General features: G+C 47.0%; 4 protein-coding genes, 1 long non-coding RNA gene and 4 other non-coding genes across 9 annotated transcripts; 7 read left to right on the forward strand and 2 right to left on the reverse strand.

Annotated features, from left to right (window-relative positions):
* The first annotated feature begins 369 nt into the window (after positions 1–369).
* On the forward strand, positions 370–13,444 carry PPP1R26 (protein phosphatase 1 regulatory subunit 26). Its single transcript, XM_026657297.1, has 4 exons — positions 370–502; positions 1,899–5,738; positions 10,069–10,186; positions 12,254–13,444. Exons 2-4 carry the CDS (start codon positions 1,960–1,962, stop codon positions 12,281–12,283), a joined length of 3,927 nt encoding a protein of 1,308 aa, XP_026513082.1. The 5' UTR covers positions 370–502; positions 1,899–1,959; the 3' UTR covers positions 12,284–13,444.
* Positions 13,445–15,385: 1,941 nt separating this feature from the next.
* CUNH9orf116 (chromosome unknown C9orf116 homolog) lies at positions 15,386–18,420 on the reverse strand. The gene is made up of 3 exons (XM_024206640.2): positions 18,275–18,420; positions 17,176–17,254; positions 15,386–15,638 (listed from the first exon to the last, which is right to left on the reverse strand). The coding sequence occupies exons 1-3, from the start codon at positions 18,418–18,420 to the stop codon at positions 15,450–15,452; spliced, it is 414 nt and encodes a 137-aa protein (XP_024062408.2). The 3' UTR covers positions 15,386–15,449.
* A 1,100-nt stretch (positions 18,421–19,520) lies between these two features.
* Positions 19,521–23,656, forward strand: MRPS2 (mitochondrial ribosomal protein S2). Its single transcript, XM_024206651.3, has 4 exons — positions 19,521–19,602; positions 20,752–20,874; positions 21,480–21,609; positions 22,447–23,656. The coding sequence occupies exons 1-4, from the start codon at positions 19,575–19,577 to the stop codon at positions 22,988–22,990; spliced, it is 825 nt and encodes a 274-aa protein (XP_024062419.2). The 5' UTR covers positions 19,521–19,574; the 3' UTR covers positions 22,991–23,656.
* Positions 23,657–26,910: 3,254 nt separating this feature from the next.
* LOC112111277 lies at positions 26,911–38,955 on the forward strand. Its single transcript, XR_002908475.2, has 6 exons — positions 26,911–26,987; positions 28,992–29,052; positions 30,789–30,839; positions 31,839–31,887; positions 33,399–33,460; positions 38,549–38,955. It is a non-coding gene; the product is annotated as an uncharacterized LOC112111277 (long non-coding RNA).
* On the forward strand, positions 29,736–29,866 carry LOC112111320. The gene has a single exon (XR_002908480.1). It is a non-coding gene; the product is annotated as a small nucleolar RNA SNORA17 (small nucleolar RNA).
* LOC112111318 lies at positions 30,868–31,000 on the forward strand. Its single transcript, XR_002908479.1, has one exon. It is a non-coding gene; the product is annotated as a small nucleolar RNA SNORA17 (small nucleolar RNA).
* Positions 32,431–32,564, forward strand: LOC112111317. The gene has a single exon (XR_002908478.2). It is a non-coding gene; the product is annotated as a small nucleolar RNA SNORA17 (small nucleolar RNA).
* On the forward strand, positions 34,468–34,598 carry LOC112111315. The gene has a single exon (XR_002908476.1). It is a non-coding gene; the product is annotated as a small nucleolar RNA SNORA17 (small nucleolar RNA).
* Positions 38,956–39,051: 96 nt separating the features above from the next.
* Positions 39,052–80,317, reverse strand: DIPK1B (divergent protein kinase domain 1B). Its single transcript, XM_024206630.3, has 5 exons — positions 79,751–80,317; positions 68,015–68,149; positions 45,130–45,237; positions 43,960–44,136; positions 39,052–41,942 (listed from the first exon to the last, which is right to left on the reverse strand). The coding sequence occupies exons 1-5, from the start codon at positions 79,811–79,813 to the stop codon at positions 41,130–41,132; spliced, it is 1,296 nt and encodes a 431-aa protein (XP_024062398.2). The 5' UTR covers positions 79,814–80,317; the 3' UTR covers positions 39,052–41,129.
* Positions 80,318–115,464: the final 35,147 nt, after the last annotated feature.

Here is a 115,464-nt window from a genome sequence, read left to right on the forward strand (position 1 = left end):
GGTGACATGCTGAGATCCCAGGGAGTGACAAGGCAGGGTACCGGGGGTGACGGGCTGGGGTCCCTGGAGGTGACATCCCTGGGGTGTGCAGGGCTAGGGGTCGAGGGCTCCCTGGGGGTGACAGGCTGGGATCCCTGAGGCTGGGCTGGGGGAAGGGGTCCCTAGGGATGGCAGCCTAGGGTGTGTCTGGAAGGGATTGGCGGTTGCAGCCCAGGAGGGTGGAGGTGGTGATGTTTGAGCAGAGAAGCCAAGGGCTGGTTAGGAGTGTTTCTGGGTTGGGGTCCCTGGGGGGTGGGGAGGGGGTAGGCAGAGGCCAGTGTGAGGTGGGGCTGAGGAAGACCAGTGCTTTGATGTCTCCTGATAAGGGCATCTCCTTTAGGAAGGCGAAACTCAGTGTGCCTGGCCATTCTTGGGCACTGAAGGTACCGTGGCACTGTTTGTGGGCCATCTACTTTGCAGTGATCGGACTCTTCAGCTGCTGTTCTCAAATCCTTTTGCCGAGGTAGGTTGCAATCACTGTGTCCATTTACAGCAAGTTGCTGAAGGTTGTGTGGCAAGTCAGTGGCTCAGCTCTGAAGAGAACTGTGTCCTCTTCAGGTCTACGCCCAACCAGCAAGAGTCAGGATGCTAACGTTAATGTCCTGTCCAAACTCCACTTGGATAACTAAATTCTACCTCCTAAAATGTCTGTGCTTGTATTTGGGTGCAGTATCCCTCACTTGCTGTCTTAAATTACTGTGGTACATTACTGTCTAACATTAAATAGCTGCTATGTAACTCCTTAGAAGTGGCTGCATTTCAAGACTCTGTGACTTGATAGCTGTGTATACTCTCTGTAAAGTACTTTGGGATCCTTTGTGCATAAAGATGATGAATGTGGTTATTATAGGTAGTCTATTGCTTTAATTTAGTGGTGTGCAATTAAGTTCCGGCAGCCGCTATTAAATGATTGGCAGTGGCCCACTGACGTTATGGGTGGATAACATGACACAAAAATTAAACCCAATCCCCTGTGGATAGCTGTGAATTTTCAGTATGCCAACAATCCCATGTTCAGATAATGAAGACATTCGCTATTCTGGAAAGAAAGAGGTTAATAGGGAAAAATAGTGATGTGTACAGAGCCAAAAGCTTAAACGTATTGAATGCATTACTCGGGTAACTAGCCCAGTGTTCTGATTCTCTCTCACTCTTAATTCATTTCTCTCATAACATGATTGTTTAACTTACCACCAGTGCTTGAAAGCTTTTGGGGGTTTTTATGAAGTATACTGTAAATTATACCACAGAAAACTTGGAAACTATTTAATCATCCACATTCTTTACCAGTGACCCTCAGTACATGTTACAAGTAAAGTCTTCTCGGCTGCTACTAAGTAATGACCACCTAGCTAGGTCACCAGTTCACCTGTGGTTCCTAATTGCTTGACACTTGAAAGGTCAAAGATACTTGTATTTTATTAGAATGTGCATACTAGGGGTAAACCCTTAACTTTTTTTTTTTTTTTTTTTGCTTGACTATAGAGAGAATTTATAATGGCATGTGTCAGATTGCTCTGGGCACCAACCAAATGGAAGAACATTCTTAATCAATACCCTTAAAAATTAAATGATACAACAAGAGCAATGCTCTAAAACTAATTATCACGGGGGGGGGGGGGGGGAATCAAGAATCGATATTTAGAGCCAAAGGCTTGAGTGAGAATGTTTTTATACCAGAACATTGTGGCAGGGAGCCAAAGGATGAAGGAGCAGCAAAAGCATTAGCTCCGTTGGGCTTTCCGGGATGGGAAATCATGTAAGGCAAATCGGGGTGACTCTGCCTAGACTGGTGGGATTTGAGCAATGACCTGGGCTGCTTTTAAAATGGTGTTAAACTGTTTTTTCTTTTCCCTTAGGATGGACGAGAGACCAACCTGAAAAACAGTTCTTTTGCGGACTTCTTCATTGCCTGCTAGAATGTTTCTTATGAATGCCTCTCCTTTGATAGCTCTGCAGACAAAATGGGAGTCCTTTGGACAATCAAGGAGCTGTAGATACCCTGTTTGCTTCTCTGAATCTGAAGAGGATGTTACTAGAGCATCTGTAAGTGCAAAAGTTCAGATGATCATAAACAACCTGCAAAGTCAAGAGTCTTCCCTGGGTATGAACAATGATTACGACTGTATTACACAGAAAAAACGAAAGGGAGAAAAAAGGGGTAACAGACTTACATCTACACAACAGCACACTAAATATTCCAAGCGAGGTTGCCCTGCTGATTCTGATGGCACAGAAGTGGAAGACAGTTCAGAGTTTGGGACCCTCCTGTTGCAGTCTGATAGTGACGATTCTGTTGATCGAGACATAGAGGAAGCCATTCAAGAGTACTTGAAAAAGAAAAGCAAGAGTATCCAGCCATTGCCAAGCAATGCAGAGTGTTCAGATAGAACAGATGGAGACAAGAGGGTCAAAAGGGAACTCTCACAGAACAAGGTGACTAGAAATCTACTCCCTATGAAATTTAAAGCTGAAATGGTGACTGAAGGCTTCATTTCTGACCACGTGGGAATTTGTGAAAAGCTACGGTCTGCTTCACCTCTGAGCATCAGTAGTGATGACTCTTTTGAACAGAGCATACATGCTGAAATTGTACAGTTCTTGAATGAAAAGAAACAGCAAGAAACTAATAAGTGTGTAATTGTGGAGGATAAAAACCTAGAACAGAGAGAAACTCAAGTGAAATCTATGTTTAAATGTAACAAAGAATCAGCTACCAAAGCAAATCGCAGTACTTTAAAGCAAGGATGCAAAGCACTCCTCTTAAGGCACCAGCCCAAACTAAGGAAGACCAATGTACAATCTAAATGTTTGAAGTCTAAAATCAGTGAAGAGCCTAGTGACTTCAGTAGAGGAAACCAGGCACATTTTAAAATGACTGCTACTAGCCAACCCTGGGTTGTTGAGCAAAATAAAGAAGGTGAAGGCAAGAGAAATTTCTGCAAAACCGAAGGGGAACAAATAATTGAAAGCACACACTTATCTGATTCAAGTAGCGATGATGGTATCGAAGAAGCCATTCAGCTTTATCAGCTGGAGAAAATCAAGAAAGAGGCAAACCCTACAACAGACTTGCAAAAAGGTGTGGCAGACATTTCGGCAAGCCTAACAATTAGCTCAACAAAATGTGCATCGGCAGAAGACCATAAAAAACCCTTAAGCAGCAAAAGGAGAGAGATGAGTACAAAATCTACACAATTTAAAGGCACTGGCAATGAATTTAACAAACTGTTTAAGCCGTTGAAAAAAGCCAGAAGTTGTGCATCTCCAGTAAACAAAATTGCCAAATGCGAGCTCACGTTGCAGGCTTCTTGCAGGGCAGACACGTCTGCAGAACTGATGTGTGCGGAAGCCATCCTTGACATTTCCAAAACAATCATGCCACCCCAAATGGGAAGTGAGGACAAATCATTTGCAGCAAACCCTTTCTTCTATCCCCAAAGCATGCCGTCCTCCCACTGTGAAAGTGACAGCAGCCCTGTGGATAGCGATGATAGCATAGAGCAAGAAATCAGGGCTTTTTTGGCTCTCAAGGCACAGTCAGAAAGGCTTGTAACAAAACCTGATAATTTGTCCCACTCTGTGCAGAGGCCTTTGTCTTCTGAGCGTAACAGTGTAACTGGTGGCGTTGAACCTTCCCTCCCCAAAACACTGAATTTATCGTTGAGTCGTAAAAGGAGACTTAAAGGAGAAAGCAAAGTAGCAAAACAGAGCATAGACAATAAAACAGAAGGGATGGAGATGGGGTGTACCCATGCAGGTTATGGTAATAGCGCCAAAATGCCAGTTTTGCAAGATGGGAGTGGCCTGAGCTGTCATAGAAAAGCTTGTGAAGCTGGAAGGTCTGGTAACAAAGAAACAAGTCAGCAGCAGATCTCTACAGAATTTACTGGGCTTGTTGACAAGCACGTAGCTTTAGACTTCGCAAACAGCTTGATGCAGGTTCAGAGTAACACAAGAGAACTGATAAAAAATACAGTCCAGGCTCAAGAGAGAGATGGTACAGATGACAAGAGCAGTTCTCTGGACAGTGATGAAGATCTGGATAGCGCTATCAAAGACCTCTTAAGGTCCAAGAGGAAACTAAAGAAAAAGTCCAAAGACCAAAAAATCCAATGCAAGAAGAAAGTCAGATTTGGTGACACAGAAACCCAGCTTTTGGATGAACTCAGTAGCCTCCAGCAAAAGGACTGGAAATGCCAAAGTTCTATTCTGCTAAAAAGCTGCCTCTCAAAATCACGTAAAGATACTAAGGAAAATACAGTTAGAAGCCCCCAGAACAATGTAAATGGCAGGCTCTCAAAGGGAAGAACAGAAAGCATAAAGGACTTACCGTTTGCCTTGCAGTTTAAAGAAGAATGTAAACCTAAACCAGTTTGCAACGAGAATAACCTGGAGGCAGCTAAAAATAAAAGATGTTCTTTGACTGCTACTTCAGCAACAGATGACAGCAGCTCTGTGGATAGCGACGACAGCATCGAACAAGAAATTAGGAAATTTTTGGCAGAAAAGGCTAAAGACTCTGCAAGCAGTATGGAAATACGGAGGGATAACTTAACTGCTGACTCATTGAGAGTTACCAAACCACGTGCAAATAAAGGAAAAGCAAAGCATCAGCTAATTGAAAATGAGACTAACATGTTATCAGGTCAGAGTAAAAAAACTAAAAAGGTATCTCATCAAACAGATGAATTGAAAAGCTCTCGGAGAACTGTAGGAGAAAGTGCAGTAATGCATGATGGTGGGAAAAGTGCATCCTACGCAGAGAACGTGTACCTCCATACTACTCTAGAGTTGAAGGCTGAGCAAGGGACAGTATGGACTAAAGGTTTAGCTGCTGGTGCTTTGTCTGTAAAAGGAAATTCATTAAGTAAAAAGAGTACTATAGAGCCTAAGCAGAAAAGCCTTTCATCTACACACAGCAAAGGTGATGGGTGTAAATTGCAAAAATACTTTAATGCTAAGTCTAATTCCAAAAGAAATAGCACCTTTCAGTTAAAAATTTCAAGCAAATTTATAGCTGGTCTAAAGTATGCTCGCGATAGAAAGAAATCTGTGCTTTTAAACAAAAGGCAAAATGTAGAACTTTCACTTCCCCATAGCAGCACATTAAGGACTGAGGTAGCTCTCCCGAATGTTTGTGCACTTGAACAAAAAAGTGGAGCCTTGGTGCAAAATGGGGACCTTGGTGGAGAGGGAAAGACGGGAATAAAAGAAGCCAATTTTACTCAGAGCCTCATAATAGAGGAGACAAGTCTCCGTATAGCAGAAACCTGTGAAAAACTGGAGGCTGCTCCTTTGCATGTTAAAACTGAAGCAGATGATTACAGAAAGGATAACACCTTGGGAGACAAACAGATGTATTGCAGCTCAGATTCAAATCCAGATCCCCAATTGCAGGAACCCATCATGACAGCAGTAAATGGTGACAGAGTTAGCGTAGGAACATTTATTTTTGAGAGCCAAAACACGTACACTAAGGAAGAGGAAGGAGAGAGCCAGCAAGACAGCAGCAGGCAGGAAGAAATTAATGTACCCAACTCTAGTTTGGAAGGGAAAATGTTAGCCCAGCAAAGTAGAGAAGCTGATTGTAAAGAGGACCATGTTCAGGAAACTTTAGACAGAAGTTCAGCAGAATTTAGTGACCTAGCTGTAGAGGAATGCACAAGTTCCCTGGTGAAAAGCGAGGTGTCAGATTTGTAAGTACTTTTTTTTATAACAATATTCAGTCTTTAGAAAATACCTATCATTGTAAATATCTTGATAAAACATGAGAATAAAAGGAAAAAGATGGAAGATACTGATATATATCATGTGTACACTAATGTGAAAAATCCTATTTAACAGGTGTATCATGGATAAATGTTTAATTTTTTTTTTTGTAGAATTTTGTAAATTATTTAAAGTGCTTTAAGAAAATATTTTTATAATGATTTTTAGGGCATGCATTACTACAGGATGCTGTATTTAACATGTAAGTGTCATAGATAAGAAGATAGCATGGCTAATTATGCTTTAAATTATACGGTGCATCAAAACATACATATATTGAAAGTGAACCCATTTGTGTCCACAATGTATTGGCCAGTTGCTCAGAGAGCTTAGAAAACAACAGCAGCTGATTAGGAATATTACAGATACTGAAGCACATTCTCTGACATTTCATGGAATTGGAACTATGTTAGAACAGCCTCATGTAGCCATTTTCCACTTGGGTCCCCATCTTGAAATTAGAACTGCTCTGCTGGACTACTGTAACTAACACAGGGCCACTGAAGTCAATGTAGCTCCATGCAGATGCAGGGGTCTGTCCCTATAGATTCAATTGCAAGTTCAGGGACATGGTGTGGAGCAGTCTTTTAAGGGCTTCCTGCTTCAACTCTGGGACTGCTGAGTCCTTTTTATCTGCCAAACATTCTGATAACCTCCTGTAAGCAGATGCTTCAAAGCACAATTGCAGTTCAGTAAAGTGAAGCGGCTTTTTGCTTCTATATGTTCATTCAAACAACATTCTTTCAGTGGATTGCACTAGATCTACATGCTGCTGAAGTATCCAAGGCCAAAATAATTCCATAGGCATTCTTTAATCTCATTTTGATGCCCAACAATTACATGATGAGTTTTGGCCTTCAAAATTAACTTTATGTTGCATTGGAGTGTCTTGTGTCTAGTTTTTAACAGTGGTTTCTATAAAATGCATCTCTGCAAAAATCTGATCCCTTTCTACTGTTTTGTGCAATAGAGCAAACTTAGGCTTGCTACAGTAAACACTTCCTTAAAAGCTTTGACTGGCAAATATTTTGTTTGAGTGAGATCCTGGGGTATTTTCAGTGTCCCTACTCCATTCACCCCTCACACCCCCATTCCATCGAGAGTAAAAATCAGGTTGTTTTTTTAAATGGGACACTGATGTTGGAATAAGAGCATCCCCACACAGAGACTTGCACTGAAATAACTAAAATATATGAATTAAAACTGATTTAAAGTTGTTTCAGTTTGTGTGTAGTGAAGCCCTTCAAGTCAGTCTGTATCTTTTGTATCAGCGGTTTGATTTGTCATTTCTGTAATAATCTGGTCTTTTTAAATGGCTAACCTCTTCCAAATCTCTATCTACCACCCATCTATTTCTTATTTCAACAGCCTGTCTGAGGCTGGCCTTAATTTCCCAGAATAGAGCAAAAGACGTCAAGAATGCATCCAGTATTGCATTTCATCCCCCTATGTGCTCTGATCTTGCAGAGAATTGACAGGCTATGGCATAGAATAGTGTAGTACTAGTAATGTTGTTATAAAAAAAGAAACAATGACCTTTATGTCTAGACATCTTTTGTGTGCTTTATACTGTTGTGCAGTTACACTTAAAAATATTTTAATAGTGGTTGTCTGGCATCTTATTGCCTGACCACATTTGATTTTTAGATTAAATATTTACATCAGGTCACTGCAAATTTTAATTTAGTAATAGTACACCTGGAAAAAAAGTTTTATTCTAAGCCCCCAAACCTGCAATCAGTCTGCACAGGGATAAGGTTCTGCCTGCCTGAATCTGATTGCAGGATTGGGGTCTTTAGTTTGAAATTGGGATGCAAGCTAGTATTTTAAAATAGCAGTTTTCCAAATATATTGCTTTAATAAGATTAAGCTGTAATTGTTTTTAATGATGGAAGCACTATATACCCTGTCTGTATAAACTAGGCTGAGTGTTTCCTCAATTAAAATTTCAGTAAACCAACATTAAGATTTAAAAAGTGTCTCATCCCCCAATTGATGTGCATGTGGTTGAAACCTTTCTTGATGTACTAATTCACTTTCAGTTAAGATGCAGTTCCTTGTAACTTGTGCTTTAAACTAATCTAATTTTTAAAGAGCACTTTTTTAAAAATTGAAAAACTTGATTTGTATATAAGAAATGGTGTGAATTCATAAGTTTATAACAATTAATAAATTGGGTTCTGATCATGAACCATGAAACCAGCAAGATTTCAAGTGGTTTGTATCAACATCCTGAGTCGAAAGATTGATTCAAAATGAAATCTTTTATTCCCTGCCCATTTTTTTTTTTTAAATGCAAAGTTGTCAAGAACTGCCAGCAGTTTTTGTGACTAGGGTCAGCTGGATTAAAAAAAAAAGATTTACTCCTGCTTCCCTTGAAGACCATGGCAAAACTCCCATTGACTTAACTGGGAGCAAGATCAGAGGCCCTAAACATTCATCTGCTCCTGCTGCTTATTGTCTCCTCCCACTTCTGTACACATCTTATCTGAAATCATAATTCTGTGGCTATGACACCAGGAGTCTGGTTTCCAGTGGGAAGAAGAAGCAGGAACAGATTTTAAAAGTTCTGGGTTCTATGTAGAGTGAAAAATTCCTAGTAACAATAAAGAGAGCCAGAGGAGAACCTACGAAGCTATAAGAAGAAGTGTGACTAGAATGTAGTTTGTAGAATTTCATGAGTGACGTGAAAAAAGGGGTCTGTCAATCTAGAAGTTCTAATGGCTCCCAATTGCACTGAGATCTGGGTTGCCAGATGCTCCAGCGCTGCAAGGGAAGTAATAGTCGGCACCTTTCTTCCCCTAAGCTTGTGGACAAGGAGTGGGATCTTTCCTCAGCTTGCCGTAGCAGCTTCTGAAGACTGCTTTGCAGGAGCATTATTTTTGCTCTCTTGGGAGGTAGGCAGAGGTCAGCAGGAGATAGTGGGATTGGAGATGGAAAGCATTTGTAGAGACTTCACTAAGGTACTTGGGCACCACTAACCCCCACCTTCCAGGATCAGCAGCACTCACTCTTACCCAGCACCACTTCTCCAGTATCCAGGACCAGTATACACTCTTTACAGCACCCAGGACCAGTGCTGAGGATTGGAGGCAGTGTGGGTGGTTGTCTGCCTGCACTGGGAGAGGAGGCGGCGAATGGTTTCCGGCTTACACTGGGGTGTGGATGGCTGGGGTTTGAGACTATATTGGGAGGAGGGTGGTTGGGGATTAAAGATATTCTGCACGTGGCAGAAGTTTGTCTATTGTGGCCTGAGGTTGCATTTTGGTATGTGACCCAACCAGTCTTCCCTGATGTTTCTGTCATAATGTGTGCCTTACGGATACCTCCCTAGATTGCTTTGATGCTTCTCCTGAATTTTTCAAACTTCATCCCCTTAGAATTGCTCACTAGTCAGAGAAGCAAACTGTCCACAGGGCACTTTATTCTAAACACTACACGTCACCTTCAGTGTTGGCACCACAGCCATACGCAGGCTGTTGCCAGGCTTCTTCCCATGCTGTGTTTGCAACAGCATCATTCTGGACACCATTCTCATCAGCCATTCACTAAGTCAAGAAAATAAAGCCTGAGTCTTTGGAACAATAAACAATCAATATGAAACTAATAGACTAAAGGCTGCCCAGTTCAGGAATAGTAGCACTACATTAACTGAGTCAGTGACTCTGTGAATTTATGTGGATTTAAGCTTCATCCAGAACCTGCTTTGGGATCACAAAAGAGATCTGCCTGACCCCTTCGTACAAGGAAATGTCGTCTTAGGCACAATACCAAAATGGTTTGAGCTTCTGCTTTCTTTGTACTGAGGAATGCCTTATTGGCACTCGTCAAAGAAGCCAATGATTGAAAAGGTATGGAGCTAGACTAACCCTCTTGACCCTACCTGTGACACCTCCAGGTGATGGTTGAAGGTGCACTGGCATGCCCCTGCAGTGCATGTCCTGTAGTTACAGTGACTCCAAACTTCCTTTAGAGGTTGGTGTTAGCCTTTTACTGTTCCATATTTCCTCTGCAGTAGACAAACTCAGATCTTAGCAGGTAAGTAAAGGAGAAAATGACTTACTTTAAAATCATCCACTGTCTTATTTTAAAATGTAATTATTTGTGATTTTTAACTCTGTGCATAAATTCTGCTAATGTAGGTTTTAAGCAATTTAAAATATATATATTTTTGATGCCTAAAGCAGAAGTGATTATAATGCAGATCTGTTCCACTTTGCCTACTGATGCATATTTTTTGTTGTTGTTATTTTCCAGTTCTTTAAGAACCTCTATTGATCCTGGATTGACAATACAACCTTATATAACTTTATCTCCAACACAGCTATGTAAAAATCTTACTTTAAAAATCCAGAATGGAAGGAGAGAATTCCAGGTAGATTCTTTTTTTTTTTTTTTTTTTGAGTGCCTCATTTTTTAATCCTCGGGGTCCCAAAGTTTAAAATATTTAAACATATTGAGGGCCTATTCATTGCCATGGATCTTCTCTGGAGCTTACTAAGTATACTTTATCTTATACTTAATGCTCCATATAAATTGATCCTAGCAGGAATCATCTGTAGGGGCCTTTTTCTGGTTAGAATGGACCAGGCCATCATTGTAGAAAAGCCTCCTCTTTACCTTACTTAATGCACAATTTTAAGAGCAGACTACACTGAAGCATTTATGCAGCATGCAGATGCAAGGAGAGAGAACCATTGTTCATACACATATCCTAAATGCAGAAGTCCTGTGTTGACCATGATATACATTGTATGTGGACTGGATAATCTGGAGGATTTGTAATAAGATAATGGAGGCTTTCACCTCTAGGTCAGCTGTGATTTTAAGTTGCTTGTATCTAACAACGGCCTGGTGACCTGTGTGCAATGAATTTGACAAGTCTCAGTCCCATTCCCAGTGTACAGATGTCCCCATTAATAAAGCCACCACTTCAAATGGCATTAATTAGCGCCTTTCTTGGCAGTCTCAGTAGAGAGGTCAAGAATTAGATGGGACCATAGAGGTTCCTCCAGGTCAGGAAGAAAGTACATGTTTATGCCTGCACTGTCTATTCTTTACCTGCTCTGCTACTAAACAGAGGATTACAGTCCCCAAAGCTGTGAATACAGCACTTTTCACCAGTACTCCATTCATCTAAAACTGGTAAAGGTTAAGTGTTCGCTATATTTCAAACTCTGATACAACACTGATGGGCTCATTAAAAATAACTAGGCAAAGAGATTTGTAATATTTGTCTGGTGGGGGTGGAGAGGGAATGAAGGGTTGTCTTAAAATGTTTGGAACAAGTGTTTCCAGAGGCTGAAAAAATGTTATACTAATAAATTCTGGATTAGTCACACTTAGAGAAAATGTAAATTTACAACATCTGACATCAACATCTTAGCTTAGGACTAAGCATATCAACAGCATCCCTGTGATAAATACTCAAATACAGTGTAAATTTTTTAGACTAAAACCTGTGTAAATACCTAGGGAAAAAAATCAAATGTCCTAACACTCTCTTTTAGTATGGGCAATTTTCTTGATAACCCTATGGAAAGACTTTCCCCCCCCCTAAATCATGTTGGTATGTTTAATCTAGGAATGGTGGGGGTTATTTGTTTTGCTTTGTTTTTTGGTGCTTTCAGAAAGTGTGCTGCATGTTTGAAGGCAAAAAAAAAAGAAAAAAAAAGAAAAGAAGCCTGACTTGTTTCTCAGGGTTGAAAAGCAATGGAAATAACAAAATAATGTATGTACTGCACTTCACTATGACACCACCCGTAGTTTTTAGACCAGCTAGTAGGCTTTCTGCAGGCAATTTTGTAGCTCATCTGCTGTTTAAAACAGCTATTCAAGGCTTTTCCCACGACAGTTAGAAGTTTTACCAGTTAGCATGAATATTATCCAAATACCCAGGTCATGGTGATGTTTGATTCTAAAAATGATGGAATAATCACTTTGTTTCCTAAAAGGAGGGATGAGTTTAGTTGTGCAACTTGTATTATTTCATCTAAAAGTGGTGTGGGGGTGTGTTTCAGCTCTTTATAATGATACACAAATACAGTTCTGTGCAATATTACTTTATTTTGCATAGCATCTTTAATACAAACTGTATCCCCAAATGTGCTACAAAGTTAAATTATGCAAGGCAGCCTGTTGTGGAAGATTGTGAGATAAACCATATGTAACAAAGTGAAGCATTCAGCTCAAATATCAAAACCAGGGAAGAGGATTAGGCATAAGAGAGACGATTTTTTTTTTAGGTGAGATTTTAAAAATGGTGGAGAAAGTATGTGGTGGAGAGATATGGGCAGGTAAATGTGAGTAGTTTTCTAAAAAGAGGCAGTCCTCTCTGTAAACTAATCTCATCGGTAGAAAAAGTGGACGGAATAGTAAAATTGTGTAAAATTGCCTGAACTGTTTCTTATTTATTCTGCACTGTGTTGACTTTGTATTTCAGGCAAAGAATTGGAAACAATGGAGGAAATGAAGACATGCCCTGAAGTCCTAGAAGAGAAGTGGTAAATGAGAAAGCAGAGGGCTGATTTTTTTTTCTAAATTACTTCGGTTTTTCTTTGGAAGCCATGTGATAGATATTGAAAATATAAACCCTTTGGGTGAATTTCAGCCCTTGCTTTATTATACTTGTTCAACCGCATTGACAGGTTATAAATGAAGGCAGAATTCTGCTCGGTATTTCTGTATTTGAGATCACCAAATATTGTGTGGTGTAATAGTGGAACTACACCATGGGCCTCCTCCAAAAGTCTTTGGGAACTACAATAGGTTTTAGATCAGGCACCATATATTTGTATTTGTTTATTCTGTGTTCATGCCTTTATTAGACTTACTATTCAGTTTCATTATTGATCTTGTTAACTAGTAAAGTAACCTTGCCTTTCTTGCATTTTTGAAAACTTCGCCCTGTCATGCTTGATCCATTTGGTTTTATAAGACAGTATAAAAATGATCCATGTCAGACTGAAGTTTTCTTAAGAAAATGTTATGAAAAATATAGGTTGCAGTATTACCTGGACACATCTCATCTATTATACCAAATATTATTTTCAGCCAGCTGCTGGAAATTTTTCATAGCTTTTAGTTATATATTACCAGTGTGTTGCACTGTTAAACTAGGATAGTGTCTCCTCCATAAACAAAGTTCTTGAGACCTATAAGTGGAAATACATTGCACAGTTAGAACTGCAGTGGAGTGTGAGTTATATAAAATGACACAGTTTCATTGGTTGTATAACTGCATTTGTTGCAATAAAACTTTAGAAAATATTTCTCTAGGATTCATTGCCCTTGTTTGAATAATTCATTAAGAAATTATAGTCTTGAGACAGGAAGGAATAACAAATGTTCTACAACAAATTAGTTAACAATACTATTTAAAGGGTTAATATCTTTGGGAAAACATGGATCTTGAGATATCCTGGTCAGATTCTAAACAACATAGAAACAAAGATTCAAAAATTCATTCATCCTTTAGTACCATGCAGTACATGAGCCAAGAGTTGAAAGGATCACTTGTGATTGAAGAAAAGCCTATTAAGTATATGTAGATCTTTGTTGTAAGCTATGTTAACTGAACTACCACTTAATTATAAGTAACTATATGTTGACTGGAAGGGGTTTAGCAAGGATTTCTACCTGAACACCTGAATATCACTTAACCATAATAAATGTGTGTTAATGGATGTCTTTTTTTCTAATAAAAGTTTATTCTTGAAATTCTATAGTGATTTTTTCCAGTTCCATGGTGAAACATGTTTGTGTTTCCTAGACAGAAGCTATTGAAACTGTTTACAATGAAATTTCTTTAAAATTTTTGTATCTCCAAACCTAAATTTGAGGGTTTAGCTACTTGACAGTCTCTCTCAAACAAATTTCCCTCATGACATCTTTTCTCAGCTTTATGAACACAATTCCACCTTAAAACTCTTAATTTTGTAGTTGCTTTGTCAAATCCTCATAGGAAATGTCCTGTTATCAAGCAAGGTAAAAAGCAGTGGGAAAAACATAGTTTAACAGGACAAGATTTGACTTTTAAGGTTAATATGTTGGAGCATTTTTGTTAATCTGCTACTGTAGGAATTATTTTACGGCCAGTTTATGTACTTCTATTCTTCTAAGCGGTATCAGCTCAAGTTATTGGTACCATTTAAACTACTGTTTCTTGCAGTAGACAAGAGTCTATGTCACAGAAGTCACCATTGTAACTGGTACAGATTGTGTTCAATAAATGTCTGTTCTATTTTAGCGAAAAAACTGATGATTATTCATATCAGATGATGATGATGATATATTTCTACTCCAGCAGTAACTAAGTATGTTAACCAGAAGCTACTAAAGTTAGACAATTATAAATCAGTAGGTTCAGATTACTTGCATCCAAGAGTTTTGAAAGAGCTGGCCAACGAGCACTGTGGACCTTTAATGTTGATTGTCAGTAAGTCTTGGATGTTGACAAATTGGAGAGAGAAGAGCCATGAGAATGATTAAAGGGTTAAAAAATATGTTGTATAGTGATAGACTGAGAAAGCTCAATTTATTTATCTTAGCAGAGAGAGGATTAAGGGGTGATGTGATCACAGTCTATAAGTACCTTCATTGGGAACAAATGCAGATAATGGGCTCTTCAACGTAGCAGAGAAAGATGGCTCACTGGAAGTTGAAACTAGACAAATTCAGACAGGAAATAAGGTGTAAATTTCTAACAGTGAAGGTAATTAACCATTGGAGCAATTTACCAAGGCCCTGATGGATTTAAATCAAGATTGGATGTTTTGCTAAAAGATCTGCTCTAGGAATTGTTTTGAGGAAGTTCTGTGGCCTGTTCTACAGGAAGTCAGACTAGATGATCACAATGGTCCCTTCTAACCCTGGAATCTATGAATAAGTGTAGCCCTTACTTGGCAATCTTAGCAGAGACCCAAGATAGGAGTGGGCCGTAGAACTTCTCTGACATACCCAGCAGTGGTGTTTGCTGGGCATTCCTGAGGCACACTGGCAGGGCAGCGTGGCATGGGAAAGTGTGTGTGCTGACTGCCTGTGCTGTACTGTAGAGTGGAGCCATCCATTTATGTTTAACAAGCATTAAATTCACTTATGTTCACAGGCATTTTAAGAAAACAACAAACATTTTTCCGGATTTTTTTTCTTTATTAACACACCTGCTCTAAAGCAACATTTTGCTCTTATTACTCTCTCAATGACAGCGATGTCGTCCTGTCTCAGTTACCCATTTTATTCTGTTTTCATGACCTTTCCTACTATGTCATGCTAACATTGGATCTAGGCTCTCCTTCAGCAAGATAACCTAAAGTCAGACATTATAATACAAGGTTCCCATTGCAGCTTAATGATGCTTTAATGGCATGTAGCATTATTGTAACAGAAGCCTGTGTTTGTTGTGGTGAATCATCCTGCAAGCTAACGTGGCAGACGGAAGTATATTTAACATCACTCAGTGCAGGAGTGCACTGTTTCCAGTCATGCTTTCAAAGAGAGTCTTAGGAGCTGATTTAGGAGAGAAGCAGAAATCCTAAGGAAATGTCAATGCTATTGTTTGCTTGTTTGATTTTTTTAACCAGGCAGTAGACAGTAAACTGAAGAACAGGTGTCATACTGCAGACATTATGGCTGAAACATTATTCACAGTGGGATGGCCCACTGCCATTGTAACTGGGGTGAAAGTTGAGTCTGTCGTAGAAGGTGATAAGGTTATCTATGCCAGTCACATCACTTTTCTCCATGTAGGTGTTGAGCCCTTTATTCCTATACATGCCACACTTTCCAAGATGTTTTGAAAATGCATGTGAGGTAATGTTAAAGGAGGTCTGTGGGGGAGAAAAGCAAGAGGAAATATTTTAGATACCCATATGAATAGCATCTCTGTGTTTTACAAGAGCTAGGGTATAATTACAAGGGCTCTAAATCTTCATGCTTCAAAGCATGAACCAAACACCAGCCATGGTCAGGAAAAAAAACACCTACACATCCACCCATTGTTTGCGTATTTTTAATCAAGGGCTTTGTAGTCTAGGAAACTTGTCCTAAATTTTGCTGCAAGGGTGCTGGTTTCTGCAGCACATGAGTGGAGCAGGCCAGAGATGTTACACCAACTTCAGCTAAATTCAAAAACTGAAATTCTTACATAGTGTATTAATTCTTCTATCGCAGAAAGGTATACTATGTGTGAGTGGGGAGAAGAACTAGGGCCACCTTCTGAAGCTTCAGGCATTGATCATCACACATTTCCCTGTGTGTGGTTTTGGTTATAGTTTATTTTTTCACTTTGGCAATCCCTATGTTCCACCTCGGTTTTTCTGATTTTTTTTTTTTTTTTTTTTTACGTAGTAGTAGTAGTATAATTGTTTGTGGGGGTGTTTGTGAGTAAACACCTTGTTCTCTTTGGCATCAGACTTCAGCCACAAGTTGCCAGAGACTAACTCTTTTTGTTTATTTAGGAGGGGAATATATTGTGTCCAATTAAAAAATCATTGATCCTACTCCAGTGTGTTTCCAAAGAGATTCTAGATCAGTGCATCTGCCCCCTTTTAAACTACTGCGTCTTTTCTTTCTAACCCTCCTATACTGTAAAATTCACTGCTTGGAGATACCAAAGCTTCTGGGTGGGATTTTTCAAAAGCCCCTAAGTGACATGAGAGCACGTGTCTCACTGAAAGTCATTTACAGGCTTCTGAAAATCCCACCTTCTGATTTCAAAGATCTGCTGAGACCTACAATATGAAAATAGAACTATGGTGCCCCTCAGTTTTTTCATGAATTATATTACTGTAATTTTCCTTCCTTTGTAAGTTGCTGGCATGGCAACATGAAATGCAAAATTGAATAGCAATTGAAAAATTCGCCTATTGGGTCTTATACAGGAGACCTAAATTTGAACCACTGCTGGCCACCATCAAAAACCCTTAAATTTAACAAAAGGTATAAGGGTAAAATAAATTCTGAACATCAGAATTCCCCCTTGCCAATTTCCCTTGACTACTTTTCAGTATTCTGTGCCTGTATTCTGGTTGGCTGTGCCACACACGTACTGTTTCCCTACCCAGTTTGCTCATGCCAAGAAAAGGCGATTTCTGGGCAGAGGAGGGTGAGTAAACAGTGCCTGCAGGATAATATATGCATTTTAAAATACTGCAAACCGTAGATACTCCTGTAAGGAAGGTAATGAATTAGCCTGAAGTGAATTGATATTTTTTTAAAGGAACAAAGCAAAAAGCGTAGCTGAGTATTTTTTTAAAGTACTCCTACAGATAAAGCAAATAACTTATTCCTCAACAGGTACCTAGAGTTCACTTAAAAGGTAAGATTGATACACACTGTAATTAGCCTTGTGCTGCATATACTTACTGGCATTTCATGTACAGTAGGCGCTTTGCTTCCATAGATCTGGTTGGTGGTCCTGTACCTTGGATGGGGCTCATTCGTTCTACACAATAGAATGTAATTTTACTTGGTATGGTTTCTTTCATACAAACTGTATCCCACAGCACTCTACAGAGTTAAATAGTACAGTTTATGGAGATAAGTTACAGTAACAGATGGACATTAAGAAGTGCAGACAAAGGAAAAGATGCTTTTTGGGATGAGATGGGGAATGGATAAGGTGGGGAGAGATGAGAAGGCATTTCTAAGGGTACGTCTACAGTACGAAATTATTTCGAAATTATTTGAATTTTCGGAAGCGATTTTATACATTCGGTCTTGTGTGTCCCTACTAAAGCGCGTGAATTTGGCGGCGTGTGTCCACAGTACCGAGGCTAGCATCGAATGAATGCTGGAGCAGTCCACAGTTCCCGCAGTCCCTGCCGCCCATTGGAATTCTGGGTTAAGCTCCCAGTGCATGATGGGGCAAAAACATTCACACAGGTGTTTCTAGGTGTGTGTCGTCACTCGCCCCTCCCTCCGTGAAAGCTACGGCAGACACCATACTGCCAGCAGACGGTGCACCGCCTTTCTCCTGATACTATCCGAAAATTCAAATAGAATAATTTTGAAATAATTTCGTACTGTAGACGTACCTGTCTCCTGCTACTATGAATCCACCTCGCATGTCCTCTCGTCACCAGCAGTGAGACTGATGGGGCAGAGAGGAAATGTCTGCTGAGGAAACAGCAAGACAAGGATCCTGGAGGAATTTAAGAACAAGGACAATTCTGTTCATGCTTGACTCTGGAGAGCTGGGGCTTGAATGAAGATGGAGCAAAGCGCACTTGGGACCTCTGGCCATGATGGCTAATCTGGCTGTAGGTAATGGGGGACATCCCAGAGGCCTTTCGGGCCTTAAAATGGGTATCATTTTCACAATCTTGCAGAGGTCATGATGACTTCACAGGATCTCAGGTCATTGTTGCAAAGTGTGGCAACCTCTGGGTGCACCATGAACCCCTCCCTCTCTCTCAGCATGCTGCTTTTGCTCATATCACAAGTTGTATCAGCTTCCCCTCACCTGTAGCCCCGAAACCATCCTGGGTGGTTGAACCTGGCTGGCAAATGGTCATTAACTCTGTAGTAATCACTGGTTCTCTGGGACCGACCCTCCTCTGCCTCTTTGTTACAGGTGGTGAAGGCTTCCGGCAGATGCTCCTGGGACATTTTGAGCTAAGACCTTTTTGGGACTCTGGTCCAAGCTGGACAAAGAGGCAGGAAATTGACCAGGCCCACAAGAAACAGGGTGCTTAAGTAACAAACTGTGTTGCTAGGAGACAGGTGGTAACTTGGCAACAAAGAGAGAGGCCCTTAAAGGCACAGTACTGTTTCTTAGACAAGGGTCCAGCTTAGGAACACTTTCCATGCACACCACTGGGAGTAGTCCCTGGAGGGCTGTGGCAGTGTTAGCTCCTACTAAGCCCTGCAGTGGTTACAGGAGCAAGCCCTTAGTTCTGTTACTTTCAGTCCCCCTAGTTCAGAGGTTTTCCTGAGAGTATTTTGCATGCCTCCTTCTCCATCTGTAAATGTACCAGAGAGAACCCTGCTGAAGTGAAGAACTGAAGGTGCATTTGCTGACCCATATTCTCTCATTGTTTCCTGGCATTCCCCTTCTGTCTGCACCTGTTGTCTTTTATCCCATACTTACTCCCTGCTGCAAAGAATTGACCTTCTATCGTTTTGTTCTGTGTGCACAGCGCCTTGCGCAAGGGGATCCTAATCTGTGACGGGGGCTTTGAAGGGCTACCGCAGTCCAAACCATCAATACTGATCATTTCTAAAAAGGGGGTTGATCTGAGGAACAGGCATTTGCTCACCAATAAACCCGGCTGCTTCCAGGGGGGCTGGAACAATGTTTACAGGGGGGGGGTGCTGGGAGCCCTTGTGCCAAACTGTAAACCCTGCATCTACAGTATGGGAAAGTGCTTCAACCCAGGGGGTGCTGTAGCCCCCCTAGTTCCAGCACCGATGGTTGTTTCTAGCGCTTCACACCGGTGCGGGTCCCTGGAGAAACCCAGTCGGCCCCGGCTAGGAATCCAGCCAACACCTGCTCTGTGAGGGCAGGTTTTTGCAGCGTCTGCCTTTGAAGGGGGCATTTACAGGCTCCCTGCGGGGTCTGGCTCGTTACACCGGCCCCGGCCCTGCAGACGAGCCCGCGGCAGGGCGGGCAGCTCGGGCTCGCCGCTGGCGGCTGCACCCCGGCAGGGCAGGACCCGGAGCCAGGGCGGAGCTGCGGCTGGAGGAAGCGGAAAGGGCCGGTGCAGCAAGCTCAGCCGCCCTTCCTTGCCCGGGCTTGCTGCTGCCGCAGCTCCGCTCCGGAGATGGCCGCTGCCAGGCTGCTGCAGGCGGGTGAGGCGGGGAGACGGGGCTTCCCCTGCGTGCAAAGACTCGGGCTGCAGGGGGGCTGGAGCCGCGGGGAGCGGAGTTTGGGGACAGGCGGGCGGATCCGAGCCCAGGCGAGCGGTGCAAGGTGCCTCTCTGCTGCCCTGGGCCGTGGCTATGCCAGGCTTTTCCCTGGGGGGTCTCAGGCTGGGGCAGGGCGGCCAACCTCCAGCATGTAAAAATCCCCAGTGGCGTAAAAATCCGGAGGTCGTTTTTTAAAAAATGGAGCCTGGTCCTTTGCTCTCTGGTGTCTGAGCCTGGAGGGTGCACGTGGGTGACCAGGGCCGCCGGGGGGGGGGGGGGCAAATGGGGCAATTTGCCCCAGGCCCCGCAGGGGCCCCCACGAGAATATAGTATTCTATAGTATTGCAACTTTTTTTTTATGGAAGGGGCCCCCGAAATTGCTTTGCCCCAGGCCCCCTGAATCCTCTGGGCAGCCCTGTGGGTGACAGACGCTAAACACTTGCCTTTAAATGTGAGCTGAGCTTCTCCTGCCATCTCCTGATTCCAGGAGCTGGGGCTTTAAGAACTCCCCCGGCGATCTGGAGACTTGCCTCTTGTGGGGTTATGCTGCTGGAGTCTAGCTCCCCGGGAAACAGCCCCTGGGGTTGTTACCGAAATCAAGCAACCAACTTCCCGAGCCGCTGGTTTTGTAGCAGCTTCCCCCTTCTTCTCCCTAGCAGAGCTCCTAAGCCTGTGCCCCCTGCTGCCTACCCTCTCCCCTGCCAGGGTGTCTGCTCTATGTTTTGCTAGAGGAAGGGGGGCTGCTTGACTTGTTATGAGGTCCCAGTATCCCTTATGCAGAGCCTGCCCCATGTTCCCTGCCATCTGGTGTGCACACTTCATACTTCCCAGAGCCCAGTTGGAGGAGAGAAAGTTCTTAGATCTTTCTTAGGAAACTAGGCTCTAACACTGAGAGGCCCTGCGCAAGCCACTTCTCCACCACTTCTCCACGGTTTGCGCCTCTGGGAAGTGGGTCTAATATTAACCTGTGTTTCAAGGACTTGGGAAGCCTTAGTGTTTGTGGGTGCTACAACGTATTCTGTTGGGTGTCTTTATTTTACTACCCATCTGTTTAAAGCTTTTGTTTAATTTCTCCCTTCTCTCCATTGTCAGGGGTACCAAGGTTTCGCTGCCTGGGGTCCCTGGGGAAAGCTGCTCCCAGTACCTCACAGCTCAGCAGTCGACTTTTTGGAACTCTTCTTGCCCCGGAAGCGAATCAGCAGGTGGACCCCACTGGTAAGAGTCCTGGCCCTACCTACTTTAGGAGAGTGAAAGCAACCAGGCTATTTGGCTTCTACTATCCAAAGCAAGTTGAGTTAAGCCAACCATCCCTCTCTGATAGCCACTAGGTTTGCTTTAAGCCAGAAGATAATGTATCATTAAATTAATGAGCATCTCTTCTAAGCCCTGTTGGCTACTTTAATTTTCAGATTGTCTATGCATGTGATTTTCAGTACATTAGATTCCCCTCTAACCTATCTGATCACGCACCTAGGAGAGGAAGGAAGATTTTGTGGCTAAGGTCTGGGATTGAGAGTCAGGACTCCTGGCTCTGCCACAGACTTCCAGTGTGACCTTGGGGAAGTCACTTAACTTCTCTGTATATCTGCTTCCCTGTATGTAAGAAGAGAGAAATAATATGAGTCTTGAAGTGTAAAGCTCTAAGATACTTGGATGGAAGGGATTGTATAAATGCATTAACCGCCATATACACGCCCAAACATTGTGCTGTTATTGGCAATCCAGGACTAAATGACGCTCTCCTTTTCACACCACAACCGAACCTTTGTGCTGCACAAACTGGGGGCAGAGCTCAAACCTCTTTTTTGTCCTTCTTTCAGTTATTAGGAGAAAGCTTATAACCGAGCCCCTCAGACACCCGGACTTCTTCAACGTGAAGGAGCTCTTCTCCCTGAAAGAGCTCTTTGATGCCAGAGTGCACTTGGGGCATAAAAAAGGTTGCCGTCACAGGTAAGTTACACAACTTTGATGTGGCACCTTGGGGTTGAGCCAACACCCATTGAGTCAATGACTGTATTTCCATCAACTTTGGATCCGGTCTTTAGTTAAAAGAAGGGTAAGATTATTTGCCCTGTAAAGTGCTTGCAAGGTGGCTCCTTCCTAATGACTTTGGCAATAAGTCTGTGTTTGATTGTCATAGCACAGAGAAGGTTATTTTATTTGCTGTCACACGGGCGTGCAGCATTGGAAGCAAAAGGTTTTAGGCGTCCAAAGATCCCCGATATTCTGGGATTCCAGTGTAATGAAGAAGTGAGGTTTTTACCCACGAAAGCTTATGCCCAAATAAATCTGTTAGTCTTTAAGGTGCCACCAGACTCCTTGTTGTTTTTGTAGATACAGACTAACATGGCTACCCCCTGATACTTGACAGTGTAATGAGCTGAGTGGCTGGTGGGTTGGTTTAGAACCAAAATAAAACCAGATCCACCTGGGCAAGCCCCTGTCTATTGGGGCATGGTGCAGGGATCTGATTGGTTGATCAGGGCCTTAACTGCCCTTTCCCTTAAATGGAACACAGGAATTGCCAGACAGGATCAGACCCAAGGTCCGTCTAGCCCAGTGGCCTGTCTCTGACAGCGGCTAGCAGCAGATCCTTCAGAAGAAGGTGCAAGAAGGCAATTATGGAATAACCTGCCCCCTGGCAAATTTTCTCCTTGACTCCCATTGGTTAGAGGCTGGCTGATGCCCCAATGTAGGAGAGTTTCTATAGGGGCAGGGAGCATTTGGAAATGTCAGTCAAAAAATAAAAATGTTCCGAGTTCTTTATGTCTCATTCTCCTTCCCCAGGTTTATGGAGCCATATATCTTTGGCTGCCGCCTTGATCAGGACATTATAGACTTGGATCAGACGATGAAACACCTCCAGCTGGCTCTGAACTTCACAGCCCATGTCGCCTACCGCAAAGGGATCATCCTCTTCATCAACCGCAACCGTCAGTTCGGCCACCTGGTGGAGGTCACGGCCAGGGACTGCGGGGAGTACGCCCACACCCGCTACTGGCAGGGGGGCCTGCTGACCAATGCCCATGTCCAGTACGGGAGCGGGATTCGCCTGCCCGACCTCCTCATCTTCATCAGCACCCTGAACAACGTCTTCGAGCCGCACGTGGCCATTCGGGATGCCGCCAAGATGAACATCCCCACTGTGGGAGTGGTGGACACTAACTGCAACCCCTCCATCATCACGTACCCCGTCCCTGGGAACGACGACAGCCCCCTGGCGGTGGAGCTCTATTGCAAGCTCTTTAAGATGACCATTACCCGGGCAAAGAACAAAAGGAAGCAGATGGAGGCTTTGTATGGACTGCAAAACAAAGCGGACAGCAGTTAGATCAGCCTCGTGCTCTTACTAGCCCCAGTGCAAAATCTGCTAGCTCATCCATACCACGATGGTGTCCAGTACTCAGCAGGTTACGTACCAGGCGTCTTTGACTTGCCGGCAACATGCACAGGGCTTGGGAGGGAGGGAGGAGGGGATGGGAATGCTGGCTCCCACCCTAGCTCTGTACAGGTCTGATCCAGCTCCCATTGAAGGCAGTGGAAATATTAACATGAACTTCAATGAGAATTGGATTGGGTCCTAGGAGAAAGGTCCCTGGCCTACTCCTGAGGAGGAGATCCCATGGCGATGGCAGCCCCCGCTCTGCTGTCACACATCTGGGCTCAACTGTGATTCTTAACTTGCCAAACAAAACAAAAAAAGGTGAGTGGATTTGTCAATGAATATCAGTCACCTGTGGGAGCCACTTCCCCCCCAAAAGGAATTTCATCCAGAGCAACTAGAACTATGCAAGACTAAATAAGATAGGTATATCCAGTTTGGTTGCTTGTATTTGCCTCTTTTTCAAGGAGGAATGTGTAAAGCATCGGTCTTGTGATTTCCCTCCCCCACCGTCCTTAAACTTACTGTGATCTGAATTTAACTGTTAAAGTTCCCATCCCCTCTCCTCCCACTTCTCTTCTCCCTAAGAAAAAATAAAATATTCCTTCTTTTGCACATGCAAGTGTGTTTTATTAAATGAAAGCTGAGAAATCCCTGACAAAAATATAAACTGACTGAATGTCATTGGTTGGGGGAGAGAAAAGGTGTCTTACAGCCTAATCAGTGCCAAGTCTGAGTCAGGTGTTAGGTCATAGGCTGAGTATGAATTGCATCATATGATCCTAAAATACGGCTGGTAAAATCTCTACTCTTTCAAGTGTCCCTATCAGCTTGAAATCTGGTGAGTTTAAAAAACAAGTTAAGTAGTTTCAGGTTGTACACTAGCCCCTGAGTGACCCAGGCCCATTTTTGTAGCTTGAAAATCATAAGAATGGCCATACTGAGTCAGACCAATGGTCCATCTAGCCTAGTATCCTGTTTCTGACAGTGGCCAGTGCCAGATGCTTCAGAGGGAATGAACAGAACTGGACAATTATTGAGTGATCCATCCCATTGTCCAGTCCCAGCTTCTGGCAGTTGGAGGTTTTAGGAACACACAGAGCATGGGGTTACACCCTTGACCATTTTGGCTAAGTGCCACTGATGAATCTATCCTCCATGAATTTATCTAATTCTTTTTTGAACCCACTTACATTTTTGGCCTTCACAAAATCCCCTGGCAATGAGTTCCACAGGTCGACTCTGTGTTGTGTGAAGAAATACTTCGTTATGTTAGTTTTGAAGCTGCTGCCTATTAATTTCATTGGGTGAAACACCCCCCCCCACCCCCACCCTGCCGGTTCTTGTGTTATGGGAAAGGATAAATACTTGTTCACTTTCTCCACACCATTCATGATTTTATAGATCTCTATCATTACCCCCTCCCCGCCCCCAGTCATATCCATATTCAAGGTATGGGCATACCATGGATTTATATAGTGGCATTATGATATTTTCTATTCTATATTATCTATCCTTTTCCTAATGGTACATAATGTTGTTAGCTTTTTTGACTGCTGCTGCACATTGAGCAGATATTTTCAGGGGACTGTCCACGATGACTCTGAGATCTCTTTCTTGAGTGGTAACCGCTAATTTAAACCCCATCATTTTGTATAGTTTGGGTTATTTTTTCCATTTTGCATTACTTTGCACTTATCAACATTGAATTTTCATCTGCCATTTTGTTGCCCAGTGACCTAGTTTAGTGAAATCACTTTACTCTTTGCAGTCAGGTTTGGACTTAACTTCTCTTGAGTAATTTTGTATTGGCTGTAATTTTGCCACCTTTTCACCTACTTTTCCAGATCATTTATGAATATGTTGAATATCATAGTCCCCAGTACAGATCCTTGGGGGGGACCCTGCTATTTACCTCCCTCCATTGTGAAAACTGACCACTTGTTCCTACCTTTGTTTCCTAATGTTTAGCCAGTTACTGATCCATGAGAGGACCTTCCCTCTTATTCCTTGACTGCTTAGTTGTCAAAGATTTTCTGAAAGTCCAAAAATACTATGTCAACTGGATCACCCATGTCCACATGTGCGTTGACTCCCTCGAAGAATTCTAATAGATTGGTGAGGCCTGGTTTCAACTTTACAAAAACAATGTTGACTTTCCCCCCTCATATCGTATTGATCTATGTGTCTGATCATTTTGTTCTTCACTATAGTTTCAATCCATTTGCCTGGTACAGAAGTTAGGCTTACCGGTTTGTACTTGCCAGAATTGCCTCTGGCCCCTTTTTTAAAAATAGGTGTTACACTAACTACCCTCCAGTCATCACACTTTCACTCCTTTTTGGGTGTTTTGTTTTTCTGTTGCTGAAAGATCCACACAAACACTAGAGGGAATTGGCTGTAAAGGGGAAATGACGCTGTATTTGGCAGCATTTTATATACTCATACTTAGGGTGACCAGATGTCCCAATTTTATAGTGAGAGTTCCGATATTTAGGGCTTTTTCTTATATAGGCTCCTATTACCCCCAACCCCCTGTCCTGATTTGTCACACTTTCTGTCTAGTCACCCTACTCATACTCAAACTAAACTAACGGGAAATATTTTTTTCTCCAGTCTCTTCCCATCACAATGATTGTAAGTGTTGCTTGTAACAACAATAACTAAAGCATTATCCAGACAACAGTGTGATATTTTTAAAGATTAGAGCATTCCATTAAAAGCTTTTATGTTTTGTTTTTTATGTTATGACTCTATTGCTTTATGTGGAAGGAAAACATGGGTGCTGAAATTGAATAAGGCCCCAGTTCACCAAAGCTCTTATGCTTGTGCTTAACTTTTTAGCTTAACATTGATTTCCCATTGAACGACTCACATGATTAGGTGCTTTGCTGAAGTGCAGCCAACGTTATGAAAAGACTGGGTTCTCGGCTTAGCATTTGAAACAATCAGTTTCTTTCAACACCAGTGGCAAGATCTGTGTTTGACTTAGAAACCACTAATCAAATTGTGCTTGTCCATGTGCCATTGCTTTTTAAACCAGCCTCCCCGTTCATTTCAAGAGGAAAGTGTGTTTAGTAATGGCTGTTACCTATATGGTCCTATGTATGTGCACACCTTGAATATGGAAATGGTGCACAGGTCTTACTCAAGCTCACCAGGCTAGCTTCCCGTTTGCTTGCAGTCCATCAGCCTCATTGCAGCTGTCTCCTTATATGCATGCACAATGAGATATTCCAAGGGTAAAATCACTTCCTGGATAGGAATGGGTCTCTAATCCAGCCTTACCCCACTTCTCGTTCCTCCCCAAGGCTGATGATCTCCCCATTTCCCTTCCTTTCGTCCCCTGCCTTTACAGACCCCTTTCCAGTGTTGCCAGCTCTTGAGATAGTTGGTGTTTCTCTTAAAGCTCCATCTCCTGGAGTCATGGGATTCATTGAGACTCTCGCCATTGTAGGTTTTTTTTTTTTTTAAAGGAAACCTGTGTGTCTAGCCTGCATGGCTGGGGAAGAAAGCTGGGAAATGTGAGCTGTATAGGCTCAGACACCAGGAGGAGCAATAAAAAAACACATGCTATTTTGAATGTATTTAGCTGTTGAACAGAGCTAGGCTCATGCCTTTTGAATGCTAGAAGTTGGCCATATTGGCCCCCCGTTTCTTTTTGCCTTGCCCCCCCCCCTTCCCCATGCTGATTCTCCTCCTCCCTTCTCTGCTTCCTCCCCCCATTCCTCTCCTCCCCAGGCTGACCCCTCCCTGGGCCCCTGAAGCCGACTCGCTGCACTTCACGCTCCTGTCCAGCAGGGGGAGTGTGTCTGCGACCACGAGGCAGCTGCGGGCCGCGGAGGACACGGTGTTTTGTCCCTCTAGGGCTCCCGTCGGGCAGCTCTATATAAGCGGGAGGCGCGGGCCTATAGGCCCCTTTTTCTCGGCTAGCTGCAGAGCAGCGGTAAGTGAGGGGCGGCCGGGCTCCGCCCTCGCCGGACTGTGGGGGGGCTCGGCACCCCGCACCCCAGCCGGGCCCTGCCTCGGACCCTCCCCTCCTGGAGCCGCTCAACGGTCACCCGCGGGGCTGGGCCCGGCTGCCCCCCCAGGCCCGTATTCGCGCCCCCCCCCGTGTATCTTTGGGGGGGGGTCTTCCCGGGGTTCCAAGCTCCCCTCCCCCCAGCCTGCAGGGTAGACACGTCCCCCCGAGCCCCGCCCCCACCTGCCCCCGCTCGGGGAGGGGGAAGGGCCTGAGAAGCGCGGGGGGGGGGCCCTCTGACACCGGTCCCCAGCTCCTGCCCGGCGCTTTCGGGCAGCGGGTCGCAGGGCGGCTCGCGCTGTGCTCCCCCTTCCGCAGAGCGCGGTGGGGTGGGGGGCGGCGGGCGGGTCCGTGGTTATGGGGCGGGGGATGTTGGGCTATGGAGAGCTGTTGTGGGGGGGGGGGGCGGTGTTCTAGTGGGAACGTGGCCCGGATCAGCCGTAGTGAGTACCCTGCAAGTGATGTCTGGGAGCGCTTTGTGTGCACCGATCTTGCTGGTTCCTTCCTCTTCAAATCAGCCATTTTAAAGGCATCTTGTGTTGTGTTGAAGCCTTGTACACCAGCTAAGGCCCTACCAAATTCACAGCCCTGAAAAATGCATCACAGACCATGAAATCTGGTCTCCCTGTGTGACATTTGTGTGTGTGTGTTTTTGTCCTGTATTATACAGATTTCACGGGGTAGACCAGCGTTTCTCAGATTGGGGGTCCTGACCCAAAAGGGAGTTGGGAGTGGTCACAAGGTTATTTGCCATTCTTACATCTGTGCTGACTTCAGAGCTGGGTGCCCGGAGAGCGGGAGCTGCTGCCTTCAGAGCGGGGCGGCCAGAAAGTGGTGGCTGCTGGCTGAGGGCCAGCTCTGCGGGCAGCAGCGCAGAAATAAGGGTAGTAATACCTTACTGTACCATCCTTCTGCGCTGCTGCTGGTGGCGTGCCCATTCTGCATTCAGAGCTGGGCTCCCAGCCTGCAGTTGCTGCTCTCCGGCTGCCCAGCTCTGAAGTCCGCATCGCTGCCAGCAGTAGTGCAGAAGTAAGGGTAGCAGTACCACCACACACACATACCCTTACAATAACCTTGCAACACCCCCCTCCACACACAGCTCCTTTTTGGGTCAGGATCCCTACAATTATAACACTGACATTTCAGATTTAAATAGCTGAAACTATGAAATTTATGACTTTTAAAATCTTACGACCATGAAATTGACCAAAATGGAGGGATAGCTCAGTGGTTTGAGCATTTGCCTGCTAAACCCAGGGTTGTGAGTTCAATCCTTGAGGGGGCCCCTTAGGGATCTGGGACAAAATCAGTACTTGGTCCTGCTAGTGAAGGCAGGGGGCTGGACTCGATGACCTTTCAAGGTCCCTTCCAGTTCTAGGAGATAGGATATCTCCATTAATTATAATTATTATTAATTTGGTAGGGCGCTACTTATGGCTTTGATTTTCAGAGATGCTGACCACTGCCCAACTTCTACTGACTTCATGGGAGTTGGCAGTGCTCAGCTTTTCTCAAAATCAGACCCTGCGTTTCCTGCAGATAAAAATTTTAAAGTAATCTGGCCATGCATCTGGAATTGTTAGAGGGGAAATTGTTGTTTTCAAAACTCTCTAAAGCTCTTTTCCTTGGAAATATTTATTTGATTATGCCCTCTTTTCCTTGTGTAATATGTCATGCATCCAGACACAAGTGAACTGCCAATCCTGTGCTTTTATTCCCAAGGTTTTAAAGGAAGGTTGGGACGAGGGGTGAAAGTGAATATTTTAGAAATTAAAGTGGGGAGAAGATTTTTGGGGACTAAGGTAAATTGAGGTGGGCTTTCAGGCAAGGGAATTCTTGGGTGAGGAAAGAATAAAATTTAGGGGCTTGTGTGTGAGGCAGCTGTTTGATACTCAGTGCCTTTTTTCTGATTTTCTTTTTCCTGTTTAGCGAAAATATATAAAGAGAGTGTGGCATGAAAGGAGGCTTGATCCTAAAAATGAGACACAGGGTGAGTGAATTTAGGCCTAGTACAAAGTTATCTAAGTATGGTGGTCTATGAAACACGTTGTGCTGGCTAGCAGAGAGCTTGTGTTAGCTGCTACTCATTATTTGCAGCTGCTAAATTACATGGAAAATACATGAAATGTTTTCCTAATGTTACTTTTCCTGTAGGTCCCAGAGGTATGCTGCATGATTACAAATGGGAAGGGGCCTGTCCATGAGACCATCTCTGTATTAAAACATGACTCGTACAATGGAAGACATTGAGCACCCTCACTTAGCAATTAGGATATAAAGAGTTGTGCATCTACTTTAGAATCAGTGACATTATTCCACTCTAAGCACATATGGGTTTGATGTAGAAATTATTGTATGATGTTCTTTGGCAGTGTTATGCAGGAAGTTAGATTAGGCGATCTAATAGTCCCTTCTGGCCTTAAAAATGTATGAATCCTAAAATCTCACACTGTAACTAGCTTTGGGGAAAATTCCCTTGAGAGAGAGCAGTATGAGGTGTTACATATGCACACAACAGTGCATGAACAAATGGGGGTGTAAAGAGGTTGTTATAAGGCTTTATTGATGTCCTGAAATGTTTTCGTTTTATTGACTGCATCAGAATCTTCACCAATGTAATGAAATCCTTGCGATTTGCCATTTATGTATGCATCTTTTGACATTAGATAGGTCCCTGCCCCTGGTTTTACAATGTGGCTACCGTGTGCCATCTTTGCTCATTGGGTGGCAGAGAGCGAGGGGCTATGTCTGCACTCTGTGCTCTGAAACCCATGAGCACTCAGAATGATTAATAGCCTGACATCATTTATAAAATAGACTTGCTTTATTGGCGGCACATGAGAAACTGGATAAACGTGCCCTAGAAGTCTGACTTCCCGTTTTGAACTTAATTGATCAAAGAATACCTTGTACTACAGTTGGAAAGCACTACTAGAAAGTTTGTGGAGCATTGTCTGGGTTTATCTTTTGAAATTATACGATCCACTCAGTAAATATTCCTATACCCACAGTTGGGAAACTGAGTAATGGAGAGAATATGATTTACCTATGGTCATATAACAAATTGGTGGCACTGCTGAGAATAGATCCCAGAAGTCCTGACTCCTAGTCTACAGCTCTAGCCACTTGATTAATTTCTCCATAATCTCCTTCTAATCCAATTCTGCGGTCAGGTCCATCAAGGGAGACCTTGTAAAAAACCACTCTGCTCTTGCTGTGGGACTGGTGGAAAGTAAAATTAATTGCAAAGATGATGTACATGTTTTATCCTCATAAGGTAAAAAAATGGTTATATTCAGTTTGGGTGTAGTGCTTAGTCTTCCAAACTGCTCTCAGCCACACGCTGATACCCAAATAGTGGGCCTCTGAAGTGTGTGTCTAAGGGTACGTCTATACTTACCTCCGGGTCCGGCGGTAAGCAGTCGATCTTCTGGGATCGATTTATCGCGTCTTGTCTAGACGCGATAAATCAATCCCGGAAGTGCTCGCCGTCGATGCCGGTACTCCTGCTCCGCGAGAGGAGTACGCGGAGTCGACAGGGGAGCCTGCCTGCCGCGTGTGGACCCGCGGTAAGTTCGAACTAAGATGCTTCGACTTCAGCTACGTTATTCACGTAACTGAAGTTGCGTATCTTAGTTCGAAGTGGGGGGTTAGTGTGGACCAGGCCTAAATGGGTATAATTACTGCTCTAGTTATTTTCTGTTTTTCTTTTTGCTCTTTTTACAGGGGGGCAAATGTGAATACTGCAAACGCAGGAGGTTTTCTCCTAGAGCTGAGGTGAGCATCATTTCATGCAGGTTCACTACGTGCCCCTAAAGGCGTTGCAGATATGGTTGCTGTGCCATGTTTGTGTCATCAGGTGGCAGAGAGGAAGAGGCTGTGTCTACGCTCAGTGCTCTGAAATCATGAGCACTCAGAATGATTAGCAGCCTGACATTTTGTTTGTTTTCTTTACATTGTTTAATATAAATGTAGTAGTCAGTGAAAGGTGCTGGATTCTGAGTTGTGGAGATAGAAGTTTTCTTTCAAGTGCAGGTATCGCAGGAGCAGGGACAGTTTCTTTGCCCTGTCCCAATGTGTTCACCTCTGGACAAGAAGGTAATTGGTCTCTCTACCCATTCCATTGGGGCAAATTGTGGTGATGCCTTTTGCAATGTGACACTTGTCCTACATTGGACTGACACCAACTAACCTATTGTGCATTACCAGCAGATAGCTGTTTAGCGGCTAACCATTTTTAGTTGCAGTACTACCAGTTGGAGCTGAATTTGAATCCGAGCCTAGAATTGATGAGTATTGTATTCCACCAGTACCAGTCCCCTTCAATCATTTGGTATCCCCTGATGATGTTGGTTCTAAAGTAGCGTAAAGAGGATGAACAAGGTCTTTTGTGAAAATTCACTGTTTTGATCAGCAAGAGTGGGGAGCTCTAACCTTGTTCATGTACTGTTGTGACCTGGTGTTTCCGTGAACTGCAATTTACTCAGTATTTGGCGATCTTTAAAATTATAGGTGGAACTGCCCTGATATTTCACTCTGCAGACTGGGATCCTTTAATGGAAATAAATGCCCATCTAGCACATTATTCCCCCCATCCCCCCATTTGTTCAAGAACATTGTTTGCAGAGGTGAGCCTGAATCCAAACTCTGCTTCTCTGAAATATCCTAGATCCAAACATCCAATCCTTTCCATCTCTCTTGAATTCTAATTCCTTTCCATGTCAAGTTTTAGAATGATTATAATTGCTGTACAATGTGTTTTGTCTTTTTGGGCAGAAGAATCAAAAGATCCCATGGTCCAAGAAGTCTGCATCCTAGATGTGAGGTGAGCATGGAGACAGTGTATATTCTGACTAGTACTTCCATATACCAGAGACCATCAGCTAAGCTCTTGTCCAGACTAGGAATTAGAATGTGTTTGCTAACCATGTTGACAGCCTAGAGTGTAGACAAGACTGTGTGCCTTTAACACATGTTAAACTGACGTGTTAAACACACAGCCTTGTCTACACTAGCCTGTTAGTATGTGTTGTCTAGACCAGAATTTGGAAGTAGTTAGCTAAGTCCTTGATGTACAGCTCTGCAATCAAATGTAGATATAAGCTGCAAAATGGCAGGTATTTGCATCGCTTTAGATTGCGGAGAGATGGTGGGAGGGAGATGAGAGCTGTCTCAGAGGAGCTGCTTATGAAATTGAGCAGCAGTTTTGAGTTTTCTAAAGCCCCCTGTTTTGCACAACCGTAAGTGGATAGAGGGGCAATTATGTGTCGATTTCAGTCTCATGGTTGAGATTTCTTTTTTGTTCCTGCTTTGTTTTTATTGTGAAAGAATCGCTACTTCTCTTCAGCATCCTGTGTGTTAATAGTCCCATGCCCCTAGAGGCATTACACATGTGGCTGTCATGCCATGTGTGTGTCATTAGGTGGCAGAGAGGAAGAGGCTGTGTCTACGCTCAGTGCTCTGAAACCTGTGAGCACTCAGAATGATTAGCAGCCTGACATTGTTTCCAAGTATACCTGCTTTCTCCAGAGGATTGGTGAAAGATGGCGCAAATGTCCTTTGAAAGGCAGTTAAAAGCACACTAATTTTAGCTGCATCAGGAAAAGGCCCTACATCCTTGTATGCAAGGACAAGTAGAAGTGACTGTTCTATTCTAAGGAACTCCTCAGTCCTATGCTTGCCTTTCAAACTGTCTTCTGTGGCCTTGGGGAAATTGCCACTTGATGTCAGTTCTGCTATCTCTAAATTGGAGATAACATTTTAATACCCCCTCATGAAGTTTTTTGAGGGTTATACTTTTAAAGCACTTTGAAGACAAAAAGCATCATGTAAATGCTAAGAATCTGGAATGAGAGAGTGACTTTCCAGTTTATCTAATGCCACATGAAGAGTTCTCCCAGTATACCTATAGCAGTCTAATTATGCAGCTGTAGTTTTGCTGCTTAATTTCCCATGTAGACAAGCCGTAAGTAATGCTTCTATTTAAAATGTTAATCCATTAGCTTCACTTCTGGGTTTGTGAGACTAGGCACACTTGTTAATGAAAGAGCAAAGAGATAAATTCTGGTTATTTATGAATTTAAGTAGAAATATTTGTGGCTATTTTGTTGGCATGCAGCATGGTTGAATGTATAAGGTTACACAGTATCCAACAAGGGGGGTAAGCAAAGGATGTATGAATTGTAGGAACATTACTGAGTTCATGCAGTGCCTGCATGGAAATAAAAGAACAGTTCAATGGGTTTTACATTTGAATGCATAATTTTAAAATAGGGAGAACTGAGAAGTATTTTAAAATGCTTTGCAAATGTTTGATTTTCTGTCTCCTATTCACAGTTGCTCTTGAGGAGGACAGCACTAATTTCCTTTGAAATGGTATAACATAAATGCTGTTGAAGGTACGTATTATGGCATCCTTCGCACTGGAATCTAGTATTCCAGGCATGACATCAGTTACCACAACTGCTGGTGCCAGTGAGTTGGAGCATAAAAACTGATGTTTAAGGGACATCATGGTCAGGTTATTTTAAAAAAATCATATTTATAAAAGAAAATGTCCGTATCTATGTCACTAATAAACTGTAAGATGCTTGAAAATGAAAGAAGGGCTTAAAATGTAATTTACCTTCCATAATTTTTGCTGATTTCCCCTCCCCTCTTTTACTGTCCCTAATTTAGATTGGACAATGAAATTAGATTGGTAGTTTCACTTTCTGGTTCTCTGAAGCACTGTGCTTATGCATATGTTTAGGTTACGTAGGCTGAAGGGGATTTTTAAATTCAACCTGTAAACTATTTTCATGGAATTAAAAACTTTGAGTACATTTCGATTTGTACCTTATATTTCTACAACATTCATTTTGGATCTAAGCTCCCAGACCATCTACCGTTAATTTTGAGCAATTATTTTTTCCTACATTATGTCCATCTTTGTTTTTTAAGCCTTAAAGAAAAGCCCAGTGACCATGGAAGGCAGTCCTATAATGCATTCGTTATTTAATTTAGAACAATCATGGTCATACATCATTGTCCACTGGGTTTGGGCTGGAACTTTTTTCCTGGCTAATGTAGGAAACTGATAGTCTGTTAGAGCTCTCACATTTTGTTTTATACGTACATTTTAATATTTGTAAGCACTATAAAATTCATGTGCACACAAGCAGAACTACATAACTTTCATCATAATTACTGATGACAGCAACTACCTTTGAAACCAAATTGTTTCAGATGTTTGTGTGTTAACACTGCTTAGCCCTCTGGCACAGGGCAGGTCCATCACTAGTGTGTCAGCATTGTGGAGCCATATTAGCCTCTTAAGTTCAGATAGATAAAGTAGATGTTTGCTACTTCACTTGGCAAGGCTACGTTTTTAAATTTTCCTTTCACCGTTGCCTGCTAATCAGTTACTGCCCCGTGGAGACATAACTACGACTGCAGTGTTGTCTTTATGCCAGAAGGAGGCAGACAGGAAGCATTGGCCGCTTTGAGTCTATATCCTTAAAGAATGGATGCAGACATTTACAGTGGCTGAACAATTTATTAATTTGGGGAGGAAGCGTGAGGGGGCTGTCTGTTTTCTTTGCATCAGACTGTTCTGTAGAGATTGGGTTTGTGTTAAGGTTTTTTAAACAACCATTTCAACAAATGAAAATCACTTACCTTTTAAAGTAATCCGCATGTTTAAGGACTGTTTGGTTTCAAATTAAATTGGTCTTAATGCATTAATATAGCAATTAACTTGTAATACAAAGTTATTAAAGCATTTCTCTCAAATGTCTCCACAACAAAATTATGCTAAATCCAGTAGACACATTTGCTAAAGAACTTTTAACGCTGATTGTATGTTTCCACACGTCTGTTTGCAAAATCCTTTCAAACACTGCAAAAGCATTCATCATATGTCACAAGTTTGTAATAAAACAGACGTTAATTCAGATATGTTAAAGGAATAGATCAGCTAAAAGAATACGCTTTCAATATCCAATCCAAACTCTGTGCAGAAATTCAGTGAAGTCCTTTTATAAGAGAGGAATAAACTTAAGAGTGCATCCAAAGGTGAAATGCTTTGATCTGATTTAAAAAAAAAAAAAAAAAACTTTAAAGGTGCAACATGGCTTGTAAGTTTTCTACTGAGTTTATATGTTAATGCATCTGCAAAGAAGCTTGACCTCCAAGCTAATGAGCTGTTAGGGAGCAAAGATATAAACATGTTGTAATAATTGTGCAACACCTATGCCATCTCGGGGGTATAGTGCAGATAGCCCTCCACTGTATTGGTGTTGTAAGGTGACTGAAGAGGAATAGTCTATGGCCAGACTGAGCATTCTAAAACTCCTGAAGGCTTTGACTAATAGCCTGACAAAATTTGGCAGTGCTGAATGCTGGATAATGTCCTCATTAAGTGGGCATTAGAGGGGCCAAAGGTACCATTAACCAAGTGAATAGCTGGTGGCTGTAAAATGAGCCATTTAATTGAGAAAAGGCACTGCCCGATAGCAGTGGCTTCTTAAAAGAATGTTAATAAGGTTGAAGTGGATTTCCCAACATGTTAATAGTGCTAGTTAATAATTCTCTTCCCAAAGGCAGACAGCAATCCAAATATGGACTACACCTTTCTGGGGGACTCATCCATGGTTCTGACTTTCAGCCATTGAAAATACCAACCTTTTAAAGTAAGACATGTTTTGAAAGAAAAACCATTGTTCACATTGACTCATACATCAGAATCTAGAACCAAGTCTTTACCATTGCATATGTTGCATTTAAATCACAAATATTCAAGATGTAAATATTGGGGAAAAATAAAGCGCTTTTGAGACTGCCATCTATCTAACCATTCATACCCCATGTGAGGAGAGATTGGGGGGGTGGAGTTATAGCATAGCATATTGAAAGCTGTGCCAGAAGGAGGTCAGTAGTAAAATGGTAGCCAATTAAGAACCAAGATAATTAAGAGTGGAAAAAAGAAATGATCTGCATAATTACAATCTGAGATGTTGAGCAAAATTTAAGATAATGGCTCTTTTTGGACTAACTACACAATTAAGTAATGGTCTGACTCAAACCAAAGAATACAAAGAAATTAAGAGATTAGGCTATTGCTCTAGTTACAGCTCACTGGCTAGATATTGCATACAATACGTTATGAAAGTCACTGTTCCAAGACCTGGACACAGCTAAATGAGTTCAAGAGAAACTAAATCCTCTGTTCCACTATGTGCTCTCTAGCTGGCAGTGAGGAAAATACCTTCCTAAGGATTAAACAGAGGAGCATGGAAACCTCAGTTGAGTTCAATGTTACTGTATCAGGTATTTATATGTAATTTCCTGCAGATGTAATTAGCATCATGAGACACTGCAAATAGGTAGTAGGTTAGGACTTCAACACGTTTTGATTTAAGCACTCCAGCAGTGTGAGGGTTGCAGTTGTAAAATCACTATAGCCATGTGGTGTCAGGCCTTGGAGGGTCTGAGTTTGAGAGAATGAAAGCTCCAGTCTCGACACAAGTGTTAATATGGAACAAACAATAGTTTGTGGAACTGTCATATGATTTCACTTCAAGTTTTTGTTTTTTTGTTTTTTTAAATTCATGTACCCCCACCAACATCTTGAACTCATGAAAACAGGAATATGATGGAAAAGCTATAAGAGACAAACTTGGAGGATTTTAAAAAAAACTTGGAAGAGTTGAAATATTACTGATATAATGAGAAACTTAGTAAACTGTCAAGAAGCACGTGTATTAAGAAAGGTTAAAAATGTGCATTGTTGCATATTCTAAATTAAACCTAAAACCTGTCTTGAGACCCAGTTTAGCTTATGCTGCCTTTACTTTTTCTTCTAGGGTTGTCTTAGAATTCATACTTACTATATATGGCAATAATCTCTTCATAAATATTGCTATCGTTTGGTTTCTGCATCAGGTTCGCTTATCAGTTGCCATGGGCTTTTACCTGCAGCTTGTGGCAATGGTGTTATTATCTGAGATGGGTTCTTGTGTCAAATCTTATTACTCAATATGCCCAGAAACTACTACAACTCGATAATATTAGTGAAATTAGTTGCCAAAGGAGATGAAGTAATTTGCATAATAGCAAAGTAATAAAACCTTAGTCAATAACTAAGGCTGGGTCCAATCTGTTGGAGTGCAGCTGAGAATGATAAATCCTTGATTGCAAATGGTTTTGGGGAAAAATCCTTCCTTTGGTGCAGCTCAGTGGCATCCTGGGTAACGCTCTGTTGCTATTGGAGACCCAGTTTGAATACCAAGAGCCAAAATCCAAGCTAGACTTCATAAGGGTGTCTGAATAGCTGCATCTTCCTACTGAGCAGCCATAGGAAGGTGTAAGTTAAAGAAAGTGAGAGTTGGAGCAGGTGCCGGACTGCTTAATTTAGCCTCGGACATCCTTCTGTTATTGATCCTCCCTGTACATCCCTATTGCAGCACCTCCGCATAGAAATTACACTCACATAGATTCTCAATCTCAAGCCTACTTGCTGACATAATCATGCAGTTTAGTTTTGGCTCTGATTGATACGGGCTTGGACCTGCTGTGAGGTTAGCACACACCTTTTAGTTTTGAGGTGGGAGGCAGAGAAAGAACCTTGCATTGCTCACCAGTAGCATCTGCTCATTGAGATTTGCTATTGATGCTTCGTTCCTCTGCAGTTGGAAGGAAGGTGGCTACAAGTTGGCTTTACAGTGGTGATTAGGGGGGAACGTGGGAACTGGCAGAGGACTCTGAGGGATGCAGAAGACCCTCCCAGCAAGAAAGGATTGGAAAAAAGCCCTATGGCTTGCTAAACTCAAATGATTAAGTCTTTAACCTTTTTCCTGAGTGACCCATATCCTGAAGCTGATGGTTCAGTGTCGCCCAGTAACCCTATGCAAAAATGGAATCCCTTGCTGTGGACAAATCACGAGGTCGTGAACGGCTTCTTAACCCTGTGTCCTCTTTGTTAAATGGGCCCTGAGTATTCTTTACTGGAATGAAATTCAGCTCGGTGCATGCACAGAGCCATATTCATGACTTAAATGCATTGTCAAAGAGATTCATTGGGGTTTACAGGTTGCATAGGGCCTCCTGCTAGGCCTTCAGTGCTGGGATAAATTTTACCCACCGAGAGTCCGTATTGCTCTGGACTAGTAATGTCCACCTACCACTGTTCTTGGGCATGGAGTGGTTAAAATGTAAGCGCCTTTCGAATTCTTCATTTAGCCATTGTAATGACTTTCCTGGAAAACTGGGTTTCATTTTATGGAGCTGTTTTTCTTTGAGAAATGAAATTCTCTGAATAGTCCTTGAGTCATAACTGACTCGGTTCAACATCCTTGGTTCATTGGCTACAGGGACAAGATCATCTTGTTGCCAATCAGAACAGAGACGTATGTTCATTTTAAATGTGTAAAGTACTCAGATGCTGTACCACAGTGATCAGCAAGGTCTTAAATGCAGGGACTGATCAGCTTCTATCTTTCCCCTAGAGCCACAATCAGAGGTGTCAAACCAGACGTGCTTGAGGAGCAGTATGATGTACCTTCCTGGGCTACGGAAGTATTGCAATGTCTAGCACTATATGAGGACGGCATTTATTTGAAGTTCTAATTCTAATATGCTGGGGCACTTTGTTTGCAGATGACACCTGTAGGTTTGTGTTTTCTAACAAACCTGGCAGCAGCAAAAGAAACCATTTGGGGTCTTTGCACTTGAAGTTTGCTAGATATATCTTCAGCCTCTGCCATGCACTGCCTCAAAGTCACTGCAAGCACTACAGACAGTGAATGTGAATATAATATGCGGTGATGTAAATATATTCTTTGCAACTCTAAATGTTCTCTGTAACCTGTTTAGCCGAGGTGCAATAAAGAATAAATAGCTATTCTGATCTTCACATTGCTTCTCTGAGTGTTCCTGATAAACTACATTAAATGCTATATGCATGTATTTTCCAGGCATTTTCAGATTAGCAAATGGATAGTGAAACCATAAAGAGACTAATTTAAACTGACTTTCTTCCTGGCTTGGGGTGGGGGCTTCATTTAAGTGTCAGTCTAAAGAGAAAAGGGGCCTACCCAATTATCTAAAGTGAATTATATTGATGTATTCACAGTACCATAAGTAATATCCATTTGAACCATTCCAATTTTTTTATTTTTAAATTGCATTCAAAAAATTATTTAAATTCACTTCTGATTCAACTGGCAAAAGATGGAAAATCTGGCCCTTAACTAGGCAGAATCCTTAAAAACTCTTCAACCGAGTGCCCTTTTAATGCAATAGCATGCATGCCGTTCGGATTGTGGGCCTTGCCTTTGCATTTCTAGGTCCCTTTCTTTTCCTTTTTTTCTACCCACTGTAGTTTTATAGTATTTAACAAGTCAGAGTAACTTTTATGGACATAACACAATTAATCTGAAACCCCAAACAAACAAAATACCCCCCACAAAAGATGCTTAGCCTTCTGGTGTATGAATTACTGTGGTGCAAAGCTGGCCTGGCTCTGGGAAAGCAAGTTAAATCTAGCTTGCAGCCAGTCTAAAGCATTGTTGCCACTAAAACATTTTCCCCATAAATAACAGTTGAGTGGTGATGATGATCTTATAGAACTAATAGAAGGGACTGATATCTCTACTCCAAAGGGCTCATAACTTTACAGCTATGACATTAAAGATTGCTTTCAGAGGCCATATATCCCGTGGGACAGAATTTTTTTTTTCTAGTGATTGTACTTCAGATGTGCTTAACTTCACGAAGCTACTGTCGGATCACCAGCATGCAGTCTATCAGAATGGATAAAATTGTGCAGGGAATGGAGAACCAACAATAGTTTACATAAACTAAACACCCCGCTCAGTCCATGTGTTCAGAGCATCTTGAATGCTAAAGGATTATTATAAGTGAATACAAATGGAAACAAAGGGTCAGTACTTCAATAGCAGGTAGTGTTCAGACAGCCAAATGAGATTTGTTTTTGTTGCTTACTGAAAAATTGTCTGAAATTCCTTTTTTATTTTTATTTGGGGGCAGGGGAAGAGCAGTGGATTAATGGGGGATTAGCCTTTTACTTTTCCAGTCAAATCCTGTCAATTTTAAAAGTGCCGATTAAACCAAGGGGTGAATTTGGACCTGAACTGGTGTCTGAGCACTGTTTTTTCTCTTGATATGGGGAATACAGTATACCATGTAGCATATATGCCACTATGTTAATTTGGTTTGTGTCTGCCTGGGGACTTTCTGTATTTGTATAGGTCTGTTTTATCCTTATGTTATAGCCATCAGTGTTTTCCTTTAACTGTAATCATTTTCATACATTATTAAACAATGCAAATGGGTAATGGTGCGGTCCACCGGGTAATGCTCCTTCTCGCAAGCGTAGCAACTGTTTACACAAAACCTAGAATTTGCCAGAACCTACCTACGTGGTCAGGCAGTTCAGGAAGGTGTGTAACAACCAGAATCAAAGTGTGTGTATGTATGTGTGTGTGGGTGGGTGAGCTTGTCTATCGGCTCCCTACACTATGTCTGAATTTTACAGTATCAAATTCAGACATTAAAATAAATTGTGCAGACTCCAGGCTGGGATAATCTACCCTTTTAAGAATCACCAGGACGTTGGTATTTAAAAGGCTGTTTGCCATTGATGTACCAGTGCTACTCTCACAAAAGCTATTTATTTACATCAGAGGTGTTCATCAAAATAAGATATGACAATTACAGCATGATGATTCATTCTCTGTCTGCACTTGTGATTGTTCCTTGATTAGCAGGAAAGAGGTGCAGCTTGACTCTGATTCCTCTTATCTTCTTCCCTCAAACCTATTCAGTCAGGCTCTTGGTATTTCTACTTTGCATCATGTTCTGTACAGACCTAAAGCACGCTATTGATGATTTTGCATGGGTCATTGATGCTTTATTGGGGGGGGAGGGGGAAATTCATGAAGGAAAAAGGGCTGCAGCCATGTGAACTACCTGTTTCTGGTGCATTTCCTCTGGCGGAACGAAGAGGCATGACCGTCTATCCTTAACTGGATACCAACACTATAGCCCACCATCACGGCTGCCCTGTTAGGAATATTTGGTATTTGAAATCTTCTTCCAAAGCAAGGTCTTGAGATTATTCAACACAAGTGAGTGGTGCACTTCCATCTGGCTAGCCAGGCCACTAAGGGTCATACAGGTTCGTAGCTGCTTCTGCAGCTCTTCTTTCAAGTCAGACGGCGCTCCATACAGCAAGTAATCCTGCAGTAGCCCACAGACTTTTGCCAGGTTGGGCTGGACCAGGTCACCCTTGCACTGCTTCATGAGTTTGTCACAAGTCGCCATGCAGTCCTTCCCGTAGGTGCAGTCCACGTTCTGCTCACAGTGACGTCCCTTGAGGAAACCTCTGATTGTCATCTCTGTTGCCACCTTCCTCAGGTTGACCATTTTGAAGTCATACTTGTCGTTGTAGCCCACGTTCTTAAAGCTAGTTTCACAGATGTAGAAGTTCCCGTACGTCCCGTGGAATATCTCCTCCACAAACTCCAGAAGGCCGATGGCGATTTTTGCTCTCCTGGGCCAGGCTGGGGCAAACCACTGGTGAATAATCCGATGGATGGCTGAAGGCAGCATTGGCTGGAAGAAGTGAGGGACATTAGTACCGTAAAGGGAGTTGTGAGGGATCTTCTCCGTGACATACAGGTCCCCGCAGTGCCCCAGCAATTTGGAGGTGTGCTCTTTCTCATGCAAGGAGAGCATGAGCAGGAATTCGTTTAGATGAAGTAGAGCCCAGATGGATTTGGCCTCTGCCAGCGATACTTTCCCATCTCTGTTCACGTCTGCCAGGGTGATGATTTGGTTCACCAAGGCTGCAAGTGATGTCTGATCTCCTAGGTTAGCCTGCAAATCAATAAGAAATTGCATCAGCTCTTTAAATTTTACCCATTGTGTACATTAATTCAGGGCAAAGTATTAGGGTGCTGCTTTCTGAGGTAAAAGTGCTAGAACAACCCTGAGACGTGCGCTCTGCTGTAGCCAGCTGGTTACAGCCCTTCAGATTCTCCGAGTGATTTTGCTGCTGAGAGCTGCTCTAATGTGGGAAAAGCCCTCAAGGAGATAGACAGAGTGCAGGATGCTCTGGACACACCTTTGTGCCTGTCCACTACCCTTGGAGTTGCAGCCAATCTGGGATCAGAGTCACCAACCCCTTCTTCACGGGAAATCTATTGCAATTGAATCTATATTCTAATTAGATGTATTTACTCTTTTGTAAAGTCAGAATAAGAGGATGTCCTCTTAACACCCTGATTTAGGTTCACACATTATTGCTAGATTGCACAGGAACAGTTGAGAGTCACATTAAAACAGAACATCATTTATTTCCCCATGGCTTTGAAAGTCTGTGCTTGCAAGCTCCTACTTTTGCATTTTAACCTACTTGCTATCAGGAGGTGCAGCTAGACTAAATATTTGCAAATATGCAGTTCTAGGGGGAGAGAGAAACTAGCACGTTGGGATGAAAGCAGAAACATGTTTCTGAACATTTTGGGACTCTCTTCTGCAGAAAGTACGGCAGCAGTCTGTGGTGTTCTAATTAATCCGTGCAGTCTCTCTTTAAGAAAATTCCCTTTTTTATACCTCTTTAAAGATGATAGCTTAGAAAAGGAGTGAAAAGGAAGCCAGTGCTTGTCAGCTTCAAGAGGCCAGAAAACTTAATTTCAGGCGTGTCACATAAGATCACTAATTTCTCTTCCAGTAATGCAGGTTTTATCCCCGCCTCACTTGGAGGGAATTACCAACTGAGAAGTGGTTTGAGTATTCCTAACAGGATGACTTGAAGAGTAATCAAATAACATGGCCTTTAGGGCTCTAGATATGGTTTTATTGTTTCATCCACACCAGAGTGAAAAGTAGCAAGTGCTTAGCAGCACACAGCAGTGCTACCCAGCAGTTCTAGGCTTGGATGCGATGAATACCTCAGTCAAGTAGACACCACCTTTATACCTCCTTCAAATAGAATGGGATCTGAATTGGAATCTGGCTGGGTTACTGGGATTATAAACTCCTCCCTAGCAAAAGGGCACTGAGCTGCTTTAATAGTCATGAGTAGAGGTGGTCAGAAAAAAAGTAAAAGTTGCAAGAAGTAAAAGTTTTTACTTTGGGTTTTTTTATAATTTTTTTGATCAGTGTGGTTGTGGGGTGCATTTTAATTCAGCATTTTTAAAACATCATTTTTGAAAATGGGAAAAATGAACACTTTCAATGAAAATGTTCAAGAAAGCTAAATTCAAATTCAAACAGGGTATTTTAAAGACAAAGACTTATAAGTGCTTAGAACCTCTATATACATTCAAAATAGAATGATGCCCCAGTAGTGTCGCATTAAAACCAGTAATAGTCCTCTTAACTTCTATATAAACGCGCATGGGACATTGCCCAGGGCTCTGTATTGGCAATGCTGAGAGAAGAGCCAAAAAGGGCCTTTGACCCAGATCCTTAAATATATTTCGGCTCCTAACTTCCGTTGAAATCAATGGGAGGAAGCAGCCTGAGTCTCTTTCTGACTGACTGTAGAGGTTGGTCTTGCAAATAGAATTCCAAAATGAGATTGAAATGTACCCTCGCACCTAACACAGTGGTTTTGTTCGATATATATCCTTATCTAGGGGTTCCTACGGTATCTGCTCTGGGGATTATCTTGAATATGACATATCACACGAAGCCTCACTCTACAACAAACAGTGGGGATCAGAGTCCTTCTGACAGGACTGGATCTTTTCAAGGATTACAGAGGATAGAAGAATGCATTTAGCTTAGGCAAGCACTATTGCTGGTCCCAAGGCCTTCCAAACAGAGGTGATAATACCCTGTCCAGAAAAACACAATGCGAGAGCTTGAGAGCCTCAGCGACACTGACTTTTAGGAAGTTCAGGAGCATCTCTCTGAATTCGTCCATGGATGTCCCTCTTGTAGGCTTGTCAAAGAGAACCAGGTCCCTCCTGGGCACTGAATCGGGGTTGCTGTCGGCCTTTAAAGCATCTTCAATACCACATTTAATGATCACTTCTTTCTCCATCCAGCGCCCCCTGTACACCTGGACCAAAGCAGAGGTAAGTGACCATGGGAAGATTGACTGGCTGAAAGCAAATGCAAATAATTATTTGGTGGGTTCTTGAAGGGTTCCCAGGAGAGCCCAGTGGCTGTGGTGCCCATTGGATGATATCAGTGAGATTCCTTCCACCAATTCCAGTTAGTTTCGTATTGGTAACAGTAAGAGGGTGGGTTTGCAGCCATGCAGCCCTCTATTTGCATCACAGGCACCACATTGGCAGTGTAAGCTTCGCCTACGCTGCTGTGCCAACATCGCTCAGGCAAGGAAGAGAAGGGTTCTGGGTGGCCCACTCGGTGCTTGGCCTTTCCACTGACGCAGCCAGTGTGGAGGCACATGGGGGGTAACCACAGTGGAGGTGGTCTGGGGAGCGTGTTCACCCACCTATGAAGGGAGCGGTTGAAAAGCAGCCCCACAGAACTGCCATGGTAGCCCAGCATTGCACCAAGTCTCCATTTTATTTAAGGGGGATCTTGGTTGCCAACTCCAGTGAGTTCAGGTAAGCACTCTTCTAATGGCTTCTGTACAGCAATTATTTCTTGTCAATGCCACCCCCACCCGAGGCCAGGAAAAGCTGGTTGACCTGCCTCCTCTACAAGGGCCTGATCCACAGTCCATAGAAAGGCTCCCAGGAACTTCCATGGACTTTGGATCAGGGCCTAAATGGTTTTTTTCCCCCCCTCCCTGCTGTGACTGTAGGAGACGGGCCAGGGGATGGATGAGGTTGCTTAGCAGCACAGGCTGGCTTGCTGCTCCAGGAGAAGGAAGCAGCATCCACTGAGGTCTCTAAGAAGCTCAGCCCAGACCTCCCAAGCAAAAGACAGTTGTGACAAGAATGGTGCAAACCAGGCTCTGAGGAGTAGGGGTGTGCATGGCACATGGCTATCTTAAAGGGGCGCCAGTAGCCTACTCCCCCTGTGGGAAGAGACTCATTTACCCACCAAGCTAAGTTCCCAGAGCTCAGACAGCCCTACCTACCTGCTGAGTGGGGGATGAGGAAAGACACTGCTGGAACACCAGGGTGTGCTCCTCACACAGGTCTTTGCACGTTGAACCGGAAATGATCCCCTTCTTGTACTGATCGCACTGGGGAGAGGGAGAGAGAGGTTAGCCAACTCATTTGCAGGCTCAGAGGCATAGCATGACTGCCAAGGGCAACGAACGAAAGGCGGGTCAGACAGGTTTAACCTTAATGCAGAAGGCAAACAGCCAATTCAAAGGAACTAATGGCCACGTCTGATTGTGGCACTCTCTACGCGCTGTCCTGCTCCATGTAAATCTGTCGGCCGAGTCATGTAGGATGAAACCTGCAGCTGTCCAGCCTGCCCACCACCATTTTCACAGGGTGTTAACGTCAATGCTTGCTGCTAAGGCTTTTAAATACTGAGCTAGAACAGCTTGAGTTACTAAAAAAAAACAAAACCAAAAATGAATTATAAGAGGCAGCTGGGTTCAGTTCAGTTTCCGACTCTGTGACCCATGTGCAAATAAACACAGAAGCGCCTGTAGCAGCTGAGTGCTTTAACTATACGTTATGAACTGCTGCCAATCTTCTCTCTAGGTTAGCCTCGGTGATTGATGTAAAGTTCAGCCACTCTTGACGAAGAGATCTATGCTTCCCTCCGTGGGAGTTAAACACAGCCAGTCCAGGGCCATTGGACTCGAAATGAATCAGCATGCTTAGAAAACCAGCTGAAGGATCAGCACGGTTTACTTCTTTTCATATTCTAGCACCTCATTAGTTACGTTTTGAGATTTGCATCTTCCTCTGAGCACAGCGAGATGCTTTTCAGGCACCTGGAATCCTATTTGCTCTCATAAAGAGTGCATGGAACTTGAATGTTGTGTCCTCGTTATAGCTGCAGCCTTTTAGCTTTCGCAAGCCCGTTCCTGGGGTAACCCCACTAAAGGGGGAAGCCAACGCCCAAGAGCTCAAAGGGGGCAGCAGTGCCAAGCGTAAGGAGCACAGCACCACACACACGTTCATATTTTGAAAGCTGCAGAGTCTCCTGGGAGCGGAGAGGCATTTTGGTGTCTCCGGGGCTGGAACTTGTCCTTGGAAGAGTATCATGGCCTTGTTTGGGGGGGAGGGGTTGTTTCCAGTTCTCCCGTCCCTCCCCCACCCCCCATTGGTAAACAAACATCTACTACTAATTTTTTTTTTTTTAAATCATGGATTCAGGTGTAACTAGCTAACGGATATTGTACCTCATACATAAAACTAAAGTGATGTTAATTAACTGCTATTTACTATAACCCTACAGTAAATGATTCAGAACTTAGACTAGCTAATGGTTCAGTAGCTATACGGACTAGTTTTATATTGTTAGATATGTTTTAAATAGGTTTTATACGGTCTGGTCAAAAGGACACTGTCAATTAAAAAAACACGCACAGTTGTCTGAAATTACATTTTAATCTATTGGTAGAAGTTGACCAGCTAAAATGACCATACATGCAGATTAGAGGAAAATATATACTTGCTCTGTTTTTCTGTTTGTTTACTTTGTGCATTCAACAGCATTTTGTTTATAGTCAGTTTCACAGTTTCCTCTGCTCGGGGGGGGGGGCCTTTCAGCCAGTAACCGGGTCAGGAAAGAAAACCTTACAAACTAGGAAAGGGCGATTGTAAAAACACAAAACTTGTCTGGGGGATTCAGATATGTGGAGGTGCTCTGTGCCTCGGTTTCCCCACCTGTAACTTGGGGATAATGATACTGAACAACTGCATCTGGGTGGCTGAGGCTTAACCCATTCATGTTTGCAAAGAGCTGTGAAATCCCAGAGGGGCTATGTCAATCCGAAGGGCCAACATTTTCAGACGTGGCTAGTGATTGTTGCATGCCCAAACTGAGCCAACGAGAAGAGTCGTGATTTTCAGTGGGCAGGTGCTCAGCCACTTTCTAAAAGGCAAGCCTCTTTGGGGCTCAGGTGGGGTCCCCACAAAGGGCAGTGCCCAAACTCCCCAGTCACTTCTAAAAATCTTGCCCAAGAATTTTTACCATCAAGAGTCACGGCTAAGGTAAAACTGGCTCCTGTCACTTCAGCTGAGCTGGGCCTAATTTTTCCACGTGCCATCTACATTTGGCTTTATTGCAAAAGCAGATCATGCAGCTCAGGTGGACCTGTTGCCTTTCCTGCCAGTTTGATCTGACCTGTTGCCTACAGCACATGTCCAGCCTCTTCCTGGACGCTATCGAACGGCCATCATCAGAAGCAAGACAGCTGCTGCAGCTGACAAGGGTGAGCCCACTGCTTGGGAATGGAGCAAATTCCCCCACCCAGGGATGTGTGCTGCACATCTGCCCTGGCCACTCTGTTCTGAAAGAAACCCACCCCTTTAAGCCCGTTCTGTCCTAGGCTCAGGCCTGCCGTAATCATCCAGCAGGCATCAATAAACAAATTAGTCCCCACAGGCAGGGGGTGGATCAATACTTGGTAATCACTCATTCCATCGTGGCAGTCTCCATCTGACACAATGAGTGGTGCTTTAATTAGGATGGACTGGCAGGCAGCTCAGCACTAAATGACCTGCCACTCTCTCTGGGGGTAGATGGGCTGTGCGGTCACCGCATTGCTTCCCTCACTCAGGTTGTTTCACACCACTAGAATCATAGAATATCAGGGTTGAAAAGGACCTCAGGAGGTCATCTAGTCCAACCCCCTGCTCAAAGTAGGCCCAATCCCCAGACAGATTTTTGCCCCAGATCCCTAAATGTCCCCCTCAAGGATTGAACTCTCAACCCTGGGTTTAGCAGGCCAATGCTCAAACCACTGAGCTATCCCTCCCCCTACGCTTAGCCCAGCTCTCTCAGTAAGTGCAAACAGGATACTCCGGCTCAAATCTCGCTACTCTCGAGATTGGGATGAGTCACAAACTGGATTGGGATCCAAACTCTCCCAGCGTTCAGGGATGCTGGAGTTCCCGTTCGGCCCGTTATGGCACTAAAGACCAGCCACAAAGGGCAAGGAGCTCAGCTGTGCTGTGATGTGGTCAGGGCTAACTGGAACTGGGGGGAGTTGGTCTGAGCCCCTCTCCAGGTGAAATTGGTGCTAAGGCATGGCCCAGCCTATGGTAATGGGAGCATCTGTCACTAGAGATTCCTCTCCTCTTTAGCACAGGATCACACATTTCCTCCAGTCAGTGCCACTGCCATCTCAAGTCTCATGTACAAGGCCGGGGCTAGGGGAGGGGAAACAGGCCACCTTGGTTTGCTTTTAGTGAATTGCAATTTGAGATGGTCACATTGACCCTCATCTAGGGCTTCATCCTGCCAGGGGCAGAGGGCCCTTTGGTCCCATTGAGGGCACTTGGCATCTCCCAGGAATGCTCAGCACCTTGCAGGATGAGCCACCATCACCCCATTTATATGAAGAGGGCCCTCTGCTCGCTATGGTGGTGATAGAAGAGGGTTACTGGCTGGATCAAACAGCAGCACCACAGGAGAACCAGATGGGGAAGCACCTGAACTCCCCACTCATGTAGCTAAACAGGGGTGGGGTGGGGAGAAGCACCCCACTTCGCAAAGAGACAACCAGCTAGCTAGAGAGTTCAGGGGAAACTGCCAGGCCCTGGAGCAGAGCTGAGATTCCCTACCTTGCAAAGCTAGGGAGAGTCAGTAAACAAGCAACGCTATAAAACCCAGTCTTGGGAGGTGGTCACAAGCAGGGGCTTGTGAGTCTGAGGGACTGGTTACAGGTGGAGTTATTCCTGACTGACCTGCTGGGTTAAGCTAAACCGGAACAAGGCCCCCCTTATTCCAGAATCAGAGTGGCCACACGTGGAGTAAATCAGGAACTTTTACTCAGACACAACTCTGTGTAGACAAAGCTCTGAGTGGGAGATGGGCTACACCTGCCATCACTGAGCCTGACTGATTGGAGAGCGGGAGGGGAAGGTGGCCAAGCCTTTGAAAGGGCCTGTCTGAGGGCTGGGCTGCCCTTAGGTAGCGAGTCTCCTAGTCACTGCAGTGCTAGGGCCCCTGTGGAGGGATTTCTTGATAGAGGAAAAATGTTTTTAAAAAAAGTCTCCTTTGCTCAAGCTGTTGTGTAGCTAGTAGTGGGGGGAGAGTCTAGGGAAGCCTGGGGGTGTGATAATGCAAGATGTGCCAGGTTGCTGAGTAGATGAAACACCTCTGAGGTTTGACGGAGGAAGGGGCAGCTGCTGGGGATAGGGGCTAGCTGGGATGAACCTGAATCAGGGAGAGAAAGGGTCTTGCCGTGTGTATTTGTTCTGTGTTTGCTACGATGGCTGGTAGAGCTGCTGGGGAAGAGGGGGGCTGGATACAAATCCATGGTGATTAGGGGCCACATATAAACTGAAAAAGCATTTTAAGGGGGAGGTCCTTTACACCTGCCTGGCCAAATGAATCACTGTCCCAACCTTGCAAGATAAGGTGCCTTCCCTCCTAAATCCATGTGTCCTATTCTGTCCTCGAAGGACCCCGTTCCTGCCCCTCCCCAGCAGGGCTGTGCACCTGCCCATGCAGCCGAGGTACCATCTGATCCACAAGCTGATTGATGCTTCGATACAAATGAGTCAATTCAAGGAGCTGCTCAGTTCTCCTCTCCTGAGGCAATGTAGATGCTGCCTGCCTGAGCAAGCATCCCCTGAGATCTCGCCCCTGAGGTCCAGTCAGAGGCTGGATTCGTAGCAGCTGTTGTCAATTAAGAAGTTTGGGCCCTGCAGTGACTTGGACTTTGAGTTAGGAAAACAAATGGATTTTTCCAGTGTCCCCAGATGACATTGACTCTCCCTCCTCCCCCAACTCCCACCAACAGCTCTCGCCGCCCCCCCACCCACCGCCGGGACCATTCTGAGCTTGCACCTGTGCAGTCTGGCAGCAAGGGATTGGGCTGTGAAGGCCTGTGCAGACATCAGCACTGTGCTTGCCCTGGCTGTTTGGCCTTCCCCAGTGGCACGCAGCCTGATGCACCTGCAACTCCCACCAATTCCCCCCTGAGCTCTCAGTGCCTTGGGGAGTCAGGCCTGGGAATAAGCCTCTGAAAAAGGAAGCTAAGGGAAAGCAAAGAGCCAGGCGAGCTGCTGTCTCAGCCGGGCAGGGAGGCTGCTCCCAGCACCACGTGGCCTGTGTACCCCAGTCCAACACTTCCCCCGTGGGGCTGGACCAGCTCCCCCAGCTGAGGAACGAACCCTCAGCTCAGGAGGGCTGGGTGCCTGCAGCAGCGAGCTCAGCATGGCCAGATGGCGGACTCCTGCACTGCTCCCACCCACGACCTGCCCCAGCAGAATCTGTTAGAGCTGACAAGGGAACCCAAGGAAGCAGACAGAGCCTGGAATCCGGGCTGCCAGTGAGAAATAGATGGGGTAAAGCAGGGTCAGCAGAAACCCAGCCCAGCCATTGCCCACTGCCAGCTCAGCGCACGGCAGGGAAAGGCGCCCTTACCAAGGCTGGCAGCCTGCGCTCAAGGGCACAATGATTTGTGTTCCTGTAGTGTCCATCATGCCCCAGGCTCTGCCCAGGAGATTTCACACACTCTCCTTCTCTCTGCCCCAAAGATCCTGCTGCCTAAGGAGTCACGTTCTGAGGTGGCAATGTGTCTCTAAACCCATCGGGCCTAGATTTCAAGCACCTCCACTGCTTGGAGTACTCAGCTGCAGGGTTTGGGCCACCTCTATAAATCAATCTAGAGACGGAGAACATGCATCCCGCTTACAGGATGAGGGACTGTAGCCCAGCTCTGACGAGGACTTGGGGGCCCGGGTAGAAGCCAGTTGTCCATGAGCTCCCAGAGGGCTACGGCAATTCTTGGATGGATAAGAAGGGGAATAGCAAGAGAAGGGAGCTGGGATTACCTCTGTACATGGCATCAGTGACGCCATCATTAGATACTATGTTCGGTTCTGGTGTCCACACTCCAAAAAGAGGTAGAAAAATTGGAAGGGGCTCAGAAAAGAGCTACCAGAATAATGTGAGATCTGGCAAACCTGCCTTATCGTGGGAGGCTTAGGAAGATCAACCTACTTAGTTTTATCAAAGATAAGACTAGGAAGTGACTTGATCACTGTCTATCAGCAACTAAACGGGGAAACAGCTTCTGCTAACAGAAGGCTCTTTAATCTAGCTGGCAAAGGCATAACAAGATCCGATGGCTGGAAGCTGAAGCGAGGTAAATTCAGGACAGAGACAAAGCACACGTTGGTTTGGTTTTTTTTACAGTGAGGGGAACTGACAATTGGAACAATTTACTAGGGACTTGCTGTCACTTGATGTCTCTAAATCCAGATTAGATGTCTTTCCAAAGGAGATGATCTAGTTCATCTAGAAGTTATGGGCTTGAAGCAGGAATTACCTGGTGAAATTCCATGGCCGGTGCTACACAGGAGGTCAGATTAGATGATCGTATTGGTCCCTCCTGGCCCCAAATCGACGAATGGTATGCCCTCCACTGGAATCCCGTGCTTCATTCTGGTCACCCAATCTATAACAAAGCTACAGCAGAACTAGCAGGGGGTTCAGAGACAGCAGGTGGAAATGATCAGAGGCTAGGAGAGACGTCCAGGGAGAGCCTGAAAAGATTGTTTAGTTTGGCAGGGGGGAGTGAACAGGAGGGAACATGATAGAGGTATGAAAAATGAATGATCTAGAGAATCTTTGTTGGTCTGTCATGTCTATGTAGACTGCAAGTTTCATTATGTTCCTGTTCAGCATCTGGCATAATGGGGCCCCCAAGAGCAGTTGGGGACTCTGGCCACTACTGTCATACAAGCAACGAAATAAATAACGCTTGGGGGGAGACGGGGAAGAATAGATTTTTGAAGCCAACGCGATCATCTCGTCTGACCTCTTGCAGAGCACAGGCCAGAGACCATCATCCAATAATTTCTCACCCCATGTGCTGGGATTACCAGAGTGACGTGTGTTTTGTTGTGAACAGCTCGCTCCAGGCTGAAAGTCTAGGGACTGCAACCCACCCACCTGCACCCTTCTCCCCCCCCATCCCCCCCCCCCCCACACACACACACACACACTTTAGTGGGAAACATATGCCAGAGCAGCAGTGAGCTTGGCCGGCCATGCGGGTGGACTCTCAAACGGTGCTGGTGACACGACAGCAGCAGACCCATGGAGCACCAAGCATTTAATCACCCCGTAGCTATTCCATGTAACAATACGTGCAGTTCCGAGGCCAGCCCTAGCTATCCTGGCAGCAATTTCCAGCAATACCGTCATTATATGTTCCCTCATCAAGCGGGCTCGTTAGGAGCGGGGTTGATTCAGTGACGTCTCACCAAGTAGAATCAATTAATGTGTCAAAACAAGGCAGGCGCGGTAGTGCTGAAATCCGAAGTGAGCACAGCGCGCCTGCAAATGAAAAGGCTCCCTACCAAGGGAGCCGTTATTAGCGATGGAGCTGAGAGGGGAGAGATCTTAGCACAAATGAGGTGGGATCGCAGCTTTACCGACTGCTGCCACATTGGGGGTGAGCAGAGGAGCTCGGCACGAGTGGCAGTTCTTGGATGCAAGCTGCCGGCAGAGACGAGTGCAAGGTACAGAGAACAGGTGTCAACATGTACCGCAGCAGCAACCTCTCTGACCTCTGAGCGGGCATCACATGCGCTTTCCCCCTGCCAGCTGGTGAGGAAGGGCCCCTGTCTTCTCACGCTGGCACCCTAGAAAATCCTAGCAAAAGGGAAGTACTGGGAACAAACAGGAGAATGTACACGCCAAGAGGAAAAACCCGTTAAAATAATGAATCTGCATGGCACTTGGTCTGAGGGTGTCAGTCAGCTAAACCTCACAGCAACGGGGGGGGACAAAGTGTTTTTAAATCCATTTATACTGAGCGACAGCAAAGTGAAGTGATGACTCAGTGGATGAGAACCCAGGAGTCCTGACTCTCAGCCAGCTGCTTTAACCACAGGCCAACACTCCCTTCCAAAGCTAGGAACAGCATCCAGGATTCCTGACTCCTGAGTCCAGGTTCTAACTTCTAGACAATGTTCTTTATGTTGGAAAAAAAATGGCGAAGGAGGAAGAGGCCATAAGAAAGGAACTGACTGTGAGTTAGGGACACCCGGAGCATGGGGTTGCCTCCCTGACATCCTGGCTAACAGCCGTGGATGGACCTATCCTCTATGAACGTATCTCATTCTTGTTTGAACCCAGTTATATTTTTCGCCTTCACCACATCCCCTGGCAATGAGTTCCACAGGTTGATGGTGCGTTGTATGAAGTAGTACTTCCTTGTGTTTGTTTTAAACCTGCGGCCTATTAATTTCATTGGGGGACCCCTGGTTCTTGTCTTATGGGAAGGGGTAAATGACACTTCCTTATTCACTTTCTCCACCCCAGTCATGGTTTTATAGACCTCTATCGTATCTCCCCTCAGTGGTCTCTTTTCTAAACTGAACAGCCACAGTCTTTTTAATCTCTCCTCATATGGAAGCTGTTCCCTACCCCTGATCATTTTTGTTGCCCTTCTCTCTTGCACTTCTTTATAAGGGCCTGTGTATGCGTCCAGGTCCCTCTCACGGGCAATGTGTGCTTGGGGGACATAACAGCGACTCCTCCACGTTAATGCATCCTTAATGGCCTAGTGCTTCTGACCTCCTGATCTTCCCTTCCCGTTATTACCGCAGGATTAGTGATCAGGCGCCCACTGCCTCACACAATTAACTCAGTAGTTCCTCACTGAGGACGATCAAGGGCTGCTGTTAAAATCTCATTAAGGGCAGTTGTAGAGACAGCGAAGCTGTCTGCTAATGGCTAGGAATTGCCTTGCCAGAGAAGTGGAGCCGTGCCATAAAGGAGAAAGGGATAAGCCAATCTCCCGGAAGGGTTCCTTGGAACCCAGGTGAGGGAGAAAGGAAATGCAATCCGGTTGTGCTGACAGGTAACTCTAGTATAACCAGGAGCTTCTTCGTTAACGCCTCAGCCCAGCCATGTCGGCCTAGCCCCAGCAATGCACAAGACCCTCTCGCAGAGGGGCCTGCAGGGCATGCCCTTGCCAGAGATCTACTGATGTGTTCGGGATCTCCCCAGAACGGCCACACACGCTGCATCTGTTCCTCTGGCAGGGCAGCTTGTGTGCTACGAAGCCTTGGCACCAGGTTGAGCTCCGGCTGGCAGCCTTTCTGGGGCACTTCATTGCTCCTCTCGACTCATCCATTTTAAGGCTCCTTGTGATCCTGCAGCCTGACCCCCTGCCTAACACAGGCCACTCAGCAATTCAGGTCAATCGCGTAACGTTACATTAACACAACCTCTCGGTGTTTCACGGCTTTTGTTTGGGCCTCTGTACCGCTGAGTGCTAGTTCCAGAAGCCCCGGCTTTCCCCCACTTCTCTTTATTATGCAGCTCTCACTAAGAGGCCCTGGTTTCCCTCGGCAGGCGTGGACTGAAATCATTTTGCTGCCGTTCTGCTAGTGCACCGTGATCTCCCCTGACACAGGAATCGCTTTGTCATTGCCTTGACATTGTAACTTCATTTCCATGGCCTGACTTTGACGTTAATTTGCCGCTGTCTGCCTGGCCTAGCCTCCTCTCTGCCGACACCTAATTAAATTGCTTTGCCATCCTCCGGACAGGACAAGCTCAACTCGCTCATCTTGTGACCTCCCCATGTGACAATGCCAAGTCCTAGGCAGTTAACAGGGAGGGGAATTAGGAGATACGAGGAGTTCTTGGGGCCCAGCTTTCAAACCTGAATATTTTAATATCTCAGCTCCCCTTTGCCAGGATGCAAAACGCTTGAGACAGTTAGGCAGCTGGTGTGCTGAGACCACAGCCTATCATGCTGACCAGTACTGTCTTATTGATTCCTTATGCTCCCCAGGGGATCTGTCTGTATCCATCTATTGTCTCTTGCCTCATACTTAGATTGTCAGCTCTTTGGAGCAGGGATTGTCTTCTCGTTCTGTGTTTGTACAGCCCCTAGCGCAACGAGGCCCTGGGCTGTGACTGGAGCTCCTATGTGCTACTGCATTACTAACAATGAACAATATTATTCAACCGATGTAACAAGCTAAGGGGCCAGGCTGTGAACTCCTTCCCGTCTCCGGGACAATGCACGGTTGTAGCCACTCACCAGTGGGAGTAAGGGGGTTCACAGTCTGGCCCTACATGGCTGAAATCCACATTCCAGGCTAGCTGGCTTGGGGAGTTGGACTCAAACTCAAGCATTATAAGTTTGTGCCTGGGAAAGCCCAAGAGAGAGGAGCTGAGAGAGGGAGTGATCTCTTTGTAAGGTGCCCAGAGGCCACACTGATGGACGTGGCATTACAATTCTAGATGGGTGGATAGAGGGACTAGACAGGCAGATAAAAACACCAGCGGACAAACGAGATGAGAATGAAGCACCGCGGTAGCAGGGAGCTGATTCGTGTTACTCGAACAGCCCCGGTGACGTTCAACCGTGGCCCAAACCCAGAGGGCGAAGCTGGCTTCCTATCCTCCATCCTCGTTGGACGAGAACAGGGGGAGGTTTTGTGGTGCGCTCACGCCCCCTTTAGCACAGGCTCAATTCGCTGCTGAGAGCTGCAAACCTCTTCAACATCCCTGCTCTTGAGATCCGCCTGCCATTGCGATAGCCTCCGGCAACCCTTTCCTCCCACGTCCCACTAGCTGCTCGGTGTCCGCCATGCGTGTCACCCTGCATATAAACCCATCACTCTAATACGCTTCAACGGCACTACAATGCTCCCGGGACCGTGGCTATGGTCTCCCTGCTCCGATCTTGCTGCTCATGCTATTAATTTACATCTAAGACGTGGCAAGTCTCAAGCGAAAGCATTCCCTAGCTTCCGACTGCAGAATGACCCGAACCGGTACACAAGCCTTCGTCCCTGGCTGATCGCCAGAGAAAACGCCAGCGACAGCCTACAACTCGGGTTCTGTAATATTAATGCAGCTGTAATGAGACAGAGGGAGAAGCCAGGAACAAGGGTACAGACTCGTAGGCTTGCTGATGTGTCACAGAGAGATTACTAGCGTTGGCAGCTGGAGACAGGTAGGCAGAGCGCGAGGGGAGATGGAACGATAAATTCAGGGAGCTGAGCTGCTGTTTTCCAGGCACCTAGAGATGCTTTCCCAGAAGGAGCTGCCTCTCCGTGTCTGCATCATGCCTCCCTCTGCTCGAAGCCTATTCTCTAGTCTAGCGCCTTTTAGCACAGGGTCTGCCATCGGGTTCAGGCACTGACCTGAGACTCTAGAGACCCGGGTTCAGTTCTCGGTACCGTCCCAGATGCCCTGTATGACCTAGGGCAAGCCACTTCATTTCTCTAGGCCGCAGTTCCCCCTCTGTGACATGGGGTAATAATCCTGCGTTGTCTGCTTAGACTATAAGCTCTGCGGAGCAGGGACTCTCTCTCACTACATGTCCATGCAGCACCTAGCCCCATGGCTTCTGATCTCCGTTGGGGTCTCTCTATCTAAACAAGTTCTAATAATAAGGTGGCCCCATAGGCTGAGCGGAACAGCATAATACAGGGCCTTGCAGGGTTGTTCTGCCCGGGTGAGAAATCGTTGATATGAGTCGGGTATATTCTGGTGCAGTCTGTTTATTCACAGAAATAGACACCCGGTCGTGTATCTCTGACCAGCAGTAGGGAGACACAGCCCACAGGCTTTTGCTGAGATCCCCAGCAGAGCTGGCTGGAGGACGACAATCCCATTCCGTGCCAACTTTCGAGGTTTCGATATTGGTTTTCGTTCTGCATTGGAACGAGACCAAAAACCTTCGGAACATTTTCACCATTTGGACTGGGCCAAAACAGCCATTTTGGGATCAAAACTCTCAGGTTTTTGATTCGGGTCTCTCTCTCTCTCTCCCTCTCTCTGATCAGAGGTGACCAGAGAGCCCTGGACCACAAAAACCATCACTGTGAAAACTCTGTCGAAATTGACAGATCTCCACAAAATGTTTCAGCTTCGTCTAAGCACCATACTGTGATGACATTTAATTTTGTCAAAAATGCTCCAACCAGCTCTCCTCCCAAACCAGACATGCCAGCCCTGGTCTCTCAGCCTCTGTCACCTTCCTGGGTCACTCTACACCTCTGTCTATTGCTCACTGCTGTTCCCCTACACACAAACAGCACCGTAGAGCACCCAGCCCTTGTGTTGGCTACTTGGAAAACCCTCTTGCTCCTCACTGGCTTGCCTTTCCAGGTGCCTTTGAGGCATTCACCGCACCCTTTGTCTGCAGCTGGTTTTACTGCAAGAGTCCCAATTGCGCCTCCTCTTGGACACAAAGGAGAAAGGTTACGTGGACCCATTCACCTCGAGCTCTGTGATTGTCCAGCATCCAAGACCCCATCAGCACCTTTCACCATAACAATAACAATACCATCCACGAGCACTTTGCAAACATGGATTAATTAACCCTCATAACTCCCCTGGGAGAACAGTTTTACAGATGGGAAACTGAGGCACCGAGCGATGATGTGAGTTACTCACTGGGGGATCTTGGGAGAGTGGCAGAGGTGCTGATGGAACCCAGGAAGCCTGACTCCCAGTCTCCTCCTTTGAACACTGGACCCAAGTGACGGGTGCTGGTGCCGGGAGAGCTGGGACTTACTGAAATGAACCCTCTGTGTACACCCAAGTGGGATTTGACTCCAGATCTGGGGTGTGAAGAGATACAGAGAGTGAGGTGAGCAAGTCCGGGGTGTGTGTGGCGGGCAGGGAGGGGGGCGCAGACACTGGATTCACAGGAGTGCGTCACGGCAAAGCCCAGGCTGCATACAGGGAAATGCTCAGAAGCCCATTAACTGGCAGCTGTCAGGGAGCACCGTCTGCTTTGTAATCCTCTGCCTTTCAGCAGTTCAGAGAGGGAGGCAGGGATCTCCTTGGAGACCGAGCCAGCCAGCATGAGACTAGGATCAAGGAGGAGGAAGTAGGCTCTGCCATGGCAGGGGAAGCAGGAAAGAAAACGGAGCTGAAGCTGGCACATTGACCCATGTCCCTGCCACCACATCTCAACCCCTGGCAGTGCCCCGGCAGAGCTAAGTGCAGAGGGAGTGAGGGCTCTGCTGTCCTTTCATAAACCTCTCGCTCCATAGACACCCCCCCGGCCCCTTACCTTGGTCACCGCCTGTCCAGTCACTAAGCTGTAATCACCAGTCCATAGTCTCCTACAGCAGGATACCAGCCAATCCCATTGAAGTCAATGGGGCCCACTCATCCCAGCCTCACAGTCTCTGGCTAATCAGTGGGTGTCTGCTTACATGTCCCCCACCAGATACACCCAGCTTCTCAGGTGCCCTTGCCAAGTGTGTGCCGGGTTCAGAACCACCCTCGTGCAGACACGGACATTCCACCTCAGCCTCCCCGGCTCTTTCTGCCAGCGCCTGGGACACCTGCCTGGGGAGAGGGGCCGAAGCACCGATCAAACTGGGCATGTCTGGTCTTGAGAAAAGAAGATGGAGCAAGGACCTGAGAACAGTCTTCAAATATGTTATAAAGAGGAGAGCAATGGATTGTTCTCCATGTCCACTGGAGGTAGGACAGGAAGCAATGGGCTTAATCTGCAGCAAGGGAGATTTAGGTTCGATCAGGGGTTCTCAGACTGGGGGTCGGGACCCCTCAGGGGGTCGCGAGGTTATTACATGGGGGGGGGGGATCATGAGCTGTCAGCCTCCACCCCAAACCCCGCTTTGCCTCCAGCATTTATAATGGGGTTAAATATACAAAAAAGTGTTTTTAATTTATAAGAGGGATCGACTCACAGGCTTGCTGTGTGAAAGAGGTCACCAGTACAATAGTTTGAGAACCACTGGGTTAGATATTAGGGAAAGCTTTGTAACTGTAAGAGCAGTTCAGCTCGGGAACTGGCTTCCAAGGGAGGTTGTGGAATCCCTGTCATAGGAGGTTTTTAGGAACAGGTTGGACAAACCCTTGTCAGGGATGGAGCCTTGGCCCTTCCTCAGCGCAGGGGGCTGGACTCGATGACCTCTCCAGTCCCTTCCAGCCCGGCATTTCTATGAGCCTATGACCTGAATCTGTGTCCCAGACTGGGCCCTGCCTTCATGGTTGGAAGCCATGCCAGTAGCTTTTCCCCACTTTGCCTCCCTCGGCACGGCTGCAAAGGAAACACCAAACATCTCCACAAGCAAGCCAGCACTCTCTGGACTCCCAGCCCCCTGGCAGCAGGAACTCTGCCCTTGTGAGCTTTGCAGCCAAACCCTGCACACTCCACAGGTAGAGAAGGTTCAAAGAAGCATCCAGGCTCCTAAGTCCTCATCCCTTGTGCTGATCACAGTCCCCAGCCTAGAACTCGCTGTCCCCACCTCGCTGTGGACTGACTTAGAAGCCTCTCTGCTACTAAACTGCCACAGGTCACGTCTCAGCACCTCTCCTCTCCTCTATTTAGTGCTGCAATCGGTTACAGCCTCTTCCGAGCCCATCCAATTGGTTTCAGTCTCTCCAGGTCACTGCACAGTTCTCTGCACCATCATCCAACGATCAGCAGTAAGTGAAGGATTTTCAGGTCATGCAAGTTTTAGAGATTTTTGACTTTTTGTCCCACTTTGGGCCAGGAATTTTTTTTTAAAATCTCAAAAATTCTCACAGGACGAGAAAATCCACAGAAGCTCTAAGAATCATCCGGCCTTCCTCCCACCCTGTCTATTTAGGGTCTAAGCTCTATGGGGCAGGGACTGTCTCCTCCTGGGCGTTTGCACCGTGCCTGGCACAATGGGCCACAATTTTAGCGGGGGCCGCTGGGCGTTCCCATAATACAAACCATTAATACATCCTAATAGAGATGTTCGGCTCCGATCACCCATCGCTCCACGCTACCACCCCGCAGATCACCACTTTTGGGGACCGTATCAGGACAGAAAGGCAAACAAGCCCTGGGCACTCCTTGCTCTTGGTATCCCGCTAATCTCTACAACCCCAGCCGCCTGGCTGCTGCATGTTTTCCAGTGCCCTCCCTCCTCCTGTCACCCAGCACCTTGCTGGGCAGCTACCCCCTTTGCTGCCCCTAGAGCCACTACTCAATCAGACGGAGGCAGGTCACGCCTCATTTAACAGCCAATAAATCGAGGCCTTAAGAACTGTTCAGTAGAGGCCGCTCCCATCCCCAGCTCCCAATGGTAAATTTTGGCCCCGACCCGCTAAAGGCTTTGGATTTCTCTCCCTCTCTCCTGTCCCTGATCCATTAGCAAGACATAGTACGTCCTTTCAATAATCGGGGCTGATTAAAAAGCCGGTCTCGGTAAGTGGGGAGAGAGAGAGAGAGAGAGAGAGAGTGCTCTCTCGAGACTTTCCTTCCATTTTGTGAGGGCCTTACCCATCCCCTGGCTGGGTGAATTCCTGGCCAGGCGTGGCGAGTTGCCATGGAAGGCAGTGGAGGTATGTATGTATGCAGCATGAGCCGCATGTGCACACAAGCTGGGGAGCAATATGCAGGTATCTGCACCCACCTACTCGCTACCTGCTGTGTGAAGCCTTCAGCGTGAAACCAGCCTCCGTCACCCACTGTACGGGTGACTCAGTCCCCTTGGTCAAGTCTTCCAGCTCAATGAGGGGTCATGGAGGGATTCACCTCTGGGCAGAGGGTGAGCATGAGGCCTGTGCACCAGTTAATAACAGCACAGAAGGAATGGTTCAGATTGTGACCTCAGTAACAACCCTATAAATCAGGAGTAACTCCACTGAAATCATAAGGCCTAGTGGGCAGAGCACTGGAGACTTGGGTTCTATTCCTGGCTCTGCCATGGGCCTGTTGGGTGACCCTAGGCAAGTCACTTTCCCACCGCGTGCCTCAGTTTCCCCAGGTGTAAAATGGGACTAATGATACAGCTCTCCTTGTGTAAACTGCTTTGAGATTGACTGATGAAAAGTGCTATATAAGGGCTAGATATAATTATTAGTAGGGGATTACCCCATCTAGAACAAAAGCTGTTCCAAACCGATGCTATCGTTTTCCCTTGTCTTTTATTAATTAGATCACAACACAGATTTCATTCATCAGGGCTGCTGTCAGAGCCGACTCCAGCAGCATTCACAGTAAAGCCTCTCCTCCCCACTTCATTCCAATTACAAGAATTAATCACTGCTGAAGGCAGATCTGATGTAAACGTTAGATTGGATAGTCAGTCAGGGGTGACCCCTGGAATAAGTAACAATAGGCCAAAATGCTATCTAGCTCTTGTTCAGGCAAAACTCCCACTGAACATAATGGAAGGCTTGTCTAAGTAAGGACTGAGTATTGGCCCAATATGAATATCTTGCATTTCATTCCAAAGTGATAGGTAAACTATATGGGGAGTCACTTCATCCCCCACTGAAATGCGGCCACTTCTGGGTTGGAGTATGGCAGCTTTTTAACAGCACACAACAGCACTACACTGCAGTCTAGAAAAGATGCTGATGCGGAATCTTATATCCCACTGAAAGAGAGAGGGTTGAAGTTGCCTGGCCTCAAATCTGATCTATTTTCATCTTTTTCTCTCTGTTTGCAAAGTCTGTGTAATTCCTTGTATCGTTTTTTCCCCACAGTAGAAGCTGAAATGTTCTTTTCTTCTGTAAGCGTGAGCCACGCCTGCAGCTATTTACAAGACGCTGCAAAAACAAGCCAGTGCACTCTCATGCTTCAGGGTATAGGCTGACCACTAATTGCTTGAGGTCAGGAAGAAACTGCCCCCATGTGAAACGTCCAGCACCTTCCTCTGAAGCATCCTGTCACTGGCCACTTTTCAAGTCATGATACCAGTCTAGGTGGACCAAGGGTTTGCTCTGCTCAGGCAATTCCTATGTTTCCAGGCCTCATGAGCCACCCAAACAACAAACACACATGCGCAACCTAGGACCATGCACAACCCTGCAATAACAAACTCACGTGTGCAGCCCAGGACCTGTGAGCAACCCTCCAATAACAAAGGGAACGTGCAGTCTGAAGAAGAAAGAGAGTTAAGGCCCAGGCAGGACTATGAAAGTCACATCTCAGGTTTCCGAGAACCAGCCAGGTGTGGGGCGGGGGCCCAGGTATCAGATGTGGGCGGGCAGCTGTGGGGTGTGCTCTCCAGGCCACTTCCCATGGCTGGTCCAGTGACAGCTGCTTCCACTTTAACGCCTGCTTGTCCCTGCCGAGCTGCCCAGCGGAGCGGCGCTGCTCACACACAGCACCGTGCCATCTGGGCATTGTGCACTAACCTTTCATGCAAGCCATGGAGGAGGGGGATCCCTGTGACCGCAGGGCTGGCAGCACGGAGCCAGCCCTGGCACGGGCCAGGGAGCATACCTTGCACATTGGTGGGCTCACACAAGGGCCGATTCTCTCCTCATGTTACAAGGGAGAGGTTTGGGGTTCAGGGAGAGGTGACCGAGTCCAAAGGAGCCGAGACGGAGCCGGGTATCCAGCGAACGACGATTGCCTTGAACAAAGGGCCCCGTGGGAGCGCCCAGAGGACTGGGGTCAGTTCACAAGGCATCGAGTTTCCGCAGACATCAGTTACTATGCACAGGGCTGTTCCTCACCGACGCCCCCCGCCCCCCGCCGCTCCCAGTCCCTCTCTCCCCTCTGAGTTCTACACAGGAGCTACGACGCGCTTCCCTCTTCCCCCGTTCCTAGCTGCAGGGTCAGGATCAACAGCAGGAGATTAAGACAGGCTCAAATGGGTCAGATGGAGCAGGCTTCAGACGCCTACCTCCTCCAAAGGGCAGTCAGGCTCCAAAGGGAACTCAGGCCTGGAAATGCATGGGTTTCCCCAGGCCCCAGTGGGATAGCAGTAGAGGGACGGGCCTGGACACACAAACATACACCTGTTTATTGGCTACTGAACCCCGCTTATCACTGCGGTACCTGAGCCCCTACCACCTTTCTTTCTCATCATCCCAAGGCTCCTCTCGACCCAACAAGTGGTACAGGGCCAGACCCCCACATCGGGTGAACTGATCTGACTTCAGAGCTTTGCGGATGATCTAGTGCCTTATAGTTCCAGCCCCGTTCCAGATCCACGCCCTGCTCAGCGATTATTACATTTCCCGGCCCCAGCTCCATGGGCAGTTCTGAAGCTCTGGGGCAGAGATTCCTCCAGATTTGCCCCAGCCCTGGAATGCTCATGGCACCTCTGCAGGTGGAAGTGACCCCTGCCTCCTCCTCCCCTGTGGGCCCGTGCGGCTCATCTGTGGGTGACAGGACCAGGCCGAGGCCTTCCTGGTCTGCAGTGGAAAAGACCCTTCATGGCTTTAAAATAAGAATTAAAAAAGGAGATGAACGTGCCGCTATTTCATTCTAATCTTGACAGCAGAATTTACATCCTTAACGAATAACTTGTTAGGAGCTATTTAGAACCCCAAAGGGAGATGACAGAGAGTTAACGATAAAATTGATGGACAGCGTTGCATCGTTTATTCAATATTGTCTTTCTCGTCGCTCCCCCCATCCGCCATCCCTTTGGGTTTTAACAGCTTCCCAGAGCTGGCTGGTTCAATTAGACAGCTCAGCCTGCACGCCAGATGAAGCATTTTTCAATCCCACTAACATCCTCCCTCCCCCACCGCTGCTTTCTTCCTTCCTACTATCGGATTAGAACGTAACAATGTTACCACGGCCATTTGCAGGAGTCGGTTAGGGCTGGTTAGTGGGGTTGGGGGGAGAGTTAATCTGTCTCAATGAAACCCACAGCTCCAGCCAGGAAATACATTTCAGGGAATTTAAATGGAGTGAACACACACACACACACACACACAAACAAACCCTCACACGTGCACAAGGCTGCACAGACACAACCATGCTCACGCCAACAGGCATACGCACTCAAACATGCGTGCGCAGATGTTCACAAGCATGCACGTACACACACAAGCACGTGCACGCCTATATATACAAGCATCCATGCCTGTTGACACACAGTAGCTCTTTTTATTATTGTGCAAAATACCATTAATCCCATAGCAAAGAGATCTGTCCTGCAGGGTCTGAGCCGGAGAGATACTGAGAGCATTGCATCAGGGGGAGTTCTGGGTGCTCAGGATCAGGCCCAGAAGGATTTTCTTTGCCAGACTAGGATTTGTATAACAGGAAGACACTGGACTCCATCCTATGACCCTGAGCGATGGCTACCTGTCCATCTCCGTGTGCATTTTGCATTGGCACAGGACATCCCTGCATTTGGGGGGCATGACCCCCCCCACACACACCTCAAAAAATCCCTCTCCCACCCATTTGCCTTTCTAGCCATCTTGTCAGTTTGGGAGGTTTGCACAGCAGGACAAACTTCTCCCAACACAACAACAGGCTGCAATGGGCCCCCCAGGATGTTTCTGTGCGACGTCACCATAGCTTCATGCTGCAATCCAGCCCTCAAACCATGTGGAGGTTGTGTCCCAGTGTCAACACATGGCACAGGAGTCTCAAGGTGGGGTCGCTTGCTCGGCCCCCCACAAATAGCCATTCAGGCAGCTGTGATCATTGCTCGTGGGATGTGTATTCACCCCAAACCAAATCAGCATGAGGCTGGAAAATTCAGCTTCCCAGGCATGTTGGTATAATACACTGGCTCAAGGCATTCAGCTCTGGCTCTCCCTCTAGTCTCTGCCCCCATCCTTCTCCTACTCCCAGATGAAAGACTTAGGACAGGATTTTCCAAAGTGACTAGTGATCCTGGCTAGAGCAGGCCCAACCTGAGTCATTTTGAAGCGGTCTGATTTGAGGGGTGTTACAGTTCAGCTCTTCTGAATATTATGCCCCTTTGAGGCATCTGAAGTTGATTACTGAGGCACCCAAAGTCACTAGTTGCTTTCGCAAATCTTGGCCTTATTCCTGCAGCTCAATAGTAGATGCTTGTGCATTGGGTACCCAGATCCCACCCTCCAGCCGATGGTACTGTCTAGACGTGTTAGCACAGCTCTACACGCTGGCTGTCCCATCTGCCCTGCTGGGTCTCTCATATCTGGCTATCGGCTCACATCCTCTAGTGTCAGAGGACCCTTCTCCAGCAAGAGAGCGGACAGTGTCCTAGCACACACAGGAGGGAAAACGTTGTAGAGTGGGAGGAAGCTGCTACCTTCCCCAGGATCAACAGCACCTCCACACCCTGGATGACGCGTCAGTGGGTGGATCTCCAGGAAATAGATGGGTTGGAGATCAGGAGGCTGTCTTGGCAAGTGGCCACATTGGCAGGGCTGGGTTTTAGGGAGGGGGCTTTGGAGGAGGGAGGCAGAGCAGAGAGCGACCGTGGAGTGATGCCACTTCACAAGGCGGCAACCTTTGCAACTTCCTGTCACTCCTTGAGGCCGTCGCCTTCTCACATGTGGTGCCTGCTCTTCCCCACATGCCGGGGGGGGACAGGGGGTTGCTGACACCATTGCTGAGTGCAGGGGTAAGGGGCTGTTTTTGTCTCGTGCCTGCTATATGAAGTCAGGGGCCTGGTCTCAAGCCCCGAAGACCAGCTTTGTGAGCTGGAGCAGGGTCAGGGCCTTGTCCTGGCAACAGTACTGTGAGAAGGGGTAGACATGGACTCATTTTTTAAAGGAGATCTGAACTGAAGGGGCCCTGCCCCCGTTCTGGGACTCCAGGGGGGCCCACTAAAGCCGACTCGGGGGCCGGTGTTATTTCCATGGCGGGAGGCTGGGTGAGAGCAGAGGTGAGCTGAGACGAAGCAGAACCCAACAAGTGTTAATGGGGTTAGGAAGGCAGTAAGAAGTGAGCCAGAGAAGCAGAAAATTCTCCGGCATCTACGCCTCATTACACCGCTGAAAACTCTTGTGTATGTTAACTGTGGCATATACGATCTTTGATTCCCCACTAATTACAGCTATCGGGTGAATACTAAGTGGGCTTCTTTGCAGGTCGGAGGTTTCTGGCACTGGGAGGTCACAGACGGGAAGCACTGGGCGAGTGTCTGGGACAACCAAAGGGGTGTTCACTCTAATTAGACGTCTATTCATAAAGCCCAAGGAGCCTCGTAAGAAGCACCGTGATGGTCTGAGGCAGCTTTCCAGCCATCACCCTGTGCAATCATGTAGCAGCACTTTGTGGGGCTGCTTGCTCAGCACATCTGGAGGCTGCTGGGGAGGGGAAGAGCTGCCCAGGACGCCTTCAGGGCACCGGGCGTATTGGCGCAAGGTGAGAAGGAGTGAGCAGGGGCGAGTGCACTGCAGAGCAAGGACCCTACCACATCGGTTCATGTTCTTAGTTATTTGTGTTACCAGCAAGCCCCCAGTCAGAGCTCCATACACACAGAGTTTGAGACAGTCCCCAAAAAGAGATTCTCCCCATGGTACCGAGGGGGAACTGGCACCAAGGCGAGGTGACTGGACCAAGGTCTCACAGAAGGAGTCTGGGGCAAAGCTGTGATTTGAAGCCAGATGTCCTGCCTGGGGTCCCTTCCAGTCGTATGCATCTGTGACTCTGTGACAGGAGTCCCAGCACGAGGCCTTCCTTGCAAGGACATCTCTCCTCTCCAGGTTACTCCAGCCGAGTACCAGGAGTGGGGCCTGAGAGAGGAGAGTCTGGCTACATGTCTGCTTAGCATGATGAGGCTGGCAGCCAAGCCCAGGTCAGCTCCTCAGACACACTCATTCCCGGCCCTACTTTACCCTGCCCCCATGGGCGTGCAAGGGGTTGAGACTCCGCATGGCCCCGTGCGAGACTGAACTCATTCTGACAACCCCCGCTGCACACAAGGCCCTTGCCACACATTCACGCCATGCGTTCATCAGGAAACGTTTTCCACATTGTTCGCCTCGCGCCATCTCTGCCCACACGGACGCGTTCCAGTCTCAGATCCCCCAGCAGCCGGCTCATCCAGGAGGTACTCAGATATTAGGGGGATAAAGGCCGTACAGCTCCCTAGATATGTTACCAAGCACAGCAGATCATCTCCCCACAAAGGGAAAGAGCCAGGTCCATGCCAAAAAGCCCTCCAGCATCATTTGGCTACAGTCATCCGCTCTCTTCCATCGGGGAGAAAACAGAAACCTCCCCCGACTCCTGGCCCCTTATAAGAACTCAAACCAAACCTCATCTCAGTCCTGCAATGCTAAGATCCGAGATGAGGCCAAGCCACAAAGCCGGGGCTGGAGTTGCGTCCACACTTTTCTCCAAAGCTTGGGGATGGTCGGGAATTTTCTGAGGAAACTTTTTTTTGCTGGAAAATGCCAATTTGTCAGAACCGAAACCTGTCACGGAAGCAGCTTGGGTCTGATGTTAATGTTTCTCAGACCTGGGGACAAGTCTCTGCTCTGCCTGGGACTCTTTCTCTCTGTTTTTTCATACAAATAATCTCCGACACAGAATGACAACAAATGACTAAATCTCGAAACGGTTCGTGAACAGGAATTCTTGTTTTCTGGCCAGCCCTAGTGTTGTTCTGTCCCTAGGGGGCAGGATCAACCCGTTGTGGGAACTGAGACCACAGCAAAGAATGGGAAGGGATGCCAACATCCCTGAATTTGGTGGGCTTCTTGTCCAGGGACTTGGTTCATCCATTATAGAAGCACACACCAGCTATGAAATGTTCATCAGGCTCTGAGCCTCTCCACAGTATGTGAGTGCCTGGATCTTTAGCTGGGCTGTTTCTTCACTTCTGAAATGTGAAAACATCATGGAACAGGCTGTTTCCCCTCCATTGCCTGGAAGCCGAAGCACCAGAAATCTCTCAGGAAAGCGTCTCCCCTATGAGATTCTCAGCCCTCTCCTCTCTTAGTTTTATATATGGCCCCTTTCATCCTCAAGAACTCTCAAAATGCGTTAAAAGTGACATCCAAACAATCACAGTGATCGCTTCCCTCGGTGAAATGTAGCCAGGACTTCCGAGTCCGGTCCCCTGCTCTGATGACACTACCTCCCAATGGCCCAAGTCCCCCGCTCCCCTTCCTGAGGGCTTTGAAAAACACACAGATCTGAAGCAAAGCAGCAGGAGCAAGTGAAAGTCGCCAGCACTCACGATTATCATCTGGCAGACGTGACCTCTGCACAGTTCGGAATAGGATGAGTAATGCATGTACACCACCCAGCTGCCCACGAAGATGCCCAGCCAGGCAAGGAAAAGATATTTCACTTTGATGCCAGGGAGACGACTCTGGAAAAAAGAACAGGAAAATGCCAACGTTACATACAAGGAATATAAAAGTTAACGCTTGAAAAGGGCTAGGCAGGGGGTATACTGTGACTTATTACACTCCCAGTGGTGATTTCACCGGTACGTTGTCCGTCCTCCTAACCCCGGCTGTTGTATTCACCTGTTGCCTTGCTGAGCTTTGAGTGTGAACTCTCTGGGGCAGGGACAGTCCTGTGTCATTTTTGTTATTTGCATTGTAGTAGTGTATGTTTGTACAGCTCCTAGCACAGTGGCGGCAGTGATCCCGGATCGGGGCCTTTGGGCACTACTACAGTGCAAATAACAAAAAGGAGGCAAGTACAGAGAAGAGGATTTGGGCCCCATGGGAGGAGCATTGCTCTCCTTCCTCTAAGGATCAGGTAGAATAAGCAGGTGGCCATGGGTGAGTCTCTGCAGGGAGCAGCAGTATTAAGGTTTTGGCGGCGGTCCCCATAGGGGACATATCGTACAATGAGGATCCCCCATAGGCCAATTGGTTCAGACCATGGCTGGTGGAACTTGGCCATTGAAGTCAGTGGAGCACTGCTGATTAACACCAATTTACCCCAGCTGGGGATCTGGCCCCAGTGGCCTCTGGGCATGGAGGGAAGGAGCAGGAGGAAAGTGCAGGAGTCACTCCCCTTCCCCGCTCCAGCAGCCGTCTTGAATTTAAAGCAGGCCGGGCGGAGCAGTTCGGTGCATTTATCACTGGGCTGTTTTTCACTCCCAGAATTACTGGCAGGTACAAAGCAAATCACATCAGAGACACCCACAGCAAGTTCTGCTCCTGCACAGTCCTTCCTAGGGGAAAAAGCAATTACCCTCCTCTCAATCCCATTGTGTATGTCTACACTGCACTGTAGACCCAGGCTCAGACTCAGGTTGGAGACCAACCCCGCCCTTCTGTCCACACACAAATCAGTCTGACTCGAGTCAGCTACTCAGGACCCAGGTCCTAGGACCCACCTGGCACGGGGGATCTGAGCCCGAGTCCCACTGAGACTTGAGTCCAAGCCCTGTCATTTTGCAGTGCGGATGCAGCTCAAGCCGCAGATCCAAGTCAGAGTCTGCGTAGGGCAGCATGGACCCATTAGCCCAGGTGAGAGACCACAGGTCCAGCAATTGTAAACCCAGGTTTACAATGCAGTGTGGATGCTCAGGCCTGGGCTTGGAAACACTGAGTCCACTAGCCCGGGTCCCACTGACCCAGGCTTACCATGCAGTGTAGACACACCCGTGCTGCCCTGCTGCACAAAAGCCCAGCTGGAGGGAGTGTCAAAAGCCTCAGGCTGAGATCAGAGGAGTCTAGCTGGTTTCTGCCCAACTCTGATCATTTTTTTCACGGATTATAGCCCCAATTAAGCTGAAATGGGGCTTTTGTCAGCCCCTAAGGAGGGGAATTGCCGTCGAAAAAGCTTATTACATGTGGAGGCGGGAGGAGAAGGTCACCGAACAGGCTGTAGACATGCATTGACTATCAGGGGAAATATCCTAATGGCAGACACATGTGAGCTGTGTGTGTGGCCATGGGCATATGTATTCACGTGTGTATCTGGGAACATACCCATTGGGGGAGTGAATGTGTGTGTGTGAGAGTGTGCGTGTGTAAGGGAGTGACTGCGACCCAGATCCTTATGGGCAGCTATACATCTTGGAGGACCTGGGCCAGGGAGATCCGAGTGCTGTGTCTGCATGTGTTCGGGAGGCACGCTCACGTGATTACATTTCCACACGGAACAGTCTGAGCACCAGCAGGAACTTCAGACTTTCTGTTCTCGGTAACCCTTTTTCTAACCTTTATTTGGATTTCTCTACACACCCCAATCTCTCAGGTAACTATGGCTGCGAGTAGGTCATTTGCAAATTAAAGAAAAGGAAGATTATGCTGTGAGGATCCGAGACGTTGGCCAGACTCTTCAGGACGATGGAGATGGGGAACCACATGTCCTGAAACCCGGGAGGCGAAACCACATGCCAGCTGACTCCTAGGTTTGGGGTGATGTCGCTGTGCCCCAAGGTGATGCAGCTGTGTCACTGCGATGCAAGAAACATCAGCCCTTTCCAAAGCAAATATTTTCTGTTATGTGAGAAATGAGGGGCAGGGGTCTACAGAGCCCTTTCCCCGCCTTCAAGTCCCTAACCCCATGCCGGTGTTTTGGTTCAGTGCCAGCTCAGGGGGGCGGGGAATCACCCCTGTGATCATGTGCAGCCCCTGGGGCTCTCTTTGAGCTCCATCTCCCCTGCACAGAGCCGCTCCAGCGCTGCCTTGCTTGTGAGAGCTCACAGTGCAAGCGCCTATCTCCCGGCACACGCTGGGCTCAGTCGGTGTATACCGGTGTAGCTCAATTCACTGGGTTGGTTTGCAGCAGCGGAGGCGCTGACCCTCTTATGAAACTGTTCCAAGGGCTTGTTAAAAAAACTACATTTCCTAGATACAATATAATCCCAGGGCAGGGATTCCAGTCATCCATAAATTCTCTAACACTGCCACTGTCCCCTTGGCAAGGGGCCCTGGGATAAAATGGTTCTATGCTGCCATATACAGCTGGAGACATCGCCTGTTGCTCCTTCAGGACACCTCGTGTACATGGAACAAAAACCCCAAGCACTGTCAGGATCTGTCCTCTGGTGTCCGTGCCTTGTCGTGGTGGGACAGCTTGCGTGCTCTAACGATCCCCAGAGTCTGTGTCGGCGGGGGCTTTTTGCTCCGGGCAGGTTCAACCAGGCTGGATTGGTCTGTGGAGGAGAGGCCGGACAAAACAGACACCCTGGTCCTCCAGGTTGGGGGTTAGGCACAGGGCTACCAACCCTGTCCCGTAAAAAATAAAATATGTTACGGAAACAGCAGCGGAGAAAATCGACTGTTACTGTGTGTGATGGCCCGCAGGAGTCAACAACCCGTAGGACTGGCAGCGGTGAAAGCCAAGAGGAAGCCACTGGCATGAAGACTGAAGTGCTCACCACCAAGACAAAAACCAAACATGGTGTTTGGAACACATGGACATCTCAGCAGAGATGAGACGCTTCAGCTTACACATCCTGGGTGTCAGCGAGAGCAGATGGACGGGATCAGGAAGATTAACAACAGCCTCAGGCCATGTGCTTCGGAGGGACACTGATTCCATCACCAGAGTAGCAATAAGATGGACACCTGAAGGCAAGCGAAAACGAGGACGCCCGAAAACAACATGGTGAGGAGCTGTGGAAGCCGAGCTGAAAAACCTGGGGCACAGCTGGGGAACCATTGGAAGACTTGCCAGAAACAGACAGGGGTGGAGGAGCTTCGTCGCTGCCCTAAACACCAGAGACGTAATGGGAACGTGATGATGATGATGACTGTCAGGTTCTTACCTCTGGGTTTTCATTCTGGAGAGTTCACGGGAACAATGAATAATGAATGGTCTGTCAAAGGCATCAACAATATTCCATGCAAACGACGCCGAGGGTCATAGGCTGATTTGTTCCTGGCATTAAGATGGTAATTTCTCCCTCTCTGCCCCGGGGCCAGCAAGTGCAACGCCGCTATCTGATATCATCTGGCTGCCCTGCCGTGAGGGTCTTTGCCTGACTTTTGTAATGGGATCCAGGAGTCCTGGTGGATCCCCCGTGCCTCTTAAACAGTTAAGTAGATGTAGCAGCCAACTGCTTCATTTCATCTGCATGTGATGAGGAGGTTGCAACCTTTCCTGGGGAGGAACCTTGCCCCAGTGAGCCAGTCCTTGGTTGGCTCTAGACTGGATTCCTGCACTGCACTCTTCCTGAGGCTGCATCTGGAGATCACTTTGAAACTTCAACTAGTGCAGAATAGCAGCTGCAAACTTAGGACCTGAGCCATTGACCATGGGAGTCTTCCCATTGGCTTCAAAGGACTTTGGATAAGTCCCTTAGTGGCAGAGCTCTTCACAGGAGACTTTGTTTCTAGATGCAATTCCTGGCACTAGTTTTGACTTAGAAAGCACTTTATGGTTGGGATCATGGCTACCACAGAAACGCCCTCTCTCCTCATGTTCTGTCTCAACAGCTGTGATCAGTCAAATCACTCAAACTGAGAGTTCCCATTTTTAGGACCAGATCCAAAGGCCATTGACGTTAATAGGCATCTTTCTATTGATTTCAGTGGGCTTTGGATCAGACACCCAGGGGCTGGAAGTAGGGTATCTTCACTTAGAGGTCACCAGCTGTGGATTCACGCCCCATACTGGTCTGAGAGGCCAAGTTTATTGACCTTCAATGTGTGTTTCAATGCCCCCCTATTTCTGCTGGCTTTTCCTGGAGGGGATGAGCCGGAGGGGCCAGCACGGTTTTAGGAAGTGGTGCAGAAATGTCAGTGAGAACTTCCACTGACACTGGGGGTCACTTTGTTAATTGTTCACTTTGTTATTTCATTAGCGCGTTTCCAGCTGAGCCTTAGAGAGTTCGGCAAACATGGTTTATCAACCAATCAATGTCGCTCTCATTGGTTTATCCGTGCCCACTCAGGGATGTTGTATTTGGGTCTCCAGCAAAGATTATAAACACACTGATCCAGGTAATCAGAGAGTCACATCGGGATGAATCTGACCCACAGTTTCCAGTGAAATAACTAACCAAAATTGGCAACTGTTTCCATTCATGTAAGGCCAGATCTGAATGGACCCAATGGATTTACACCAGTCCACACCGGCTGAGGATTTGGCCCATTACGTTTTCCAAAGCCACTTCTGAATTCTAAATATGGGGCTGTAGCACCTCCTTGATCTAGTTTCACGAACGCGTCTGGTTTTCTGACCTGCTGTCGGAAATCAAGGGCACCAAACTCCCGTTCTTGCATTTCCGCTCGATGGGCTTGAGTTAGCTACATTATTTCAGTTCGATCTGAATCACTGTTTCTGAACTAATTTGCAGATAAGTGTGAAAGCGTCTAGGTTTGAGCAGACATCTTGACACAGTGTGTGCTAACTGCAAATACTGCACCAAGGTGTGAATCAGCCCACACAGCCCTAGGTTAGCAAGCCTTATTTCACCACCAAAAACATTCACCACAAATTAATGGCTGTAAAAAGGGGGACTCTAATTACCACGAGCAGTTGCCAAATATAAGAGATTTGTGGCTATTCCTATTTGACTATGTTGCACTTAAGATCTAAAAACAGCTGTACTCAATAAAGGGACACACATATAATCAGCCACTGGGGCTTTCTCCTGGCAGTTTAATACTGCCCCCAAGGCGGCTTCTGTTGGATCTAGTGGGGGGCCTGATATGGGGCTGTCAAGTGAGACTGGGTGTTTAGTCTAGAAATCAGATCAGTAAGCAAGGTACTCCTATTCTTTTCTATTCCAGTTCTTGGTATCGGAATGTAATGATGCCCTGCTTGGGTCACCTACAGCACTGAATCCAGGACATCTCACGCTACAAGCGTGACCTGGGTCTGCAAGCTTGAAATCAGTAACAGACTCATACTCCTTTTACATGATTCAGCCACTAGAGGGGGACAAAAACACACTGGGCCAATGCATTTCATGAGCAGGAGGCTTCAATAGGAATTTTGCTCAATTAAGGGCAGCACACTTAGGCCCAAACATTTGTAAAGCCACATGGAATCGGAGTCCTTTGGAACACCTGAACATTTATATTGTCCCGGTTAGTCTGGTTATTTGTCTGACTGTAGGTGTCAGTGTACTGATTTCAAACTGGCCCAGGAAAACTGATGGAGGAATCTTCATGAGTCAGTGTCTTTGGATTATCTCTGATGGTCACAAAGCTTCACCGGGTGCCTTCACATTGATAGCTTAAAAGGAAGAAAGTGGCTCTATTGCATTGGCCCAAGCAGCAAGGCCAGAAACTCCTGTGTGGCCAAGAAGAGAGAGCTGGTTCAGCAGGTAGAAGCTAGCTCCAGCAGTATGGACAACCCCAGGTGTTCACAAATCATGAGTCAGTCGCCACCCCACCACAAAAAAATCATGAGATTTTAAAAAATAATATTTGCCTTCTGGTGTTTAAGCCTTGATTCTGATGTATTCACATGATTCCAGCAGCTGGGGCTTTAAGAAAAAAAACACCAAATATCCTGAGACTCGCAATAAAATTGCCAGAGTTTGCCACACCACTACAAGCTCAACATTCCCACTGAGGTGCTTGGGAGCCTCACCCAAGAACTACAGGACAGGTCCCTAAAATGTTAGGGTTCTTTATTTTATACCTGGTCTCCATCTGTGGAGCAAGCCAGCCAATTATTCCAGAAGACAACACTAGTGGCTTTTCCCCCCTTGATGAATTTGATCCAAATACCAATTGCCTTTGGCCCATTTGGCCATTTTATTCTTTTTTAAAAACCCAGCTCCTTGGCTGAGCCTGTCAAAGAGGTTTGCTGGGACAAGCTGCCAGGGCTGGGATCCAATCTCCAGAGAGTCAACTCTGGATGGGCCTGGGCAGCAACATTTTGGATCTAGATTCTGAGCACCCCAAACTCGGAAGGTGTTTGGATCTGGCAGTTCGGATGAGGCCCTGATTTAATGTCAGCGCATCACACACATAGGTTCATAAATCCGTGCAAGCCAGTTACAGGAGAATAGTATATGTTATATTGGGGCAAGTGATTAGAGAGAGAGAGAGATTAGATGATAACTGAAGAGATGAGAGGCTGCACTCATGTTATCCTATCTCCGTTTTCAAGGGAAGTTACATATCCTAACAGCTCAGCCATCAGCCCAATGATGGTCCAGTCAACTATGTGCTCTCCCAAGGTGGGTATTGGAAATGCCATTTCTTAGGATATGTGAAACTTGCCTAGACAATGTATTCCAAGATACACTGTAGGGATGGACTAGATAATCGAATGGGCCTTTTCCATCTTGAGCTGCTATGAGTGGCATAGTGCAGCCTTCATCCGCTGAGTTAATTTTTTCCAAGCCATTGAATAACTGACCATGTGTAAGCAACCCACTCTTGCCCTGAGTGATGCAGCGTGCCCGTGTATTTCACATGAAATGAAGGGAAATCAGACCCCTGACCTTCCTAGCATGGTCCTAGAAGACAGACATCTCTATTGCAGCTCCCAGTGCCACGGTCTCCTGCTCCTTTTATTTCACTTCTTTGCCTTCCCCGTGAATTGCAAGAGGAAATCCTCCTCCAAATGGGGCACGTCAGAGCTGAGACAATCGGTATTAGAGTTTCCAACGCCAGGGCTACTTCTGCTCTCAGTTAAACCAGTGGAATCCAGAATAAATCCACTGAGCTAAAAATCTCAGCGTTACTCTGGATTTACACCAGAGCTGTTTGTACGGCATCAGCCACAATGCGACTGGCCCCTCTCTATAAATAATAACAGGACCCATTTGTCTAGATTTATTTAGAGCTGGATCTTCACTTTGCATAAATCAGCATAACTCCACTGAAGTCAGTGGAATTCTGCCAGTTTACACCAGCTGAGGATCTGGCCCTTCGGGTTTAATTTTTTCTGGTTTTATGAGTAACTCCACCCACCAAGCTAAAAACCTTGAGTGATTCTAGGTTCATATGGTGTAAATCAGAACAGAATTAGGCCCCAGAAGGGATCTGTTTGTTTGCTTGTTTGTAGGTATTTAGTTTTCGGCAAACTATGGGCCACTTTCCGGGAAATCAGAAGGAATTTGTACTGGTGTTTAAAAGGTCACTTTCCTTGGCTAATTATTAGGTAACCCCTAAAGGCAGGGATCAGGGCCCCCTACCAACTAACACAAAGACACTTCCCTGCCCCAGGAGCTCACAGTGCGCTGCAGGTGAATGAACAGACGAAAGGGAGGGAGTGGGGCTGGGAGGACAAGAGAACTGCAGACAGGTGTGTTCCAATCCCCTCTGAAACCCTGAGAACGAGTGACAGATCTTCTGCTCCCACTGGCTCCCTCTGCAGGCAGTTTTCATCCCAGTGAGGACGGACACATTTGGGGTATGTTTAATGTATATTTCACAAAAATCTATTCTCAATATCGGACGGGGTTTTACCGTAACACCGGACCCTCTCATTAAGTTCAACTACATCTGATCAGCAGCTAGCGTCTGCCCTTCCTTTGGCCAGGGGACAGTGGGTAGGCTGAATAACAAGCTCTCAGCTGGCCAGCAGGAGTCTTCAGTGCCTCCTGTTTGAAGTGCCACAGATACTTGGCTGGAGTTAACTTCAAAGGCGAAACTGACAGAGCGCTCAAAGGCTGCCTTGTCTCCTTTCTTTTGCCACAGCTCTCCATGACCTGCCAGCCATTCTCATGCCTACCTAGCCGCCCCTCTGACGATGCTCTTTCGGGATAGATGTGGGACTGGGGCCAAAAAGTGCAACATCCATTCTCTTCTCCGCTGGGCTTTACTAGCGGATTGACTGTTATTTCACTACAGAGAGCATCAGTGCGTTTCAAACCCGCATCCTTCCAGAGTAACCTCGGTGTCATTCTGGCTCTTTTCAAAACAATTTGCCCCATGGCCTGTATATTTGTACTGTTTCTTTAAATCGGTTGCAGGAAGCGAGAGAAGATGGGCCTTGGGTTCTCAGCAAAAGCTCCCCATTGAAGCCTGGAGACACAGAGAGTAGCTTTAGGGATAATGCTGGTTTTTCCCTTATTCTAATGGAGTTCAGTTTTGGAGGAAAAAGGCTCTTTCTGTGATTCTTTACTACTGCCAACTGCCAGGCCTTGCTAACAGAGAGAGAAACTCAGGGCTTGTCAATAAGATTTCCCATGACTCTTACATTAAAGGAGTAAACTGTATAACAGGCAAATTTTTTAAAAAGCAAAATACAGCCTCACAAACAACACTGGTTCAGGACCATTCTCAGCGCACACCAGGCTCTCACCGACCGAGGTTCTCTAGCCAATGAATATCAAGTTCCTTTCTGTCGGCATCGCATTTCTGATTTCGTAATTTGACGAAGCAGATCAAAATCAAATGTGCACACATCAGCTGCCAAATGCACTGATTTCACACAGACACCCAGAGGCGGATTCTCCACTGCCTGGCACCTTACGGCAGCATGTGCACCTGGGCAAAGGGAGCGTGAAATGCTATCAAATCAGAATCCGACACTCACGCTGGTGCTGGCATTTTACTCCCCACTTTGCCCTCCCTGGGCCAAATCCTCAGCTGGTGCAAATCAGCACCACTGCAGTTTACATTTACAGGGCTTGATAGAGGGTTGTGGAGAGAGAGAGAGAGAGAGATGGGTGTGTATGGAGATAGATAGATAGATAGATGGGTGTGCATGGAGATAGATGGGTGTGCATGGAGATAGATGGATAGATAGATGGGGGATACTTGGGGATAGGTTGAGGACCTGGCCCCCACTTTGCCCAAGTATAAATGATGACACAAGGTGCAGGGCACAGAGAATCAAGCCTTTAAGGCTTCAATGAGACCTCTTGTGCGAAGAAGCCGAGCTGGATTTGGTCCTTAAACAGCTCGGCTGGTCTCCTGATCTTGCCTTGCAGGGTTAACACAGCGAGTACTCGGAAAAAGAACTACGGCACTAATCCTAATGCAAGTGCAAAAGGCTGCTAAGTATTGCCAGAGCTGCACAGTTCGCACAAGAGGAGCAGAGCGCAGTAACGAGATGCCAAAATGGATGGCTAACATGCTCGACTGTTTCTGTTCCGCGTCGGTGGGGGCTCGCTGTCTGACACTCCCTTTTCCATGCCAGGGACTGATTTCAAGTCCTGCGTGTAAAGCCCACGCTGCTCCTCATGTACAGCAGCACCCCCACTGCCCATTTCAATGCCATGATTGAGCATTATAAGGAAAGCAGAGAGCTTGGCCGGCTCAGATGCCCTTCACCTCTGAGATCAGGACTGAAAGGAGCCAGCAGAATGCTTTCAGCTCAGCTCCTTCCTGGGCAGCGGTCCCCATCTCATTGTGATTGTCCCACATGCTTTGGCACAGGGCCGAGCTAGGACTGCAAATTAGATCTCTGCTGCCAGGACTGTGGTCACTCCAGTCAGAGAGGGGTTGAGAGGGCAGTAGGAAATACATCATTCTGCAGGAACAGATCTGCCATAGCTGAGAACTTTGCTCTTTAACAGCTCCCTGGACCTTTTGGGGTTTGCTGGATTTCTCTCTCCTTTTTTCCCCTTGCCATTCCTCTCATTTTCTCTGCCATTCTTTCCATTTCTCCCCCAGCACTGGCCCTAATGGATCATAGGAAATCTCCTCCTCACATTAGCCCATTTTCCATCTAATCAAACATGTAAGAGCAGCTGAGATTGTTCCTTCAGCTCTAATGGCCACCTGAAAAGACGAGCATCATTGCTGGCTTCAGTGTGACTTTTTCTGGCAGAACATTCATGGATGAGGAACTTCTGCTCTCCAGAGTCAGATCTGCCCCCACCCAAAAAAAAATCAGTGAGCCCCAAATCCTGCTCGTTTTCCTTGAAATTCCCTGGAAGTTTTGCCTTGAGTAAGAACCTCAGGTTCTGTTGCTAGGTTCTATTCCCTGCCACTCCAAAGACCTCCTGGGAGATAATCATTCCTAGTCCTACTTCTCCTCTATGAACCAGACTTTGAATCCAGTTAGGTCGGCATGCCAGAGAAAAAAAATAATCGTTCTAGACTGGTACATTGCTGCATTGGCTCGTTCCATTATTTATGTAAGGACTGATTGATTAACTGGCTCTTTCATGCTATGTAGAGGCAATGTGGGTTCTTCCCAACATGAAGTTCACAGTTAAACTTCCTGTTATGCAATTGGTGTGCGGTGCTGTTCCATATTTACTCCATGTAGAATAATCCAGGATCACTTTTCAAAATCAAGCTAGAGAGTGGGGGGGGGGGAGCATTAGTGGTTAAAATATCTCACTGCAAACCAGTGGATTAAGGGCTTGATCCAATGCCCCTTGGAGTCAATGGAAAGACTCCTGCTGATTTCAATGAGCTTTGGATCAAGCCCTAAATACAGTGGCGCTGAAGCTGAATATCCATCTATTTGCTTTTTTCATTACATGCACACCTGAGATTTCATTCATAGCAGGGTCAGAAACAGACTTACAAACGTAGCATCCAGACTGACCCTGTCCAGCAACTACAGGGAACCAGTCCCTCTTATCAAATTAAAATAAACTAAAAAATCCTCAGGGGAAATGGAAAAAGAAACCACCAGAATGACTCACAGCTCCCAGGGCTGGAGGTTTTCCTAGTGTTTGCTACAGGAAACCAGCATTCTGCAGGAGAAGAACATGCGCTTGGTACCAGGGAATGGTTTTGTTGGACTCTTCCCCTCCATCCATCTGTCATATGCCCATAAAACTAAACCGCCACAATTTTCATCTCTCTCTGTGTATCCAGCACCCGGACAATGGAAAAGCAAAGGTGCAGTGAAATTAACCATCTGTAAGTGTCCCCCCCATGGGAATCCCTTAGGGAATGATGGGGGAGGAGGGGGTTAAATCCACCCCCCTCCCTTTTTTTTTAAATTTCTTTCTCCAAATTGCACTAGGTTGTTCAGGATCAATCCGAGGGGCCGGACATGGGCTTAACTTTGTAGGTATCTATTTATTTCCAACTTGGGATCAAAGGCAGCGCCCCCCCTCCAGCCTCCGGCGACGCAGGATGTACCCCCACCAGGGCAGCCGTCCCCTCACCCCCGTCCTCACCTGCAAGCCCTTGGAGAGCGGGCAGAAGAGCACCAGATGCACCAGTCTCCGGAGCCGCCTCATGCTGCGGGCTCCCCCGCCGCCCCAGCTGGGGCTGGCCGAGCCGCACGGGGACTCGAGGCCGCTCCCCTCCCTGCTCTCCGGCGCCGGGGGGGGGTCCGGCGGCAGCCCCGGGGGCGGGAGCGGGGGGCCGGGGGAGGAAGCCCCCTCCCGGGCGCGCAGCTCAGCCCCCGCCGCCAAGACAAGCCTCGGGCGCGGCGGGCTCCGCGGCTCTGCTCCCCGCCGGGGGCGGGCTGGCTACCGAGCCCGGCTGCTCGGCGGCTGCATCGGGCACGGGGGCGCGGGCAGCGCGGGGCGAGGGCAGCCGCTGTCCCCGCCGCTGGGGCATCCCCCCGGCCCGGAGGCGGCGCGGGATCAAGCCCAGCTCGCTCCGGCCCCGCTCAGCCCCACGCCTGGCCGGGCCCCGGGGACCCCCCAGGCGCCTTCCCCGGGCCGGTGCATGGGGACCCCGGCGCCGGGCGGACACCTCCTCCCGCGGCTGCGGGGCGAGCGGCGGGAGCTGCAGCCGCGATGCCGTCTGGCTCCTAGCGCAGCGCAGAGCCCGAATTAAAGGGGAAGGCGAAGGGAGGCTTTCTGACGGCCGATAGGGAAGGGGAGGGGGGGTTGCTTTCCACTCCTCCCCCCCCATCCCCTGCTGCGCTGAGCGCCCCCCCGCCCCCAGCCTCCATCGCCCCCCGCCGGCTGGTGCTTGAGTCAGTCAGTGTTTGGGGGGAGCCCTTTGGGGGAGATGAACCCTGGTGAGATCTGGGGGGCCCCGTCGTGTACCGCAGGCAGGGGAATAGAGAGACAGGTCCCCAGTTTCTTTTCAATCCAGCAGCCCTCTTGGGGGTTTCCAGACCCCATTAAAGGCCCTCAAGGAACAAGGCTGCTCTGGCCCCTAGATAGAGGCACTGGTTGCTGAATGAGCTTCCCCCCTCTCATTTCAGTGCAGGAGACCATTTATTTGCAGAGTGCCCCCAAAGCGCGCCAGGCTCTTTGCTGCCAGATAAAATGCAAGGACTTTAGCCCATGAAATTACCCCCCGGGGCTGTCATCTTGCAACTACATCTGCTAGCCCTGGCCCACGCGGAGCCCACACGAGCAGGTCCCATTGCAAGATTGTGGTGGGGGTGACAAAAATCTTGTTGCATACCTGTCCCTTCTAATAAACCTAGAGCTATCTATCTATCTATCTATCTATCTATCTATCCCCATCCACCCATCTATCTATCTATCTAGCCCCATCCACCCCATCTATCTATCTATTGTAGGTACCTATATCGCCCTTATCATTATAATGTCTGAATACCTCATCTGAAGTCTCATTCAACTTCAGAAAGTATGCCCAGAAAATGTATCCTTTTCCTGCAAGATGTTCAACTGGAAATAATGTGTTTAGCTGACAAAAGCATTTCAATAAAGACACTGTTTTTTTCTGACCAATAATTTACACATGCGCACAAAAGCACCCTGACCTGTTTACAGTAACTAACCTGTGAGAGCGTTCTCAGTGCTACACATTTCCCTTTTGTTTTATGTTCCAGTAGATGAGGCTTATAATAGAAACTCCACAGAGCTATTCTCATAGCCAGAAGGGACCATCATGATCATCCAGTCCGACCTGCACGCCAGGCCACAGCACCTCGCCCACCCCCTCCTGTAATAGGCCCATAGCCTCTGGCTGAGTTACTGAAGTCCTCAAATCTTGATCTAAAGACTTCAAGTTGCAGAGGATCCACCATTTACACTAGTTCAAATCAGCAAGTGACCTGTGTCACACGCAGCAGAAGAAGCAAAACAAAAAAAAAATTCAGGGTCTCTGCCAATCTGACCTAGGAGAAAATTCCTTCCCTGTAGTGAGAAAACAAATTCCAAGTTTCTTTCTTTCATCTTATTAATTTAACAGTACACTGATAACAATATTAATTATTGTTATTTGTATTACATAGAGGCCCCATGGTACGAACTGATAGAAAAAGACAGTTCCTGCCCCAATGCGTTTGCAATAGAAATAGACAAGGAAGAAAACCAGCAGCACAGAGAGGGGAAATGACATGGGTAAGGTCACACATAAAAGTTAAAACTCATATTTTTAAAATAATTGCTTGCCTGTGTTACTAACAGCACTTTAGATTATTAAACCTGCACAGATAGTTTTGTCGTTGGTTTGGTTTGGTTTGAATCTACTTCCCTTTTCACTGTGTAAGCTATTTGTTTACTTTTGCACTTCACTCAAAGGGTATGTCTACACTACAGGATTAATCCGAATTTAGATAATTCGAATTTGGGAAACAGGTTGTATAAATTCGATTGTGCGCGGCCACACTAAGCACCTTAATTCGGTTTTAAACCACATTAATTCGGTGGTGTGCGGCCACACTACCCCATTAACTTAAATACAGTAATTCGGTGGTGTGCGTCCACACTAATCCTAATTCGAATTAACAAAATCGATTTAGGCTCTACTCCGTTCGTCGAGGTGGAGTACAGAAATCGATTTAAAGGGCCCTTTAATTCGAATTAACTGGCTCTGTAGTGTGGACGGGTGAAGGGTTAATTCGGATTAAGGCAGCTAAATCCGAATTAAAGTCCTAGTGTAGACCAGGCCAAAGTGGACTTTGAAACCAGAATGTGGTCACTTTCACTTTAGTTTCCCATTGGTTTCTATTCAGTTTTTCTTTCTGGTTCTTATATATTAGCACAAAGCTGCTATTGTTTAAGTTCATAACCCTCTAGGGATGTGCTTAAATTAACAAATAAATAAAACACCCTGTTTATTTAATTTTGCTTTTAATATAAAAAAAATATTCTATTCATATGAAACCCCCTAGAAAGATTTGATTACATCTGCCCTTGGAGTTTTAACCTACTAGTTAACAGCATCCCTTTCATAACAAGACTGGATTAACAGCCAGCTACGGTGTCTGGAGTCTAATTTACTCCGTTTTCTATGGTCTGATGAAGTTGCCCATCTTATTTTTAGTTTTAATTGGCCCAGGAAAACAGATAAGTCCCTTGAACTTTCTTTTAAGAAACCATTTTCATGGAAAACATAGAGGGCAAAAAGAAGGTTGTGAGGGACATGTACAGAAACCCCTAGTACAAGTAGGGAAAGTGTCAAATGTCCCAGGCAGCAGGTGTCCCTCTTAACTCAAAAAGAGATCAGCTGGGAGACCTCTGGCATAGACCACCACAGTGGGGTGTAAACATATTCCACTGGGCCAGTAGACTTGTTTATCTAAAGTCAGCCCAGTGAGTGGAAGCACGTTTGAAAAGCACGTTGCCAATGTCACTTGCAGTGTGGGAAAATAGGACGTCATACCGGATCAGTTTGTGCACTCATTACACTCAGTGATCTGCCTCCAGCCTCTCATGTTTCGGAGGAAACCAGCACTCCACCATTCTCCCCCATCCCAAAAAGCACATCTGCCAATCAGATTATTATATCCTTAAGCACGAGACTTTCCCACCCCTATTTTAGGACCTGACCCTGGAGGTACTGAGCTAGAAGAGGTTAGTCTAGATGATCGTAATGGGCCCTTCTAGTCTTAAAATCTATGATTCACCTATTGACTACAGTGAGAGTTGAGAGCACTCAGCCTCACTCAGGAGGTACTCAGCACCTTGCAGGATCAGTCCCTTTGCCTGCATCACTACAAATGCTGCTATAGTCCATAAGTCCAAGGCTGGACCCAGATTCCGAACACTTCAACATTCATGGGAGTTCAGCTCTGGATTTTCAGTTCAAAGCATTATAACGATAGGGAGGCAACTGCAAAAAGAGGATTGGCTCCTGGAATCAGAGTTCAGACAATCCCATATTTCAGGGATGTTTAGATGCAGGGTTTTGAGTCAAGCCTGTAATGCCCTGGCAACATCCCATCATGATTCCTCTTCAGGACTTTGGAACCACCGTTAGAGAATCCATCCCAGGTTTTACTGCAAGTTCACGGAGGACAGGACTTTGAAGAGTTTAGTCAGTGCACAGTGGATGCCAAGGCTCTGTAGTTCACTACCCTCACTGCTGAGACTCAAGTGTTTTGCTTCAGGAGGCCCTCAGAAACCTGGAACACAGCCGGGCGTATGCCTAGCTTAATGGGATCCATGCATTTGCCAGAGCAATTAAAACAGGTGACTGACATCTGATCTGGACCAGATGCTCCTGGAGCAGCAGAGTAAAGAAAGGTGACCAGACAGGTCTATTCCGCAGGGCAGTGTTGGACAGCAGTTGGACACCTACTCAGGGCCACCCAGAGGATTCAGGGGGGCCTGGGGCAAAGCAATTTCGGGGGCCCCTTCCATAAAAAAAAGTTGGAAATCCATAGAATACTATATTCTCATTGGGGCCCCTGTGGGGCCTGGGGCAAATTGCCCCACTTGCTCCCCCCCTCTGGGCGGCCCTGCACCTACTTGCACAAGTTTAGTTAAATTGGAAATGGGATGCATTGCAGCTGCTACTAAACCAGTTTAACTCCCACTAGTACAGGGTTGCTTTGGTTGCAAGCCAGATTAATTTGTGTCGATGGAAGTCCGGAGAACTCCCCCAGGAGGACATGTGTGCATGAACACACAGCAGTTGCTACCAGTATAAGGAAAGTTATATAGATCCAGGTCTGGTGTACAGACAAGATCCTCCGAGTGAAATAGAATGAAAATCCCAAATGGGCCCAGCACATTGCAATGTGCCGATTGCCATTTTAGTTGTAGGGAAACATCTGTTTGGAATAAGAGGGATCCGTGGTGTGTTCGCTCACTCACACGTGTACACACACACACACACACACACACACACACACTCTGTCCTCTCATCCACCTAGCATTTCATTTCATAACAGAACATGGCATGGTTCTCCCACTCCCCCTGTTCACCCGCTCTTCCTCATCATAGACTAGGGTCATAAAGGCAGGAACCAGCCGTGTTACTAAGCAATAATTCATTATTTTGCTTTGAATCTTCGGATCATTATTTTCACACTTGCCTGATCCTCATTGGCTTGGAGATCCATGAAGCAGTCTCCATGCCATTATATGTGTGTGTGTGTATAGATATAGATATATATGTTCTCTTGAGGCTTTTGTATCACAAATGGCAAGCATAATATTCCTCTTCCCCACGCCCTCTCCCCCTGCCTGTCCCACCTCCAGCCCGGCTCTCTGCAGACAGAGTCCTTCTAATAAGATTATGCAGCGATCCTTGTTTTGTATTTTATTGACGGGTGACCTATCTGACCTACTTGCAAAAACCCACCACCCTGGCCACTTTGTGTACATGGAGCCCATGCTACCTAATAAAGCATCCAGCATTAGTATATAGCTCTGCCTTTGACTCCAGCAGCACCCTGCTTTCGCTGACATAGCCCTGGCAGATGTACGGCTCTTGATCTTTCGCTCCTACGCCCTGTGCTCGCTATTAATTGTCATTCTTCTGCTGGAGAGTTATGCATTTTAAAAGCCCAAGAGCTGGGGCAGAGCTCCATTCAGATAGGCACAATCGTACCATGTGTGAAGGCCTGGCGGAATAAGGAGCAAGATGAGAAATGACACATTTGTGAGACGGTCTCAGAGGGGTTTGAAATGCCACAGATTCCCATAGATGCTGTGTAATATTCAGGGGTGGACTGTCCAGAGTATCTAATTAGGCATTAGCAGACCTTCTACAGCAGCATCCTGCCAAGTAATTAAGTGATTAGTATTGATTGTTGAAATGCTTAAAGATCAGTTATCACTGAATGATTAATTAATCCAATAATGAGAGTAATAAAAATTCTGCAGGTGTGATTATATCATCTACCCACTGAGCATGGGTAGAGGAATCTCTCTGCATCTCTGTCTGATTCTGGTATCTAGCTACATGTATTTACATCCTGTGCGCATAGAGTATCTGACACTGAACACTGGTGTGGCCGATTCTGTTCTAAGGATCTGATCCTGCACCACTGAAATTAACGGGAGTAAGATCAGATCCTTACGCCAGGGTAAATCTGGAGTAACTCCACTGAAGTAATTGGAGTTACACCCGTGTAAAACTGGAGTGAGATCAGAATCAGGCCCTATGGCTCTTGCATTCAGATCAACCTACACAAAAAGGCCTTGGTGCCCAAACTGCATTGCTCTGACTCTCTGCCTTCCCATCAGGGGTGTGTGGGGATTTTTTAGATTATCCTTTTGTTCCAGGAAGAGCTGAAATCCAACAAAGGATTAGTGGCTGGTTGGGAAATTATATAGTTCCCCATGGAAATTTTGAACAAAAATAACTTTGTTGTTTTTGTCAAAAATATTCATAATTTTTTTTTCAGGCTTTGGCATTTTTTGTTTACAAGATACCCAAATTTTTCAACAAAAATGGACATTTTTCATGAAACGTCAAAAAAGCCATTCCCCATCCAAGAGTTTCAATGGAAAGTTTTTGACCAGCTCTACAAAGAGCTCATTAAAACACCTCATCTCTGTTAGACTGTCAGACCCAGAGAGGCCAGGCAAACGAAGGAGAGAAGAGGTAGGATGGGGTGGGGTGGCAGGAAATCTGGCTAAAAAAATAACTCATTCATTAAAGGCCTTAGGTGCCATCCCAGCTCCATTGAGATCATGGGAATTGTGCCGTGGACTTCAAATGGAGCCAGGATTTTTGCCCCTTGTTTCCAATGGAGAAACTTTTCTCTGTGGCCTATATGGCCCACACTGCTCTGGCCATATGGGCCTCAGAGAAATAAATCTACCACTAAAGCCCTTTGATTAACTTGTTTCAGCTTCTCTCCAGTAATTTAGATCACAAAAGCCCTGATAATCTCCAATAAATCGGCTTCCTAGAGAGCCACAGTCCTGTGATCACTTCTCAGCCATGGTGCGTCTTTGGCAACCGTTTCACTCTTACTGGCTGTGTGTCCTTGCATTGAATCAATACATTCTCTTCTAAAAACACCCAAAGTGTCCTCTCAATAAATGTAGAGCCATGGGAACGTTTCTGTGTATAATCAGAGTAGGATAGGAATATGTTATTTTGTTTTGAAGTGCTGTTGAGACCTCATGCATTCCAATTACATCTCCAGAAGTTCTCAAGAGGCAGCACTCAGATATCTGTCTCTTTCTGACACATACATGCAAATAGTATAATATATAATCCTTATAATAGTGTAATAAGCATCCCCGAATAATAAATAGCCCTTTATTTATGAATGACACTTCCAACCCCTCCATCATTTGGTAAAACCTTTACCAGTGTGCCAGGCGATTTCCCTTCCAAACAGATGTGGTAGACACAATTGTGATAACACATCAGACCAATGTCTCATAGACTCATAGACTTTAAGGTCAGAAGGGACCATTGCGATCGTCTAGTCTGACCTCCTGCACAACGCAGGCCACAGAATCTCACCCACCCACTCCTGTAACAAACCCCTAACCTATGTCTGAGTTATTGAAGTCCTCAAATCATGGTTTAAAGACCTCAAGGTGCAGAGAATCCTCCAGCAAGTGACTCATGCCCCACGCTGCAGAGGAAGGCGAAAAACCTCCAGGGACTCTGCCAATCTGCCCTGGAGGAAAATTCCTTCCCGACCCCAAATATGGCGATCAGTTAAACCCTGAGCATGTGGGCAAGACTCACCAGCCAGCACCCAGGAAAGAATTCTCTGTAGTAACTCAGATCCCACCCCATCTAACATCCCATCACAGACCATTGAGCATATTTACCTGCTAATAATCAAAGATGAATTAATTGCCAAAATTAGGCTATCCCATCATACCATCCCCTCCATGAACTTATCAAGCTCAGTCTTTGGGTCTGATCTCCTGTCTCTGACAATGTCCAGGACCAGATGCTTCAGAGGAAGGTGTACTAGGTTGTCTAGACCCAGGATATGGGAGTGGCATCTTTACTAGTAGTGAGGGGGGGGCAGAGAGGAATGAACAAATCCTGAACATCGGGAAGCCATTCCTATCTGCAAGCTTTATTAGACTGGGTACAATTCATGGCCTGTGTTAGGCAGGTCAGGTTGGGTGGATATGGCCTTGCAGCCTATGACCCTAGACTGTGGTGGAGTCTCTGAAGGGAAGTGATGGCTCTGTCCCTTGGGTCATTTAGGAGTAGAATGGATGAAGTGCAAGAAGCGATCCTGTATGGAGTGAGAGGACCGGCAGCAACACCCTCGTTGTCCTTTTGTGCCTCTGGCTCCTGGGATGGACGGATGGACAGACAATGGGGCACGTGCTTGATTTTCCCCAGTGATGCCCCATTATTAGCCACCACCAAATGCGGATAGTGATGATTGTCCCCAGGGGGTACCAAGCCCTGCCCAGGTGCCAGTCACCCCTACTGTTTGTATTACAGTAGCACCTAGAGGCCCTCATGGACAGTAGGCTCCATTGTGCTCGGCACTGTACAAACACAGAGTAAGAGCCAGTCCCTGTCCCTGAAGAGCTTAAAGGTGGGAGAAAGGGAGTATTATTATCCCCAGAAGGGAAACGGAGGCACTGAGTGGTTAGGTGACTTGCCCAAGGTCACACAGACTCCCCAGAGTCACCCCAGCCCCTTCATAACAAGGCCTCCTTCCCTCTCCTCTTTGCACCTGTAATTCTGAGCAAAATCTCTCCAAGTGCTGAGTGCCTGGATCGTGTCTACCAACAGCCTTTGTGTGTGGGCCCTGCCCCGGCACACTGCTGCCATGACAGCCTACCTATCAGGGTGACTACATTCGGGCCACATTGTCCTACCACAAGACCGATGGTGCCTTCTCCGGTAGCTGCTTGGTGTAGGGAACTGGCACATCGCTGGACACCATTCTGCCTTCCCATCCCGCACTCGCTCACCACCCAGCATCATTCCAGATTCCGGCCTCAGGGATTTTATCTGCACAGAGTGGATGTGAAAAGCAGCTGGGTAGCTCTAGGGTGCTGCTGACGCCAGGTTTCCCAGGGTGGAAGGATGGCAGCTCTCCCTTCCAGACACAGCAAAGGGAAAGGAATCCGAGACAGAGCGTCAAGTAGAATTAAATGGGATTGTTTGAATTCTCCCTAGTGGGACTGATTATGCTGCTAGCGCTACAGGAAACACGAGGAGTCAGAGTCTGCTTTGAGTGGCGCTGGTGTAAATTAACATCCCGGGGGTGAGTCTGGTGGAAATAAAAGCAGAATCCGGACCCCCAGCCTCTCCTATCATCCCCATGGAAACAGTTCATGCAAAAATGGAGAGCAGCACAGCAGCCTCCCTACTTTCTCGGGTCCTATCCTACAGGATCTTGCCTTCAGGGGGTCGGGGCAGGTGCTCAGCACCTCTCAGGATCAGGCCTGCAATCGGTTACAGGAAAGATTAGGGACCCAATCCTGCAAGGTGCTGATTGCCTCCTGCACATGCAGGGATGAGTTTCGGGAACTTGAGGGTGCTCGATCCACTACAGGATCAGCCCCTGGGGAGGAGGGGAAAGGAACAGCTCTCACTGCCCGAGGGATCCACTCACAGAACAGCCAGGCCATGGGAGTGGCTAGCGAAGCAGGGGACGGGGACTTCCAAAGGACACGCACACTGTCATGAACCCCCAGACACACACTACCGCACGGAGACACAGACACTCTCGCACACTAACTCACAGCCACACGCGTGTAGACTCTCACACACATGAATAAGGAGATGAGCTCACCAGGAGACGTGTGCCCCTCTTGCACGCTGCATTTAAAGTGACTCGGTCACATTGCAGAACATATGCGTTCGCTCCCGAGAGCTCCCAGCTGCCATCTCTTGGGAGCTGTTCTGCAAATGACAGAGGCGAGGCAAGATCCTGAAGAGGAATCGTTAGATCATTGCTATGCAATATTAGGGCAGGTTGGATCCCCTGGAATTGGTAATTGACTGACTCCTTGTGCAGAGACTTGCCCTCATCACATTTAGCTACCAATTTGATCTTGTCAAAGGCATGTGGCCCAGCCAGCAGGGCTCTGGGAGGGATGACAAGGCCACACCTCTCACACAGATCAGATCTTTCTGCTTGATTTGAAAAGAGGAGGTTTTGCTTTCCCAGCTCCCTGCAGTAAATCGGCCCTGCTGACCGTCTCTCTGAAAAATCCCCCTGAGCTGCCCCAGTCTTCAGAGCTCATCAGACCAGCCGAGAAGGCAGGAAGTTGGATGTTGGCTTTGCGTGAGAGCGAACAGTTCCCGTTGGTGACAGCCAGGGCCGGCGCTTCCACTAGGCGACCCTAGGCGGTCGCCTAGGGCGGCAGGATTTGGGGGGCGGCATTTTGCCATCCTTGGCGGCAATTCAGCGGCGGGGGGTCTTTCCGCTCCGGGTCTTCGGCGGAAATTCAGCGGCGGGTCCTTCACACACTCCGGGACCCGCTGCCAAAGTGCCCCGAAGCCGCGGAGCGGAAGGACCCCCCGCCGCGGAATGCTCAGAGGAGGAGCGCTGCCACCTAGCACGGCAAAAACCCTGGCGCTGTTCCTGGTGACAGCCCAGTCATTCTGACTGGAAATCGATGACGTGTCACTGAGCACTTGCCCACTCTTAAGAGGCATCCAGATTAAACCATGATCCGGTATCCGAGGCAGTGTGGTCTAGTGGATAGGGCACAGACCTAAGACTTAGGAGAGTTTGGGTTCTATTCCTGACCCCTACTGGGTGACTTTGGGTAATCCACTTCCTCTGTCTGAGCCTGTCTATAAAACGGGGGCGGAGGATGCTTCCTTCCTTTGCCAGTGCACTGAGCTCTACAGCTCTGGATAAGGGTTAGACGTTATTATTCGGAAACCCAGTGTTTCTGCCGCCTCTCAAATGCCCGAGGTTTCTGACTGTGGAGCTTCTGCTTAGCAAGGTGTTTCTCTACATTAATTTCCTAACAGGACAGGGCCCAGAACCCATCAGGGCCGGCTGGCAGCCTCAGTAGAGAGTGCTAGGACTGAGTGGCCCATGGACAGAAATCCCAGAAGCAAGGATATTCTGCCAAGTAAACTCCCGTCACTGGGTTTGCCAGTGAGCTAGTCTGGTATGTCAGTTCTTATTCCCTTCCACGCGGGATCTCAATCTCTCGCTCACAGACACGCATTTAAAAAGAGATTTAAATCCACACTAAGCTACTGCAAAGAGCCTGAGATGAGCCAGCGCCATGAAATGCGGAGCTGAAAATGAGTCTTTCTCTTCCACCCACCCACTCTCTCCCCTGTTATTCGAGGGGAGGGGAGGCAGCAGGCACAGTGCTTACTGCATGTGGTCAAACAGCGCAAGGACTCCAGCTACCTGGAACCCTCAGGTCAAGGTTTCCAGGCTGGGCCAAGCTAATCCAGGGTCCCCTACCAAGCCAGTCAGCTACCCCCTTTGTTGTAAAGCCCAAGATTTAGAAGCCTTCTCCTTATCTGCCCCTACCTGTTCTAGCAGGAGGCTGGTGGATCACTTGAGCTCAGGAGTTCTGGGCTGCAGTGAGCTATGCCAGCTAGGCATCTGCACTAAATTCAGCATCAGGACGGTGGTCCCAGGGAGTTTGGAGCCACCACTTGTAACACTGCCCCCTTGGGTGGGTTATCATCAGCAGGGATTGAACCTTGGACGTCTGGTTCTAACAGCGTTCTACAGCCTCAGCTGAAAGAGCCTGCCCTGTTACCCGCGGATGTAGCAGGCTGATAGATTCATGGATTATAAAACCAGAAGGGACCACTGCGACCATCTTGCCTGACACCCTGTATAGCACAGACGATGGGACTTCCTTGAATTCCCATGTGAACTAGTGTGTTTCTTGTAGAAAAACATCCACTCTTGATTTCAAAATTTCCAAAGATGGAGAATCCATCACAGCCCTTGGTAAATTATTCCAACGGTTAACTACCCTCCCTGTTAAAAATATCTGAATCTGTCTAGCTTCTTCCAACCATTGGAGCTTGTTATACCTCAGTTTGCTAGATGGAAGAGTCATTTATTACCAAATTCCTGTTCCCTGTGTAGGTACTTATAGACTGTGATCAAGCCAACCCTTAATCTTCTCTTTGTTAAGCTAAATAGATTGACCTCCTTGAATCTATCACAATACAACATGTTTTCCAACCCTTTAATTGTTCTCATGCCTCATCTCTGAACCCTCTCCAATTTTTCAGCATCCATCAGGACTCATGCGCTGGACACAGTATTCCAGTAGCAGTCGCACTAGTGCCAAATACAAAATATAACCCCACTCCTCTTCAGTATTGCCCTGTTCATACACCTAAGGATCATATTAACCCTTTACACCACAGCATTGCACTGGAATCTCATGTTCAGCTGATTATCCACCAAGACCTCCAAGGTTTTTCAGAGTCGCTGCTTCCCAGGGTAGAGTCCCCCATCCTCTAAGTATGGCTGACATCCTTAGTTCCTAGATGTATACATTTACATTTGGTCTTATTAAAAGGCATATTTTTGCTTGCAACCCAGCTTACCGAGCTATGTATCAGTGACCAGTTCTTTTCATTATTTACCCCTCCTCCAATCTTTGTGTCATCTCCAAATTTGATCAGTGATGATTTCATGGTTACTTCCAGGTCATTGATAGAAATGTTAAGTAGCACAGGGCCAAGAAAGAACCAATCCCAGCGGGGCCCCGCTAGAAACATATTCACTTCCTGGAGATTCCCCAGTTACAATTACATTCCGTTAGACATTTTTCAGCCCGTTTAGTGTGTGCCATGTTGCTGTTGTACCATTCTAGTTTCTGCATCAAAATGTTGTGTGTTACCAAGTCAATGCCGTACAGAAGTCTCTCACATGTGTGCCATTACCTTTGTCAACCAAGAAGGGGGCTAGTTGTGATGAACTCAGGCAGGTCTTTGAAAAAGGGGATAACGCCCTGAACCCCCAAGAGCTCAATCAGCATGAAGCAGCTCGCACTGCCCCCTGTTAGCATTAAAGAGGAAACATCACATTCAGGAATTCCCCTTCTGCCTAGTGAGGTGGGAGCTGGGAGCCCCACATGGCTGCGGGTTTGGACCCATCACCCAACCTGGGATTCCCAGCTCCCCCCGCTTTGCTCAGTAGACGACAGACCCCTATTGTAATGTTATTTTCTGTTCATCCTTTAAGTGTTTGAGGCAGATCATCCATACTTCCTGCATCTAACTCACAGCTGGCTGTACACAATGCCATCAGCTGTCTCTGACTGCTTGACAGGGCTGATGTTGCTGGGTGCAGCAGTTATAATTAGAAATGCTAATCGGCTCTTGTTTTTCTGGCTTGGCAGCCCACCCACCCCCAACACAATATTCTCTTTCTCTCTGTGTGTGTGTGTCCTCCACCCCTTCTCTGAATTCCCCATTAATTATGATTAAACTCTGCTGAAATCAGTGAGTCTCCAATTTGGGAATTCAGGGTCTGTTCAGATCAGCAGGCAGGGCAGGGGAGGGGGGAAGAAGCAACGTTTGTATTACCTTCCAGGACTTCTTGGTTGTGCAAAATTAGGCCAGCAACCTCGAGAGTTCAAGGGGATTCCCAGCACTTCCACCTCCGGCCTCAGCCTGAAACAGGGCACGCAGTCACGGACCAGGCTGTTTCAGAACCTGAACGAAAAGGCCGCGAAGATTCAGGGAGTGGGAGGAGAGGAGGGTTCTGTCTTTAATTTCTTCCTCACACCATGGGACCTCAGGATTCAATTCCCTCAGCTGAGAATCTTAGAGTTCCCCTTTCCTCTCCCCGTCCCCTCTCCCTTTTCCCCAGAGGACCCCTGGGTTCTATTCCTGGCTCTTCCTCTGTCTCCCTCGTGTGAGTCACACACAGCCACAGCGCTGGGACTTCTCCAGGGCTCAGAGATGCTCAGATTGAGGGCTTGGGGCATGCCCCCTCCCTGCGCCTCAGTTCTCCGTCTCTAACATGGAGATAATACCAGCCAGGTGTAAGAATAAGGACACTGAGCCCCTACGTACCACTGGACATTTCTCAAAGCACAGGGTGAATATGAACAAAGTCCTGTTAATGGTACCGTTACCCAGGGGATAATAATCCTTCCCTGCCCCTTAGCAGGGCCTTGTGAGGCTTATTCCATTCGTGACTGTAAAGTGCTTTGAGATCCTCGGATGCCAGGGGCTGGAGAAGGGCAAAGGATTCTGGGTTCAGCTGGATCCTTGAGATGGTCTGTAGAGACAAGATGGTCTCTCAGGGACTGATTCATCGTTCCCTGCTTTTACCCCAGTGTAATCCCATTGAGTTCCGTGATGTTGCTCCTGATTTACACAGGTGCACGCTGGAGGAGAATGTGTCTTTGCCTTGGCCATGTCCTGCCCCAGAGCGCCCCATTTGCACACCGATTTAGCACGGCAGGAGCGAGAGCCGAGCCCCGCGGTCTCTCCTCAACCTCTCAGACGGCGGCAGAACTAATTGCCTATTGACTTTGTAAGTGTTTCTGGTCTCCGGCAAAACGTACATTGTGATCATTGTCCCCGTACTCCTGGCCCTGCTGGTTCAATCCATTCCCCGCGCCCAAAACATTGCGGCAGCTCAGGCTCTGCGTCACGGCAGCCTTTCTAACCCTTGCCCCTCGCCTCATCTCCCGACAAACTGATTTCTCGGGGAGGTGACATCCTCTCAGGCCACGTGGTGAAGCAGTGGTGGAACAGCTGCACTTGGCTTGTGTCTGCGGAGCTGTGGGGTGGGTTTGCCTCGCTCTGCCCAGATGGGGTGTGGCAAAGGGGTGGGAGGATGGACCCAGGGGGCAGCAGAATCCTGCTTGGGCCACAAAGTTCCCATAAAATAGGAAGCAATCTGAAATTTGATCTGAATTTTTGCCCAAGGCGCAAACTGACCCCAAGTCTTTGTCTGCAGGGGTGTGGTGGCCGTGTTGGTCCCAGGACATTAGAGAGCCAAGGTGGGTGAGGTAATGTCTGTTATTGGACCAGCTTTTGCTGGAGAGAGAGAGACCAGCTTTCGAGCTCACACAGAGCTCTTCTTCAGGGCTGGGAAAGGTACTCCGAGTGCCCCAGCTCAATATAAGGTGGACCGGATCGTTAAGCATAAGGAGTTAACACATGTTGCAGGAGACCATTCAAGATGAAGTGGGCAGTTCACATCTCTGCAGACATAGGGCACAGGAGGGTTAGTGGGTCACAGATTGTTGTAATGAGCCATAAATCCAGGGTCTTTACCATCATTTCTGGTGTCTAGCAAAGTTAGGAATTTAAGCTCCCAGGCTCATCTTTGAAGGGGTTGTGCAGGTTTATTTGGGGATGAGGACTAGGGGGTCTCCTCTAAGAGGACCTGGCGTGATCACGTTCAGAAAAGTGTTTGCCCGGGTGATCAGGTGTTTTTGTCTTTTATCGCTTTTCGGTGCAAGTTCGTTCAAGAGCCTAGTCATAGTCTCGTTTCACGCACACAGTTGTCATTGGGACATTTAGTGACTGGGCAGAATGTGCAAGGTGAACATACCCACAGGGGCCAGAGACTCTAGATCAGCACCTGAATCTAAACACTGAGCCAGCAGAGGTTTCCCCATCGCTAGAGGAAATCTTCCTGGGCAGCTAAAGTGGAACTCAGAGGCCCAGGACTGGAGGTTCTGGGCTTGTTTTTGTGCCAGGATTGTCACAGAAGAGAGAGGGTTGGACCTACATGCCCAGCCCCAGAACAAGGGGGAGGCAGTGCCCTTTGCTCAGCTTACATGACTTTAATGACCCCAGTCCATCTCTGGGCCATGGTGTTCAAGGTCCCCACCTAACACTTGCCCAGCAACAGTGCAGTTCCCCACCTTATCTGTGCCAATAGGGTGCAGAGGCAACAAGCTGATACAGTGTGGGATGGGAGAAGGAAGAGGGCCGGTCTGTTCTGCACTGCCCCTTTCCTCAGTTTCCTCTGTCCTTTGATTTTTTTTCCAGGAGAGACACTTCCCCAGTTACCAGGCTGGTGGGAGAGAGTATGTGTGCGTGCGTGTGTGTGTGTGTGTGCGCGCACGCACAAATCTGTAGGTGTGCTAGTGCATGTGAGCCCAAGTGCATGTACCTGTCTGCACGAATGGGTGTAGTTCCCAGGAGGGCTGACCAGCAAGGATTCCTTCTGCACTCCCCTGCACCCGGAGAGTTCAGCAGCCAGGCTGTGGGTGGGTAGGGACAGGGAGGGGAGAGGCTAGGCCATGCCCTCCCACCGCTAGCCACCCCGCACTGCTGCCGGCCCTGTCATCACGTCTGTTTGTCACTCAGCACACTGAGGATCTCCCTGCAGCTTAGCTCTTGCTGGGGAGATCCCAGCTGGGCCAGAGCCCTGATATCATCCGGGTGCAGCACCCAGCCTCCACCCGAGCCCAAGGTGAGCTGAGCGAGGCTTATGGCACAGGTGACGATCCCTAGCAATGCATAAGTCAGTGAATTGTTTTTCTTCTTTGCCTTTCTCCACCAGGAGATTCCAAGCTCAATTCATTGGGCTCGGCCCGAGCGGCTTGCTTAGCAGCCCAATTCATCAACTTGCTGGGGCTCAGATGCTGGAGTTAAAGGCAAAAAGGTGGAGTCGGGGGGAGTGGGAGGAGGCTGCCATTCAGAACAGCCAGCCAGGCGGCTCTGAAAGGGTAGCTGCTTTCATTAGGATTTCTGTCATGTGCCAACTGCAGACTCTTCCCAGCTGAGAATCCAAGAGCAGAAGGAAGACAGGGGGTTGCTGAAGGAGCCTTGAGACAATGTGGGAAGAGAAAGTAGCTCACTGAGTTAGTTAGTTAGTTAGTTAGTCTTCACTGTTTGTGCTGGAAGATGAAGGCTGCAGAGAAACAACCCGGGAAGCGTCCTTTGCTTCTCCCCCATCTCTAAGCCCTCCCCCCACCACAAGGCATCATCCCACCATTAGCTCTTAAAACAAAGAAGCCTGGGTCTTCTCCAGAGGAAGAGTCCATGGGCCAAAGCCATCTTGTTCTCCCTGCAAGAGTTACGGGCATGTGGACAATGAGATCAGTTCCTTGGAAACAAGGGCAATGGACTTCGGATGCAAAGTTTTACGCACAATAATGCTGTACACACAGAACCGCTGTACACCCCCCCCCACAGCTAATACCACAGAGCTACTGCACAGACACATCTAGAGAGCAATACACACAGAACTGCTGTACACATACACTGCTACACAAAACCACTGTACACATGCACAGAGTTATACACACAGAGCTATGGCTCACACAACTGCTGCGTATGCAACTACAGTAAATACACACAGACAGCACTATACGTAGATGCCGTACACACACACACACACACACACACACACACACACAGAGCTATTGTACACAAGCACACATATACAAACACAGAACTATATACATCAGCTAATCAGTTCCTGTTGTGGCCCATCTCTACTGTGCACGCGTATACTTACTGTGTATTTGTCCCATACATACAATGCGTGTGTGTCTGGGACTATACTCTGGAAGGTGTGCAGACAAGCCATAGTCAGACAAAGACAGAGGCCTCGGTCTGATCAGTCACTAATACTGGGCATGTGATTAAAAATGCTTAAAAACACTGAGCTCCTCCTGGCATCAGAGCGGTGCTCCGAGCTGGTCCATGTTTTGAGTTCTCCAGTGCAGCATCAGGCAGTGCAGTGAAGAGGTTACAACATCATTACAATAAAGCTTCAGAGGCATGGAGGCAGGAAATGAAATTTTATACTGAGCTACACTTCTAAGAGCGTCTGCAGAATCCATGAAATATCACAGCTCCTTTAAGTGGTGTTCTGCTGGGAAAGAAATACACAGCTCTCGGGTTTATTAAAGTCAGTCTTCATCTCCCAAGTGCATCTCATCTATTGACATAATGTGTCAGTAGGAAAGAGCTGGACTCGAAGGGATGAGCATGCAAAAGGGCACGATTTGCAATAACACCGGAATGGCCAGAGGCCCAGAGCAGATTAGAGTTACTCCGGTTCGCCTGTCTCAGACAGCGGCTGGCACCAGCTGATTCAGAGCAAGGTGCAAGGATTTCCGTAATGGACAAGTATTATGATCTATTATTTGTATTACCATAGTGTCCAGGGGCCCTAATCAGAGACCAGGACCCCACAGTGCTAGGTGCTGTACAAACGCAGAGCAATGCAATAACCTGCCCCCCAGGTTAATGCCCCTTTCTTCCATAAGCTACACCCCAAGCACCTAATTCTTCTTTCAGAGACTCCTGGATAAACCCCCACTGAAGTGGGAACTGAGGATACGTCATAGAGTCAGCCTCCTAGGCCCCGATCCTGCAATCGGATATGTGTGGCTGGACCCCTGGATCCCTGCAGAACCCAATGGGACTTATGTGGATCTGAATGCAGGATTGGGGCCTTGTAAGCCCCTTGGGCAGGCACATGTGAAACTGATCTGTCTGTGAGCTGCAGAAACAGGAATGCCATCTTTGGGAGAAGCCCTGTTGTTTAACAGGCGAGCTCAGGGCTCTGAAGGTGCTGCTGATTGCAACACGAGGGATCTCAGGGAATGGGGCCGGTGTTATAAGATACGGCCAACGTCCCACAAACCTACCACCAAGTCCCTGCCGCTGTGGACTCCTTTCCTGTGCAGGCTGATGCAGGCTGCGCGGTCTCACTTCTCCACAAGGTCTGGAACAAGCTGTGAGATCGACAAGGTGACACTGAATGTAGCGCTTACCTGCTCCGGGCCTACAGGTCTCTAACAACCCTGCTCACTCCCCATGTCCCAGGGCTTTCATCCCCAAAAATCTACCACTAGCTCTAGGCAGGGAAGGGAAAGGGGACACATAGTGGGGTGGGGTTTAAAAGGAGGAAAAGCTTTGTTTTGTCTTTCTTTGCCTCAGTCAAGAGTGTGTTACCAAGAGTCACACTGAGCGGCAGATGGCGCCCAAGGGTCAAGTCCTGCCGGAGGAGGCTGGGTGTGACTGGTGCTGCTGGAATGTGGTGTGACACTCTGAAGAATCATTTAGTGGGACACAGCTGTGCGTAGTCAAAGCTGGTCATGCACACACACACACATGCGTGTATCCGTGTGCACATATATGACAGGGGCACATTGCACTTCAGAGCACCAGTTCCCCTCAGCCTATGGGAAATAGATGCCCCAGCCATGATCTGACTCGTTTGCAGCCCGGTCTCTTTCTGGAAAGACTATCTGGGCCTTGAGTGGTTTTTCTTCTTTCCTATTCTGAATATAGTTCTGGTGTTGGGGGATTAATCCATTGGCCTTGTGCCTCAGGAGACCCGGGTTCAGACCCTGATTCAGGTGAAGATGGGTGTTGGGTGGTCTCACCCCAGCCTGTTTGTGACTGACACACACTTTAGCACAAGGGGAGCACTAGCCTCTCCCAGTCCTGGAGAACGACAACAACAACACGCGTAGACAGCGGAGGTCCATAGCGCCGAGTGACCATGACCACACTGTACAACTTTATTCCAGCACCTCGGAGCGCCGCAGGGTTATTACTGACCTGAGGCAGCCAGGGGAATCGCGGGTGATGGAGTAACTGCCGCCCGTCCTTGGCAGGGCAGCATCCCCTCCTGAACTCAAGGCCCAGTCCCGGAGCCTTCCCCAAATTGTTCTGCCAGGGCAGAGGTTCAGCTGCTCAATGGAGCCCACCCCCAAGATTGGCCCACAAGTCCGGGATCTGCTGGATACCCAGAGTCATCCCCATGGACGCTCGGTGCCAGTGGTTCTCAACCTTTCTGGGCTCCTGACCCATTTGTAAACCTTGATGGCCCATCACAACCCAGGAAATACCTTTAGTGCAAAAAAAAAAATCTGGCTTGCTAAATATTTCTTACCCACAATATAGAACATACACATTAACATAAGTACACCACGGCCCCTGTCCCACAGTGCTGGCTGGGCTCGGCTCCCTGCTCCGTGCAGTGCGACCTGGGTCACAGAGCCGCTCAGGTTTGGCCCAGCTCCTGTGCCACTCACCCAAATATGGCCTGGCTCGATCCCCCGCTCCTTGCCTCACTCCAGCTCAGAGACCTCCTCTTCTCCTGGCAGTGTCATTCCACTGCAACCCATGTCCTCTGCACACCCGGAGGTGGCCTCTGGTCCGGAACGCCGCGGCATTGGTGCTTTGATTGTCTAAGGTGCTGGGCAGAGGAGCCAGTGAGGCAGATAAGTCCCACTTATTTCTTCAGTTGCATCATAACATCTGGCTTGTGTCCTGCCTCGTCATACAGAGCAGGGGATTCGCTGCTGCCCCCTACCCCATGCCAACCTCCATCACGTGAGTGACCGCCCAGTTTCCTTGGTTCCTTTGTGAGCCCGCAGGCACCTTTTTGTTTCCCTTTGATGCGGTGCCAATAGTTTGTCCAGAATACATTAAAGAGCTGGGTTAAGGAGTGATTCTCATCCCCCTACAAGTCTCCCAAAGACCCTGTAATCACCGAGAGACGCAGCGCCGGCAGTCAGGGTTCTCAGGCACTTTTCCCTCAACTCTCAGGTGATGAACTTGGAGCAAGAATTAATTACCAGACCAAACCAGGAGTGTCCCTGGGCCTGATTCCCACTCCCTCCGTTCCCACACTAGGGGCAGGGATGGAACAGGTGGGACTTTCAGCTGACGTTGTGCTTTCCACACCGTGGGACTGTGCTGGGTCCTGCTTGGCAGGGCCGGCTCCAGGCACCAGCCGAGCAAGTTCGCGCTTGGGGCGGCAGATTCTACGGGGCGGCATTCCGCCCAATCCTAGGGCGGCACGGCCGCTTTTTTGTTTGTTTGTTTCTTTTGATTTGTTCGCCGCTGCGGCCGCCCTGTAGGGAGGGAGGGGGCTGCAGAGGAGGGGATGCCAGGTCTGTAGCAAGCCCAGCAGGGCAGCCTGCGTCCTTCCCTCCCCACCGACCAGAGTGGCGCGGAGCCCTCCCGGCAGACGGTGCAGCGGTCAGGGCCGTGTGGTGAGCGCCCCGCTGAAGCCCTGGCCACCCTCCTTCTCTCTTTCCCCCCTCTCCATCCCCCTCCCCCCACTAGCCGGGGCACGTCTGCAGCGCAGGGAGTCCCCCTGCACCCTGCCTCCGGCAGCCCCACAGGGGTTTTTATCCCAGCTTTTTTTTTTTTTTTTTTTTTGCTTTGCCGTTCTGGCCGCCCCGATTATTATTATTATATTATTATTATTTGCTTGGGGTGGCAAAAAAGCCAGAGCCGGCCCTGCTGCTTGGGCCTTGGCGTAAATTAGAGCAGCCCCCGAACCACTTGTGTAGAGTCAGTCTCACTTCCTGGGGCTTCGTTCGCAAGCGGGGAGCTGTTTAGTTTGTGCTTTCTATCATTCGATCTTGTGCTCTCCATGTGTCAGTATATAATGCCTGCATCTGTAACTTTCACTCTATGCATCCGAAGAAGTGAGGTTTTTACTCACGAAAGCTTATGCCCAAATAAATCTGTTAGTCTTTAAGGTGCCACCAGACTCCTTGTTGTTTTTGTAGATACAGACTAACACGGCTACCCCCTGATACTTGTAGAAAATCCTGCTTCTGTGAGGGCTGGAGGAACTAAAGCCAGTGGATCGCTTCTTTCAGCCAGCGCCCCATCCCCAAATCTTCCTCTAGGCTTGTCCAGGCTGCTGCATCACTTCCCTGCTCTGCATCGGAGTCTCCCTCAGTTTCTTGTCTGCACCCCCGCTTGGCTTTTTCACACCCACTCCCACCGATGCAGACACACAGGCGCAATATTCAATGGAATCGTCCACATGGTGCTAGTTTCTCCATAGCCTCCTCATGCCTCATGTAGGTGGGGCCCCTTACATGTCAATTACTGTCATCTTAAATGAAAGGCACCCATCGGCTTCAATGAGGTTTTAACCCAGCTCACAACAATATTTTCAATACCATGTAATTTTTAGTCACGCTTGGTTTTGTAACTCCTCTTATTAAAAAAGAAATCAAATGGGGTCTGTGCCTTGGCAGGTTCTTGCCAACCACGGCCTGGAAGCTGCCCCCTTGGGCCTCAGCGACAGCCTGTTATCCCAGCTGTTGCTAATCAGGTAATTAGCTGCAGGTGAGGAGGTAGCTGCTTCATCCATTAACCCCTCTGTGGCCAATGCTGCGCAGAGTTTATACACTCCATCACAATGGCCCTGGGCCAAAGGCCTCTGGGCAGCTTAAGAATGATAACTAATAATGATCCTTAGTGACGTAGCTCTCCAAAGGAAGGCAAATATCATTAGCCCTGCTTCCCAGATGAGAAAAGAGAGGCACAAAGAGGTGAGGTGAGATAGCCAAGGCCATGCAGCAGCTCAGTGGCAAAGCCAGGAAGTTGTCTGGTTCTCCAAACAGTCATGTGAGCAAAAACCCAATGTTCCCCAAGAACTCAATACAAAGAGCACAGATGCGGCTGGAACAACCTGTTCCCAGAGAGGACTTTTGAAGAGACCCCCCACCCAGGAGATCTTTCCTCTGTGTCTCTTGCTAAACAACCAACCGCTGGGGAGCTGAGCGAGTGTCCACAAACTCTGTTTTCCCAGTATTCCCCACCCATCCCAGTAATAGCCCCTGTGTCTGTGCTGGGCTGAAGATACCAATCTAATGAGATTTGCCGAAAGTTTAAATTCTTCCTCTGCCCGTTGCAGACAGGCCCTTGTAATTACGACTCCCAGCTGGGAAGAGGGGATGGACCTGTAACCCTAGGACATTGTGCCCCAGTCAGCCCGGGTAGCACTGAAGAGCAAGGTGAAGCTTCTCCCCCTGCTGTGCTCACTAGATCACTCTGAATCTTGGCAGATTAGGTTGTGTCTACACTATCCCGGTGTAGCTACGTCCGCATAGACACAGCCTACACCGACAGGAGGGGCTTTGCATCAGGGTCGGACCACCTCCCCAAACGAAGCTAAGCGACGTCTGCATTTAAAATGCTACCGCGCCACTGTAGCCTGTCAGTGTAGATGCTCATTACCGCGACGGGAGAGGTTTTCCCATCCCCGTAGTTAATCCACCTCCCTGAGAGACGGTAGCTAGTTTGATGGAAGAATTCTTGAGTCAACGTAGTGTTGTCTACACCGGGGCATAGGTCGGTAGAGCTATATCTCTCTAGGGGGTGGATTTTTCAGTGTAGACTAGCCCTCTAAGATAGATTGATGGAAGTATTCTTCCATTGACATAGCTGTGTCTGCACTAGAGGTTAGGCCAGAATACCTATGCCAGTCAGGGGTGTGGTTTTTTTCACACCTTGCACCGACATAGCTATATCAACCTAGCTTTTAAGCATAGACCAAACCTGGCTTTGCAGAGTTTTATTCTGTGTCTTCCCCTCCCCTCCTATTTATTTTTACTGGGGACAGTCCCCAGTAACCAAAAATCTGGGTCTGACTTTTGGGAGAGTGCAGACCCAAGATCCAAATGTCACGACTTGTATGAGGGACGGAACCAAATCTCAACACTCTTGGTGTCTGGGTGAGTTTGGATCCGCACCCAAACATTGGGGGTGGCCAGTAGCTCTCCACAGGACTGAATCCAAATTTTGGATACAAACACCCCTGGTCAAAATCTGGATCTGTGGCCTACATTAACCCCTGAAGAAAGAAAATTGACTCTGACATCAGTGAAAAGGTCTAACCAGAGCAGCCAGCTGATTGGGAAGTCTCTGGGGATGAGTAGTTAAAATTTGCCGTAACTAATTGAATTTCGCTGCAGCTCAGGTTCCACAATCCATAGGAGACAGGTTCCAAGCTTTTAGAAACTAATGAGAGTTTGACCCTGTCTGGGCAGCCATTGGAGCTTTGCCAATACAGTCGCTTGGCTTAAAAGGCCTCCTTTTTGTTTACATATCAGATCAATTGGGATAGTTATAATCTAGTCTCTGTGAAAGACTTGAGGAGCTGCTTTGTTATCAAGCTCGCTACGGGGAGGAGGGGAGAGAGAGGTCAGGATGAAATATCGATCCGGCACACTGTGGTTTTGCTCCCAGAGGGGACTTTTGAAGAGACTCCCCACCCAGGCGATCTTTCCCCTGTGTCCCTTGCTAATGCCTCTCCATTGATCTCCCCTCGCAGGCTGCAGCTACAAGATTTTTTAGCTGGAGTCATTCAAAGGAATCAATCAATAAGAGGTAAATGCGCTTGAACGTGGGGGGGGCCACGGGGAGGGGAGAGAGAGAGAGAAACTGTTCCCCAAAGACATTTTCTCCGCAGGAGTTTTAGCACTTCTGGGTTTGTTGTTTTTCAGCTGAGAGCGAGGCCTGCCAAAAGAGTCACGTTGCCCTCAGCTTTGGCAGCTGGGGCACTGTCGCCTAGCCCAGCCACGCCTACCTCTTGAACTCAGCCCCGTCAGTGTGATAGAAAGGGGCATAGGTAGGTTTCGTTTATAGTAGTATAAACTTCAGTTTAGAATAGGGTGACCAGATGTCCCGATTTTATAGGGACAGTCCCGATTTTGGGGTCTTTTTCTTATATAGGCTCCTATTACTCCCCACCCCCTGTCCTGATTTTTCACACTTGCTGTCTGGTCACCCTAGTTTAGAAACACGTAGGGACAGGCTCCCAAATGCTCAGCATTCACAATTGGAGCCATGTCTGCAACAGAGCGAGGCCCCTATCCAGACACCTAAATAAGGGACAGCGTTTCCAAACAGCTCAGCCCCCGGCTGCTCCCATTGTGAGACTTGTGGTCAGATTTTCCAGCGAGCACATGATACTGGGTGTGGAGCTGTTTAGAAAAGCTGGCGCTTGATTTTGGTGCCTAAATGAGAGCTGAGCTCCTTGGAGAATTCTGGCCCCCTGGTGGCTGCATTCTAGTCTCATTTACACCTGTGTAACTCCAGAGTCACTCCATTGAAATCAATGACATGACTCTAGATTTGGACCAGTGCACAAGGTCATAAACCAGCCCCAGACACTCCCCTGCACCCAGATTCACCTCTTGCAGGGTTCCTTTGTCCTTTTCCCTGCTGATGGAAATCAAGTGAGATCCCCCGGATGGAGAGTGAATGCGTTTGTGAAAGAAACATGGTTTGTATGTGAAATGCCAAAGACGGCTCTAAATCTCCCCTTCCTCCCTCTCAAAGGTCATCTTGGGAGTTACACAACTAAATACCTTGGGGGATCGGAGTCCTTATATCTAATCCACATTAGCATTACCCAGATGTGGGATTATTCCTGGCACTTGACTTTAATTCTGTAGTGTTTGCAATGCAAGTGTCTCTTTCACAGGGGGTCTTACAACCCTGGTGAACTGCTAGAGGGCAGCGTGGCTTAGCCTAGCCCAGTGCTGTCCTCTCTAAAAATCTGCTGAGCAGCTCCTGACTCCCAGCTCCCTGAGGATAAATAGCCCGTCAGGGGTTGCTCGACTCTTCCTTCTTCAGTTATAGGAGGTTGGGGAAGGGGAAGCTTCAGGAGGCGGGGAAGTGACATGCGGTTTGGAGACCCACAGCTTCAAAAGAAACAGCAGGAGGACAGGGTAACTTTTGAGGCTGTGATGCAAATACGGGGGACATTTTAAAGACCACCTGAGGCTCTCCCTGCCCTGCTCACCAGCAGTGGCAGGATCCTTAGCATCTTTGCAAAAGAGATTTCCAGGCAGAGAGGCAGGTACCGCATGCAGGAGAGCTTTGAGTACCTCATGCCTTGCAGAACAGCATTTGTTTTGCAGGAGATCCCAGGTAGGGCCAGATCCTGCACAGTGCAGGTGCGGGGAGGTGCACATGCAAGCAATGAGCTGACCCGAAAGGGCGGGGAACCTCACCCTCCCTTAATGACAGTACTACTGGGCAGACGCCACCTTCTTCCTGTCTAGCAGCCGATCATTAGCACCATGCACTCCAGACACTGTTCTCCACCCAAGCCCTACCCTTCTGCTATGTCCTGCGCTTTTGCAGGGAAGCAGGATTCAGGGCCTTGCTACTCTGTGCAGAGGGCCACGCCAAGCATTTAACCCAGTATTGTTGATCCCCAGTGTGAAAAAAACATGGGTCAGGTCCCCAAACCTTGAGATTGGCTTAGAAGTCATTAGGAGTTTTTTTAAAACGATAAATGTTGGGTTCTCTTCCTTTGTCTTCTGGTTTCGGAGTTTTTGCTTTATGTCTCCAAGCTTTTCTCGTCAATCACAAGGGCTGGAGATGAACTTTATACCAATGAAAATGGAGATGCTCGTGTAATCTCTTGATTCCAGCAGCTGGAGCATGAAGAAAAAAACACAAATATCATGAGACTCACAATAAAATCTCAAAAGCTGGTTATACCGCTAACGTTACTTGTTCCCATGCATGGCCTCTCCTCGCTCCTGAGTTGGAGTTAAATGAGTTCACGCTCCATGCCAGGACTAGAGACGGGCAGGAAATGATTATCCCATCCTAGGAAAATTTTTGAGATATCAAAAAAAAATGCCATGCCGAAGTGGGACAAAGAATCAAAATCTCGAAATGTTTACAAGCTGGACAAAAATGGTTCGTGTCAATTGAAACGTTAGATTTATTTATTTTATTTTAGTCTAATTAGTTCTCATTTCTAAACCAAAAGTTGTTTTGAGCCAGAAAACCGGAATTTTCTGTTTTGAAAATGTCAAAACAGAATGTTTCGACATTTTCAAAACGTTATAGTCAAAAATATGTGTTGACACCAACCCTTTCCCGTGATGTTTCAAGTGTGACAAATGAGTATGTTTCGATGACAAACCATTTTGTCAGAAAATTCCCAACCAGTTCTACTGAGGACTTTCAGGGTCAAAGGTTTAATGGGATACTTATTATTGAGACATCACATGGGTGAATGCTGGGCCTGAATCTCTTCTCACACTGCGGTAATTCAAGGAGAAACTCTTTGAAGTTAGTGGGCTGGATTCACCATTACCCTTCACCGAATACAGTCATCTACCCTGGGGTAAACCTTGTTTTGTTCAGACCAGCGTAAGTGGAAAACATAAATGATGTTGCCTGCAGGACACAGCCAGGGAGGACTAGCGTTTAGCGTAGGACTCCTGGGTTCTATTTCTGGTTCTGCCACAGACTCACTGCGTTGCTTTCGGCAAGTCACGTGCCCCATGTCATTTTCAAACATGCCACTGATTTTGGGTGTCCCAATTTTTGGGAAGCCCAGCTTGAGATACCTTTTATTTGGGAGGCAAAATAAAAATGTAGGAGCCTCACTTTAGGCAGACAGGTATGAAAATATTGGCCTTAACCTCTGTGAGCCTCTGCTTAAAAGGGTATAAAAAACTGCCCTGCCGCCAAGGCTGTTGTGAGGGATAGTTAATTAATGTTTGCAGTGCACACCTCTGAAGGAGTGCTGGGTTTGTAAGGACTAAAGAAGAACTCAGGAGTCTTACAGAGAAATTAGAAGTGGCTGTACAGTGCACGGATATATCGACCTGATTCTTCTCTCAGATGGGTATCAGAGCTCAATCCTGTAAGGTGCTGAGCGCTCTGGCCCTGATTTCGCAAAGCCATTGAGAACATGCTTAATTTTAAGCCTGTGCTTAAGTCCCATCTACGTGCTTGGATGAATGGGGTGGGGGGGTCTTAAGTACATGCTTAACTTTAAGCCCGTGCTTAAGTCCCATTGATTTCTAAAGTTAAACATGGCCTTAAATGCTTTCCTGAACTGGAGCCAAAGTGCTGAGCCCCCAAGAAGGAATAACTCCCTCGACTCAGCGAAGTCACTCGCCAGTAAAGCAAGAGGCGAATCAGGCCCTTATTTTCATTAAAAACATAGGTGCGCCACCCACCAATGGACAGCATGAACAATTCTTATAGTATTACAATCATAATGGCATAGTAGTGCAGTATTATTATTCACAGATCTTTGGTCGTCTGCCCATCGATCTGAGATACCATTCAAAACCAATGACGCCAGTGTGATTGCTAGGGACAACCGTTACATGCCCAATGCACAATAGAAACAAAGGACCGGAGCGGGAAAGAGAGGGTGTCTGGATGACAGAGCAGGCAGCATGATCCTGACTGAGCTGTTTCGCTTCCCTTTTGGTCTGTATCACACCTCTCACTTAAATCTCCCAAACCCCAAATCATCTGCAGCTCCAGCTCACGCAGCCCATTGCACAGTGGTAATTACAGCAGCTGTCTTGGTAAACCAGTTTTTTGGCTTCCACATAATTACAGCTGCATGTCCGCAGTGAAAAGATCAAGGGGGAGCAGGGGAAGCGATAATTATAAACTTGTGACTGCGAACCTTTGGTGCATGTTGTAAGAGCTCTGTGCTCACACACAAATGTGTTTACAAGCATGCACACCCAAACTCCTCCAGGCGCACCAATGCAATCATGCTTATAAATGCACACGTGGACGCGCACACACACAAATGCACAGCAGCTCACTCTTTGTATTCTTCCCCACACACCAGGGGTCGGCAACGTGTCCGTACATGGACACAAGTGTCCGTCGTAAAATGGTCGAGGTCTGTGGCATGGGAGGCTCTCACCTCAGCCGGCTCGGCTCCCCCCACAAGCGGCTCCCCATCCCTGCTGTTGCTGCCAGAGGGGAGGCGTGGTCAGGCAGCTCTGCAGGCACGCTGCCCCCATCTGCTGCAGGCGCCACCCCCGCAGCTCCCATTGGCCGCGGTTCCCAGACCCGGCCAATGGGCTGGGATGGGAGCCACGGAGTCAGCGCTTGGGGAGCGGGGATGGAGGCAGGCAGCTGGCCACGCCTCGCCTCCGCCACCAACAGCAGGGATGGGGAACTGCTTGCGGGGACGGGGAGCCGCCCGAGGTGCTAGAAGCAGGTGAAGAAGAAAGAGGTTCTTTCGAGCTGTTGGCACTGCAGGTCTCTGTAATGGAATGGGTCCCCACACAATTAGCCAGTTTTACCCACTGTCCCACATTGGCAGGCTATGTAGAACAGGGCCATCTCAGCGGGAGCACCAGGAGGCACTGAACCTGATGGGAGCATCATCCCAGACCCACAGGGTTAGAACCCCCAAGGCCCCATCCATCCCTTCAGGGGAGTAGCCATGCTCCTCACCTCCTGCATCTGAGCGGTGGGCAGGCCATGACCCTGCCTCCTCCTCCGTCCCTTTTGTGCCCAAGGAGGCCCAGCAAGGCCCCGCTGTCAGCAGAGCAGGGGGTGTGGGAAAGTGGAGCAGGAACTGCATCGTGGTAGGATGGTCTTGGTGAAGGTGCTTGGTGGTCCCTGAGAGACCAGATTTCTATTCTTGGCTCTGCCTCTGCCACTGATGTCCTGTGTGACCTTGGGCAAGGCCTCAGTTCCCCAGCTGTCACACAGGGATAATAACAACAACCCATTGTGCAGTAATGAGGACCATCAAGACATATTTGGAAAGAGAATGAAAGTCTGATGCTAAAAAGAGATTCAAAGGGTGGGGAAGGAGAATTTCTGGGACCCTCCCCACACACTCACAGAGCTGATCATCCATGCAGGGCCCAGGTGCAATCTGGCCCATCGTTTTTATTAGTGAACTGCTACTGGTGTACAGATCACAGAACTTTGATTTTCTGTAGATCCTGTAAAAAGTAGTTAATAATTGCAAGCCCAATCAAATGCAGCAGGGGTACCTTTTATTTCGTATGATGCTTTGATACCAGCCAAACTCATGCACAGCTATAGCAGGCTTTAATCTATTGATCTACCTACCTACATATCCACACAACAATTCACTACACATGGGATACATGTCTGAGTGCCACCAATTTCAGTTGAAGTTAGTTAGCCCAGTCCTGACAGGTCCTGAGTACCTTGAACTCACACTGCAGTCAATGGTTGTTGAGGGCCCTCAGAAACTCATAGCAGATGCTCAGCGCCTTGCAGTATCAGGGCTTCATTCTCTTTCCAAACATCTCCCCCGGTACTTATACGGAACTCAGTAACACAGCATTTGAGTGCATCAGAAACAATGAATTTAGCCTCATGCAACCTTTGTGAGGTCTCCCTATGTCTACCTATGCTAGCTGCGACAGCGAGGTACATTAAAAAATACTAAAGTGAGTTGAATTTATTATTATTATTGTTGTTGTTGTTGTTATTATTAGCTAGCTAGCTAGCTTACTGGGCTTTTTTAGTGTGGAAAATTATCTGCGCTATTTTACGGGTTGAATGACTGAATGACATAACCTCCCACCAATGTCCGTCACTAAGTCCAGTAATTTTGTCAAGTGTCTGTCGCGCAACATAGCGGTGCTGACCCCTGACACACACACACCCCGAGAGGGGGTTTTCTGCCCCTCTGATGGTGTGGTCTGAAAGGGAGATGTCAGTTACAGAGCTTGCACGGGACTGCACATCTCCTAGCAGTATAGGGCTGCTTGTTTCTCTTCTGCCTGCCCCTGTGTAGATGTGGACGGAGATAGTTTTGGGGGGGACTGGATGGTGGCTACTCATTTGAATTTGGCCCAGGTTGGTAGCAAATGAGATTTTTTACCATCTGATGTCTGTTTTTAGGGGCCTGTGTGAAATAAGGTGCTGTTCTCAGTTCCATTCCTAGTGAACTGAGCCGGTCTCTATGGGTATGTCTACATTAGAGCTGGAGATGTAATTCCCAGCTTGAGCAGACTTTGGATATATCTACTTGAGTTGGAAATTACCCTTCCAGCTCTAGTGTAGACATGCCCTACATCACAAGGAACATCAACACAATTGGCACTAACGTCAAGCACCTTTCTTGGCAGCCTCAGCAGAGAGGCCCAGGATTACACAGGTTACGGAGCGTGAACTAACCTCTTACCTTAGATGTCCCTCCAGAGCATGTTTTAGGTAGAGCAAAGCAGGTAAATCCTGACTCTGTCAGTCTCCAGGGCCATTGATCCAGCACCTTTCACCAGCAGGAAACACACTCAAAACGCATTAGAAATGGACAGTTTTATTTTATTTTATTTACTGCCTTGGGAAAATGCTGGTTGGAGATCCATAGCCAGATGGAATTCTGGATCAAAGTCTGATATATTCTGTTCAGTTCTTTATTGTTGGATTCCAAGAGCCCTGTTTAGTGCTCAGTATCTCTCAGATCATCAGCACATGGGATTGCCAGCCTCAGTAGGTAACTATAATGCCATCTTGGTTGACTTATTATTAAAATGGGAGATAAACTAGTTCCTTACTCACGCTTCCTGCATGCTAAGATGGGAAATGGTGCTGGAGGATAAAATACTGCATATGCAAAGCTAATGTGCTTGGGCCCTGATTCTGCAAACACTGACCCATGGACTTAACTTGATACAAGTGAGTAGTTCCATTGAACTTAATGGGACAACTTGCCTGGTTAAAGTTAGGCACATTGTGATGACTTGTGACACACATGCTTAAGCACCTTGCTGAATCAAGACCTTGTGTATTATGATGGATTTGAACAATTTGGCTAATCTGCTCACACAGGCTCAGATGCACAGAGAAAGCAGCTGTGGGACCAGAGCTCAAGGAGATGGACTTGACAAATGTTTTTTAGGTGCTTCAGGCCCAGCTGGGCCGGCAGGGAGAAGCTGTGATCAGTGGGGAAATGTTGAAAGTTCCTTCTGCCAGGACAGCAGAAGACTTGAGTCAGCAGGACCTGAGCTAATCAGTTCTATAAGCAAATGGCCGTGTCCATATGACACTTCTGCAGCAGATGAGGAAAGCAGGAGTGATCAGGGAGGTAAGTGCTGCAGGCAGACACTCAAACCACGCAGTAGAAGTAGCTCTGAATGGAATTTGCAGAAGTGATGAAGCCCCAAGTTCCAGGAGAGAGGGACTCCAATAAGTTCTCAAGCAGCACTTTTCTTACTGCGCCTATCTGTCAATTTCTACTACGACTGATGGAAATATTTTTTGTCAATTCGCGTGTGCGCGGTGAAATCGATGTTTATTGACATTTACCAATAAAAATCTAACCCTTCCGAGCCTATTTACACAGCACCACAGGCGCCGATGGTTTGTCAGACAGAGCCCCCCCATCTTGCTCTCATTGAAATAAACAGAAGTCCAGTGTCACAGAAGTCCAACTTTGACAAATCAGCGCTTTCAAGAACGACAGGCCCCAGGAAATATGGCTGTGATAGGGTTCCCGTTTGGCTCAGACAAGTGAGTAGGCCTGAGATACTTTGGTGATGGGGGGCCACATAAGATAGATAGATGCTCTTAGGTAGAGAGTCTCTGACACCCTGCCAAAATAAGCAGTTTGGCCTGTGTCATTCCTGTGGAGGTTTGAATGGCACCAGGGTTTAATAACCACCCACCTGAACCACCAATAAGCCTGAGCTGTTGGTAGTAGCAACGGCTGAAAGCTAAGTCAGTGACGTGCATGTCTACTCTGCCATAGCTAAGAAGCGCCACTGGTCACGTCCTGCTCCTTTTATTTTTTTTGTTCATGGCACAAAACCAATTGCTGCTTTCAAGACACTCCTGTTGTCAGGAGGCAAAGTGAGGCAGGCTGTGGGGTTCGAGGCTTCGGAGACGCTGCAGGAAGTCACGGGCAGACGCTCAGTGAGGCAGAGCATAACATGATTCTGTAAATAAAAACGACAGCAGCCCTTGATCCACTAAGTTTGAGATTTACAGTGCGGACTCCTGCTAGCCGATTCTCTGGCAGTAAAACCTTCACTCTCCATCCACAGGGCTCAGCTATGTACAGGGTTATGCAAAATGATTGGTTGCATACCTCCTTTATCTGCACCTCTCTGTAACTGATCTCCCTGTTTCCCCCCACGCTCGTCTCATCTCCTCTGTCTGCCCTGCGTGTGTGTGTGGGTGTGAGAGACAGAGAGAGCTGCTCTTTCCCTTTCTTTCTTTTCTAGGTGAAATCTATTCAATCAAAAGTGGCTGTTTCTTGCACTTGCTCAGTTTCCTGTGCTGTTTCCATGGGAGGCAATAAATCAAAACAAATAAAAGCTGAATAACCTCGTCTGGATTCTGCCCCACACACCTGCATGGATTTGGCCTGATTTAAAGTCAATGGAAAGTCCCTTGGTTTACATCACTGTTTTTGTGCCTATTTATACATAATCGTAGCTTCTCCAAGGCCTCAGCTGTGGAGAAGCAGTCATTTGATAGACACAGGCTCTCAGTCATGAAAGGGGGGAATTTGACTCGCAACAACAAGAACAGTGATATAAAAACAATCCAGGAAAGGGCATTTTTAAAAAAAATCTATTATGTCTTTGAGATTTTGTTTTAAATCCCAATCCTGCAAGCTGCCCAGCTGGACTCTCTTATGCCTCTACAGAGCTGTACTGAACTCAGTGCGGCCTGCATAGGTAGGTCTGCTGAAATGGATCATGCAGGATCGGGGCCTGGGTTTGTTCTATTTGTATCGTGGCAGCACCTAGAGACCTCAGGTGAGGTTCAAGGCCCCACTGCGCTAGGTGCTGTATATAGAATAAAAGGACAATCCCCTCCCCTAAGAGCTTATAGTCTATTCAGGGTCAGTGGTGTTTTGGTTTTGCATAAATGTGTGGGCCACGTGCATTTAGAGTCACCCAGAGGCACATTTGAAATAAATCTAAATAATTAAATCAATCTTTTAAATATGCGAAATGCTCTGCACAATCTAGTACATTTTATTAAAAATACATAATGTTGTATAATGTGCATTGTTGTTGACCCCTGCCCAGGAAGGGATGCTCTCCCTACGCTTTTAGCAGAGGATGGGGTAGCTGTGCTACCCTGTTCCCACTTACTTTAATCCCTGCCCAGAGCTGGCTGCATTTCAGTGATTGTGACGTGATCCTTGCCACAATCACTTGTCATTCTGTAAAGTACTTGGAGGCTTGTGTGTGCAACTATATAAATCAGTTTGTTATGATAATATTAATGCATGAGCAGTTGTAATCCAGTGATAATTGCATAACCAGCTTCTTTATGCCATAACTCAATATAACCACTCCACTTCCTAACATATAGTACAGGTCCATGCCTGGTTTTCTAATTTGGCATCAGAAATTACTCCCTTTCCTTCACTTAGCAGCTACAGACTTATATTAAGTGTTTCATTTGCATTGCTCAAGCAAATCCATTAAAGGGCTTCAAGACTTATAGCTGCAATAGACATTAACACTTTATGAGAGACAGGAAAGTGAAATAAACTGATAACACAATGATCTCTTTTATATTGTATTTGCTACCATCACTTCATGTCATCTTTACATTTCATTTTTTCTAATGGCACCTATTTTCAACCCGGGATGCTTAGCTAATAAGACCCCAAAGTGATAGATTGTGAGTGACTTTCTTAACATGTTAACAAAAGTGAGTATCATAATAAGTCAATGCAAAAGTGTTCCAGCACTGAACAGAGCTCAAGGATTTCCACAAACACATGCTGTATGGTGCAAAATCCTAATAAGGATAACTGAAAAGTCTTATATGGTACAGACCACACAGATTAATATAATGCAGTATCTAGATGCTAATAAAATAAGGTTTCTTGGTGGTATTAGTGGGAATCATGAGGCCGGCTGCGAGAAGTCACTGGGTGAAACTTTCTTGCCCTCCTTGCATAACACTGGTGCAGGCAATTTTGGGACTGCAAGCCTTGATCTATAGAAAAAAAGAGACATAACAGCTGTACTTGTCTCTCTTTTTAAGTATTAAAGCAGCTTAGTTATCAGATCCTCTTTAAGAGAGACAGTAAAAATATACACAGGCAGACCCTGGTTTTGCTAAGTGCTCATATGGGAAAGGTCTGTACCTCTGTTATTGAATGTAGTAGGGATCATAGTGAAAGGACAAGAGGCTGTAAAAGGAGGATTTGACTAAAACAACCACATGGTGTTCATTATCTACGATCTGTTCTCTGTCTTTTTGTGACTTTTAGGTCCTGATGTACAGAAGTCAATAGGAGCTGTGCGCAGCTCTATACGGCACGAGAGCCTCATCCTACAAATATTTATTACCAGTCTTAAGGTGAAATCCTGCTCCATTGAAGTTAATCAGTTTTCCCATTGACTTTAATGGGGCTAGAATTTCATGAATAGGGTCTATTGCCAAACTCACTGAAGCCAATGAAAATGATCCCATTGATTTCAATGAACTTTGGATCAGGTCAGTAGTGCTTGCCACTATGAACTGACCCAGTGAAGTCACTGGGCCTGATTTTGCTATCACGCTGGTGTACATCAGGAGTAACTCTACCAAAGACAATGGATTTATACCAGTGTAAAAAGGAAAGCGGTAAAGCTCAGTGGTTCATTCACAATCATCAGCACTTCACCTGGTACTAAGTGTTTGCAGGTCTGAGACCTTAGCGGATTTCTGGGAGCAAGGGCTTCGTTTCTTATTGTTTCTGCTGTACACATAGCTTAGTAAATTGTTGGAGATGGACAGTACACTGCAATGTATAAACCTGGCAGAGAGCGGTGAAAATTGAGAACACCTTTGAATCAAGGGAGCTCTCTGTTTGGTAGAAATTCCAGACCTCTGTGAGCAGTGTTATCAAGCAGAAAAGGAATAAAGAGGTGATGCACAATGTCAGGGTGCATCTGAAAATCAGAGCTGCATGAGAGATTGGGGATGTGTTTAGAATTTGAAAAACTGTAGCCCTTTGGAAAATATTTTACATGTCTGTATTCAGATATTATGCAGTTGAATAGATACAAATTATATAAAGCAAAGGCTCACCGTGTGTTAAAGGGACAAGATCAATTTAACTTTTGCCCACCAAATTTTGATTTTGTACAAACAAGATTTTAGAAAACCTAAGTCCAGTAGAAATGTTCTTATGAATTAGGGGCAAAATAAAACTCCAAGGAAACTTAAAAAACAAACAAACTCTCAGCCCACTTACAGCCTGGCTCCTTGACTGCCCGTGTATGAGAGCCAGGACATTTTCTATATGAGATTGCAGATTGAGGGTGCTTGAGTTGATTTGTACAATAGCTCCGTCCCCAGACTTCCCCAGGGCTCAGCACAGGAGCAGGAGGCAACTTGCATG

Source organism: Terrapene carolina, unplaced genomic scaffold (genome assembly GCF_002925995.2).
Source record: "Terrapene carolina triunguis isolate 2854851 unplaced genomic scaffold, T_m_triunguis-2.0 Scaffold238, whole genome shotgun sequence".
Classification (NCBI taxonomy): domain Eukaryota; kingdom Metazoa; phylum Chordata; order Testudines; family Emydidae; genus Terrapene; species Terrapene triunguis.

Bases quoted from the DNA above. Each gene is read 5' to 3' on its own strand.
- DIPK1B (XM_024206630.3), bottom strand. From the start codon at position 79,813: ATGAGGCGGCTCCGGAGACTGGTGCATCTGGTGCTCTTCTGCCCGCTC. The intron at 44,137-45,129 runs GTAGGTAGGGCT...GCTTTGGTCCAG, and splicing joins CCTCATCCCCCACTCAGCAG to GTGTACAGGGGGCGCTGGAT. The intron at 41,943-43,959 runs GTCAGTGTCGCT...ATTGATTTGCAG, and splicing joins TGCTCCTGAACTTCCTAAAA to GCTAACCTAGGAGATCAGAC.
- MRPS2 (XM_024206651.3), top strand. From the start codon at position 19,575: ATGGCCGCTGCCAGGCTGCTGCAGGCGG. The intron at 19,603-20,751 runs GTGAGGCGGGGA...CTCCATTGTCAG, and splicing joins TGCCAGGCTGCTGCAGGCGG to GGGTACCAAGGTTTCGCTGC. The intron at 20,875-21,479 runs GTAAGAGTCCTG...TCCTTCTTTCAG, and splicing joins TCAGCAGGTGGACCCCACTG to TTATTAGGAGAAAGCTTATA.
- PPP1R26 (XM_026657297.1), top strand. From the start codon at position 1,960: ATGTTTCTTATGAATGCCTCTCCTTTGATAGCTCTGCAGACAAAATGG. The intron at 5,739-10,068 runs GTAAGTACTTTT...GTTATTTTCCAG, and splicing joins AAAAGCGAGGTGTCAGATTT to TTCTTTAAGAACCTCTATTG. The intron at 10,187-12,253 runs GTAGATTCTTTT...TTTGTATTTCAG, and splicing joins ATGGAAGGAGAGAATTCCAG to GCAAAGAATTGGAAACAATG.
- CUNH9orf116 (XM_024206640.2), bottom strand. From the start codon at position 18,420: ATGTCCCAGGAGCATCTGCCGGAAGCCTTCACCACCTGTAACAAAGAG. The intron at 17,255-18,274 runs GTGAGGGGAAGC...TCTATTGTGTAG, and splicing joins GGATGGTTTCGGGGCTACAG to AACGAATGAGCCCCATCCAA. The intron at 15,639-17,175 runs GTAAGTATATGC...TCTCCCCCACAG, and splicing joins CTACTGTACATGAAATGCCA to ACCTCCTTTAACATTACCTC.